Here is a 138037-nt window from a genome sequence, read left to right as displayed (position 1 = left end):
TCCCCTGGAGAAAGAAATGGCAATCCACTACAGTATTCTTGCCTGGAAAATCCCATGGACTGAGGATCCTGGTAGGCTATCGTCCATGGAGTTGCAGAGTTGGACACGACTGAGCGACTTCACTTTCTTCTGGGAATTAAGATCCCATTTGCCATGGGCAGGTAAGCCAGTGTGCCCCACTAGAGAAAGCCCACATGCCACCAGGAAGATCCAGCTCAGCCAAAAAAAAAAAAAGGAAATAAATAAAACACTTTGGGCCACCAGAAAATGCCCTAGATTCTTTTCTGGGCTGTCAGTGTCAGTTGACATTTTAATTCTCAAACACGCTTGTCTGGTTTGAAACTCACCTTGCTGTCTTCAGGTCACTGAGCTGATCCTTGTGATAGCCTCTGAGGCACCACTCTAAAAAGCTGCAAGCCACTGGAGAGTTTTCAGCCAAGCGTTCATGGATGTGTGCGCTGACTCCCAGTGCAAGTCCCTAAGGGGCCATCACTGCTCTGCATCCCCACCCACAGAAATAACCTCAAGCCTCACCCTCTGTTCCCAGCCCACCTTCACTCCAATGTTCCCTCTCTCTCCAGTGATACTCTGATTAAGAACAGATTCACAATCTGGGCCAACAGCCAAGAATTTTAGACCTCAAGGGAGCTCCTGGGGCAAATGATTCACTAAGAAGGAGAAGAGAGAGCATGAGGGAATTCTCTTTCACTGAATTCATCATCTTCTGTGGAGCATTTGGATTTTCCTGTCATCTAACTGGAAACAAGGTTTGTTGTCCTCAGCAGTTTGACTTTGATGTAGTGACTGCTTTTCTTTCCCTGCCCTGTGCCCCACAGAGGTTCTTAAACATCATTCACCAATTCTCTAGTTGTAAGAGAAACGAGTGTTGTGAAAAGCTGGGGGAGGTTACAAACATTAAGAAGAAGAAAAGAGAAACTTGTCAGAGTCCCAGTGTCTTGAGAGTGTGTGGCTTTCTTCACTCTATGCACATCTGTCTGGTTTTACACCATACCTGGAAAGTATCTGATACATGGTCAGTGCTCATGAAATGTACTAATGTTTGACACATTAAACATTGGGATTTAATGTAATATGTATACACATAATATTGTATTTTCATACATTCAAGGTTGTCTCCAGTATTTCTCCATGGTATTTCATGACAACATTATTTTCATCACCTGGAGTTACAAGAATTTGTTTAATCGTCTGTTATTTGATAGTCAGTCTGTCTCCAGCTTCTCAGTGTTAAAAATATTTCACTGGACTTGTTTTTGTCCTTGTTCAGTCACCAAGTCATGTCCAACTCCTTGCTACCCCATAGACTGCAGCATGCCAGTCTTCCCTGTCCTTCACCATCTCCTGGAACCTGCTCAAACTCATGTCCATCTAGTTGGTGATGCCATCCAACCATCTCATTCTCTGTCATCCCTTTCTCCTCTGGCCTTCAATCTTTCCCAGCATCAGGGTCTTTTCCAATGAGTAAGTTCTTCTCATCAGGTGGCCAAAGTATTGGAGCTTCAACTTCAGCAACAGTCCTTCCAATGAATATTCAGGGTTGATTTCCTTTAGGATAGACTGGTTTGACTTCCTTGCAGTCCAAGGGATTCTCAGGAGTCTTCTCCAGCAGCACAATTTGAAAGCATTGATTCTTCGGTGCTCAGCTTTCTTTATGGTCCAACTCTCACATCCTTACATGACTACTGAAAAAACCATAGCTTTGACTATATGGACCTTTGTTAGCAAAGTAATGTCTCTGCTTTTTAATATGATGTCTAGGTTTGTCATAGGTTTCCTTCCCAAGAGCAAGCATCTTTTAATTAAAATTAAGAACCTGCTCTACCTGTATATATATTCTTTTTCATATTCTTTTCCATTATAGTTTGTCACAGAGTTTTGAATATAGGTACCTGTGCTCTGTAGTAGAAACTTGTCTGGTTACTTTCTTAGCATAGATTCTTTGAAGTGGAATGACAGATAAAAGGATAGTTTATCTTAGATTCCTAACATATATTGCCAAATTATACTCTAGGAAAGTGTGTATTTGGCACTCCTGTTAGTGACTAATATTTTTAGCACAGACTTGTCAGGACTAAGTATCTTTTTAAAGGATGCTTGAAAACTGGAAAACAAAAAACCAGATTTTTTCTGGGTGCATTGCATGGCATGCAGGATCTTAGTTCCCTGGTCAGGGACCAAATCTATGCCCCCTGCAATGGAAACCTGGAACCCTAACCACTGGACCACCAGGGAATTCTCACAGGAGAAATTTTTAGATAAGAACTTGTGTAACTTCTCCCTAGAGTTTTATAGAAGCTATGTATGAAAATAAAAGGAATTGATCTAATTGTAGAAGCTGAATTTTTAGAGTGCTAACCAAGGATTCCAAGAATGGATACGTGGTTGAAATAAGGAGGCGTTTCTTTGGGCGTGTTAGGACTGCAGCCTGGGAGACACAGATTCAAGAAACACTTGAATTGTGTCCTGCAGGACTGACTGTACAATGGGAGACTTAGAAATGTCAAAAAAAAATGCAAGATTACAAAAATTGTTTGCCAAGAACTGGGACTGGAGATGGTGAAACTAAGGGTGCTTGTTAAATAAAACTGGTTGGGGTTCAAAAGGATTATGTAGTTGAGAAGTGGGGGCGGGAGCTTTGAAACTCCAAGGTTGCCATTAGCAGCTGCTGGGAAATACTGTGTTGGAGATGGTTTGCAGTGTCCCCAAGTCTGAGACAGTTCAGAAAATACAGGTTCTTGGTGATGCAGGAATTTGTCTGAAACCACACCCACCATGGCCACCCGGCTCCAACCTGCATGTCTGAACCAAGTTACTGAAGAGGTATGAGGGGACTTCCCTGGTGGTCCAGTAGCCACTGGACCGCCTGCCAATGCAGAGGACGTGGGTTCAATCCCTGGTCTGGGAAGATTCCACATGCTGAAAGGGCAACTAAGCCTGTGTGCTACAACTAAACGCGAGTGCCCTGGAGCCCTGCTCCATGACCAGAGAAGCCATGAAAGTCAGAAGCTGGTGCACCACAATTAGAGAGTGGCCTCTGCTCGCCGCAAGTAGAGAAAGCTAGGGCACGCCCAAAACTAAATGTATAAAAATTAATTAATTTAAAAAAAGATGTATTGGTCTTCTGGGTGCTTCTGATAATCACACTAAACGAGTCAGTGCTCAGCCCAGGGCTCATCCAGACCTGCTCATGCAGCAGGAGAGGCCACAAGAGCTACCGGTCCCCCTCTTATGGTGCTTATTAAGGAATGTGCTGGCCAAGGTGCACCCTCAGCTCAGCAGCGCCTCATCTGGAAAACATGGGTAATAACAGCATTCCGAGGGCATATTTCCAGGGGAATCACATTCACTGGAGCTTCCCTGGTATCTCAGGCAGTAAACAATCTGCCTGCAATGCAGGAGACCTGGGTTCGATCCCTGGGTCTGAAAGATCCCCTGAGGAAGGGAACAGCTACTCACTCCAGTATTCTTGCCTGGAGAATCCCATGGACAGGAGCCTGGGGGGATACAGTCCATGGAGTCACAAAGAGTGGGACACAACTGAAGCAACTAACACAACATATTGACTGGCTTCCCAGGTGGCACTAGTGGTAAAGAACCCGCCTGCCAATGCAAGGAGATGTAAGAGACTCGGGTTCAATCCCTAAGTTGGGATGATCTTCTAAAGAAAGGAATGGCAACCCACTCCAGTATTCTTGCCTGAAGAATCCTATGGACAGAAGAGCCTGGCAGGCTACAGTCCATGGGGTCACATAGAGTTGGACATGACTGAAGTGACTTTAACATACATGCAAGCACTTGAGATGATACACGTGGGGCACACAATAAATGCTGCTGGTTAGTAAAATCAGCTCTTCCCACTAGACTGTAACTCCATTAGGGCAGAGGCCAGTGCTATCCTATACCCTGGCATCCATACTATGCCTGGCCAGCGGTAGTCAGGTGTTAGATGGAGGGAAGAGTGGGTAAATCAATCAGCTGGTTATAAAAAATGCAAGTCTCAAAAAAAATTAAACATAGGATTGCCAGATGACCAGCAATTCCATGTCTGGGTACATGTCCCAAAAAACTAAAAGCAGAGACTCAAACAGGTATTTGCACACTTATGTTCTGTGCCGGCATTATTTACAATAGCCAAAAAGTGGAAAAGGTCCGACAAAGGTCCGTATAGACAAAGCTATGGTTTTTCCAGTAGTCATGTACAGATGTGAGAGTTGGACAATAAAGAAGGATGAGCGCCAAAGAATTGATGCTGGAGAAGACTCTTGAGAGTCCCTTGGACTGCAAGGAGATCAAACTAGTCAATCCTAAAGGAAAAGAAAGTGAAAGTCACTCAGTCATGTCTGACTCTGCGACACCATGAATAGTCCATGGAATTCTCCAGGCCAGAATACTGGAATGGTTAGCAGTTCTCTTCTCTAGGGGATCTTCCCAACCCAGGGATCAAACCCAGGTCTCCCGCATTGCAGGCAGATTCTTTCTCAGCTGAGTCACCAGGGAAGCCCACCTTATAGGAAATCAACCCTGAATATTCATTAGAAGGACTGATGGTGAAGCTGAAGCTCCAATACTTTGGCCACCTGATGTGAAGAGCCACCTTATTAGAAAAGACCCTGATGCTGGAAAAGATTGAGAGCAGGAGGAAAAGGGGGCAACAGAGGATGAGATGGTTGGATGTCATCACTGACTCTATGGACATGAGTTTGAGCAAACTCTGGGAGATGATGATGGACAGGGAAGCCTGGCATGCTGCAGCCCATGGGTTCGCAAAGAATCAGACAGGACTTAGTGACTGAACAAAAACAAAACAGTGGAAACAATGGAAATATCCATGAAAGCATGACTGTATAAACTAAATGTGGTGTGTACATAGAATGCAATATTATTCAACCTTAAAAAGGAAGGAAATCCTGACATGTACAGTGTGGATGAAACTTGAGAACATTATGCTCAGTGATATAAACCAGCCACAAAAGGACAAATACTATATGAGTCTACTTACCTGAGGTACTGAGATTAGTCAAAATCATAGAGACAGAAAGTAGATCGGTGGGTGCCAGGACCTACGTGGATGGGAATGGAGAGTTAGTATTTAATGGGTATAGAGTTTCCAGTTTACAAGATGAAGAGAATTGGGACTTCCCTAGTGGCCCCCTGATTAAGAATCTGCTTTCCAGTGCAGAGGAACTGGGTTTGATCCTTGGGTGGGGAACCAAGATCCCACATGCCATAAGATGTGTGCCACACCTAGATCAAAGCCCTCCCACTGCAATGATGAGATCCCACATGCTGCAAATGAGACTCTGCAGCCAAAAACTAAACACTGAAAAACAAAAGATGAAAAGAGGCATGGAGAGGAACTGTGGTGATGTCTGCACAGCATTATGACTGTATTTAATACCACCGAGCTGGACACTTACAAGTGGAAAGTTTAAATTTTGTATACTTTACCATAGGAAAAAATGGACAAGCAAGCTCAATGCATTATCAAATAGCATGAAGGCAAATTCCCCACTCTAGGAGCTGACACATCAGATTTTAGTGAAACAAATGCAGTGACAAGCCAAGGGGGTTAAAACATAATGTTCACCGAGAACCAAACATACAAGAAGAGGTATGGCCAGGGTTCTGGTTCACCCAGGTGCTGGGCAGGTGGAGTGGGGCCAGGACACCACCATGCCAACCAGAAGCTCCCAGCTGGAGTGGCCTGGTGCTTGGACCACGCTAAGTCATGCCTGCTCGTCTTGGGCAGCCAGTCCCCAGAGGGTCTCTCTGCTGTGAGGCCCCAGGATGGAGGGGCACCCAGATGTCATCACAGGGGCTGCATCCCTAACCTCCATCCCTTTGGTTTCCCCACCCTCTTCCTGCCTCTCTCAGAGGATGCTTCAGCCTGGCCTCCGCTGGCCTTCCACCTTCCTCCTCTGACCTCTGCTGACTCTCCTGCTGTCCAGCTCTCCAGGGCACCCTCAGAGCTTCCCGGGCAGGCAGCACCAGGTGATGCCCCTGTGACCTACATGTCTGTGAGCAGGACTCTCCAGCTCAGCTGGGCACTGCCCAGGAGGGACCAGGAGCTCAGCAGCCGTGTGCAAGCCACCATGCCTCTGGGTGAGGGTCATGCCAAGACAGAGCTGGGCCAGCCAGGCCCTGCCCCTCAGAGCAGACTGAGCAGGCAGGAAGCAGATGGTTTTGTTCCCCAGACAACACCACTGCCTGTCACAAGGTCACACACTGCGGGACTGCAGTCCTATGAAACATCCAGAGTGGGCAACTCTACGGGTCCTTAGAGACACCAAGCAGATGAGTGGTTGCTCACGGCTGGGGTTTGGGCGGAGAACGGGAGTGATGACAAGTAAGGACAGGATTTTGGAGGGTTATGCCAAAAATTTCTAAAACTAGGTTATTCTAGGATTGCATGGTTCTATGAATGTACTAAAAATTATTAAAATGTACATTTTAAATAGGTGAACTCTATCAGGTGAATATTTCAATAATTGTTTTTAGGGACTTTACCAGTGGTCCAATGGCTAAGACTCCCAGTGCAAGGGGCCTGGGTTCAACCCCTGATCAAGGAACTAGATCCCACATGCTGCAACTGAGATCCTGTATGCCACAGCTAAGACCCACAGCAGTCAAATAAATAAATAAATATTTTTTAAAAAATCTGAATAAAGTTGGGTTTAAAAAATTTTTTTAAATGACATTCTAAGCAAAACAAAAAGAAGAAAACTGAATGCTTCAAAGAGAAATCCAGAAGAAAATAGATACACAGGGGAGGTCATTCTTCCAAAACAATGTTTTCTTTCTCTTTTTCTTCCTGAGCCTGCCTGATTGACAGGGAGGGCAGCCCCCCAACTTGCTGTCTCAGGTGAGGAGAGGAAGAAAAGATCCAGCAATGCTTCTGAGCTGATCCCCAGGGAACTTCCCTTAGCATTTCTTGGGCTTCCCTGGTGGCTCAGTGGTAAAGAATCCACCTGCCAGTTCAGGAGACACGGGTTCGATCCTTGATCCGGGAAGATCCCACATGCTGAGGTGCAACTAAGCCGATGGATCACGACTGCTGAGCCTGTGCTCTAGAGCCTGTGTGCCACAAGAGAAGCCACTGCAACGAGAAGCCCGTGCACCGCAACTAGAGAGTAGTTCCTGCTGCTGCTGCTGCTGCTAAGTCGCTTCAGTCGTGTCCGACTCTGTGCGACCCCATAGCCGGCAGCCCACCAGGCTCCCCTGTCCCTGGGATTCTCCAGGCGAGAACACTGGAGTGGAGAGAGTAGCTCCTGGCTGGTTCCAACGACAGAAAAGCTCTCACAGTAAGGAAGACCCAGCACAGCCAAAAAGAAACACATGCATAAATAAATAACATTTCTTGCAAGGCAGGTCTACCGGCAACAAATGCCCTCAGGTTTTGCTTATTTCACTGGGTATGGATCTCTTTAGTGGTTTTTCTTTGAACACGGTGACTATTTCATTCCACCCTCCTGTTCCCGTGGTTTCTGAGGACACTCAGATGTAATCCTGGTCCTTGTGCCTCTATAGGTAAGGTGGTTTTTCCCTCTGTCCTCTTTAAGCTTTTCTCTGTCTTTGATCTCCTGCAGTTTGAATATGATATGCCTGAGTATAGAGGTTTTTTGGCATTTATCCTGTTTGGTGTTCTCTTAGCTCCTTGGATCTGTAGTTTGATGTCTGTTGTTGATTTTCTAAAGTTATCAGCCACCATTATTCCAGTCATTTCATCCAGTCATTATTCCTCTGCCTTTCATCTCCTGGTATTTCCATATATGGGCTTTCCTCATAGCTCAGTCCATAAAGAATCTGCCTGCAATGCAGGAGACCTGGATTCAATTCCTGGGTCAGGAAGATCCCCTGGAGAAGGAAATGGCAACCCACTCCAGTATTCTTTTCTGGAGAATCCCATAGACAGAGGAGCCTGGCAGGCTAGAGTCCATGGGGCCGCAAGAGTTGGACACGACTAAACCAACAATTTCCACAATATGTATTCCATTGTCTTACAGTTCTTGGCTCTTCTGTTCATTGTTTTTCATTCTTTTTTCTCTGTGTGTTTGAGTTGGTCTCTCCTGACATATCTTCAAGTTCAGTGAGTCCCTCCTTGGTCACATCAGTCTACTGATGTCTCCATCGTCTGTGTGGCCCTGCAGGGCAGCTGTCTCTTGTTTGCTGCTCTGAGTAACAGAGTCCTGTCTTTCATTTGTCTGAGTGTCATTGTGTAGTGTCCCACCACCAAATAAAATCTTTACATCTTATAAAACACTGATAAAGAACCAGCGTCCAAAATACACAAAGAATTCTTGAAACTCAATAGTAAGAAAATAAACACTCCAATTAACAATGGGCCAAAGATCTGAACAGACACCTCACCAAAGAAGATATGCAGATAAGCATGTGAAAACTTCTCAACATTGTATGCCATCAGGGAATGCAAATTAAAACAACATCACCTGTCAAGACAGCTAAAGCCTGGAGCCTTGACAATACCAAGTGCTAATGAGGGTGTGGGGCAATAGGAAGTCATTCTTTGCTGGTGGGAATTAAAATGGTATAGTCACTTTGGAACACAGTTTGGCTAATAAAGCTTAATAAAGCTACACATAGTTTTACCACACAATGTAGTGATTGCAGTCCTTGATACTTACCTAGTAAGTGGAAAACTTAGGTTCACACAAAAACTTGTACACAGACATTCATAACAGATTTATTCCAGTTATTATTCCAGTTGTCAGCAATGGGAACAACCAAGACACCCACAGTAGATGAATTAGCCATTAACAAAGTGAGGTCAGTCCACAGAGTGGGCTGTTATTCAGAAGTTAAACAAAAAACATGGAAGAAACTTAAAGGCACATTGCTAAGTGGAAGGAGCCAATCTGAAAAGGCTACAAAGTATGTGATTCTAACTAAATGATGTTCTGGCAATGGTAAAACTACAGGGTAGGAAGAGAAAGTTGGTGGTGGCCAAGGGTGGGAAGGGGGAGGGGTGAATAGGCAGAATACAGGGCGGTTTTAGTCTCTGTATGAGACTATCAGTGGTGGACATGTATCATCACAAATTTATCAAAATCCACAGAATGTCCAACACCAAGAGTGAACCCTATTGTAAATCAAGAACTTAGTTAATAACAGTGTTATAACCCTGGTTCATTAATTGTAACAAAATGCTACACTAATTCCAGAGGTTAATAATAGGGGAACCCTTGTATGTGCAAGGGAGTATGGGGAAATTCTCTCTACTGTTAGAACTATTCTAAACAAACAAGCTCTATGAATGAAAGTAACACAAGCTTATAAATAAAAATTGTGTGCAATTCTATGACCCATTGATAATATTTTGATGTAAATCTAGAATTTTTATGTTCCCCCCCACTTTTTTTTTAAAGAATCAGGGGATTCTCTGGTGGACTAGTGGTTAGGACTCTGCTCTCCCACTGCCAGGGGTCTGGGTTCAATCCCTCGTCAGGGACTAAAATCCCAAGTGCCTTGTGGTGTGGCAAAAAAGAAAAAAAAAGAGGGTAGAAGAGTCAGATCTCTTGTGCTATTTTTTAAATATTTACTTATTATTTTTGGCTGTGCCGGGTCTTAGTTGTGACATGTGGGATATTTAGTTGCAGCATGTGAACCCTTAGCTGCGGCATGTGGGATCCAGTTCCCTGACCAGGGATCCAACCTGGGCCTGTAGCACTGGGAGTGCAGAGTCTCAGCCACTGTGCCACGAGGGAAGTCCGTCTCACGCTATTTTATATCCTGCCATTTTCACTGATGTATCAGTTCAGTTCAGTCACTCAGTCGTGTTCAATTCTTTGCGACCCCATGGACTGCAGCACGCCAGGCTCTCTTTCTTTCACCAACTCCCGGAGCCTGCTCAGACTCATGTATGCTGGTGTGCATCTTTCCATATCAGTAATTATTTTATATCATCATTTCTCATGACTATATTTTACTTGAATGGATGCATATTCAGTTTTTTTCTTCAACACATCCTAGTCCCAGTTAATGGATGTTTAAGTTGTTACTGTTTCACAAGAATAGAGTTTTGTTTAAGCTACATGAATTCAACTACAAGTGCTCAGCCAAAGAAAAGGGAGTGAAACCACCCATTATTAACAAAAGGAAAGGCAAGACATGGAAACAACCTAAATGTCCGTTGATAGATGAGTGGATAAAGAAAATGTGGCACAAAAATATAATGGAATATTTGCTGTTGAGTCACTAAGTTGTATCCAACTCTGTGATCCCATGAACTGCAGCCCACCAGGTTCCTCTGTCCACGGGGTTCTCCAGGTAAGAATATTGGAGTGGGTTTCCATTTCCTACCCCAGGTGATCTTCCTGGAGCAGGGATTGAACCGGAATCTCCTGCACTGGCAGGCGGGTTCTTTACCACTGAGCCACCAGGAAAGCCCAGTGGGATGTGCTATGCTGTGCCAAGTCACTTCAGTCGTGTCTGACTCTTTGCAACCCCGTAGACTGGAGCCCACCAGGCTCCTCTGTCCATGGGATTCTCCAGGTACGAATACAGGAGTGGGTTGCTATGCCCTCCTCCAGGAGATCTTTCTGACCCAGGGATTGAACCCATGTCTTCTTCATCTCCTGTATTACAGGCAGATTCTTTACTGCTGAGCCACTGGGGAAGCCCCAAGGGGATACTACTCAGCCATTAAAAAAAAAAAAAAAAAGAAATAATACCATTTGCAGCAACATGGATGGGCCCAGAGATTATCATATTAAGTGAAATAAGAAAAACAAATACCATATGATATCTCTTATATGTAGAATCTAAAATATGATGTAAACGAACACATCTATGAAGCAGCAACAGAATCACAGAGAACAGATTTGTGGTTGCCAAGTGGGAGGGGGTGAAGGAGGGGTGGACTTGACCTTTGGCATTAGTAGGTGTGCACTAGTGTACATAGGATGGATAAACAAGGTCCTACGGTATAGCACAGAGAACTATATTCAATATCCTGGAATACACCATAATGAAAAAATGTATATGTATGTGGAACTAAGTGGGCTTCCCTTGTGGCTCAGCTGGTAAAGAATCCGCCTGTAATTCGGGAGACCTGGGTTTGATCCCTGGGTTGGGAAGATCCCCTGGAGAAGGGAAAGGCAACCCACTCCAGTACTCTTGCCTGGAGAATCCATGGACAGAGGAGCCTGGTGGGCTACAGCCCATAGGATCATAAAGAGTTGGACACAGCTGAAGTGACTTAGCATACACACACACACACACACACACACACAACTTAGATCCTAAATGTGTTTTATACCTAAGCACAGCTGTGGACTGAACTGTGTCCCTCAGATCCACATGTGGAGGTGCTGAAACCCGTGTTCTGTATTTGGACTGAGACAGTAAGATTAAATGAGTTCATAAGGGTGCTGCCCCTGATCCTATGGGATTGGTGCTCTTATCACCACTCCCTCTGTTATAGTCACGCTTTCCGGGAAACAGACTCACTCAGAAGGACAATGCAGATAGTGGAGTGCAGTTTATTACGCAGGCGGGCCCAAGGCAGAGTCTCCTCTTAGCCAAGGACCCCGTCCAGCATTTGTGAAAATCTTTTATACCCCATGCGTACGTGTCCAGACCCACCACCTACCCCATGTGTACGTGTCTAAACAGTCAATAGTCAATAAGCTCGCAGTTACATTCCAACCAGTTAATAATCGATAAGCCTGTGATTACATCCTGATAGATACGAAAAAAGTTTATGACCTGTCCGGAGACAGGGGTGATTATGGTATGCTTCCTCTTAAGCAATGAGTAGCCTGGATGTGATCTTCAAGATTCCCCTGTCTGGAGGGGGTCTTATCCTTCCATTGTTGTCCCCACAGGCACTAAGCAGAGAGTTCAGAGTCCGCTGGAGAGGCAGCCGAGCACGGCCAGCACGGACAGGCCTGAGATGGAGTCCAGGCCCTATGAATTCCTTCTTCACCTCTACCAGGTGAGGACACAGGAAAGGATGACTATCCACAAGCCAGGAGGAGGGGCTCGCCCAGAGCCTGTCTGTGGCGACATCCTGACCCTAGACATCCAGCCTCCAGAACTGTGAGATGTAAGCCTTTGTGGTTTAAGACACTGTTTGTGGTATTCTGTTTGTGGTATTCTGTTCTGGCTTCCCAAGCTGACCAGTATAAACATAGAGACATTTTTGCAGGGTGTTAACATTATTTTCCAGGAGTGCAAATGCCATGCAAATTGACAGAAGATTACACTTTGCTTTGTTCTGACCTTTACCTAGAGCTGCTCACCATTTCATAAAATCATGTTTCCAATGGCAGCATCAGATGGGACTTGTGTGGATCCCATTCTGTGCACCCATGTCTCTGGGTTTTGTAATTATTATTATTAGCTTTCATGCTTTGGTTGTGCTGAGTCTTTGTTGCTGCACGCAGGCTTTCTCTACTTGCGGCAAGCAGGGGCTACTCTTTGTTTTAGTCCATGAGATTCTCTTTGCGATGGCTTCTCTTGTTGTGGAGCATGGGTTCTAGGCACACGGGCCTCCGTAGCTGTAGCTCCTGGGCTCTAGAGCACAGGCTCGGTAGTTGTGCTGCCTGAGCTCACTTGCTCCGAGGCATGTGGGACCTTTCGGGACCAGGGATGGAACTGGGGATCCTTGCATTGCAAGGTGGATTCTTAACCACAGGACCGCCAGGGAAGCCCCATTTGTTTTGAAGGCTTTATGTGTCAGCCCAAGCCGGGCCCTCACTCAGGCATGCATGTGTTGAAAGAAGTTGATGTGATTATAAATGTATTTCTCCTTTATATTATAGGCAGGGCATAAACATATGTGAACATTGCAGGTTCGTTTCAAGAGGGAGGTGTTCAGGTTTTGTCATAAGGAAGCCTTGGTCTGACAAGGGAGGTATTTTATTCAGAAATAACTCCCCATCAGACACGGGATCCTAAGAAGCTCACCTCCTGAATTTGACTCCATCCCAAATGCAATGAAATTTGTTCTGATACATTTCAGCAAATCTCCATTAAGACGGAAAGCTGATAGACAGTTATGCCACAGTCTGGGTTCAAAACTAGCCACACCACCTAATAGCTTCTACCATCTCCTCTGCCTTAGTCTCCTCATTTGTAAAAGTGAGGTCTGTAGTTTTGCAGGCTGTTATGACAAAGTGCTACAAGCCAGGTGGCTGACAGCAGAGATTTGTTCTCTCATAGTCTGGGGGCTGGATGTCCAGGTTCAGGGTGAGGGCAGGGCTGGTTCCCTCCGAGGACTCAGGGAGAATTTGTTCCAGGCTCCTGGTGTTGTGCTGGCAATCTTCAGGAGTTCTTTGGCTTCTAGAAGCGTCACTCTGATCACTGCCTTCGTTTTTACATGGCATCTCCCCATGTGCCTTGCCTGGGTCCAAATGTCCCCTCTTTATAAGGACATAGCCATGATGGAGTAGGGGCCATCCTGACGACTTCATCTTACCTTGATTGTTGGCAAAGACCTTGTTTCCACATCAGGTCACATACACGGGTGCTGGGGTCAGGACCTCAGCCTCATTTTGGGGACACAATTCAAAGTATAACATAGGGTTGATAATACAGGGGATGAAATGGAAGATCTGAGTGCTGGACACATGCCCAGGTTAACTCCATGGGCTCTCGGGGCTCACAGATGTCATCTGAGATGCATCTATCTGAACAGTTCACAGAATGCTCAGCTGGGAGGTGCCCAGAGAGCTCACGGTGCATTCCCATGTGCTCCAGGGATTCAGAACTGGTCGGGAAGGGCGGGAAGGCTGTCTAGCCAAGGGATCCCCATGAACCAGGTGGGTACAGAGCAGAGCATGTTTGGGGAACAGACGGGGAGCTGTGTGGTTAGAATAGGGTAGGTGGGGCTGTGATGGAAGGTGGGGAGGTTGACAGCTCTGAAGGCAAAGAAGGGGAGTCTGTCCACCTCGGGAAAAACTCGGGCACAACACCCGAGTCCTGCGGGTCTTACCCCCATTCTCTGCCACGATTTTATTGGCAGATTTCAGCACGTCTTCCCTCACCCATTATTTAAGATACAGTTGCCGGCTCTACTGTGTTAAAAATAAACTGCATCTCCAGAATTGCTCCAGTGTTTCCTCTCACGAACAAGAAGTCAATTATTGGAATTAAGTCTGAGCCAGAATCTACTGCCTTTTCAATGTCACGGTCAGGGTGAGCCTCGGTGCAGGACTTGGGTGCAGTGGAAGCATCAGTGGCGCAGAAGGAAGGTGCCTGTAAAACAGGCCTGCAGCCCAGGAGCTGCCCCTTTCAATGTTTCTTCTTAAAACTGAGGTCAGGAAGTACTGATAGGAATTCCAGATGGACAGTCTGAAGCCTTAGTCAGCAGGCCGTGACTAAAGCCAGGACCAACTGCAGAGGCCTCAAGTCCTGGGAACAAAGGGCTGTTTGGGCATCTGACAAACACGAGGCTGATCTGAGTCAGAACGCAGGCCCCTGTGTCACTCACATCCTCGGGCTGAGCTCGGCCTCATGAGAGCTGCTTCCTGAAAGGGACAAGGTACAGTTGGAACCGCAGAGGGGGCATGGCTGAGTCAGCCAGAGTCCACCCCCGCCCCGGCCCCCCGCCTGGAGCAAGCCCCGCCTCCACTCCCCTGCAAGGCCCCAGCCCTCACCAGCCCCCAGGCAGCCAGGCCCGTCTGAGTGGGAAGCGTGGGGATATCCCTCTCTGGGTGGCTGATCCCAGAGGAGGTCAGAGGGCACTGTGATGCATAAATGTGTGTCCTTGAAGGGGACTCCACTCTGGAGGCCCCTTGCCTGTCACTTCTCCTCTAGCCTATCAATGAAAAAAATCAATCAGCTGACCTGAGAAAGAAGTGGGAAATTTTACTCGAGCCAGATGTGAGGGTTATAACCTGGGAAGAGCATCTCGGTGTCAACTACAAATTGCACTTGCCATCTACAAGGGTTAAAACATGTGCTGCTGCAGCTGCCGACTCCCAATATCCCCTGAGAGGAGTTCAGGGTGGGGAGCAGAAGTGAGGCCCTCTGTGCTCTGGCAGGACAGGTCTCAGATATATTTTTAGGAGCCAATTTTATGAGCCCAATTCTTAAAAAAAAATTTTTTTTTTCATTTATTTTTATAATTTGGAGGCTAATTACTTTACAATATTGTAGTGGTTTTTGCCACACATTGACATGAATCAGCCATGGATTTACATGTGTTCCCCATCCTGAACCCCCCTCCCACCTCCCTCCCCATCCCATCCCTCTGGGTCATCCCAGTGCACCAGCCCCAAGCACTTGTCTCATGCATCCAACCTGGACTGGTGATCTGTTTCACATCTGATAATATACATGTTTCGATGCTGTTCTCTCAGATCATCCCACCCTCACCTTCTCCCATAGAGTCCAAAAGTCTGTTCTATACATCTGTGTCTCTTTTCCTGTCTTGCATATAGGGTTATTGTTACCATCTTTCTAAATTCCACATATATGTGTTAGTATACTGTGTTGGTGTTTATCTTTATGGCTTACTTCATTCTGTAAAATGGGCTCCAGTTTCATCCATCTCACTAGAACTGATTCAAATGTATTCTTTTTAATGGCCGAGTAATATTCCATGGTGTATATGTACCACAGCTTCCTTATCCATTCGTCTGCTGATGGATAAGCCCAATTCTTTTATTTCCTCATATCTAGGAGAGCACTAAAATCCTTCATGGTGATGACTGTTCCTCGTGACTAGCAGAAACCTTCTGGAAAGATGTGTGCTAGGTTGCATGTATTCCCTCTTCACCAGAATCACATATATACTGACCTCCCCCCGCCCCCAGCCACCCCTGCCTCTCTGGAGCAGTCTCTCAGAGCTATCTGAGGCACTGTCTCCCGGGCTGCAGTCCTTTTGCCCCAAATAAAACTGGACTCACAACTCTCACGGTGTGCAGCTTTTTAAGTCAACATCAGAAATCTCTGAGGACCGCTGCACCAGCCAGAAGTCAAAGCATAGTTAGATACGGTTTTTGAGACAGAGGCTGCACGTCAAGCAATGTATCATTGACAGATTACAAATCCAGGTCTGAGTGGCATTGTGGTGGGTCCTGTGACCCCTGACCAGACCCAGAAGGGATGTGATCTCTAAGGACTGTTCTGTGGATGCCGGGAGAATGTTGCTCTTCCTGGCTGAGCAGGTGTTCCTGCTGATGGGGAGATTTGGTTGATGCCTAAAACAGGATGCACAGTGTGGGGGAGAGAGGAGGCCAGAGGGCAGAGAAGAACTTTTATGTTTAAATTTTTCTTGTCTTGCCATAAAATATGGATTTTTATCCCGCAAAAGCTCCCAGGGTGACCTTGGGTCGGCTCCTCGGCCAGACTGGGAGCCGATGGTGCCCGGTTGAAAGGCCAGTTCATTTTGTAAGTCATGTGAGGACAGGACTGCCTGCCACCCAGCTCCCAGTCCTCTGGGAAGGAAGGGAAAGGTGGTCCCAGTGGAGACAGAGGGTCCACCCCCTTTGCCATCTTCTGCAGGGCCCTTTCTTCAGCGAGAGAGCACTGATTGGGGGAGTGGTGATCTTCTCTCACCTGCCTGATCCCCCAGCAGGGTCACTACAGAAGGCTCATACCATGGTGTACAGACCAAGCTCTGAAGGTTCCGAAAACACAGCTAAGTCTCATCACTTCTCTGCATTTGTATTGTGTTTGTGTTTCTTTTTTTCTCTTTTTTGGCCATGCTGTGTGGCTTATAGGATCTTAGTTCCCTGACCAGGGATTGAACCTGGACCCTCAGCAGTGAAAGCGTGGAGTCCTAACCACTAGACCACCAGGGAATTCACCCACTGTTTTTAAACAAAAATTGACTTGGCTTATGTTTCATTTACAGAAAAGTGATATTCAGTCGGGGTGTTGGTAAAATAATCAAGTTTATTCCAGGGTTCTGTCGACTCCTTACACAAGGCAGCCACGGCCAGGCCTGCTGCCCTCTGTGCTAAACCAGAATTCATGGACCTCTGAGGTCCTAGGTATACCCACAGCTTAGAGATGGAAGTCAGATGATAATTCGTGTGTGAGAAGGCATGACCTCTTGGGGACATAATGCCCTGTTGATGTCTGCTATGTCCCCTGGGTGCCTGGTTCACCACCCGGGCCAGGTGAGAACTAGACTCCTTGGGTTATTTCCCCAGAGACACAGGGCCGGGCCAGACTGTGTGCCCATATTGGGCTGCTCTGGAGCCCAGGTCTCAGGGAAAACAAGTCTGTGCTCTGGGCCTAGTTCTGATGCTGGGCCAGGGGGACTCACTCTTTCCTGGAGTTGAAAAGAACGCATCACTCTGTATCAGCTGGCTTCCCAGGTGACCCAGTGGTAGAGAACCAGCCTGCCAGTGCAGGAGATGTAAGAGACGTGGGTTCAATCCCTGGGTCGGGAAGCTCCCCTGGAGGAGGGCATGGCAACCCACTCCAGTATTCTTGCCTGGAGAATCCCATGGACAGAGGAGCCTGGTGGGCTACAGTCCATAGTGTCACAGAGTTGGACATGACTGAAGTGACTTAGCGCTGTATCAGCTGGAAGGCGACGATGGAGGTCACAGCAGCTAGCCCATTGATTTGAGGCTTCATCTGGCCAGTGATGCCAGGGGTGTCAGACTGCTGGTCTTTCCACCTTGGGGTCCTGAAACCAAGCAGAAAGGTCACAACCCCTGCTAGGCCAACCCCAGGGTAGTCACAGTCCTCACCCCGGGGCTTGCAGGTCAAGGTTAGGCACTCTTCCCAAATGCAATGTCATGAGAAAAAAGGGAGGAGATGCTGCAGTGTACGAACCTTTATGACACAACAAGCGAAGGACACGTATGGTCACTGATGTCCTGGTTAAAAACAGCATGTGTGGGGGCCATTAGGGGGAGTCTGATCATGGATTTGTGTGAGAGAATGCTGGAGATCTCCTTCAGTCTGGGGACCGCGGTGATGTGTGTGCAGACAGTGTCAATCTCTGGCAGAGCAGGCTGGAGCATTTGGCTAAAATGTCACGTTGTCCATCACTTGAGAGGGTTCTGTCCAAAAGAACATAAACTTGCAGCTAATGTCATTGTCAGGTCAGTCCAGACAGCGGATCTCAGGATGTCTGTTGGGCTGTTTGTTCTGCTCTAGCGTAACTCCCAGGTGGCGCTAGTGGTAAAGAACTCACCTGCCAGTGCAGGAGATGTAAGAGACGCGGGTTCCATCCCTGGGTCGGGAAGATCCCCTGGAGGAGGGCATGGGGACCCCCTCTAGTATTCTTGCCTGGAGAATTCCATGGACAGAGGAGCCTGGTGGGCTGCAGCTCATGGATTCACAAGGAGTCGGAAACAACTGAAGTTACTTGGCACTTCAGTGCCTGATTTAGGCAGCCAAAGTCAAAGGACCTTTATCTCATGTAGCTCAGAAACTTAAAAGGCTGAAAGGAAGGCCGAGGGCGCTGGCGGGATTTCTCCGGCCTGGACCTGGTGGATGCAGAGCTGAGGAAAACCGCTTTGCTTTTGTGGGTTTGCAGCCAGGGTCGACTCAGGTCAGTGTGTTTGTTGATGTTCTGTTTCGAGGGCCTGGGGCTGATGCTGCTCTTTGCACTGGTGCCTCCCAGCGAGCTCGAACCCACTGGGGCTGACTCAGTGGGGCTGGGGTCTATGCTGTGGGGGTTTGGCGGTGTGGGGGGACTGGATGGAACCACAGCTCTGCAGACGAGTGAACTGGGAGGAGACCCCTGCTCTGCACGTGCGTCTCCAGGCCCCACTTCCTTGTCTCTGACGGGGACGCATCACGGTGGACCTGCCAGGAAGCTGGGGACCAGAGCCTGGTAGGAGAGAGAGCCTCCAGGAAGTAGCTCCTACACCTCCTGGGGCTGGAGGGAGACCAAGGCTTTTACACCGAGTGGCAGAACCCCCTGTCTGAGTTTTAGAAGATGTGACCCCCCAGAGCACCTACACCAGCCCTGGCCCTCCCACTGCTCCCTGGAGCTGTGGAAGCAGGAAGGTAACGTTACTGCGGCGTCTAGGAGGAAAAGCTCCTCCACTCCCAGCCAGCCGGGTGTGTGTTCTTAGTTGTGTCTGACTCTTTGCGATCCCATTGACTGCAGCCCGCCAGGCTCCTCTGTCCATGGGATTACCCAGGCAAGAATATTGGAGTGGGTTGCCATTTCCTTCTCCAGGGGATCTTCCTGATCTAGGGATCAAATCTGTGTCTCCCGCATCTCCTGCATTAGCGGGTGGATTAATCTCTAAGCCACATGGGCTACCACTGGGACGTGCAGGGCGACTGCTGACCTAATGAAGCCAGCCCTCGAGGCATGGGCGGGGGTCCCAGCTCCAATACCCTGCTCTCACCAAGCTTCTGTGTTATCGAGGAAACACTTCTCAATCTGTCCCGAGCCCTTTGCTCTATATCCAGGGACTCTGCATAGCTCCTGGCTGATTGTGACCGGCTTGTCAGGTCTGTCCTGAGAGTGGCTTCCCTGGGCTCCTTGTTCTCTGAATTCAGAGGGTCTGGCCAACTTTTGGAAGACTGCCCTCCGAATTCACAGATGTGTTAACTTTTGGGCTTCCCTGGTAGTTTAGACGGTAAGGACTCTGCCTGCAATACGGGAAACCTGGGTTCGATCCCTGGGTTGTGAAGATGCCCTGGAGGAGGGGGGATTCAGAGCTCTCTCTGAATTCAGAGAGCTAGGAGCTCAGGGAAACTGGGACCTTTGTACCTGCTGTTCCTTCTGTTGGTCAGACTTTCTTCACCAACCATGGTTTCACATGCTCATCTCTTTTGTCCCTGTCAAATGTTACCTTCTTGCTAGCATCGTCAGGTAAATGAAGAAAAACATTAAACATTAACTCGGTTTCAACTTAACCTTTGCGACACGTAATAAAATTATCAACAGCTTGTAGATGATCTTTTCATTTCTTTGCATTTCAAGTTCAGTAGACACTTAAAAGGTCTACTTTTTGAACCTTCTGAGAATTCGGAGAGCAATCTTCTAAAGTCGCTCAGTCGTGTCAGACTCTTTGTGACCCCGTGGACTGTAGCCCGCCAGGCTCCTCTGTCCACAGAGATTCTCCAGCCAAGAATAATGGAGGAGGTTGCATTGCCCTCCTCCAGGGGATCTTCCCACTGCATCCACTCCCAGCTTTATTTTTCCCACACGGAGCTCTTGTGCCCAGCTCACAGGTGTGCATCTTACCTGTCTGTTCACTCACTGCTGCTACAGCAGAGGAGGGCCTGGACCCGAGCAGATACTCAGCATCTGCTGAACCAGTGATTGTTATGGAGAACACAGTCAGTACTGGAGGGAAAAATAACCATTTTGCAGTCTTGGTTTTTTTTTCTGGCTGCGCCATATGGCAGCTTGCAAGATCTTGGTTCCCTGACCAGCTATGGAATCCTACCACTGGGCCACCAGGAAACTCCTGGTCTGTCTTCTAAGAAGAGTGGTCCCTGCAGGCCTGTTGTCTGCCACACAGGAGAGGGGAGGGGGATGCTGAGCACCCAGGTGACTGGAAAGAGCTAAACAGATAAATCTTTGAGTGAAGGCACTGGCATGGGCTGGCAGCTCCAAGCTCAGAGCTGTAAGTAGAGATGCTAAGAACCCCAGAGATCCCACTCTGAGAACTGCTGTTTTAAGCACGCCTTTAGGTTGTGGTGGCCAAGTGACAACCCTGCACCTTCAGAATAAGCCTGCTTCCTGGTGTCTGTAGCATCTTGGGGGTGTGTGGGCCAAGGCCAGGCCCTGTGCCCACACTTGCGTGAAGGAATGGGAACAAAATGTGGGCAGAGGTGGACAGCCAGGCGTGGGTGTCCTGAGGACACAGACCCTGCATTCACCACAGGGGTGCAGGGTGGGAGGCCCGACTGTATCAAGTGCAGCCTGGAAACCTGAGCCGATGTCTGAGGTCCATGTACAACGGCAAGAGCCTGACTCCAAACCCTGGTCGCTGGAACAATGGACGGACACACAGGCATCTTATGACAGAACTCAGGTCCGGCTGCTGAGACAGGTCAGGAGCATGTGTGTGTGTGGGGGGGGGGGGGGGGGGGGGGCGGGCCTCATTGCTGTCTCAGGTGTTATTTTATGTGTTAAGTGACCCTCTGTGGACATGTCTGGGATCCAAACCACAAACGAGGAGTCTGTTGTTCGGGGAACATGCTTGTCCAGGGCAGGCCATGCTGACCCCCAGCAGAAGAGGGCCTTCGTGGGGAAGACAGACAGTGGCAGGCACTTCTCCGGGTGCAGCTGGGTGGGGGTGCCCCCGGCCATCCTCACAGGTCGAGGCCTGAGGAGCAGACGCTTCAGGCCTGGCATCAAGGGCATCTGTGAGCAGCTGCGGGGCAGGAGGACTTGCCACGCACCCCCTCACTGGCCCTGGGCAGTGGATGCACAAAAGAAGGAAGGACAGGTGCCTGAAGACACTTGTTTTCAAACGCCTCTCCCTCGCCCCATCAGCTAACCCTGGATGCATTATAATAGTCCCCAAAGAGGTGTATTTGTACATAGGCTGACAGTCAAGATCAAGTATAAATTTGAGGGCAAAGACCACAGGTTTTTTTTTTTTTTTTAATTGGATTTGGCTTTGATGAGTACTGACAAACCCTGTAGACATGAATACAAAATGATTGTAAACAAACAGGCCTTGCCAGTAGCGTCAGGAAAAGTCAGAGAAAACACACACACACATTGAGAGACAGAGTCGGGTTCATGTTCTTTCCCACACTAGTGACGGCTTTCTGGTTTTCTTTATGCTTTTCTTTGTGCTTTCGCTTTAGTAAAAGTTAGAAAGGGTAACAACGTTTGCAAAGTGAGATACCAAACCGTACAAAATCGATCAATCCTGTGGGGTTCAAGGGAAGATGATCGTTTTACAAAATACTGAAAGACCATCGGCACGGATTTAAGTAATTTCCTTTTCTGGATGTTCAAGTGTCCCTGGCAATTTACCTAGGAAAATGACATGCACCCAATAGAAAACTGGCATTCAGAAGACATTTTCATTATGGATACATTCTTGTTAAATGCATGGAATGAGAATTTCTAAAAACTGTAGCCCAAATTTATGCATTAATTATAAGCTGCAGTAAACCTACTGAGTTTACCCACAAAATGGAGTAAGTCAGAACAGGTTCAGAGAAAGATAGATGGAACCCGAGACACACTGTCTGTCACTCCTGGGCCCGGGTCCCCAGGAGGCCCCTGCTGGGGCCTGACAGACAGCTGACGCACCACAGCGAAGAAGAAAAGTTCTCGCCCTCCACTGGAGGACCAACAAGCCATTTTCACCACTGGATGCCTCGCTAAGACAAGGGTCTTAACATCGCAGGATTAGATGGCCATTTGGCTACATGACCCATCTTTAACACTGAAATAAGAACTGTTAGAAAAATAATTTGACCAAGGATAATGAGACATTTTTTTAAAATAAAAAGTTAAAAATATCTGAGTGTTCAAATCTAACCTTTTCATACTATCAGTTTTGGTTTCGATAAGATTATATCAAAGGCAGCACACTAAAAACCATGCAACCACAAGGTGACCTGGTGCGTGAGACCTGGCGTTACAGCGACCATTTAACAGCACAGCAGTAATGATTTCTTCCTCGTGGCCTGACGTGACACAGCTTCATTAGACAGCAGGCCGAGCACAAAGTCCAGACGTCCTCCTCCTCACCAGGGCCCCCTGACTGGACCCAGGTCTTGGCAGAGGCCCCATATTGATCACGTGATCAAGGAAACTGAAGTCACACCAGCCCTGCAGCCCCAGTGGGTCCCTGTCACCCCAAGTTGCGGCTGGGACTACCGAGGCTCTCTGCTGGGGAGGCCTGAGACGCATCAAGCTGAGACCTGAAAGTACATCTTCCCCAGATTATGCCCCCTCCTCTGAGAACGCGGCTCATGATGTGGCCAGGAAGGGGGTGCCCAGGGGCTTTCCTAAGGTTTCAGATCAGCGTCCTGTCCATCACCCAGGCCCAAGGGGCAGATGCCGTTTCCCAGGGCATGAGCAGCCACCGGGCCAGCACTGCTCTAAGCTGTGTTTCTGTTTTTCCAACTGAATTCTGAGTGTTTCCCACCCCATCTGCTGTAATTAACTAAATTTAGAACTTTATAAAAATCTGTAAGTGCAAGCTTCAACATCTGAAAAAAGGTAGCTACAAACAAATAAATAAGCATAGACAATTCTTAAAGGCTGCTTCTTTGGCCTTCCGGCAGGAAGCCACACTTTAGACACGGCAGCTGCGCCTCTGAAGGAAGGAGTCGGGACTCAGGATGGGGGTGCTGCCGAGGGCTGCCAGCCGCGGGGGTCAAGGCGCACAGGTGGCACGAGGACCTGGACACGGGCGGGTGTGCGGTGCCTGGGAGGACCCCCTAGGCTTGCTTAGAGGTAGGAAACCAGGCCAAGGCAGAGGGAGGGAGGAAGCAGCCGACCCTGAGGGCAGAGGCTCTCCCCTCCCGCCCCCCATACCCTACTCGAAGGGTCACCCCACTCAGCACGCGGAGAGAAAGCACAGCATTGCTGATGCAGCTATGTCATCTACCTAGGACCGCGGAATACCCACACCACGTGGGAATCGTGCTTCAAAAAACAAAAAAGACTCTTAAGACCACAAACCATCAGAAAACCAGCCTCGCTCACAGCTGCACACGCAGGGGCTGGAGGCAACCTGAGCCCTGGACACCAGCAGGCACAGCAGCAGTGCTGGGGCGCTGGCAGCGAGCTCCCAGCCCCACGGCCTCGCGCCCGCAGCCAGGGCGTGGAGAGTGGACGGCTCATGTGCGAACACTGCCCGCAGCCCTGCCGACAGGGCCAGGGAGCAGACCTGAGGCTCACCTAGAGCCCCGTACACACAATTCATGGGAATTTATAAAAACAATACAAAGGCCCCTGCCTTTTAAACATTATAATTTATAGAATATTCTGTACAAAAGCAGTCTTTAAAAGGACTCTGACTATCTTAGAAGAAGTCTATAGCTGTTGGCCTTCTCTTTGGCATGGCGGTCAGCGGCTTCTTGGGGCCCAGAGGGGTGCTGGCCGGTGAGCTGGTGGGGGTCTTCAGCACCCCATGGAGGGGCCTCTGCTCAGGGTTGAAGGCCACTCGGGAGGGGCCCGTGGGACTGACCAAGATGCTCTTGTCTGTCTTCTTGAACTCTGCCTCGGACGAAAGCCAGGCCACAGTTAACAGGGCATGACTCCTCTTGTCTGCCCACTGGCCCCACTGGTGCTGCTTCACCCCCTGGGGGCTCCCATGGGCCTTCAGCCCGGGAGCAGGGGCCGCCAGTGAGGCTCCTTCCCTCAGATGCCTTTTCTTCTCTATGGAAAATGCCCCAAGGCCACCTGGATGGGCCACTGGTGGGCCATGGGGTAGTTATGGAACATGGATGCTTGGTGAACCCTGAGTTGGGTCTGGAATGAGCCCCAGGTTTAAACAGTTTCAGGAGGAGCCTTTCCTTCGTGGCAGATTTACTCCTCCTGTTTTCTCTAGCTTTAAAAAACCAGAGTTTCTCAGGTCCTTTCCAGATAGTCCCTCCCCTCTGCGCACACACACCCTTACTTGTGGGCCCTAAACACAGCCAGGACCACACACACACACATGTGTGTGTGTGTACTTACTTGTGGTCCCTAACACAGCCAGGACCTAAACTCATTACGTACTCCTAAAAAGCTTGGTTTCCTCCTTTGAAGAAACAAAACTAATCACACCTGTACTAAAAGCAGTCAGACAATCCCCCCCAACCCTCCCTGAACCTGGACTGGGTGCCTGGACCAAGGCAGCCACAGTGACAGAAAGACCCACAGAGAGACCTAACCCTAACCCATGCTCACCTGCTGTCATGTTCCTGTTCAACCCAAAGGTCACCTTCTTGGAGCTGGACGGGGTTCTGTGTGACTACAGGAAAAAATGGCAGGGCAACAAGTAAAAAGATGGTGGCTAAGCTGTCCCCAGAACCCACGGCGCCTCCAGGCATGGCACTGGCAAGCCAGCCCCGCTCTGCAGGAACCGCCTGTCATGGGGTCCCGGGAGGATAGAGAGCAGAGTGAGGACAATTGACACCTCCAGGGAACATGCTGGTCCAGGCCCCACAGTTCATCTTGTGAGTGGAGTACTGAGTGCCCTGTAAGAGAACCTAGCTTCTGTGGGCAACGGACATGCGTGTCCCAACGTCCTGTGACAAGGACTCTGGAAGGGGACCCATTCTGCACCTTGAAGCACCCTGACAAGCTCCCTAGAACTCCATAGTTCTGTCCACCATTTTTGCTTTAACATCACCAACGTTTTAGGACAGAAACTTGGCTTGCACAAGTCTTGAGTCACTGAACAAATATATCCCCAAAACACCCTAAAAGAACACACAAATATTAACACAGACAGTAGTCACTCTGCTGGTTCAAGTGGGTGCTTGTTATCTTAATTTTTTTGGCTGTATCGTGGGGCATGCAGGATCTTAGTTCCCTCTCCAGGGATCAAACCTGTGCCCCATGCATTGAGAGCGAGAATCTTAACCACTGGGTCACCAGGGAAGTCTCTGAGTGGGTGCTATTTAAATGTCCACCTGCTGTGGCTGCCCTGGCAGGGCCAGTCAAGCACGCATGCTCATCTTGATGGCCCCACCAGGACCCGTGTCTTCTGGAAGCAGACTGGACGCAGCCCAGCAGCCTGGCCTGGACTTGCTCACTCCGAGGAGTACTCAGCAGAGCTGGCCCTGCTTTGCTGACCCGAGAACAGCCACGCCCCCTCCCACCAGTGGGACCTCTCCCACCTTCCCCAAATGTCCTGGGCAGACCTACAGACCCAGGCTCTCCAGAGTCTCCGCCCTCCCCCCTCACTGCTTGTTCTCATGAATTCGAGGATGACCTCCATGTCTCGCTGATGTACAACAGCATCACCGACTGCACCTCAAGTTCCCTGGCCAAGCCCCCAGTCTGCCTCAGGCCAGCCTGACTCCCTGAACGGGGGCCTGCATGCCGTGGACAGCAGCAGAGGCTAGAGGTTGACTGCAGGTGGGTGAGGGTCAGGGTGCAGCAGTGGGGTTCCAGCTGAGCCTCGGAAGTCTGGGGTGGGACTGTGTGGGGGGATAGCAGTGTGGGGCAAGTACCTGCAGGGTGGGGCCCGGTGAGGCAGCGATGCTGCCCTTGGCCTTCCTGAAGAACAGGGGCTTCGGGGAGGACGCGGCGTCGAACTTCACGAAGTCCTTCTCCGTCCTCAGCTTCTTCTTCAAAGGGCCATGCACCCCACCACTGCCCTGTGTGAGGGGGATGAGACGGGGTCACTCCCACCCATGCATGTGGGAAGGGAGCAGACAAAACACAGGACCCCCCTACAGGGGCACCCCAGGCCCCTGATTGGACCCCTGGTGACAGTCTGTCAACAGCTCACTTCTGGAGCAGATGTTGCAGAAACCCCCGCCTCCCTGCGTTGGCTCCGTGTCCACAGCCAGGGGTCTCCTGTCTTCTCGGCCACCAGAACCCACTTTCACTCATCTATAAACCTGTGCCCATGTTGGAGGGTTTCTGGCTTTCAGAGACTGTGTGCTAAGTTGTAGCTCACTGTCTCACTTCTGAACAGACCCCACCGCCCATGGAGAGTCTGCACGGAGGGCGGGTGTGACACTGTCAGGCTCCGTGGGCTTGGAACGGGGCAGGCACAGAACCTTCTCTGGGACTTTATACTGACACCTGTCCACAGCAGAGCCCGCTCCTGTTCCAGGGCCTCAGGGGTCAGGGAAACCCAAGGTGGCCCCCGTCACACAGTGGTTTTGGCAAGTCCCTGTTCTGGCTCAGAAGTTTGCCACCCTCCCCTGGAGGGAACCTGGAACTGCAGACCTGGGCCAGAACGCTGCCCCTTGTGGAGGAAGACCTCCCCAGACCCTCCAATCGTCTCTGAGAGGGGCTACCAGGGAAAAAAGAAAACTTCTCAGACGTTCGTTCTCAGTTAAGCAGCACGAGCAGCAATGACCAGTGGGTGATGGGCTGAGGCTGCAGAGCCCCGGGGAGGTGACACAGGTGTTCCAGTGTCAGGGAAGGTCTGAGGTGAGAGCGGACTTCCTGGATCCCAGCTGAATGCCCTGTTTCCCACCCTCAGACCTCCCACTGACCCCTCGGGGGTCCTGCACCATGAGGCCTGGCACAAGTTCTGCCCGCGTCCTTGCAGGCTCCATAAACAAGGCCCTGGGAGGCCCAAGGGGTCATGCATTGAGCCCCACAGGCCGTGCGAGGAGTGGAAGCAGCCCAGGGAGACGATGGCTGCCCTCGATGGGCACAGCCACACGCATGTCCAGGGAGGAGGGTGAGAGCTGCAGGGACCAGAGACTGGTCCCTGCTTCTATCTGCTCCAGAGATCCAAGGGGAGAAAAGCTTAGTGAAAAAGAACAGGGATAAGAGTCTAGGGCTTCTTCTCCTGCCAACGAAGCCCAGGACGAGCCAGGAGCTGTAGGAGGAACACAAGCTCCACACGTGATGGGGCCCCCTGCCTGTTTACCCCGTGGAGGTGGGGTGCCTGCTGGGCCATTGGGGCGGTCCCCCTGTCTAATGCTGGCCCCGTCACACCTCTGGTCACAGGGGGCGAGAGTGGGAGGGGAGGCACCGGAAGCCCCCGAGACAGGTCACTGTTTACTCCTTGGTAGAGGGTGTTAGGAGCCATGACGGCTCCTGGTCCAGGGTCTGACTGCCCCCTGGCCTGGGGCTGAGGAGGTGGGGCCCGGACACTCCTGCCTGGGAGCCCCCCCTGCCTTACCAGGGCTGGGACGAGCTTCATCCCTCTGGGCTCCACAGAGTTTGACATCGCCTTCATTTTCTTCCTCTTTTTCAAAATGGCAGCTTTCTGAGCGCACGAGTTGTAGAGGTCAAGGCCGCTGGGCCCCCCACTCTTCTTCAGTTTCTCGCCCGGGGGCAGGGTGGCAGGGCAGTCCCCTCTGTCTGCTGGGCTGGCTGGGGGTCCTTCCCTCTGGGGCGCGGGCCAGGCCAGCACAGGCGGGCCACTGCCATTGACCAGCAGGGCTCCCAGCTCCCGCCTCCTCTTCAGGACCGGGGCACCGCTGGCTGGGGCCACTCGAGGGGCTCCCCCCTCCAGAGGCGATGCTGTTGACTCCAGGCCCTCCACCTGGATCCGTGGGCTCCTCTTCCTGGGCCGCTTCCTCCTACTCTGCAAGGAGGGGCGCTCCAAGCTGCTCTGCTCCCGGGTGCCCGGCATGGCCAAAATTCCCAGCTCAGCTCCACTTGCCTCCGGGGCTCTTTTGGGACTGGCCTCCGGCTCCTGGCTCCCATTCTGTTCTTGGCTCGTGGTTTCCCCACTGGGCCCTGTGCATTCAGCCTGGAGTTGGTTCTTCTTCTTCTTTTTCCTCTTTTTCTTTGGAATGCCACCTTTGCTCTCCTCTTCCTTGGCAGGGAAGAACTTGGTTCCTACAGACACAAGTCAGTCAACAAGTGCCCGGTGCCCAGGGGACCCGCCAGGGTTGGGGGTACCCACAGCATGTCGCCAGTCCCCGCCAGGTCCTTCTCTGTGCCCTCAAATCCCACAAGCTTTCTCACTTGCCCATCTCTTGCCCTCCCCAACCATGCCTGGAAACCTTCCTGAGGCTTATTTTGATGTAAATGGATCTGAAACAGTATTCAGATTCCTACTAATTTTTAGGCCCATACCTGGTAATAAAACAAGTGCCCTGAAGGGCAATGTCCACCTAGGACGTCCACATCCCCACCCTCTTCCTGCATCAGGAGTCCGCTACACTTCCACTTCAGCAAGGCTGGAGTACGGTCCCCCAGAAAACAGGACAACACCCGGAGACACGTTCTCTATGCTTCTCAGCCCCTAAGAGTGATGGCTTTCACCCTGCAATGACCCATGTGGACGTGAAAGGTGCTCCCAGGGCCACGCTAGCCCACTGTGTGCTGACCGAGAGCTCTGCGGCTCACCTTTCCCTCCTGCCATGTCTGTCTTCTGCAAAAGTTTATTCCCTTTCTTCTTACGTGTTCCTTGACTGCTGGTCTGGTCATCTTCATCAGCAGTGCTATCCTCAGCAAAACTGAGGTGAGAGAGACTGCCTGCTGGACACCAAAGACAACGTCTGGTCACAAAGACACGTCTGGTCAGCCTTCTGAGACAATCACGGCCCTGACCCCCATGTGGGTAATTTTAACCCTGATTCCTGCCGAGTCCCTTATTGCTTCTCCAACTCCAACCTGAAAAGTTGCTGATGCAGGAATTATAGACTACACTTTGTGGGTTTCTCAGTTGAGGTGAGGTCAGGGACTGTAGTTCCAGGGTGACAGCCTCTAGAGCTCACCCCCCAGAGGTTCGGCTGTGCCACCTCCACATTTCAACAAGGTCTGTGGGGCCCCCCAATTCGAAGCACCCCAAGTGCACAAGAGGCAGGGGCAGCAGACACACCCACCTGCTCAAATGTAACCCAGCTCCCAAGGAGCAGTTCCCCTCCCCCACCCAGGGGGACTGGAGGCTGGCTGATCCCAATGAGAGGGACCCTGAGACTGACCGTTCTTCAGGAAGGTTCAAGCTGGAATCCTCCTGTTAATCGCCCCCACCTCCAACCCCACCCTGACAGGAAGAATGGCGCCCGGTTCGGGGGTGCCCATGTTCACTGAGAACATCACCAATTACAGTCTTCTGATTTTCCTCACCTTCAGAGAGATCTTGGAATCTGAAAAAGAAAACAACAAAGGCTCCTAAAGAAACCACGTCTTCCTGCCTCCCATAAACACATGCGCTAACCTTTTATGATATAAGAGATATCTGTTTTCCCTTAAAATCATTATTGAGATGGACAAAACTGCCCCCAAGTATCACACGCATGACATGAAGATCCAAGGCTTTGTCCTGGCACATCCCAGCGAAACTGGGGGCAGAGAAGCTTCCACCTCTACTTACATTCCAGTCGCTCTGTTACTGAGCGGAGACAGGCAGCAGTGTTTTGTTCTACATGACTGTGCTGAGTTAGAACAAAAGCAAGTGTGGAGGCGTGTGCTGGGCTGAGGCAGCGCCAGGGAGCAGAAAGGCCGAGTCCAGCCCCAGGTCTGGCGGCTGCAAGCCCAGGCGATGGGCTGCCTCCTTGTACCCCCGCTGCCTCATCTGTCAAACAGGGCAATCCCAGAAGCTGCCCTGTGGGCCCTCCTGAACGTGATATAATCTGTGTAAGTGCTCGGGACAGGGCGGCTCACAGCGCGCAACAGGGCTCAGCTGCTACCTGTCATCAGTTGCAACGAGCCGTGGGGCTTCATGGTCACACAGGTGACAGAACCACGCTTCCGGCACACCACGAGGCGGTGGGCAGGAGGTAGCGGAGCTGCTCTTTGACCCCTGCTGCCACCTCCTCCTCCATCTCTACCACATAGCTAGGGGGTGACTGCAGCTGCATGGGCAGAGTGGAACTGGAGAGCCAAGAGCGGCTGTCTCCATGGAACCTTCCAGTGAACGTGTGTGCAAGGTGAAGGGCAGAAACTTTCAAGGTGAGTGGGTGATAGCTCCTGCCTGGAGTGAAACAGAAGGGCGGGGCTTGAACGTGGAGGACGGCCAGGTGAAACCTTCCTCCCCAGTCACTTACTTCTTGATGAGCTCGGAGAGACTTTTCCTGTTGAAGGGAGGGACGTTTTTCCTGTTGGTCATTTCCAGGAGTCGGTCAGCAACCGCCTTGTAGTCAAACTAGGTGAGAAGAAACACTACATGTCTGCTGGAAGTACAGCCCCGCCTTACCCAGAATCATGACAACTGGAGACAGCAGCCCAGAGCACTCCCGTAGGACGTCCACACAGTGTGCCTAAAGCTTGCCCACCAGAAGCCTAATAGTCACTGCCTTTGAAAACTTCCTTCTACGTATTCTTGGGGGAAGCTATTCTTTGTTTTACCTCTTCTTCATGAAAATTTAGGGGGCTGTGTTGTTCTCTAAATTTAATCTAGATGTTCAATTTGTACTTGGTTACATGGTAAACTCCCTTTATTGAAAAAGTACCATCAGGCTGGCTTAATTGTACAGAATACAAATCTCACTTATTCAAGCCAAAACAAAGACTGACATCTTTCAAAATGCCATTGTCTTTAAATCTGTCTCCAATAAGCTCATTACAAGAAAAGTGACACCAGTGACCCAGAGATTAAAAAGAACCTTATGCATTAGGGCTGTGGTTTAATTATCTCTGACCCTAATTCTCCTTCAGTTAGGCAGCTTTCTACAAAGAGAAACAACTGCTACCAACCTGGAGAAGTGGCCCAGTGTCCTCCACACTTCTGCCGCCATCCTGTCCGCCTTCCTGGCTGAACTCTTTTCCAGAGTGATATTTGCCCAGTGCTATCAACAGACAGATCCACAGACACAGTTCAGACACATGGCCACAGCTGCCCCTGAAGGAGCCACTGTCCAATTAGGTGTCTTTTTGGTATTTTCAACCTCCAGACATTAAAAAAAAAACTCATACATTTTGCCTTTTAATTACCTCACAAACAAAACTCCCACCATGAACTGCAGTGGAGGTGGACCGCAAACTTGTAGGCCAGGGGCTCGAGCCAGTGGGAGGAGTGTACAGTCTGTGCCCTGTTTCAGGAAAGCTGAGGCACTGGTGAATGTTCCAAGGGGCCACCCCAGGAAACACAATGACCTGATGCTGACACGACTTTTTAAAACTTTTTATTTTATATTGGAATACAGCCAATTGACGATTTTGTGATAGTTTTCGGTGGACAGCAAAGGGACTCAGCCACACATACACATATATCCATGCTTCCCCAAACTCCCTTCCCGTCCAGGTGGCCACATAACATTGAACAGAGTTCCCGGTGCTGCATAGTAAGTCCTTCCTTCCTTCCTCCCGTTGTTCCTCCCTAAGTGTCCATCAAGAGAGGAACTGATAAAGAAGATGGTATATATACACAGTGGAATATTACTCAGCCATTAAAAAAATGAAACCAACATGGACGGACTTAGAGATCATCATACAGAGTGAAGTCAATCAGACAGAGGAGAAATATCATATAACATCCCTTCTATGTAGAATCTAAAAAGAAATGACACAAATAAACCTACAAATCAGAAACAGACTCATAGACTTGGAGAACTCATGACTGCCAGGGGAGAAGAACTGGGGGGAAAGGACAGTTAGGAGTTTGGGATCAACATGCACACACTGCTATATTTAAAACAGATAGGGCTTCCCTGGTGGTTCAGTGGTAAAGAATCTGCCTGCCAATGCAGGAGACATAGGTCTGATCCCTGGTCCGGGAAGATCCCACATACCAAGGAACAACTAAGCCTGTTCACTATAACTACTAATACCGAGCCTGCGCTCCAAAGCTTGGAAGCCGCAACTAAGTCCACATGCCACACCCACTGAGAAGCCTGTCATCCAAACTAGAGAGAGGCCCCCAGTTGCCGCACCTAGAGCAAAGCCTGAGCAGCAATGAAGACCCAGCACAGCCAAAAAATAAATTATTAAAACACAGAACAAAATGGATAACCAACAAATACAGCTAACGTGACTGTTGACATGAACTAAATAACACAGAGCATCACAGCCATGGAGAAGCAGATGCACATTGCTGCTGAGATCTCACAAGCCCTCACAGGTGTCCTGTCTCTGGCAGGCTCTTAGCTTGTGAATGGTGTGGCCTCAGGCAAAAGACTGGGCAGGTCCCCCAAGCATTTGATGAAGAACCTGGGAGGAAATCTTGGAAGGCGCTTAGGGAAGGGGGGTGCTGTGGTTCAGACAGAAACTGGCAGCAGGAGAGGTCTAGAGACAACACAAAACCTGCTTAGGGCTGTTCAAGCACCATGTTGTCGCCCATAGTGAATTTAAAATGACAATATCTTGTCTTTTCTTTCTTAAAGACTTCTTTCCTGACTAAAAAATAAAATAACATCATCGTAGAGGACTTAGAAAAACAGACAAAAGCACAAAGGAAAATAAGAGATCATGTACAATTTTGCTGTGCAGGCTAGCTCCTACCACCTTATATACGCTTCCAGATACATACATACATCCAAGTCTAAACATAAAAACCAGGCACTTCCCACAGAGGATTCCTGTTATTGTTGAATCACTAAGCTGTGTCAACTCTTGGCGACCCTGTGGACTGCAGCATGCCAGGCCTCCCTATCCTTCACTACCTCCGGGAGTTTGTTCAAATTCATGTCCACTGAGTCAGTGATGCCACCCAACCATCTCATCCTCTGCTGCTCTCCGCTTCTCCTCATGCATTCAATTATTTTCAACATCAGAGTCTTTTCCAGTGAGTCAGTTCTTTGCATCAGGTGGCCCAAGTATTGGTGATTCAGCATCAGTCCTTCCAATGAATATTCAGGGTTGATTTCCTTTAGGATTGACTTGTTTGATCTCCTTGCCAGTACAAGGGACTGTTAAGAGTCTTCTCCAGCACAACTTGAAAGCAACAATTCTTCAGTGCTCAGCCTTCTTTATGGTTCTACTCTCACATCCGTACATGACTACTGGAAAAACCATAACTTTGACTATATGGACTTCTGTAAGCAAAGTGATACCTCTGCTTTTTAAAAATGTTGTCTAGGTTTTTATGTCTTGCTATAAAAAATTTTCCCTGGATGTTAATTTTTGAAAACTTTCCTTTTTAATGACTCCAGGACATTTCAAAGGCATGGGTACACCCTGAATTGGCCCTTCACCTACCGCCAAGGCACTGAGATGCTATAAACCACAGGAAATTCTGATGAGGCTGCAATTTAAATGCCCCATGTGAGTCCCATGGACATTAAACAGTGCTGAGAGCGAGGTGCGTCCATGGTGGGTGTTTATACACCCTAAGGAAAAGAATCCTGGAGGAAGGCAGAGACAGAGAGGAGAGCTACAGACACAAGATTGCATTCCCAACACATCTGTAAATCGGGTCTCTGACCAGGGACCCTTCAACAGGCATGAGGCCACATTAGGTTTTTTTTTTTTAAAAGCTGCAACAAGAAACACACAGAACCCAAAACAATAGCAATGGAAATGATGAAACCCTGGAAGAAAGCCCCGTGGCCTGGGAGATGCAGAGAAGTGTGCATGTGTATGTGTACGCCCAGGGTGGCCAGGCTCTGCACCGTGCAGGCGTCTTAACATAGCCCTGCTTCCCTCCGTGGGCGGTGCTCACGGCAGAGGCCCCTCTGATGAACTCCACGTGGCAGTCAGTGAGCTGCCAACAAACGCACTGCAAACTGTTCCTCTGACGTGAATTTCACCTAAGAGAGACCCTTCAAGTAAATTTTCTCACCTGCTTTCTTTTTCCTGACTGCTTTTCTCCACGTCATCTCGTTTTCAGATGTCTCTTCATCTGAGAGGTTGCTGCCACCCACTTGTGTTTTCTGTTCCTTGACTGTCTCTTCAGGTACAAAAGGAGACTGATCTACAATGACTTCAAAAACACCCCTAGCTATAGTCTGTACCAAAGTCTGGCTGAGGGCGGAAGCACAGCAGAGAGAGCGTGGTTAGCGGATGGCCTGGACTCTGTTCCCTCAAGGAGCGCAGCGGGGTGGGAGGCAGAGGACGCCACTGCTCGGCCAGCCCGGCCCCGGGACCCTGGGCCAGCACTGCGCTCCCGGCTACAGCCTGTGCTGATGCACTGCGGCCACGAGGGGCCACGGATGCCAAGCGCTGTGTGATGGAGGCGCGGCCCGGGGCAGAAGGACCCGGGCGCAGGAGGGGCGCAGGGAGGGGAGATTCGTGGAGCCCCTGGGAAACACAGCTGGGGGCGCCCGCCAGGACTCAGAGCTGACGGGAGTTAGAACTTGGTGCTTCTGAGCACTGGCTGACCTGTGCATCATATTTCACCTACAATTTTACCACCAGCCCCCATAAAGAAATACCAACTGAAGTGGTAAAAGAAACACATGAATCACTTACTCCCTACTCTTGGCAGCAATCTTGCAGAATGGATCAATAAACTTGAGATTCTGATCTGCCAAAAGCTGTAACAAAGGAAAAAAAATGAGGGGGAAAAAAAAAGCCTTTCAGATGTGTCCTTGAAAAAGGAACCATTTGTGTTTTTCAGACAGGTTGAATCAGACCAACACATCTCTCACAATGCCCAAAACGCACTCTGCTAACGGTCATGGCCACCGTCCAGTCATCCAAGCATCTCAGCACAGTGGCCGGAGAGGACTGCCCACCCCGAAAGGCACCGTTCCGTCCTACATTCCCAACAGAGACTCCCTCCTCCACGGAGACAGGACACTCCCAGACACCGAGGTGAAGGATTTAAAAAACAACATACACTTTCTTTTAATTATGAAACAAACAAAAAACAAACACATGTTCATTGCAGACACTTGTGAAAGAAAAAAGTACATCACTGCTTCTCATCCCCGGTTCAGACAATCCCTGGCTTGCTGAAACCATGTCATTCCCTCCCCAGCCTGTGTCTTAACAAGCCCTTCCATCTGTGCAGCTCTGTCTACCCCTTTTTTCCCCTATTTTTTTTTGGCCAGGCCACATGGCATGCGGGATCTCAGTCCCCTGACCAGGGATTAAACCCATGTTCCCTGAGGTAGAAGCAAGGAGTCCTAACCACTGGACAGTCCTCCATACTGCTATCTATCTATCTATCCATCTCACACAATGCAGCTTTTGGGAATTTAGTTCCCCAACCAGGAAGTGAACTGGTGCCCGCTGCAGTGGAACTTCTAACCACTGGACCACCAGGGAAGTCCCTTGACTTTTTAAAAACTTCACCTCATGAATACCTCCTCCTGTTACAGAATTCTTCAGTGGACTGTATAAGTTCTTTTTGATTCTGGCTATCAGACTTCTATGTACACTGTTAGTGCACACATCATTTTTTTCTACATGACCCACTGCCTGCTTAGGACACATCTCTAGATGAGGAAGAACTATGGCAAAGGACAGGCTGACCCATCCGTGCTGCTGCGGCCGATGTAACCCTGGGCTCTGCCAACAGCCTTTCACCTCCAGCCCGCGGAGCACTGAGAGCAGCGCCCAGGCCCTGCCATTTCAGGGGTGCCTTGGCCCTTTGCACTGTGGCAGGGTGCCTACCCTGCTTACCTCCTTCCCGCCCACCCTGGACAGCTCGTCCAGGTAAATGTTGATGAAGTGGAACTTCACTCCGTTTGGAGACCGACTCTCAGGATGCAGGACCTCCTTCATCAAGACGTCGAGGAAAAGCTTGATACGGCTAAAGGAAAAACACACATAGCTCTACAACCCCCGCTGCCAACATCCTCTCCGTCCCCAGAGAGAACGCGACATTCTTGTGCCCAACTGCTAAACAAGCAACGCACGGCGGAGAAAGTTCAACAATCACTGGAATGAGTACAAAGTGCTGCTGTGTGTGCTCAGCTCTGTGGGGTTTGAAGTTCTTCAGGCATGAGGACGCTGGGCTCCTGGTACTCGGAGTGGAAGGCGTGGATCAGGTGACTCAGACTTGTTCATTGAAACACTTAGAAAACCACGCCATTGCCTTTAAAGTTTTAAGGCCCTCAAATGCTAACCCAGAGGGTTCACCAACCTTTCTTCCCAGCCGTTTTGCTTCAGAACTTCGAAGGACTGCCTCAGGACCAGACGGATCAGCTAGAGACAGATAACTGTTGTTACCAAAGGGAAAGTGACAAACACCCATCAGCTTGGCAGAACGACAGCTACAGCCTGGATCCTCAAAGTGGAAAGTTCCCACACTAACAGCTAGCTTCTAGATCAAACACTGTCAGTGAAGGTGCCCCAGACTCACTCTGACAGCTGGAAGAGACAAAGCCGATGCCTCTGAACACATCCTCTAGTGCCCCCTGCCGGTCACCTGACCATGCACCGCACAGCCACCTCCCCGACCCGGAGCTCTGGGTAAGGGGCTGTGGCCCCACCCTCACCATGTGGAATTTGTCCAGGCGGAGCCCATCGATGCCAGGCCACTCGCGATTCACGGTCTGCCAGAAGGTCTGGATGAACAGGTGCTCTGCAGGGAATAAGGGGCTCTGAACGCTCCGTTCGCAGGGTGCCGGGTCACCACAGAGCAAGAAAGTTCACGAAGGGAAACAGACTAGGATTTCTCAAGGATTCTTGGGCAGCTAGAAAATCTGGTTGGTAACTAAGTATGCTTGATAATTTTTTATATTTAAATAAAAGCTTATTTTAACAAGAAGTCTGGGAATATCTTAATGTTTGACTAGAAAGCTCTCTAGAGCATGTTTCGTTATCCATCGTAAAGCCATGATTCTGTTAAAAATCAAAAGATGTCCTGAGCCACAGATACTGCCCCTTCTTGCCCAAATACACTTAACTATCAGTCCTAAGCCATCCATCTGATGAACACCTGGGGGACCTATGCAGAGTGTCAGCCTTTCTGTTTTCATGTTCAGTGTCAGCTGAGTGAACTTTAACAAAACACTATTTTTCTCTTCTGAGGCATGAAACCAGCACTTTTCATCCCAAAATAGTTTGTTTTTTGCTTTACTTCCTTTTGCACAATTCTCTCTTCATATATGGAAAGCTACAGTATATTCTATGTACAGAATTTTGATCCTTAAGAGCCATCTGGGAGCCTGCTAAAATCCAAAGAATCACTAAGAGTTAACAAGGCCATTGGATGGTTCTGTTCTGAGGAGGGCTAGGCAAAAGCAGTGAATTCTGCCTTCTCTGCTTCTGTAAGTAATCAAAGCTGAATGTCTCAGAACTATTAATAATTAATTTCTCCCTTTGTTTATTCGTTTCAGTCAAGAGGGGTTACTTTACAGTTTGTTACCAGTGATGACCTGAAGTGGCTCTAGTCCCAAGGAGAACAACCAGCATCCAGAGGTAACCGCGGTCACCAGCACAGTCACACGCAGCTTCTGAGAGCGTTAAACTCACTCAGAATGTGGAAACTCTGGAGGACTGCTATTTTTTAAGACTCTTCTGAAACCTCTGAGATGCCGAAAGTGATGTCCCCCAGGACACCACCTTCATTCACCCTCTCACTGTGTCAGTATCTAAGCCTGACACAGGCTCCCCATGGGACGGTCTGTCACCTGACATTCACACTCCAGCTGCCCAGGCTTATGTGACGCTAGCCCCCCGGAAAATGGAAACTTTGAAGGAAGGAGAAGAAACGACATTGAGTAGGTTTCTTAGGCAAGTTACCAAATCTGAAGAGTAAGTTTTGAAAGTCACGAAAATATCAGGACTTACGAGCCTCTGAGTTGTTAACAACATGGATGAGTTGGGAAATAGTGTTCGCTAGCTCCTCCTGCAAAGTGGGGTTGGGGAAAAACAGCGGGGTTATTACGTGGAACCATGAGAGGACAGCATCACGGCCTGTGGGAGGGGGTCATCCCCTCCATTCTCACTGTCACCTCCACTAAGAAGAGTGTATCTGAACACCTGAATTGCCTCACAGGTGAAATTCCCAGTTTCAACGGACTACTGTGCCAATTCAACATGCCTTCAGAACTAGGTGTGTGCTCACACACATTATCCCTAGGGTGAGTTCAACTGACCCACACAAGAAACGTCAGCTCTTAACTCCTGGCTTTCAACATATAACTTGGGTTGAGATTCCATCCGAATCCCCCCAAATAATGGAAATGGAGATGCCAACTGCGACGAGGGGGCATCGCTGGCAGTGAGATACAGGGATTGTCACTCCATGTGGCTCCCGCTTGCTTGCTGGCAGACAGGCTGCAGGGGCAAGGTGGCAGAAAGCAAAGCAGCCATCCTGCTGAGGTGCACAAGCTTGTCTAGGGGAGAACTCGGGCTCTGGGTCTATGAAGAAACCTGCCTCCAGGAGTGTCCACAGGAGAATAATCCTCACTGCTATCATGGGGCCTTCACCTGAACTCAAGTCTTTCTCACCCATGTTAAACGAACCCCGGACTTGAAAGCGATGTTCCCATTCATCTGTTTCCTTCCTCCACTAAAGCTGTTGGTTGTCACTTTGAATGTAACTTAAAAATATTTTGCTCTGCTGTCCTACTCAAAACATGTTCAGTGGAGTAAAGGCAGGAAATCAAAGTGAGTCACTACAGGGCTCAGGGAAGCGGCAGAGCTGCAGGTAAAAGCCAGACAAGTAAAAACCTACCCCGGCATTTTGTACATCAGGGGGCTTCAGTGCCCCCAAAGCTGACCTTCTCCTGCTACAAAGACAGGCTTGCTTTCACACGCCAGAAAAAAGCTCTTCAAGAGCCTAAACCACTTTCTTTGATGGCTCTGGCGGCAGGGCTTGGTGTGCTTGGCAGACAGGGGTCCAGGTGAGTGCGCACACCTGGGCAGGTCTCCACTGCCTTTGTGATGAGACCATTAGCTCCAGGACCACTGCTCATTCTGCAAAGACTCTGCCCCCAGCACCCACTTAACTGTGGCAGAGCTGGGCCCAGAGCTGGGTAGTGTCATGCTATTTTTGACCACAACTAATAAAGGAGGAAACAGAAACTTTATAATGTAAAACCTACAATGGAACCTATGAAACTGTGACAGAGAAATAATAAATCTAATTTGTGTCTTCGTTCATCTTTAAAAAGACTTCACCTCAATGCTTGCATCCCTTTCTCTATGGACAAGTGGTGGGAAACCTTGAAGCAATGGTTTTCCATCTGTTTCCGCACATCAGGGATGGATACAGCATAAAGCAGGCTGGTCTCTCAGTCACTGGTGCCCTGAGTCCAGCAACATGACACAGGGGACTGTAGGTTACCTGCAGAAGAGGCTCATCCTGCACCCACATGCAGTAGAACAGCCCTTTCCAGATTTTTAGAAGTTCTTCTTGGCTGAAACCCCCTAGAAGGCAAAAGACCAGAAAAGTCCTATTTCAGAGTCTGCACGTTTCCTCCTTAAGTTTAGAGCTGCCACAGAAGCAGTGAGAATAATACTGTGCATGTTTTCACTCTTTTACTTGCAAATGTCTTTTTTTATTCGAAGCATACATTTTCTTGCTGTTACAAAACAAACACATAAATGCTTTAGTTTTGTCAGCTATGGGGCAGGGCGGCGGTGGTAGAGTGTTCTCATGATCTCAGTAGCATAGGAAAGTAAACGTCATCCACACACAAAATTAACCAATTTAGTTCAGGAGTCATTTAGGGGTTCCCTCAAGTGGTCCTCTACCTGAAATTAGTACCTCCTCCCCCCCGCCCCCACACCACCATTCTCACTGGTCTGGCCAAGCTAAGCCGAAAATCCTGCAGATGGTCTGCCCAAGTCCCTGCAACCGTCGCAGGGGAACAGGCCAGGCTTTGGGATATTTCTGCAAAGATGACTTTTTTGGGATCTTGGCTGGGCTGGACCTTGACCCCTTCTTTCCCAGTTATAGTTTTCACCTACCAGGCATGTGCAGTTTTAGGTGGCATCATCCAGGTCAGCCTTGTTCTCATTATTCCAGCCCTCCTTTCCGCCTGAAACCCCTACGGCCAAGCCACAAGTTGTACACAGACTCCCGCCTCCTGGGTCGACCCTGCTGCTGCTACTGCTGCTAAGTCACTTCAGTTGTGTCCGACTCTGTGCGACCCCATAGATGGCAGCCCACCAGGCTCCCCCATCCCTGGGATTCTCCAGGCAAGAACACTGGAGTGGGTTGCCATTTCCTTCTCCAGAGCATGAAAGTGAAAAGTGAAAGTGAAGTCGCTCAGTCGTGTCTGACTCTTAGCGACCTCATGGACTGCAGCCTACCAGGCTCCTCCGTCCATGGGATTTTCCAGGCAAGAGTACTGGAGTGGGATGCCATTGCCTTCTCCGTGGGTTGACCCTAGGCATCACCAAACGACTGCGGAGTAACCTAAGGACTCACGAGATCAGGTAAGTGCACAGTCCTGCAGTCTCCAAGCCTGCAGAGGACAGACAGAACCCTCAAGCCTGATGCCCGTTACAGCGGTCTTTATAATCCTTCACTAGAAGGTCCTGGGAAGAACCCTGCGGTGCAGCAAAGGACAGATGCAGTGAATGTAAACAAGTATGTATTTAGAATCAATGTGATCTCAGGACTCCACAGGATTAGTTCAGAGTGATGAGGAGATCCCTTCTGACAGAATGAGCTTTACTTATTTTATTTGGAGGAAGCTGAAGAGCTGTATAAGGTACTGATCTCCAAGTTACTAAAAGACCTTTCCCATGCCAACAATTTCATCACGGTGCATTTTGATTCCTTGTGATAGGCTCTCATTTGCCAGAAACTATAGTGAAATTGGCTTATTAAAGTGCCTTTCCTTTAGGGGTCAGGCAAACTGGTTTTCCTTCACCTGCCTATTACAAATAAGACACACCCGGGGCTCTTCCCACTGAGGACACTACATGTGAGTGGTGGGCTCCACCAGAGCACACCGACTTAGTCACAACTGCAGCACCTCTGGCATGGTCTCCTGTGTTTACATCCAACCATGTTCAGACTAATGAAACATGGATCTATCTGGGCAGGGTCATCAATGGCACTGAAACAGCAGATGAAAGGCTAGTGATGGGTTTCACAGTGCATGCGTCAGACCAACACCACCAAGCCCATTGGATGCCCCACGTGATGCAGCAGGAAGAACACAGAACTGCTTGGTAAGTGTTCTCACAAAAACAAAAAACTGAACCTACACTGCTTCAAATGTTAACTTTTAATACCAGTTTGCAGGAACTATAGGAGACAGAAAAACAAATTAAATGAGACCATGGGATGCAGTCAGCAAAACCCCAAATGTTGGGGTCTCCATAAGACAAACGACCCAGTTCTTCCAACAAGTAAGTGCAAGGAAAAGAAAAGCCGGATAAGAACTGTTAGGATTGAAGAGTCACTGTAGACACGACAAGCAAACACTATGGGTGGGTCTCATGTGGATTCTAATTTGTCATAAAGAGTGTATGAAATGATGGGAATGCACAAGATTGATATTTCATATTAAGGAAAACTTTCCTAAAGGTGTGACAATGTGGTTACATTAGCAGGGTCCTTATCTCAGAGGTACACACTCAGGTATCAGAAGGTGCAATAAGACACCAGGGGTTTGCTTCCCAAGAATCTCGTGGGAAGGAGGAAGTGGGCCGATCAGATGACCTGGCCAGGTAATTAATAAATACTGAAGCAAAGTACTTGCATTTGAAATGATACGTTTGAAATATTCCTTAAAGAAAAGAAGGGAAAAAAAAGAACGGCATGAGAGTATCAAAATGAAAATGTTGTCATGGGCTGTTTTCTTTCTTTTCTTTTACTGTTTAGAAAACTCATCATAATGAAACTTGAAAGGCACAAACACTGATGAAATAGGACTTAAACGACACCAGTTCCTACATGAAGCTCGGGACTGGGCATCCTTGTTTCCGCTCAGCAGTTTCACTATCTCGCCCTCTCCAGAGCTGCCCCCTTTCAAGGCAGGGCCTGGGAGGAAGGCAGGAGTCCCGGGGGCAGGGAGCTGGTGTGAGAATGGACAGAAGATCCCCTCTCGCGGGTCTCAGGAAGCACTCTCTTCTCTCCCGGGAGACCTGAAGAGAAGATGAAGTTTGGAGCCGGCCACATGCCCGGGAGCCTGTCTAGGATGGGAGAACCTGGGGGCACAGAGCTGTCTGGGGAGGAGCAGGGCTCTGGAGACAGCGGAGCCCCAGCATGAAGCTGAGATTTGGCTTCTTCCCTGAAAACTAGTGGGGCCTGGACATTCTGCAGGTTTCTACTGAAAAAGAATCCTAAGCAGTAAGAACACATTTCTACTGCAAGAAAAATCAGACACTCTATCAAAGCACACACTAGAGAGTCCTTATTCGCCTCCTGAAACCAGTCCCCTACCAGAGGGCCCCTGCTCCCGGTCTGGTGGCATCTTTCTCGTGCACGGTTTTGCAACACTCATGTGTGACGCAAAAACACACTGCTGCGTGTGCGCGAGGCTCAGAAGCCTTTTCACTTAAAAAGGGCAGTGTGTGTTCCTCTCCGGGTGTTTTCTCCAGGAAAGCAGTGTGTCAACCGCTGCTCAGAGATCATGGGGGGCAGCTAGCACCTCTGGGTAACCCACCTGTGCTGGCAAGGATGCGCTAGAGACCTTAGCGAGGGAAAACAAGAGATTTCCAGAGTGACTGGGGAGAGCAGATCCTGGAGCGCGGGCGGGAAAGGGAGCTGTGAGTGAAAACAGGTTCTGACTTTCATCCTACGTGAAGTGACCAAGGTCAGGGAGACAAAGCGCTGGTCAGGCCCTGGGCTGCTCCTTACCGGTTCGGCCCTGCTGGAAAGGCCCGTGACACATGAGGCTCACACTCGGGGTCAAGACTGAGTGCACAAGTGAGAGGCATGTGGCAGTCACACACTGCTGTCCCACATCCTCTACCACAGCCTAGTAGGCACAGCTCCCTTTAAAAACACCTGTTCCCAGTACAGGTAGATAAGTCCCTCGTCTTCACTCAGGAACTTAACTTGGAAAAACAAGACACCAATCTTTGAAGTACCTAACGCCAAACAGATTGCTCACTGTCTGAGGTGTCTTAGTGCTCTGCAGGTGAAGGACAACATACCCTGGTTATATGAGGTGTGACGTTTGTACATCACCCACACACAAACTGTCACAGTGTTGATTTTAAAAGCAGACTCATCCCACAGCTGCTTCTGGATTGGTATCTTCTTCTTGGGGTTGAGCTTCTTAAACTTAATGCAACTATGTTTCTAACAACCATACAGGTTTAGTTACTTCAAAATGAATGAGATTAACATCAAAGTGAGACTTGGACACAGAAAATCCAACAGCTCCTCTCATGGGGAGATCAGCCCAGGAGCCTGTTGAGCCCCTAACTCTTGACCCACATCTGTGTGGGAACAGCCTCAGCTCCAGTTAATAACACTTGACCCCCCATCTGTGTGGAAATAACCTCAGCTCCAGTCATTCTACTAAGTTCTGGGTCGAGAGACCCCAACCCTGCCAGTGTGAAGATGTACTGATTCCCTCCCTCATCACTGCCACTGACTCTAAGACGCCAGGAACCACAAGATGCACTGTTATTTTACGTGCCACCAAAAGAGAGAGCAGGAATGCAATCAAAGTATCACACATTGATTTTAAAATGTATCCTACTCTTAGAGAGTAAATGCTGAGTGAAAGTGAAAGTTGCTCAGTGGAGTCTGACTCTTTGTGACCCCGTGGACTATACAGTTCATGGAATTCTCCAGGCCAGAATACTGGAGTAGGTAGTCTTTCCCTTCTCCAGAGGATCTTCCCAACCCACAGATCGAACCCAGGTCTCCTGCAATGCAGGTGGATTCTTCACCAGCTGAGCCACAACGGAATCCCTAAAGGCTGAGAGTTGCAGATAAAAAGAGGCAAAGGTATTTATTCTGTTCACAGCTGCATTCCCAGAGCCAAAAGCCGTGCCCAAAACAGCAACAGCACACCTACAGTGGGCACCCCCCGGGTGTGCAGAACGCACGAGTGAGTGAAAAGGGACAAGTGAGTCCTTGTGAGCAAAACTGCAGTTATTCCGTGGCTGTGAATGATCAACACTTAAAGTGGTACAGCAACACTTAGTTGCTTTAAGCTCTATAAAGATTTTCAATTTGTTTTCAAACTAAGTTACTAATGGACAGTAGAGTGACATCTCAGACTCTCTTTTCTATGCCTGAGACGAGACACAATTGACCGGATCAGTAAGGTTCCACCGTCAGGCCAAGTTATTTCCGAAAGTGTGTTTCTATTCCGACAGGCACAGCTGTGGCAGAGACCACGTCCATTCTGTCCCATCCCCGCTGTCTAGACGTGCACTTTACCGTCACTTTCCTGAAGGCCTGCTACCCTCCCTGCGCTGTGAGAAACACGGGACAAGTAACTCAGACCACACCCCGGACACTGCACGCCCCCTGGGCATCCTGCCCTGGGACCACCCCAATGTTTCAGACCCCAAGCCTGTTCACCAAAGGGGTTTGAACACCAGGCTCTGTCTGGTCGCCTCAGCCCGTAGGCGCTGCATCTGGTTCTTCTTCTGTTCTGTACACAGGCCGGCCCTCGCGTGTCTGGATGCGTGCCCACTTCCAGCTAGGAAAACAGATGGAAGTTTACAGTGTTTTGGGGAGACAGTGACACATTGACTGATAATTAAGAAGCAGGGCAGCTAAGTGCCACAACAGAGACACATAGGGTATCCCGGGATACTTGTGGGGCAGGGTGAGGTGAGACAGAAGGCATTTTCAAGCAAGTGATGCTGAACTGAGTGCTGGGAGTCGGAGAAGGGTGGGGATCTTTTCAGAGAACGGGAGACATGAAGGCAGAGGTGAGAATCAGTGTACTGAACACCAGGAACCAGTGTGGAGCAGTCACACGGGGAAGAGGGGCTGAGGTACGGAGAGAAAGGGAGGACAGACCGTGGTCCGCAGACCTGGGATTCTGACGTGTCCAGCTGTTTTAAGAAGATGAGCCAGGCTGGTTCCAGAGCAGGGGTTCACCGGGGGCAACTGGAGTTTAGATGAGCGAGGAAACAAGCAACCACAGAAGTCTAGATGAGATGGAGGCCTCCAGGCAGGGGAGAGTAGTTCAGGAAGTGAGACAGCTGAGACCAGAGGACACTGGATGCAGGGTGGGGGAGAGGAGGCCGGCTAGAGTCTGGGTGGGGAGGGGAACTAGCATCCAAAATGAAAGAGCAGGGGCAGCAGAAAAGGTTTGGTGGTTGGGGGCGGGGGAAGAAAAATGAATCACTTTTGGACATTTTGGTCTGAGGACACACAGGTGGACGTTGCCAGGTGAGTAGGGCATATCTGAGCCGAAAGCAGCAAAGGTCTGGGTTAGAAGACCAGGGTTAGAAACCTCCAGCATATATGGGATGAGTAAATTAAATCTGCTGGGGAGACCCCAAAGAGAGTCAAAGTCAGGAAGTTTGGCTTCATTCCTCTTTCTAGCAGACTTCCCATGAAATGATACTTTCTTTCCCCTGGGTAGTCTTTTGTGGTTTCTCCTTAAAATAAAACATTAACTAAGGAGGTCAGCACAAGGAGAGATAACATCAATTCTTTGAAAAAGGCTCTATGTACCAGAACTAGCAATAAAGAAATCAGACTTATCTTGTGTGCTCAGTCGCTCAGTCCTCTGAGACTCTGGGATTCCATGGGCTGTAGCCCGCCAGGCTCCTCTGTCCATGGGATTCTCCAGGCAAGCATACTTGAGTGGGTTGCAATGCCCTTCTCCAGGAGGGTCTTCCCGACCCAGGGATCGAACCCAGGTCCCCCACATTGCAGGCGGATTCTTTACAGTCTGAGCCACCAGGGAAGCCTAGACTTATCCTAGTACCATAAAAACCTCCACTGCACACCTAGCTCATTCTTTCAGGAGTTTACAGGTCAGTTAATGAAATCCTTCAATGGCACCCACTGCTGTTTAAACCCAAATCACAAAGCCCGGTGTGACCTGGACACTGCCTGCTTGTTCACCTTCATCTTCCCTCACCCTCCCTCACTTACTAACCTTCAGCACTGCTAGCCCGTCTCCTCTCCGACCTGCTGAACGTCAACGGCCCATGTAGAGGATGGCTTTCTTTCCTTGGTTTTCGTTTCCTTTACTTTGCTTAAAGGAGCTCTGTTTCAGTTAGAAATTCCTCCCTAGACTTCCCGGGACAACTCCCTCCAGGGTAGGGATTCTGTTTTCTCTTTTGCAATCCCAGCTCCTAAACGTGTTGGTCAAGTGAAGGCGTAACTCAAAGAAGAGCGCACCAGAATCTATCAGGTGAGCCCAGTGATCCAGGGTCCAGGCTCGGGGTTGGACAGAACGGGTCTATCCTAAGCTTCACCACCCACTGTGACTTTCAGCAGACCACCCGACCTTGTCGGCCGCAGCCCCTCAACCTTAGAACCGGACGAGACCCAGCAGAAAGCGGACACAAAAGCACATGCGGGAGTGAGACTCAGTGCCACACGCTCTCCCCGCTCTGCCCGCGGCTCCCCCGGGCCGTCCCCCGTGACGCACCTCCCGACCGGGCCCCCTTCCCGCACCCCCCAGCCCGGCCCACCTCAGGCTCCCACGCCCGGCCGCCATGTGCGCGGCGGACCGCCGGCGCCCACCTGTCTCCCTCTGCGTCTTCACGCTGATGTACTGGCGCAGCTTCCTCATCGCCCGGTCCCGGATGCCCTTCTCGTGGGACGCCAGCCGCTGAGCGAACTGAATCTCGGCCGGCTGCATGGCGGGGGCCATCGCGTCCGTTGGAGCATCCCCCGCCTCAGCCCGCCGCCACCGAGCGCCCGCCGCCTAGCCGCCCCGGCCGCGACTGCGCAGAAGGCGGTGGCGCGTGCAGCGGCGCGCGGGCTGATGGCGTCACAAAGGCGCCGGCCGCCGCTCGCAGCGGGTTCTGGGAGCTAGGGCGGCTGCCCAGGCAGCCGGCTGAGCGGCGCATCCCTGGTTAGCGGCGCGCTAGTCCGCCTCTGCGGTCTCTCGGTAGCCAAAGCTCGTTGCCGTTGACGGCGAGGTTAGCCGGCGTTGCGTGTTGGCCGGGAAGAGTCCGATAGCCAGTTTTACGTGGTCTAGAATCTTTGCGCCCACTCCACTAAATCCCCGTCTAATTGGCAGTTGTTCCCCCGGGAGACGCGGCACCGAGTCTTGAAACGCTTTGGACTCCTCGGCCGCCAGGGCGGGGTGGAGGTGGGGGAGAGAGGATGCCCTTGGGAATTTTGGCGGGATGTTGTGGGCAGCCCCCTCGAGGGCGCTCTGGTCTCAGCGATCGGCGACCCCCAGTGCCCGGGTCCCGGCCGCGAGGATTGGGAGCGTGAACTTGAGGTCCGCCCGCGGGCCTAGAGGGCACCCACGCTGGGCACTTGGCCGTGTCAGCTCGCGGACAGCTTCAGACAAAGTCCTAGTGGTACAGTAACTGGTACCTTTGAACGCACGGACACTGTGCAAACTCAGTGGACGTGTAGGGGCAGCTGAATGGACTGGGCGATGTATCCCAGCTTACAGTAGCCGTTTCAGTTAGGTACCAGCGGACTGGACTAAGTCTCCCTATCGAGGGCAGACCTCGAGTAGTCTGTTGTCAGAAAGCTTTGGCCTTTGCTCATGGAGATGGGAGCTGAGTGCGGGAGCCAGGCGGTCAGCTGTTGGTTCCTTTGAACCTGTCACCCCTTGGTCTGACATCCCTCGCCAAACGGGAAAGGCCCTATTCGATTTATTTCACCGGACACTTACGCTAGGGTCTCACTGTCCTTGTATTTTGCAGCGAACAAAGTTTACGAGTTTGGTTAAGCCAGAAGAGCCAACGCGGGATCCCGCCGACCCACACTGGGTCTTTCAGCCGAGAATGCTTCGAAAACTGCGGGGCCTGAGCCTCGCGGCTCTCCGTACCTGACTCTCCGCGTGGACGCGTTCCCGCGCTTTCTGGCGTGAGGGTCAGAGGGCGCGCCGCCGCGCAGGCGCAGGAGCTGAGGCCGCGGTAGTCATGAGCGAGGCTGGCAGCGCTGAGGAGGCTTGTCTGGTTAGTGCGGACATCCAGGTTTCGGCCTGTGGGCCCTAGCTGTCGCCCTCGGCTTTCCCACACCGCTCCTGGGTGCCGTCCAGTGTGCTCGGGAGGGCCCTGGGTGTCGTCCGCAGACAGCATGCCCTGGGTAGGGGATGGGAGGCAGCAATCTCTGCCTTGGAAAATTCTCCCAAATCCTCTGGGGTGCGGGTCCAGGGGGCCGCGCAGGGGGCGGTGGGCGTGCTCCTGTGACCCCCGGCCAGGCCGGGCCTGGCCGCCCACGAGGCCCTGGCCGTGTTGGACTTGTCAGCCTCAGGGGTGTCCGGTTGTCGTTTTCAGATCCTGGTTGTGTCCCCGGTCCTGGGGTTCCTGAGAGTCACTTAGCTTCCCTGTTTCCCCATTTCCCAGGGTTGTGGTCTGAATGAAGCAGGACGGCCCGCAAAGGGCCTGGCGCACCCAGTACGCATCCACTCCGATGCCTTTTCCGCCTGATAGCTTGATGCCGGAGCATTAAGAAAAAGTTGCTGGCGTTTTCTTTGGGGTTCTGGAATAGGGCCTTGTTTGCACTTTAAAAAAACTGGCTCACAGTGTGAAGGCTGGGGCTTGAGCTCTCTGGGTGTAATATACATAGAAAACAGTACATTAGGTAAAGACGTGGTTTGACTATATTCAGCACAGGAGGCCTCAAAGAAAAGGAAGCAAGCTGAGTTGGGCTGCTGGTTTTAGTCATCTGAGGAGAACTGTAATCTTGAGATCTGCTTGTTTTCCTAGCACATGGGAACTAAAGAAGAATTTGTTAAAGTCAGAAAGAAGGACCTGGAACGACTGACAACTGAAGTGATGCAAATACGGGACTTCTTACCCAGAATACTAAATGGGGAAGTACTGGAAACCTTCCAGAAATTAAAGATTGTAGAAAAAAGTGAGTCATACTTCATCTTCAGCAGTCACTGATGGTGACAGCAGTGTGTTTCAGCAGGTTTACCTTATGTAAATAATTGGGAAGTGATTGTAAATAAACTTTAAGATACTGTTACAGTCTTTGTAATTACCTTTGGGAGAGTCAGATAAGACATAAGAAGGGGAGGGGCCCACAAATGAGTAACTTGTCCTTGTGTAGGTTCATGTTGGAGGAAGGGTTGCCAGATTTCTGAGTATCTGTTCCTAGCTCTTCACCTTTTGTCTTTGGGAGAAGGGTTTTATACTTTTGTTATTTAAAAGCTCTGTTCTAAACATTAAGTCCTTTCTTGTATAAATACATACAATCTTAGACAAGATCCTCTTATGCAAAGGATCCTTTCTTGTAAAAGAATCTTGCCATTTAGCAACCTTGCATGGATTCAGGCATGTCTGTAGAGATACGGTCTCTTGGTGGAGGAACTGCTCAGTTCTAGCACTGATTTAAGTTGCTAGAACTTGTCAGTTCAGGTTCTGAGATTTGAGCTCAGCCCTTGCATCAGGTATTGGTCTAGAAGCCTCTATTGGAGTTCTTGGGGCTGTTTTGGATTGATTCAGTTACTTGCCTGACACAGGCTTAGTTACTGTTAAATCAGCCATCAGTGGTTAAGGCCGGCTTAACTGTTACATCACTGCCTAGCTTCTAGAAGAGGTGTGTCTAGGGGGCCAGGTCATATCATTAGCCCTATCCAGACAAGAAGCTGTCTGGAGTCAACAGTACATGTTTCTGGTTTGTGGAGGAGCATCTGGTCACGGGGCTGGCATCCAGTTAGAAGCGAGAGTGCTGTGTTCCCATGGCACCCTGCCTGTTTATTCTCCCTTAGAAGTCCTCAGATGTACCCTCCCTGGCCTGTGGTGTGCTCTGCAAGGTGGGCTCCTGCAGACGGCTTGCCTCTTGCTTCCTTACTGGTTGCCAGTGAGGACTCACTGAGAGAAGGAAGCCATGGGCAGAAGGAGTTGGCGGTGTTTCCTCCTGCTCCCTCCACATCTGTGACCCGTGCCCAGGGGCCTCCTCCACATTCCCAGCTCTCACCGGGCTGTAGGAACACTGTCCCCTCTCCTCCTTTCAGCTGGAGGGCTGCTCCCAGTCCCAGGTGCCTTACCATCTTTGTCGGGTCTCTGGCCCCTGCTCGTCCCTTTGTAAGTAGTCCTTTCCATAAAGTCCACAGCAGGGTTTCTTTGTTTCCCCCAAGACATTGCCAGGTATGCCCCCATCACTGGTTACCATAGCTCCAGGTCACTGTCGACCTCCCGTACATTCAGCAGCCTCAGAAGAGCAGTCAGTCATCTTGGGTGCTTGTGTCTTTAGGGGAGGAGAGTGCTGACGAGCAGCTGAGGATGTTAGCCTGCTGGGTAGGTATACTTCTCACTGCAGATTAACACACTGGCATTCTGAAAAACACATCAGGGACTTCTCATGAGCTGTTTTAGCAAAAGTCAATTTTTGGAGATTAATTCTCTGTCAAAATCAAACTAGAGGTTACCAAAGCAAGGTCCGTAACTGCATTCGTGATGACGTGATCACAGGCAGACTTTGGGAGATCTTGCCTCACAGCCCTTGGCCTTCCCAGCCGTGTCATCACCTCCTTTCCCATCGGTCTTCTCAGTCTGCTTTTCGGGTTTGTCCTTCTCTGCAGCAGCCATCCAGCTAGTGGAGGAGCTCAGGCTCTTCTGCCCTCACCTTGTGGCCTCTCCGAGGGCAGTCTGTGCACTGGTAGCTTCAGTTGCCATGTTGATGCCAGTGGCTCCTAGGCTTTCCTCTAGCTTCCCCTCTTCTCCGGGGTCGGGGTCCTGTTTCTAACTCCTACTTGGCATTTGTTCTTACTTGTTTCACATTCACTTCAGGTTCTAAGTGTTTGTCTTAGTGTGATCGGCCTGCAGCCCTCAGGAAGGACCTGTGTTCTGACGAGGTCAGGTTACTGGATGGTTGCAGTGAGGGGGACCACTCACTGCAGCAGAGGAACTGTGGGCATCCTGCCACCAGAGGAAGAGACAAGTGTTGCTCTAGGATTTGGGATGGGGCGGAGTGTAGATGGCCTGCAGGCGAGGCTGTGTTCTCATGGGCTCCACGTGGAGTTGGGCTGTGTGTGAAGGGGTCCCCACTGGGTCTCACCACAGTGGCCCCAGGCCCTGTTTCCTTGGAAACTACAAAATGTAGATAGAAGAACATGAGGTCTAGGAACCTTTAATTTGAAGCCCTGCGGCCAGCTGGCTGTTCAGGCTGGGCTCCCTGTCACAGCAACTGCCATCCCACAGGCGAGTGCATGTGTTTCTTCTTCCTCACCAGTATAAGTCCAAACAGCAGAAGTTCTGGTAGTCTGGGGTTTTACAGGATAAAACAAACCAGCCGCCACTGAAGGAGGGGTCATCATGACAGTTTCCTCTTGCAGTGTGTCCTTGGTAGAAATATTGTTTCCTGCTAACTTGGCAGCCAGCTTTCTGTGTCTGTTCTCCAAGCCCAGCAGATTGCAGGACAGATTTTCACTTTCTCAGAGTGAGCCAGAGTTACTTTCTCACATCTGACTCATGCTATACCTCCCCCACCCCCCGGACACTGGACTTTCCCAGCCTCCCCAGGGCACTGACATCCAGACGGAGACCCAGGATCTTCCTTGTTGCCCACCTGTCTTCTCACTCTTCACTCCCCTTCTACCCCCTACCCATCTCCCAGTGAGTCTTGGACCTTTTTCCTCAGGGATGCATCAAGAATTCCTCAGCTGCTTCCACTGTCGCTGCCACCACCCATGGCCAGGCCCCTGTCATTTTGCTTGAATCCCTGCTTCCCGATAGCAGTCAGTCATTGCCACTCGCCGCCAGTCCACTCTGAATACTGTAGCCTGATTGGTTTTTGACAGTTCAGTTCAATTTTGTCATTCCCCTGCTTACATCAGTTATCAGTGGCTTCTCCTTGCTCTTCGGATAAAGACCAAAAAAATCAAACCCCCACCCAAGCTCCCTCCCACCTTAAACCACAGCTTGAAAGGCTTTGTGTTGTTGGACTTAACCCCCTACCCAGACTCACTTCGTATCTAACCGCCTAACCATTATCTGTCTTCATGTTAGATGCTGTCATAATATCCTGAACTTTTCCTTCAGACAGTATGGTTTTAGCCCCCTCTTACAGTGTAAGTTGGTATATTCTCTGAGCCTGGCTGATTCCTTGAGGAATCGCATGAGCTGGAGCTCTGAGAACGGGTCCCTCAGAGCCTGTCCAGGGGTCGCAGGGCAACAGCAGGAGCTGTGTAGCATGCGTTTATCTCCCCTCTCCCTGGCCTGTGGTAGAGGGGAGCTCCTGGCTTTGTGTGCCTCCCATCTTAACCAGAGACAAGGGCAATGTGAAGATCGGAGTGGGTGCTGGCAGGGAAGGAGGAGAGGGAAGCCACACACCCAACTGTAGGGCAGGTTTCTTCAGAGAACATATATTGGTGCTTTGGATGGGCTCAGGCTGCACAGGCCAGCCAGGAAATAGGATGGCGTGATGGGTGTCAGGTCTGCCTTTCGCATAGGAACTTAGTTTCCTTTGGGAAACTGGGCAGATAGGTGGTAGAGACTGGAATAATCCTGCAAGGGTATTGCCTGAGAATCTTTAGGGAACAGATGAGCATCGAGGGCAGAGGCAAGATTAGAAGGAAAAGGGGAAGACTTTTTAGGCTAGGATGCAGCATGTATGAAAGCCACAAATGGGAGTGAGCAGGGTTGGGTATCGATTAAGCTCATTTTCCTGCTTGACAGGTGGAATAGATATTGGGGTATGTCAGAAAATGATGTCAGAAAATGTGAGCAGTTTATAGAAGACAAAATAATGATGGATTATTTTAAATTTGAAAGGAGAGGCAGTTGGAAATGAGCACATGGAAATGACACCTAATAGTGATCAAAAGGACATTTTCAGGGGAATGATTTTGTATCTGAGTGTAGGACATGTTGAGGACTTGGTTGGCAGATGGAGAATTAATGTAGAATGCTTGTCAAGGAAGGTCTCAACTTTACGTGAGGGTGTGGACTCTGCCTTGTGACAGGATGTGAGGGGAAATGGTTGGTCCGAGAGTAACTGGGGGCCAGGCGCAGCAGGAATCCGAGGACAGAGTCCTCTGCAAGCTGCTGCTCATGAACGTCTACGAGGGTGGCAGCACTCAGCTCCCTGCAGGTGTCGGGGTTTAAAAGTGCCGTCCTCTTTGGCACGTGCTTGGCCTAGGCGTGGCTGGGACTGGGATGCCCTCCCTCAGGTGGAGGGGCCCTGGCCGTCCAAGTGATAACTGCGGGGCTGCACAGTCCTCACCGCGGGTGTGGCTGCCGGCTGCAGAGTTGTGCTGCGGGTGGGGAGGGGTCAGCCCTTCTGATTCCCGCGTTGTTCAGGATCAGCTGTGCCCTGTGGAAGTGAGCTCACCCCTTCTCTCCCATCCCTCCCGGGCTTATTCTTCCAGCAATCAAGGAGTTACTACCACATCAGTGTGTGTCAACAATTTGTTTTAAACTGGGAGAGTCCTGCCTTTTTTTTTAATTTAAATTAAAGTTTATGTAGTATGTGGTTGTTCAACCAGTAAAATAAATGGAGGTTGTATTTTATGCATAATTATTCGAAAAATTCAGTTTTGTAACACTTATTTTTAAAATCAGTGGGTACAATGAAGGTGTTTTGATGAAAACAAAAGTGTACTATTAGAGATTTTGGAAGACAGTTGTAGTACCATCCTCAATGTCCTATTTCTGTTTTCATGCTACTGTTTTTTTTTTGATCACATTGTGCAGTTTGTGGGATTGTGGTTCCTGGTGAGTGAAAGCTCAGAGTCCTTGCCACTGGACTGCCAGGAAATTCTCTCTAGTTTCACTTTTAATTTTGGTTGTTAAGTGGCAAGAAAAAGACAAATCCCAGAGATGAGTTGCAAATGAGAAGCTTTTAAACAGCTCACCTTGCAACATCAGGATGGTTTTCAATAAACTGATCTTGAAGCTTGCAATCAGCGGGGTCAGATATTATGTGTCTCAATTAAGGCGCAAAGTCTAATTTCTTGTCTTTCGTAGTTGACTGGTGTTCATTTTGGAAAGGCCACTCAGCCTGTTTAAACTTTCATTGTCTTATAGAAAATACTGTCCAAATGCATTATGTTGCATTTGAGATGCTAAATGATACACTCTGAGGACAACTTGCCACCTTAGTGGTGTTTTGTCAGAGGCATCTGAATTATTTAATTTTACATGTTGACACCAGACATAAACTGCAGTCTCATTGCTGACATTTTAAAATTTGCAGCATTAGTTTTAACTTTAAAAACTTCCTTGTTTGAATAAGTATGTTTAAATGTCAGCCCTGTGAACCAACTTGATTTGTACATTGACTCTCAGCAGTGAATACAAAGTAGTGCAGCCATGCTATGCTGAAGAATTATTTGATAGTTTTTTAGCCGTGGAAAAAAATCACTTTGTATCATTTAAAATCTGTATAGCGGCACCTTGCCTCTGTGAGCACGGTGCAGTAGCACTTGCTGTGATGGGGGTGGTGTTGTATAATCCATGCTGTCTGTGTCTGTGTTACGAATAGCCACCAGCCATCTGTGCCAGACTGACCCAGTGCCGTTTATCGGAAAGACAGTTTTTCCTCCTGTGCTAGTGTCTTTTGTCATAGTGGCTATTTATGGATGGATCTGAGTCTCAGTTCTTTATTAGTTTTATGATTTATTGTAAAATTAGTTTTAGGTATTAGTCTTTATTAGTTTTTGTATTGATTTTCTACTTGGTGATTTTTTTTACTCTAGCTCCCTGATGAAACTCTCTTGTTGCTTGTTTCTGGAACATACTGATCACAGTTATTTCAGAGTTTGAGTGTGATAAATCTCTCTGGATCACCTGTTGATCTGCTTGTATTATCTATTTTTCCTCTTGGTGGTCATGGTAATTTTTTTTATTATCATTATTGATTAATGGATTAAAAAAAAATGGAGTGTGTCGAGGCTCTGGAAAGTGATATTTTTCTCCAGCAAGGATCTTCCCCCCTGGCTTCTCTCAGGATGGAGTCCGAGTAGATCACTGTAACCCAGTCGGGTTGAGCTGGTTCATGGCTCATTTCGGTTTGAGCTGGCCTGTTTCTAGTTCTTTCTCCCTCTTAGGGTTTTGGTTCTTCTGGGGGATCTAACTGAGAACTTGAGGCGTTTCTCAGAGTCCTTCTGTCCAGGAGGCTCTGACCTTCAGTTCTGATCTCTCCAGTGCCATAAGACTGCTGATAGCTCTGCATGGCCTCCTGGGCGCTCTCCACTCCCCCTCCCCCCAACGCCTTCCTCTGTAGCCACTCTACCCTTACATGCTGCTGGGTGCCTGTGGGGTCTCAGCTGTCTCATAACTCTGTGCTCGATTCCCTCTGCCTGGCGAGAGGCTCTTCCTGGCCTTGCCGCTTCTGCCTGTGCTGCTCTTGAGTGTGTAGGTGCCTGGGGAAGAGCGGCCGCCGGAAGGGTGGGCTTGTTCCTTCAGTGCACCCCCTCTCCTCTGGGGAGTCCTGGCTCTCCAGGCCTGTGTGGTGTGCTGACTCAGATGCTCTGAAACAGCTTTTTGTGGTTTGTTCAGATTCTACTTCCTACTTGTTCTTGGAGGACGATTGAACTGTTCAGTCACTGTGCTAGCTGGAAATGGAAGTTCTTCCGTCTATGTTGTTATGATTTTTAAATTGTTACAAATATATTGGGATGTCATACAGAAAATACAGGAGACCTTCTAAAGATACATGACAGTTAAATGCAATACCTGAAGCTGGGCCTGATGCTGTACCTTGAAGGAAAAAAATACTATAAAGGGCAATCTTAGGTCAAATGACAAAATTCTAATGTCCATGGTAGATTAGATAAAGGTATTAATTTGTCTGAAGTTGGCAACTGTTTATACTGGGTATCTAGGACAGTATCCCTATTCTTAGAAAATATTCCCTGAAGTATTCAGAAGTAAAGAATCGTGCTAGTGTAACTTACCCTAAACTGGCCGAAAAATATAGTGTGTATGTGCTTGTGTATGGTCCAAATGATGAGCGAATGTGGTGAAATGTTAACTGTAGGTAAGTCTGTGTAATGGGTACCTGGATATTCTTTGTATTATTTTAATCCAATTAATTTAAGTTTGAAATTATTTCCAAATAAAACATTGAAAAAACATATTATAAAATGGAAATACTGATTAAATGTTTACAGAACTATAAGCATCCCTGAGGTACTTGGGTTCTTAGCAGTGGGGTTTGGAAAGCACTGCACTCCATGACTTCTAAAGCATTTGTGGAGTTGTTTGGAGATTAATTTCCCAGGAGTTTGATATGAATGAGAAGGGGGACCTCTGTTTCTGCCCAGAGAAGAATTATTCTGGCCCAAAGAAATATGAACTAGAGAGAGAATCATTAGAATATAGGATAATCATTAAAGAGTGAGTGCCAAGAAGAGATGTTTTTTTAAAGGCATGATGATTTATCACTATTTTCTATTTTGGCTGTGGTCTTCATTGTGGCATGTGGGCTTCTCCAGTTGCAGTGCTCTGGCTTTTCTCGTTGTGTCCTGGGGGCTCCAGAGCAAGGCTCAGTAGTTGCCCCACAGCGTGTGGGATCCTCATTCCCTGACCTGAGGTCAAACCCAAGTCTGTTGCATTGGACGGCAGACTCTTACCCACTGGACCACTAGGGAAATTGCCCCAAAAAGAGATTTAATTTGACCAGAAGTTTATTATTAGCTTCCCTGATGGCTCAGATGGTAAAGAATCTGCCTGCAATGTGGGAGTCCCGGGTTCAATCCCTGGGTTGGGAAGATCCTCTGGAGAAGGGAATGGCAACATACTCCAGTATTCTTGCCTGGAGAATCCCATAGACAGAGGAACCTGGTGAGCTACAGTCCATGGGGTCGTAAAGCGTTGGACACTACTGAGTGACTAACACTTTCCTTTATTGTGGTCCAGATGAAGTATTAGCAGAATGTATCAAGTCCAAGTCCTTGCAAGAAACAGAAGACATAAACAGAGTATCATGAGGACAAACCAAGGTGGCCAATCTTGGGCACCAGCAGTTGGGAAGCAAAGGCCCAGGACCTGGAGGAGTGGAGGCGCTGTGGCCTCCCAGAGAGCGGGCAGGCTGGCAGGACGGTGGGTGCTTGGCATGGCCAGAGCCTCAGCTGCTTGAACCTGGCAGGGGCCATGTGGTGGGGAAGCAGATGTCCCGATCTGCCTCCTGTTCTATTTCCTGGGGGAGGCCTACTTTCCAAATTCAGCAGGAATCCATAAGCAAGGGAGGCTGGCTGCTATGGACATTGACTTCAAGCCTCTTACCTGTTGGGCCATAGCAGATTGGAGAGATCTGAAGGGCACGTGGGGACTGTCCAGAATACACGGGATGGGAAAGGAGAAAATTGACTGTTAGGGGCTCATGGGCTGAGGAGCAGACAGCTAGCCAAGGTGGAAGCGGTAGAGACTTGTTGCTCAGTTGTGTCTGACTGTGCAACCCCATGGATGGCAGCATGCTAGGCTCCCTTGTCCTCCACTATCTCCCAGAGCTTGCTCAGATTCTTGTTCATTGAGTTGGTGATGCCATCCAACCATCTCATCCTCTGTTGCCCGCCTTCTCCTCCTGCCCTCAGTCTTTCCCAGCATCAGGGTCTTTTCCAGTGAGTCAGCTCTTCTCATCAGGTGGCCAAAGTATTGGAGCCTCTGCATCAGTCCTTCCAATGAATATTCAGGGTTGATTTCCTTTAGGGTTGACTGGTGTGATCTTCTTACAGTCCAAGGGACTCTCAAGAGTCTTCTCTAGCACCACAATTTGAAAGCATTAGTTCCTCAGTGATCAGCCTTATTTATGGTCCAGTTGTCACGTCTGTACGTGACTACTGGAGAAACCATAGCTTTGACTATACAGACCTTTGCTGGCAAAATGATGTCTCTGCTTTTTAATATGCTGTCTAGGTTTGTCATAGCTTTTCTTCCAAGGAGCAAGCATTTTTTAATTTCATGGCTGCAATTACTGTCTGCAGTGATTTCGGAGCCCCAGAAAATAAAATCTGTCACTGTTTCCACTTTTCCCCCATCTATTTGCCATGAAGTGACGGGACTGGATGCCATGGTCTTAGTTTTTTCGAATGTTGAGTTTTAAGCTGGCTTTTTTTTACTCTCCTCTTTCACCTTCATCAAGAGGCTCTTTAGTTCCTCTCTGCTTTCAGTTCACTCCTGACTACCCAGTTATTAACATACTTTATGCTAATAAATGAAAAGCAAAAGTCCCTAACTCTTTGCTTAGGCAAACATTTTATCAGAATTCATTTGAGTTCAACAAGATTGATCCTAGCTTTTTTGTGATAGAATTAAGTTGATATTCAATCAGGTAGGTATTCATTGTATGCTGGGTATTTGTTAAGCTCTGCTAGGTGACCTGGGGATACACACAGGATAAAGTCAGATCCTGTTCCTTGGTAATTCACAGGTAGACTGAGGAGCTTCTGCGTGGAGATGCGAAAAGATAGTGCCAAGTACAGTGGCGGCACCAGCCCAGGAGAGATTTGTATTAGTCATGTGTTCTTCTTCTTAGGAAACAGTGCTCCAGTGGCCTTTACGTTAGAAAAAGCAGCAGATTTTTGGCAGCACAGGAAGAAAAAAATGCTGCTTCCATATTCTTGTTCCAGCTCTCCTCCCCTACTCCTTTTGGTTTGTTTAAAAAATTGGATAGCCAATTAAAGTGTTGTTTGGCTAGAAATGCATTTAAACTCTTTAACTGAGGATTTTTTTTTAATGAAACCTAGAATATTCTCATTTTTTCACTTTATCAACTTAAATATTTTGACAGGCTGATTAGGTTAAAATGAAGTCTTTAGAATAAGTCCTAGTCCAGTGTGACTGGTATCCTTATTAAAAGAGGAAAACTGGACACCGAAGCTGGAGTACACGGAGGGAAGGTGATGTGAAGAGATGAGGAGGCCAGGCAAAGGGGAGGCGGGTGAGATTCCGCTGCCACAACCCAGGGACGCCTGGGCCACCAGTAGGTGGGAGAGGCGGGGAAGGATCCTTTCTCCACAGGTTTCAGAGCAAGTGTGTCTCTGCTGACACCTCAATTCTGAGCTGCAGCCTCCAGAACAACGTGAGGATGAATTTCTGGTCTAAGCCACCCAGTCTGTGGGCTTTGTTAGGGTAGGTCTAGGGAACTAATACATCATCCAGATCTTGGCTCATGGTAAGGATGAACTCTTACTATGAGACGAGATGATGTCTGACTCTTTGCGACCCCATGGACTGTAGCCTCTCTGTATCCTTCCTGTGAATAAGTTGATAGTCATTCTCATGTTATTAAAGCTATCAAAGAAGAATTCTGAGTTTCTGAAGATAAATAGATGTTGAAATGGCCTGTGAGATTGTTTCTGTATGTCAGTTGTCTTGGCCATCCTTTTACTCAGTTAAAGGTTAACAGATTTTTCTTCATTTTGAGTGCTGAAGCTTAGCAATTGAAATCCAGTCTAAGCTGGGTGGCAGCCTCTTTTCGTGCTCTAATACTGAGACTGGGTAAGATAATGTCTTGACCATTATGTACTGTTGTTTCGTCTCTAAGTCCTGTCCAACTCTTTGTGACCCCATGGACTGTAGCCTGCCAGGCTCCTCTGTCCATGGGGTTTCCCAGGCAAGAATGCTGGAGTGGGTTGCCATTTCCTTCTCCAGTGGATCTTTCTGACCCAGGGTTTGAACCCTTGTCTCCTGCATTGGCAGGCAAATTCTTTACCACTGAGCCACCAGGGAAGACCATATAATGCACTGTATGTATTAGTGTATTATTTCTGTCTCTGATTAAAAAAAAAAAAACTGTAGAGAATGAGACATAAAATAGCCAAGCTTTTTCTCTATTCAAGGATTAGCAGAAGACTATATAAAGAAGTGAAGTTCGTTTACGTGACAGGTATTTATAAAGTGCCACCAGGTGCCATGTCCTAGGCATGTCACACATGTTCTAAGTATGTGGGATTACCAGCACACAGGAGGATGCACTTTAGGACGCATGCTCTAGGGGCCAAGCTGCACAAGCGAGTTTTGTCAGGAGGTGGCGGCAGTGCTCCAGTCCGGCCACCAGGTGGCGGCCTCCTCCTGAGAGCTGGGAGTGGGTGGGTGGCAGCCCTGACACAGCTTTTGAATACTGTGGGGTCGAATGGGACGGTTTAACCGCATCCTTTTGTTGTGTTAACGTACAGTAAAGTCATTAGCAGTTTGTAGAGTGAGAGATTATGACACTATTATAAAGAGTCTTCTGAGTGGTCTTAATTCCTCCATAGTTTTACACGTAAGACTTGTAGGAGTGTGATTTCCTATCTTCTTTACCGTGTTTGAGGAATATACAGTTTAGTAATAGAAGAAAACATTAAAAGTTAAATGCAAAGAAAAAGTTTTATGCCATTAATAATTTTATCTTTTTTTTTTTTCATTTTTTTTTGTCTGCGACCATTTGCAGTTCACATTTCATTCATAATTATCTATGTTTTCGTTTAACATTGTTACAAAATGCAGATATGTAGTTTTCAAAGCATAGCACTTGATCAGTATAGTTGGTTTTTTGGGTGGCAAGGACTAGTGGGACAAAATAAAGATTTCCAGTGCAAGTCATGTGCGAGATACATCCTAAAAGGGCAGAACAGAGAACTGGGAAGGAGAAGAAGGGGTCCCGTGCTGTTTCACCTGTTTCTAAGAAACTTACTTTAAGAGAAACTTTGCCAGCCGCTTCACAATCATTAACTGAATATCTAGCTTTAGGTTTTAATCTCCTGCTCTGGCAAAGGATCTCCGGAAAATGTGATGAAAGTGTCAGTTGCTCAGTTGTGTCTGACTCTGTGACCCCGTGACTCTGTGACTGGAAATGGCAACCCACGCCAGTATTCTTACTTGGAGAATTCCGTGGACAGAGGAGCCTGGTGGGCTACAGTCCATGGGGTCGCAAAGAGTCAGACACAGCTGAGCGATTTCCACTCCCAAGGAATTCTGGTGTGCTGTAAAGTCTGAGAACCAATGTCCCAAAGTGTTCCTGCTTCAGTGAAGTTACACCAGTAGCTCTGAGCAGACGTCCACTCAGGTTTTGGTATATGTTAGCTTTGAAACGCGATATCTTAGTCTTTGGGATCAAGGCACTTAAAGCTTTTTTGTTTTTTAAATGGTTAACGCTTTAATAGTAGACTGTGTTTTTACAGGCAACCAATTAGACTAATGAGCCATTTAAATTTCTTTACTTAAAACCAGTATTCAGGAAAGGTTTACCCCAAATGCAGCCTCGCACTGCTGACCGCGACTACGTGCAGATGTCAGTGAGCATGCCATCAGCATGCTGTGCTGTGTGTGAGTGAAGCGAGGCCCCCCGACCCTGAGCCCCGGGCCCTGGCGAACAGAGATCAATGATTGTTCACCAGAGGCACTTCAAACTTTGAGTTACCTTTTTTCTTGGCTTTCTGAATGTCAGAATTTCTGTAGCATACTATTTTTTATTTAAACTCATGAACACGGATGCCTTTTGGGACTTTTGTTGACCATGTGGCTCATCATCTGGGCGAGGACGGTGGCGAGGAAGCGTGCCCTCCTCCCCGCCTCTCACTGTGGCCTTTTCTGTTCTCATCTCTGTGGCTGTTGCCTCACTGCTCCATTGACAACGGCAGCAGCTGTTGTCGTGGAGCCAGTCTGCCAGCGGGTGAGACGAGTGTGTGAATCAGCCCGGCTGGCACCATCTCCTTGCTGAACTGCCTTCTGCTTTTTATGGAGCACATATGAGTGTGTGCCACGAGACAGTCGGGCTGCCCAGCCCTGCCCGCACTCCTTTAAACAACACACTTTCCTAAAAGTCTGGCAGTGAAATGAAGTCTTAAGAATGTAAAGCAGAAACCAAGGTGCTTTCTGCTATGGGCAAAAAGGTGACAAAAACTTAAAAAGCAGGACGTTAGAATCTTGGTTATCCCAGCACTGGTTATGTGAGTAATCCTACCTAAGCAATCAGGCTTTCCTAAAAGAAAATTAAGCAAAATGCACAGTCAGGAGAGATCAGTGACTTGAAATACTGAGTATTCTTGTGTCTCTTGTAGACCTGGAGAGGAAGGAGCAGGAGTTAGAGCAACTGAGGATGGACTGTGAGCACTTCAGAGCCCGCCTGGAGTCTGTGCAAGCGGACAGTGTGAGGGAGAAGAAGGTACGATGCTCACCAGGCCACGGGAAGCACCCGAACCATGCTTGTGGCCACAGTCTAGCCCTTACGCCTCAAGACATTGTATTTTTAAATGTATTTATTCTGAATGGGTTGGAAAACAGTTGATCATTTGGATTTGACAACCATGTAACATGGAGGCTGTCTACTTGGTGCCTTTCGATAGGCACTTGCTGTTAATTTCTGTGTTAAAAGACCAATCCATGTCATTAAAATTCATAATATAATAATCCAGAAACAATCATGCATGTAATGATTTGTAATCAGAGTTAGATATATAAATAGAAATATCTGTAATTAGGAGGTCACTTCTGATAGTTTGGAAATAACCAGTTGCATTTCATTTTAATATTTGGGGAGACTAATAATATTTCTTAAAAACTATACATTTTCTTTTCATGGAATAAGTTATTTCCTTTTCTATAAAGCTAGAGCTATTTGGCCACTTACTGAAGTTTGGCACTTGACTGTACTTTTATTCTTGAACAGTATGGTAGAAACTGGTGACGGCATCGAGGACGTGCTGTTACCTGTGTTACCTGTGTGCTGGGAGGTGTCGCGACTGTCCGTGCCGCTCACGGGTTTCTGCAGCGCTGCTGGGTCAGCAGGTGCTGTGAGCCTGGAGAGATGCTGGGAGCTGGGCTGGGTCCCACCGCCTGTGTGCTCAGCTCCGCCTCACACCTCCTCCTTGTGTGGACAAGTTCTGAGTGTCTGTGGCTAAAGTGGGGGGTTCCCCAAGCTGCTGGATTTTGTATAGACTTCATTTTTCCCCCACAGTACTTAATTGTTTATTTATCAAGAAAAACTGTTCCTTAGCCCAGATATTCATAATTTCATAGTTCAGGAATACAGGTAAGTGACAAACTTGCGTGGAACTCAACCCAGAGACATTCCTTACATTCCAGAATCATATTGCAATCTGAAAGATAGCAGCCTTCCTCGTGGCTGCAAAGTCTTTTATGGAATATCTGTAGAAATTTCTGCATATGCCTTCTTTTGTGGTTCAGCCAAAGCAAGCTTACAGAAAGCTGCAACTCCCAGGCTTACAGCGAGTGCTCCAGCAATGTGAGACTGCAGATGCTTGGCCATAGGACTGTGCGTCTGAAGTTTCATCAAAGAACTGGAGGCCCTGCTAGTTTTTCTCCTTGACTGCTCAATAATGACGTCCTTCCAGACTGATAGACTTTAATATCAAATAAGTAGGGAAGATCAGGGAAAGAGTTTCAGTCTCAAAACTGTTAGGTTGTGTGTCACTTATCGAAAGCTGACGTTGTAGCTCAGTCATACTCGATTTAGATCATGATAGACTAAGATGGGTGCATGATTAATTTGTCTGGACCTAAAAGTTTCATTGTCTAAAAGAAGTTGACCTGCAGGATTTGGATAAATGTGAACAATGCAATCCACTGGTTCAGTACTCCTTAAAATGCCGGGACATCTTTGCTAAGGCTGAAGCTTAAATTGGGCAGAATCTTAGATTTCTTATTTCTTAAATAGATAAACATAGGAAAAAATACATGTTTTGCTGTCATTTTAGATGTTATGCTAAAAATAAGCCACCCTGGGAAAGTGCCAGAATACAGGACAAATGGCTGCAGTGAGGTAGTGTCAGGTCACAGCATGGTTCTGCCCAGACACTTTGACCTTAGTTAGAATGTGGGCATATTTGAGGTTAAACTATTTCCAGTTAAGTTTCCTGTTTAATAGTCCCTCCTGTTTAACAAGGGTGGGAGGCCCTGCGAGTGTGCTGTGATAGGGCTTGTCTCTTCCTGCTGTAGGGAGCTGGCCGCTGCCTTTTCTGCCCAGGGCTGAACAGATCGTGCAGCTAGACTCTGCAGGCTTATTTTAGAGTTGAGGAACCAGCAAAGAATGCAGGACAGGATCCTGAATTAGAGCATTGCTGGTAAGACTTCAGTCTGGGGGAAAGTCATGGGGAGAATGCAGACGTCACTCAAACCAGCATGTAAGGAAAGACCAGAAGTCAGAGTGTGGACTCAGAATTCTAAAGATGTGCGCTGACCCCCAGAGCTTAGTCCCAGGGACCAGCAAAGCTTGGCTCACACGCCCTGTTGAGGTGTTGCCTCAGTGGGGTCAGTGGAGGAGCCTCGATGGCCTTGATGTGATCTCGGAGGGGGGCTGGGAGAGTTCTGGCAGTGGCAGCCTTTGAACTTGAGAGAAGAGAGAGCCAGTGAATTGTTGGGGGATATCTCTCTGAATGACTTGGAAGGTTTGTGCTGTTGTTATAAAGCCAGCTGTGGCTTCCCACCATGTCTCTGCTGGCTGAGATTTTAGTACCTGACTGTGCTTCCCCGAGTGTGTGTGGACCGGTCACAGACAATGGACAGAGTCCCCGTGTTCCCTCCAAGGAGCTGCATGTTTGTGGCTTACTTATGGCTTCATTTTCGGTGTGTTCTCTTAGGGTGGCATCTTTCATAGTAAACCAACTTAAATTCAGACTGCTAGTTTTGGTTTGTTGTTGCTGTTCAGTAGCTCAGTCATGTCTGACTCTTTGGGACCCATGGACTGTAGCATGCCAGGCTTCCCTGTCCATCACCAACTCCCAGAGCTTGCTCAAACTCATGGGCATCGAGTCGGTGATGCCATCCAACCATCCCATCCTCTGTTGTCCCCTTCTCCTCCTGCCTGCAATCTTTCCCAGCATCAGGGTCTTTTCCAGTGAGTCAGTTCTTTGCATCAGGTGACCAAAGTATTAGAGTTTCAGCCTTAGCATTGGTCCTTCCAATGAATATTCAGGGCTGACTTCCTTTAGGATTGACTGATTAGATCTCCTTGCAGTCCAAGGGACTCTCAAGAGTCTTCTCCAACACCACAGTTCAAAGGCATCAATTCTTCAATGCTCAGCCTTTTATTGTCCAACTCTCACACCCATACATGACTGCTGGAAAAACCATAGCTTTGACTGTATGGATCTTTGTAGGCAAAGTAATATCTCTGCTTTGTAATACGCTGTCTAGGCTTGTCATGGCTTTTCTTCTAAAGAGTAAGCGTCTTTCCTGGCTGCAGTCATGAAATACAGTTTTGGTTATCTATATTTAGTTTTTAACCTGTTAGGAAAGAGTCACTACTTTTCTGATAATAAATGGAAAGTTGTTGCAAACATTGTATATTATTTCAGGAAAATTTTTAAAGAAAAATTAACTGATAATATAGTTCAGTTAAAATCAGAAATGAACCTCACAAATATCACAGTTTAAATATTCTCCCATTTAAGGACATTTGGGTTATTTCCTTTTTTTTTTATTGTTGGTATTGTGAATAAAGGTATTATGAACATCTGTATGTAGGTTTTTGTGTGAATGTATGTTTCCATTTCTCTGGGCTAAATGCCCAAGAGTGCAATTACTGGGTTGCATGGTAGGTGCATGTTCAATTTTGTAGGAAATTACCCAGTTGTTTTTCAGAGTGGTCATACCATTTCATATCATCACCAGCAGTGCTGAGTGATTCACTTCCTCCACATCCTGATTAGCATTTGGTGTTCTCACTGTTTTTTATTCTAGCTGTTCTGATAGATGTGTTGCAGTTTTTAATTTGCATTTCCCTGTTGGCTAGTAATGCTGAACATCATTTCATGTGCTTATTTGTTGTCTATATATTCTCCCCTATACAATATCTGTTTATGTCTTTTAACCATTTTCTAGTTGGATTTTTTTTAACTGTTAAATTTGAAGAGTTCTTGATATATACTAAGATCCTCTATGACGCACCTCCTAGAATAGTGGAAATAAAAACAGAAATAAACAAATGGGACTTAATTAAACGTAAAGCTTTTGCATGGCAAAGGAAGCTATAAACAAGATGAAAAGACAGCCCTCAGAATGAGAGAAAATAATAGCAAGTGAAACAACTGACAAGATTAATCTCTAAAATATATAAGCAGCTCATGGAGGTCAATACCAGAAAAACAAACAACCCAATCAAAAATTGGGCAGAAGACCTAAAAAGATTTATCCAGAGAAGATTATCCAGATGGCTAATAAGCACAGGAAAAGATGTGTTTTCATCTCAACATTGCTCATTATTAGAGAAATGCACATTAAAACTACAATGAGATATCACCTCACACTGATCAGAATGGCCATCATCAAAAAATCTACAAACAATAAATGCTGGAGAGAGGATATGGAGAAAAGGGAACCCTCTTGGATTTTTGGTGGGAATGTAAACTGATACAGCCATTATGGAGAGCAGTATGGAGATTCCTTAAAAAAATAGGAATAAAACTACCGTATGAGCCAACAATTCCACTACTGGGCATATACCCTGAAGAAACCACAGTTGAAAAAAGCACATGTACCCCAGTGTTCATTGCAGCACTATTTGCAGTAGTTAGGCCATGGAAGTGATCTAGATGTCTATCGACAGATGAATGGATACAGAAATTATGGTACATATATACAATGGAATATTACTCAGCTATAAAAAAAGAACACATTTGAGTCAGTCCTAAAGAGGTGGAGGAACATAGAGCCTATTATACAGAGAGAAGTAATTCAGAAAGAGAAAGACAAATATTGTATATTAACACATATATATGGAATCTAGAAAGATGATACTGATGAGCCTATTTTCAGGGCAGCAGTGGAGATCCAGACATAGAGAACAGACTTTCGGACACAGTTGGGGAAGGAGAGGGTGGGGCAAAGGGAGAGAGTAGCGTGGAAACATACACATCACTGCCTGTAAAGTAGAGAGCCAGTGGGAATTTGCTGTGTGACGCGGGGAGCTCAGCCCGGTGCTCTGTGACGACCTGGAGGGGTGGGGTCGAGTGGGGGTGGGAAGGAGGTTCAGGAGGAAGGGGCACATGGATGCCTACGGCTGATTCATGCTGCTGTCTGGCAGAAACCCACACAAGGTTGTAAAGCAACTATCCTTCAATTAAAAATAAATTAACTAAAAGATAAAGTGTTCTTGATACATTCTAGATGAAAGGTGAGTGTTATTGTGAATGGGATTATTTTCTTTTAGTTCTTGATATCATTGTACAGTTTGTACAGCCCTGTGTCAGGGCATATCTGTCTGCATCCGCCAGATGTGACCACAGAAGACAGTTCTGATGGTCATTCCCAACAGTTCTTGTTGATCTTACAGAAGAGCCAAGATAACCAGACTAATCACAGTGCATCCTGCTTCAGTTGTGAGAAAAGCTGGAATTCTGAAGAAAAGGCTGTGAATCAGTGTTTGCCTATGTCACCACAGCTTGAGTGGCTGAAGTGCACATTTAGGAACCAGGCTTCTGTCCTGATGAAGGCAGATATTAAAGACCCAGAGTTAATAAATCACATAAAGCAGTTTTAGCAAGTGTCCTAGGCTCAGGGAACATTTTTCTCAAGTAAATATGACTGTGTGGTAGCTCAGATGGTAGGGAATCCTCTTGCAGTGTGGGAGACCTGGATTCGATCCCTGGGTTGGGAAGATCCCCTGGAAGAGGGCATGGCAACCCACTCCAGCATTCTTGCCTGGAGAATCCTAGAACAGAGGAGCCTGGTGGGCTACAGTCCATAGGGTCTCAAAGAGTTGGACACACCTGAGTGACTAACACTTATTGAGTCAGGAAACCTCAGGAAACATGGAAGAGTGACACTGGCATTGATGGTTGGGGAGGGCGGGAAGGCCCACATCAGCCAAGATTCATCTGAAGGTGAACCTTTAGGAATGCTTGTGTGGACAGAGGCAATGTCAGGGGGACGGCTGCCTTGGTAAGAACCCTGGCTGACTGTTCCTCCGGGGGCTGTGGGAGACTGAGAATTCTGGGCTCCATCTCCCTGTGACTCTGGGCTTAGCTTGCTGGGTCAGGGCACGCCCAGGAGGCCCTTCCTCCTCACTCCTCTCCTTCTTCTGCTCCCATCTTTCCTGCCTGGTCTTGACTGTGTCACCTGGCGTTTTTACATTAGAAATACTTCTCTATGAGAGAACTTCCGTGTTGGCTTGTTACTTTCTTCAGGTGTCCTAGTTGGTGCTGTCCTGGGTATAGCCACTGGGACCTGAGATGCCGCGTTTCCCATCTGACTTAGAAGGAGTTGAATTCATGTCTTTGGCAGTATTTATAAACTCCAATTCAGGGGCATGTTCTTAGAGTGTTCCTTTTGCCCCTGCCCTTAAAAAAGTATGGGTTGTGCCCCACCCTGGGCTAGTTTTCACTGGCCAGCTGTTTACTATATCCCGTGTTCATTTCATTTCTTTAAGAATGTCTTCAAGAGGGGGAACGCAGTAGAGGTGTCCTGAGGCCGAATGCTGTCGGTGTCTCTGATCTCACCCTGTTTTGGTTTCAGGAGAAGCTGGCTCTTCGACAGCAGCTGCACGAGGCAAAGCAGCAGCTTCTGCAGCAGGCCGAGTACTGCACGGAGATGGGCGCCGCGGCCTGCACCATCCTGTGGGGCGTCTCCAGCAGCGAGGAGGTGGTCAAGGCCATCCTGGGAGGGGTGAGCACACCGCGGGGCGGCTGGGCGCGGGAGTCGTGCTGCTGTCACGCAGAAGGCGCCGTGCCTCTGTTGGGGCGCCCGCAGACTAGACCCGCTTGTTTTGTGAGCCAGGTAGTTGTGGAATCCCAGCTGTGCAGGGCCCACGGTAACCTGGACCCGGGGTGTCAGGTGAAGGGGTGAGCGCCCTTCTGCCCCAGAGTCTGCATGGTGTGGTGGAGGCAGCTCTACTTCAGGATTGCTACTTGACATCTGTGTGCATGTCGCAGACTGTAAAGTGCTTTTACATACCTTATTTCCGGGGTAATATGATAGTTCATTGCTTGAATGTTATATTTTGTTGTTGTTGTTTAGTTGCTGAGTCATGTCCAACTCTTTTGCAGTACCTTGGACTGTAGCCCACCAGGCTCCCTTGTCCATGGGATTTCCCAGGCAAGAATACTGGTGTGGGTTGTCATTTCCTTCTCCAGGGGATCTTCCTGACCCAGGGATCGAACCTGCGTCTCTTGCATTGGCAGGCAGATTCTTTACCATTGCACCACCAGGGAAGCCCTTATGTTATTTATCATATATGTATATATAAAATAGATGTTAATAATAGCACGTGCACACACATGTCAAGGAGCTTCACAGAGGAGGAGAGCTTTGAAATGAACCTTGATTCACTGGCACAGCAGCAGTAACAGGAAGTGAGGAGGGTGGCTCGGGAGGAGAGAAGGGTACTCAGGCCTGGAGTGAGACGCAGGGACAGTGTGTGAATCTCCTGACACAGGGTGGGGGTTAGTGTGTTGGTGGAGCAGTCCGGGACAGATTCCTTAAGGCCTCTGGGACAGGATTCCTTAAGGCTTTTTGAATGAAAAAGTGACAAGAGAATTTGGGCAGCTTAACCTGACAGTGAATGAGGATGGAGGGAGGGTGAGGCTGTGGATGTGGAAACTGGCCAGGAAAACAACATCAGAGCCGCCCCTCCCCGCTCCCCCCCAAGTGATAGAATGGTGAATGGGAAGTGAGAGAGCTGTGTGGTTGAAGGCAGGACTGGTGACAGGATGGCCTCCTCAACCAAGAGGATGATGGCCCAGGAAGACTGTGCTCTGACTCTAGGGGATTGTGTGGTCCTGAATGGAAATAAACACCCAGGGTGGATGGTTGGTGGGAGGGCCAGTGTAGTACTTACTCGTCACTTGTAGAGATAGAAACGGTGGAGGGACTAACTATATTTTAAAGTTTATTGAGCTTTCTTTAGGTATAACTTATGTATCATAAAATTCATTTATTGTAAGTGTACAACTTAGTGTTCTTCAGCTAATTTTTGGAGGTGTGTAATATCTCCACAATCCAGTAAGGATATTTATATGACCTCATGTAGTTCCCTTGTGCCATTGTACAGTGTTTTCAGACTGTTTCTTAGAACTCTGCCTCTTCCTCCTCCTTCCCCCAAGGAAGTGCTTTCAAGGCTCTGTGAACTTGGAAACTTTTTGCTGGGGAATGAAGACTTAAATGGGCTTCCATGCAGGAGACCCGGATTTGATCGCTGGGTCAGGCAGATCCCCTGGAAAGGGAAGGGCAACCCATTTCAGTCTTCTGACATGGGAAATCCCATCGACAGAAGAGCCTGGTGGGCTACAGTCCATGGGGTCACAAAGACTCTTAAATGCCAGATGAGCCTGTTTGCTGTCTTTTATGTGTTGAGGTTTCATTTAAGATTTTATTTGAAAAATAATTTCTGCCAAAGATTTGAAAACCTCTGGTTTCATGACTAGAATAGATAACCTATTTTTCTGGTATGTTTCTAGTATATTTTTGGGTGAATTTGTCCAAGTACTTCTGTCATTGTATAATTTCGAACTGTTTCCCATATGTATTTTTATTTTACTATGTCAGTCTTCAAGGTAATTTTTCTACATGCCCCCAAAACTTCTTTTTTTCTTGATCTTTTCAACAGGAAGTTTTAATGAGGGAACAGATTTTAAAATATTACTTCTGTAATTAAAACTGGAGTCTTTCTTCTGTGTCCTACACTTTAAAAGTGTTTTCCTGCTGGTAGCCATGAAAGGTTGTGACGTTCTCATTTCTAAACTTTCAGGATAAAGCTTTGAAGTTTTTCAGCATCACTGGTCAAACAATGGAGAGTTTTGTGAAATCACTGGATGGGGATGTTAAGGAGCTGGATTCTGATGAAAATCAATTTGTTTTTGCTTTGGCCGGAATCGTAACAAGTGAGTAATTCCCTGTGAACATAGTGACTTTCCGGAATGTATTCCAGAGCAGTGATCACAGTCAGGGTGTGTGCGCATGAACACCTCTGGTTCAGATAGGCTCCTGCCCTGGAGACGCTGACTCAGTGGACGGGGTAGGGACCAGGTGTGTGTTGTGGAGCATCACCCGGGTGATTCTAAGAAGTAAGCATCAGTGAGTGTGAGCAGCTCACCTTAGGAAACAGGATGGCGCTGCATGTTCTGTTCAGTTCTGTATGTTGACAGAAGTCAGAACTGTATGTTTAGCTCCTTGTTGTTTGGCATCACCGTCATTTGCTTACATCTTCCTAAAGTAAAGGCCTTAAGCAGAGCTTCGTTAGGCTCTTGCTCTTGTTGTGCTGTTGTAATTAAAGAATTCCAAAAAATCTAAATTGTCTCTTTAGTGAATTTTCCCCAAAGATTATAGTTATGATTAGATAGAATTCTAATGGCAAAACTGCTGTTAAGGATAAAGCCAGATGACTAAACAATTAATGCTAATATAGTGGAATGTGGTTTATACTAGTGAGTATTAAGGCTTTTTGTTCTGAAGTCAGTGAAATAGTTATAGTGCTATGACTTACTTTTTTACGTTGTTCTTTCATCTGCTGTATGCTGTGCTCCTCTTAGGGTGATTCTCTGCTCTTAAATAGAGGGGAAATGTTATTTTTCTTCATCTACTGAAATCCTAATGCAGTAGATCTCATGTAGACAATTTCTTCATAAACCCTTAAGAGCCGGTGATATTCTTCATGGGCAGATGTTGAGACCTGGGTGTTGTCCAGTCCTGATTTGGCCTGGCACTTTGTCTGCTGGAGGGCGGCCTCATACACTTTCATCGTAGCCTCTTCAGCTGGTTGAGGCTTGCACTGCTCCACCTTATAAAATTGCTATAAGATATCTTTTCTTCTTTTCTTTTTTAAATAAATGCTTATGTATTTGGCTGCCCCGGGTATTAGTTTATTTATTTGGCAGCATGTGGGATCTTTAGTTGCAGTGTGAGGGATTTAGTTCCGTGACCATGGGTGGAACTTGGATCATCCACATTGGGAGTGTGGAGTCTTAGCCACTGGACCACCAGGGAAGTCCCTGGGGTCTCTTTTTTAGCAGAATGTTTAATACTTGCAAATTTGATGATTAGATTTTCTGCTATTTGCAGGTGACTCCAAAAGTCTGTGATGTATGTGACTTGCCATTCTGCTGAGTTGTGATTTTGAATTGCTTCAGCTGCCAGCTGGTGTGCAGTGGTGAAGTCGTGGGCCAGTGGGCAAGGCCAGCCTGTTGCTCAGCAGACAAGCTCAACTTGGCTTTGTTTTTCCCTGTCTGGAGTGGCTCACTTAGGAGCCCTCACGAAGAGTCAGAGTGGGCATGTCTGTATTCCACTTACAGGCTGATGAACATGATGAAATGTTTACGCGCTTGTGTTGGTGTTTACTGCCGCTCTCCTGAGGCCTTGGGGCCTTCCGTGTCTCAGATACCAAGACTGTTCCATGGGGAGTAGGCAGTACAGCAGATGCCCTGGTTAGCTGTCAGATAGATCCTCTGCCTTCTAAACTTACCTGTGGGAAACTCGCCCATTACAGCTTTTTTTTCACCTTGTTGCAGTCCTGCAAGTTTTGACAAATGCATGCAGTCACGTTACCGCCACAGTGAACATGTGGAAAAGTTCCATTGCCTCCCTCTTGTCTCCCCCTCCCTCTTCCTTCCTTTCGCAGCCAGCCCCTCTGCCCACCGTCAGCACCAAGCTGCTGCTCGTCTGGCAGGTTGCTACGCCTTTTAGCTGAATTTTCCTGGCTGGCCTGTCTGCTGTCCAGTGTCCACCCCAGGGGAGCAGGTGCTGGCCTCCCATTTCTCCTTGTAGCCCCTGCCTTTTCTTGTTTTTCCTGTCAGTCGGTTGATTCTGCAACCTCAACTCTGATGTGTTCAGGATAAGTTGTGATTTTTCAAATTATCTACCCGCCTCTTTTTAAAGAATGGAGGTGTCGCTCTTTTCAGTTTACTGTGTCCTAAGCAAAAGCTGGCTGTCAGAGATTGGTTTAAACTGTGAAATTAGTGGATTTTTCTTATCCATAGTCACTGCTGTTAATAATAGATTAATAGTAATACAAAGTATGGATTTTTAGGCCTAGCTAGCCCACTTCCCAGAATATCAACTCTCTGGACTTTATTTTCCTCAATATTTTTATAATCCCTGCTCAGTACCTTACACATTGTTGTGCATGTTACTGAACTATGGGTAAGTGGTAACATATTGTAACCCAGGGTCCTGTTTAACATAGGGTGTGTGATTGTTTTCTACAACTTTTATAAATGGGCAAATATAGAACTTAAAAGAAGATGGCAAATTGTTATCACAACCCTGTGAAGGTTAACTTGCTTAGCTTACAAATGAAAAACTTATTTTTCTGAGTACCTTTTCTGCTTTTTGACTATTTGGAAGTCATAATTGCACTCCTTGTCTCTAAATTCTGGGTTTATTCATTCAAACAGTCTTAGGTAATGATTATTGTTTAGTCTTAAAGTCGTGTCGAACTCTTTTGTGACCCTATAGACTGTAGCCCACCAGGCTCCTCTGTCCATGGGGTTTCCCAGGCAAGAATACTGGAGTGGGTTGCCAGTTTCTTCTCCAGGGGATCTTCCCAACCCAGGGATCGAAATCATGTCTCATGCACTTGCAAGCAGATTCTTTACCGCTGAGCCACCAGGGAAGCCCTTAAGTAATGATTAAAGAATCAAAATTTCTTTTTTTTTGCCATGCCTCACAGCTTGTGGGATCTTTGTTCCCTGACAAGGGAGGACCCAGGCCCAGCAGTGAGAGTGCTGAATCCTAGCTACTGGATTGCCAGAGAACTCCCCCAAATTACTTTTTTGATTGTTGATAATCTGTGGCAGGACTGGATCCAGCTTATCTGTCATGGATGTAATAGTTGCACAGAGCTTACAGCAGCGTGCCTGTGTGTCAGTGACCAGCACTGCTCCTGACCCCTCTGTGCGTCTACCTCCTGATTCCCACCCTCACGTGCTTGCACTGACAGGGGAGCAGAGTCCAGTTCCTCTTCCACCACTGACCAGCCCTGTGCTCTTTACACTGTGACCCCCAGCTTCATCTTCTGAAAAGAGAGGCTTAGGCCCCCAGATGAAGATTACAGTCTGTCCCAGCCCTGGACTGCGGGTGCTTTGAGAGAGGCGGCTGTGAGCCTTGCCTCTTGGGTCAGTCGATGGTCTCTGAGGGGCAGTTGGCCTTCCCCGTGTGCCGTATCCTTGAGTAACTGTCCCTAGAACGGTGTTTCTCAGCCTCGGCAGTGAATTCTCTGTTTGGGGCTGTTCTTTGCACTGTAGAGTTTAGGAGCATCCCTGCGCTCTGCCCTGAGAGCCCAGGAGCAGCCCCAGGGCTGACAGCCAAGAGTGTCTCCAGTGGTTGCCAGGTGTCTCTTGGTGGCAGAATTGTGCTCCCTTGCCACTTGGAGAACCACTGCGCTGTATCATGGCCTTCACCTGTCTTGTACACAGAAAGTTTATGATAATCTGGGATGTTAGAGGTAGTTGCAGAGAGTTATTTTGAGATGCTGAAGCCTGTTTTAGTTTCTGTGTCCCCTAGGTGTGAATCTGACATGTTTGATGTCGCCTATCTATATAGAGGTCTTTCTAATTCAGGAGAATTTGATACCTGTTATCTACAATATCCAGTTAATCACAGACATTTTCTTAGTCATCTTTCAGTGGTTTGTCTTGGATAATTGGGGATACTTTGTAATCTCTCCTTAGATAATGCCCTTCAGTTGACAGAGTGTGACGAAGATAAGGAGCTGTTTTGTGGAATTGGAGTGTTTCCTTGAAACTCATGTCCCTTTTGTAGCTGACTCAGTTAAAAGATAAGCATAGGCAGTTCAGTTCAGTTCAGTTTAGTTCAGTTCGGTTGCTCAGTCGTGTCTGACTCTTTTGTGGCCCCGTGAACCGCAGCACACCAGGCTTCCCTGTCTATCACCAACTCCTGGAGTTCACCCAAACTCATGTCCATTGAATGGGTGATGCCATCCAACCATCTCATCCTCCGTCGACCCCTTCTCCTCCTGCCCTCAATCTTTCCCAGCATCAGGGAGTCAGCTCTTCGCATCAGGTGGCCAAAGTATTGGAGTTTCAGCTTCAGCATCAGTCCTTCCATTGAACACCCAGGACTGATCTCCTTTAGGATGGACTGGTTGGATCTCCTTGCAGTCCAAGGGACTCTCAAGAGTCTTCTCCAACACCACAGTTCAAAAGCATCAATTCTTCCACACTCAGCTTTCTTTATAGTCCAACTCTCACATCCATACATGACTACTTATAGCCTTGACTAGACAGACCTTTGTTGACAAAATAATGTCTCTGCTTCTTAATATGCTGTCTAGGTTGGTCATAGCTTTCCTTCTAAGGAGTGTCTTTTAATTTCATGGCTGCAGTCATCATCTGCAGTGATTTTGGAGCCCCCCAAAATGAAGTCAGCCACTGTTTCCACTGTTTCCCCATCTATTTGCCATGAAGTGATAGGACCGGATGCCATGATCTTGGTTTTCTGAATGTTGAGCTTTAAGCCTGCTTTTTCACTCTCCTCTTTCACTTAAGCACAGTCAGTCTTAGAGTTTTCCAGATTGATGGAATGTTAGAGGAGGACTGTGAGATTGAGGACAGGAGGAGAAGGGGGCAACAGAGGATGAGATGGTTGGATGGAGGCATCAACTCAATGGACATGAGTTTGAGCAAACCTGGGAGATGGTAAAGGACAGGAAAGCTTAGCATGCTGCAAAGAGTTGGACACGACAATAGAACCTTTCACTGATGGGGTTCTGGGATTATAGTTAATTTTGTGGTTGTTTCTTGACTCATATATAGTATGGGCAAATAATATTCAGATTAGTTGTGATTTGTGTGTAGGAGAGTTTTCTAGGACTCTAAAAATTTTGCTTCTCTAGTGCCTTTTCTTTATCCATTTCATTTACAAAATAAACGCCTATCCATTAAATTTTGCAGGAGCTATGTCCCAGAGAGAGGGGCTGATGATGGTCTCAGAAGGACAGTTAGAGATTGGGAGAAACAGAAGGTGCTGGGAGTCTGTCTTTCCTGAGAGTGCAGTTGAGTGTTAAGGGAAAGAATCTGAACAAATTGAAAGAAAGGAATTACACTTGTAGATAGGCTGTTGGAAAGTTGGGGGTTCTGCTTGGAGCTCTTCAATTCATGATGGGTCAGCAGGTGATAGCACCTGGCGGCAGTGGGGCTCCGCCAGCGTGGGCCTGGCCCTCGATTTTTCTGTGCCTGGGTGCCCTAACGTCTGCACACACACTCTTCCATGGTGGGAGTTCCTCTAACCCAGTGATGTAGGTTCAGCATCTTTTTGTGTATTCATCGGTCATTTGTATCCCTCTTTGGTGAAATGTCTATGTAAGTCCTTTGCACATTTCAAAATTATGTCATTTGTCTTATTATTGAGTTGTTAGAGTTCTTTGTATATTCTAGATACCAGTCCCTTATCAGGTATATTATTTGCAAAACTTTTCTGTCATTCTGTAGTTGTCTTTTCACTTTCTTGGTAGTGTCCTTTGAAGCACAAAAGTGGTACTTTTTGATGATAGCCAGTGTATTTTTTCTTTAGTCACTTGCTTTTTTGTTGTCATATATAAGAAGTCATTGGCTTAATTCAAGAATGAAGATTTATGCCTGTGTTTTCTTCTAGGAGTTTTATAGTTTTAGCTCACACATTTGGCTCTTTTATCCATTTTGGGTTAATTTTTGTGTATGGTGTAACGTAGAGATTCAGTCTTTTTTCTTTGCATGTGGCTATCCAGTTGTCCCAGCACCATTTGTTGAAAAGATTATTCTTTTATCCTTTCTCCATTCAATTGTCTTGATCCCATTCTTTTAAAATCAGTTAATCATAAATTTGAGTGTTTATTTCTGGACTCTCACATCTACCATTGATCTGTGTTACTGTTATTATGTCAGTACCTTATTATGATTCCTATTGTAAAAAATAAGACAAAATAATTACAAGGTAAAGCAAAAGTATCAGACATAATACCCCTCAACATTTTATATTTTTTATCAGCACATGTAATTCACACTAGTTTCATTTCTTAAATTATACGATTACTTTGGTAACTTCTAGAAATACCTATAAACTTTGAAGAAAAATGAACCTAGAGAAGAAAAAATGTGCAGTTTAACAGAAAATTAAACTAGCAATCCTTCACAGTCCTAGGGCTAACTCATAAGTATCCCAGATGGACTGATAATTACTGGAGCTGTCAGTGTAGGACTTTTTGACATTTATTTTACTTCATGGTTGCTCCTTCATCGGTGCTTAGTGAAAGGGAGCATTGGCCTTCACCCTTACAGTACTGCTCCTTCATCGATGCTTAGTGAAAGGGAGGATTGGCCTTCACCCTTATAGTACTGGATACGTGGGAAGGGACCTCACTCACCAGCAAGGTTGCTGTGTCTTGTTGGGTGGTGTTGCTTCTCTGGTACAATGTGTGTTTTGCTCTGTAACTTTTTTCTTCAGTGACATATTAGTGATGTTTCTGTTATCTGTTGCTGTGTAACAGACTGCCCCCAAACCGTGTCATTAGACAATCGCAGCCATTTATTTCTCTCGGGACTTGCAGTTTGCTCTGGACTTGGCAGGGAGGATCTGCTGCCGCTCTGCTGTCTGGGACCTCCGCTGGGCTGGCTCACATTGCTGTGGGCAGAATAGGTGGGGGTGAGCGGGACTCCTCCTGTCCTGTGGCGTCTCGGGCGTCTCCCTGGTGTACTTGAGTGTCGTTGCATCTCAGCAGGAGTGAGATTTCCTTCCTAGCGACCAGGGCTCCCAGAGCTGGCAAGGGACAGGTGGAAGCTGCCGGGTTCTTTCTGTCTTGCCTTGAAAGTCATGCAGCGGTGGATTGTGTTCTGCTGCTCATACACAGTCAGGAACAACACCAGGTCTGCAGACCAGAGGCATGGTTTGCTGGCAAGTCATCTCTGGAAACTACTAAAGTATGCAGCTAGAATGTGTGTTTTCCTGCCAGTATGTAGTCTTACTGTGAAGAATGTCATCTCCAAAAATTTCCTTAAAATGACTTTGAGTTTATGATGCCCAGTGCTTCATTTCCCCCCAGGTATTTCTTTAGTAAAACTAGAGTGTTTCCTGTGATAAAAAATATAGTCATCAGGTTCAAATTCATTGAACAAATAAGATTACATTTGTATCAGTGAAGGGTCGTCCTCTCTTCAGTAAAGTTATCGCTGTCATGAAATTATGTCCCAAATGAAATAGCGTGAGGCAATTATGAAGCAAAAATTGCTGGAATACCAAGCAAAAATGGAAACAAATCTGTTAGGTTTAGGAGACTTTAATATTCTCGTTTGATCAGGATTGTCCAGGATCTGGTTCCATAGGGTTGGCCTGGTAGCATAGATGAAATTTATATTCTATTAGATTACAATTAATCAAAGAACAAGTCAGTGATAAAATTTATCCTCATTTCTTGATAGTAAACGAAACATAGAAGAACACTTCCTTAAACTTGTAGAGGGTCTTGCCAGAACCCTCCAGTGAACAGCACACTTAGCTGGAAGTGCATCCGGTGGGGTCAGAGGAAGCCTGGGGGTGCTGCTGCCCTGTGTCTCCTCTAGCCAGACTGGCTCATGTGGGTCAGGAATTTCAGTCACTCTGAATCATGCTTTATTGTTAGACCTAGCCAAGGAAAAATCATACTGGCACACACATAAGTATTTTGGAGTACTGACAAAATACTTATGTGACAAAATACTGACAAGGACACTATAAGTGTCCTTGTAGGTATCTGGGAGTGTGACGGAGCCAGTGTTAGCTCCACAGTGTCCCTGGGGAGGCAGGGTGATGACTTGGTCTGGTTTCCTTGTTGGTTCTGTGGGACCTCAAGCATGAAGAAAGGTGACACTTGCTGACCCACAATGGTGTATACAATTTATAAAAAAACTTTTTTCTTGTAATCAGTTTTTGTCCTGGTCTCTTTTGACCTCATGATTTCAGTTTGGTATTCTAGTTTCAAGTCATCAGGATTTCACTCCTAGAGTTGAAAGTGTATTTTAGTGTCTTTGGTCCCAAATAGAGTCATCAGCCCCTACCTTCTGTTTGGACCCTGACCGCTCATAGCTGTTTATCCAGTATTCTGGAGCCTGGTGTCCACTTGCTGTGCTGTGGCCAGACTGCACCTGTGTTTAGACCCAGAGCTCTGTTCCACTGCCCAGCCCTTGCCAATCGCAGTGAACATTGCTCACCTTCACAGTAACTGCCATGCTTCTCAGTTACCTTATTCTGGCTGTTGGCTCTGTGGATAACTATTCTGTGTTCATTGGGTGTGTTAGGAGAAAGACAGCAACACTCCTCTGTCTTGGACAGACTTCTCTAGGTTTTGAAGTAGCGGTGATTTTGACGCTCTGTGTCCTCTTTCTGTTGCAGATGTAGCTGCCATAGCCAGTGGCCGTGAATTCCTGGTTAACTCGAGTCGGGTGCTCCTGGACACCATACTGCAGCTTCTGGGGGACCTGAAGCCCGGACAGTGTACCAAACTCAAAGTGTACGGTGGCTAGTATTGAAAAGTTCATGTCTATTTACATACGAGTTAGAATTTGCTGATTGGGCCTCTTTTTCAAGCAAACGCAGTTAATTTAGCCACAGCTCTAAAAAATAGAAGAAACAAATTTCCTGGAGAATTAGGGATGTACTCTCTATTTGATACTGCTTTAGAAAAATAATACAAGCAAAAGGAATCTTCCCACCTCAAGGCAATCAGTGAGTCCCAGATGCTGTCACAGGTGAACTTTAGACTAGGTGATGGCTGTGGCAGCACCCCACTTCCAGGGGCCAGAACCTGGACTCACTTTCCACTTGTGTGTAACAAGTTACTACGCACTTAGTGGTTGAAACAGCAGCTCCTTCAGGGTCTGTAGGTCAGAGGTTTGAGTGGGCTTGCTTGGTATCCCAACAGGGCCTCACGAGGCCCAAATCAAGGATGGTCCAGTTGGGTCTCTTTCCAGAGGTTCTGGGTGGGAGTCTGCTTCCACGTGCATTCGGGTTGCTGGAGGAACCCAATTCCTCCAGGAACCCAATTCCTCCTGTGTTCACAGGAGTCTGGTCCCTGTCTCCTTGCTGGCTGTCAGGTGGGGCCACGTTTAGCTTCTGGGGTGATTGAATTCCTTATCACCTGACCCCCACCCCATCTTCAGATCACAGCAACTCACTGAATCTTTCTTACACTTTGAAATTTCTTCGATTTCTTCTTCTCCTACCAGCCAGAGAAAACACTCTGCTTTCGATGGGGTCATGGGTTTACATTTGGCATAACTGAATAAATGCCTTTTTGATTAACTCAGAGCCAGCTTATTAGTGACCTCATTTGTATCTGCTGAGTCTCACTGCCTTGACCAGGTAACTTAACATGTCTGACTCTTTTGGAATCTGCCAGGCTCCTCTGTCCATGGGATTTCCCAGGCAAGAATAGTGGAGTGGGTTGCCATTTCTTTTTCCAGGGAATCTTCCAACCCAGGGATTGAACCCACCTCTCCTGCACTTTACTGTTGTGACACAGGCAAGCCCAGCTTAACACGACCAGGGTGTTACGTGTCAGCCGCAGGGATTAGGATAGGAAACCTTGATCCATTTTCAGATTCTGCTACTGCACCATTTATTTCAGGTGTTTGCTTTTACTTCTTGGAGGACTTTATTTAATAGCTTCTTTAAGTCTTTGTCAGATGCTTCTCATATCTGTGTCATCTTGGCTTTGGTATGTTTTGATTCTCTTGTTCCACATGAGTTGGGATTTTTCCTGTTTCTTTATAGGCTGAGTAATTTTTGGATTGTATCCTGGACATTTGAATATTATGTTTTGAGGTCCTGAGTCTTGCTTAAATCTTATGGGAAATGTTGATGTTTTGTTTCAGGAGGCAGTCAGCCTGGTTGGGGTCAGGTCACAAGTTCTGACCAGCCTTCTCTGTTTATGGCTTCCATGTCAGTTCCATTTTTTGCTGTTGTTTTGGTTTTAGCCACATTACGTGGCTTGCAGGGTCACAGCTCCCTGACCAGGGATTGAACCTGGGCCATGGCAGTGAAAGTGCTGAATCCTGACCACTAGATCACCAAATCCTAACCACTCCCATCAGTTCCACTTTTAAGAAGCCTGGGCAGTGCTGTTGGGTCTGCCCCTCGCCTGTGTCCCTGTCTGACACCTGGATGGCGTGATATTTTAGTTCTCAGAGTCTAAGACGTGCTGCTTATGATCAGTTCCACACACGCATACCTGGGGTGAGGCCCGGAGTCTATAGGTGACCTCGTGGGGTCACATTCCTGAGTTCCTAACTCTCCATGATGTCTTGGTGCTTGTTTGTTCCCAGGACCCCCTCTTTAATCCTTCCCCTGGAAGGCTGGTTCTCTGTGTCCTGAGGTGTCACGTTCCTGCCCTGTGCCCGCACCTGGGCAAGTGCTGGAGTGCAGAGGATCCCAGTTCCTTTGGGCAATGAGGACGATTCCCTTCCCACAGTGTCTGTGTTACCCCAGGGCTCCCGCCGCCGGCCTGGTCACTGCGCCCCCTCATCTGCTCGAGCCTGAGCCCTGGGCTTCTCTTGGCATGCTCCCTGTGGGTCAGGGCCACCTTGGGCTTGGCGGCTGAGTGGCAAACTGATGGTTTGGTGGTTCTTACAGTTCTGGTCTTCTTCACAATCCACCTGCTTCTGTTTCCTTTTCCGGGGCCTAACCTAGCTGCTCCGTGTATTCTGTCCAGAGTTTATAGCTGCATCAGAGACAGCAAGAGGGTAGGTGGGTTGACTCGGTCTTCTCTGGAGCAAAGCTCTCCAATCCATCTAAGTATGTGTATGTACATGAGCAGTACATGTAATACAGTGTGACATGTAACTTACCTAGTGGTGTGTGTATTTTTACAAGTTGTATGTGAATCTTCTTACCCTTGTAAGTATTTTGCATCAAAGAAAGTGTAACATTTGAATTATGTTCTCACTATGGATGGACATTTATGTTATTTTCGTGTTTTACTCTACAAATGTAATGTTAAAGTGAAAATCTTTGGCAAACATGTCCTTGCTAACCTGTGTGAGAGTCCTTTGAAGAGTTTTCTGAGAAGTGCAGTGTTTGAGACGAAGGGCATGCACGCTCAGTTTTATACAATGCTGCCCCATGGGTCACCAGAGTGCATACCAGAGCTCTGCACAGAGCTCTGCCTTCCCACTCCCTCGTCAGTTCTTCATGGTTCTGTTCCCGTGAACAACACTCGTGTTCTCTCTGTTTCTGTCTTTAGGTTTAACTTACCAGTGAGGGTGAGACTCTCTTCACATGTTCATAGCATGAGTTTTTCCCATGAATGCCCGTTGCCCATTTTCTGTTGGGTTGTCTTTTTCTTAATGATTTGTTATCCTTCTGTTGTCTCCTGCTTCTGTGTCTGTACACAGTCAGTGTTTTTGGGGCCAGCCAAGCCCCTCCTCCAGTTTCTGTGGTGCGGTATGGGGCCCGGGTCTTTTCTCGCCTCTCTGGATCTGGTGCACGGAGCCCTCTGCCTCTTCGTCCTGATGGGCTCCTGTCCGCTGCAGCGGGAGGTTGGAGGACCGCTTGCAGAGACGTTTGCTTGCTTCCCTGACAGGCTTCCGTCTGACTCCTGGGCACAGTGTGAGCAGCTGTCAGCCTCGAGCGCTCTTGGGGTCACTGAAGCAGGTCCCCCGCTTGGCTCTCTCTGGCTGCCTCCTGATAACGCACGCTGTGACCCATGTCCTGCATCACTGCTGAAGTCCAGCCCCAAGTGCTCTGAACTAGGACCTCTCATTCCGCAAGCGCTTCCTTTGCTTTTTGACCTCTCCTTGATTTGACTGCGTTTTGCCTTTTTCTTAGGGATTTTACTTTCCTTTCCACCTTCGTGATCAAAGGCTGCTCCTTTTCAATAGCTTGAGTGCCTCAGAGCTAGAGATGGGGATTAAAAAAAAATTATTTAGAGCCAGTTTTTAGTTTCACAACAAGATTGAGAGGAATATACAAAACTTCCCCATAAACCTCTGCCCTGTTCCCCATGCAGGACTCTCCCCATTATCAGTGTGACTCATGAGGATTTTTTTTACCAAGGCTGAACTTGCTTTGACGCGTCATAATTGCCCAGAGACCATAGTGTACCTGCGTTTGCTCCAGCTGTGGTCCATGTGTGGATTTGGGCAGATAAGTCATGACACATGTTCGTTGTTATAACAGCGCGCAGAGGGTCCTGGACTTCGTCCCCATGTGCATTGTCAGCCTCTGGGGTGGGAAGGTCCGTCTCGGTCCTCCGACACATACTGCTGTCACGTTCAGCTCCTTCCTCCCGTTGCCTCCAAACCTTGCTTAGACTCCCGCTCCACGCTGCTTCTCTCTCCTCCAGTCATTCCGTTGGCCGCCCAGCTCACTTGGATCTGCTGGCGAGGCGCGTCAGGGTTTCCCTTCCTCTTTCTGTCAGCAGCCCCAGGCCCCTCCCCATCACCTCCTGAGCGCTGACCTTGGACCAGCCGTCACCTGCTCCCTTCCTGGTTGCCGTGGTGCTGGAGGAAAAGGTTTCCAGATGCACAGTCATGCTGGTTCACTGTCCCCTGGTCCTGAGCCCCCTGCAACCCTCGTCTGTCCTTTATTTCTCTGCAGCATAGGTGTGGAGGTCCCAGCAGATGCTTTCCTGCCTGCTCCCCAGGGAGAACTGAGGGGCATGGCCTACACGTACCCCCCTCACTGCCTCACTCTTTACCTGCCTCACCAGCAGTTCTCTCATGTGGCCTTGTGGGCTTGGGGGGATTTCACTAGCTGTACTTTTGCTTAGTTGCCCTCTGGGACTTTGCTCAGTTAGTTGTCATCTCTTGCTTTGGCATCTCCGAGTTCTCCCTCCCCACTGGCTCCTTTTCAGCCTTCGTTCTCCCAGCTGTGCTCTGACCACTGTCCATAGGGCCCTGGGGTTCGTATTGGCCAGCTCTTCTAGGACCTGGGTGGCTTTGAATTTTCCATGACATGGCGCATCTTCCTGGGATGAAGGGCTGGTTCATGGCACCGTGTTCCTTTTGCTTCTCTTGAAGTCCCGATGGGCCCTGGGGGTCAGTGGCCATATAACAGACTTGACTTCCTCCAGGGGCCCCAGGGCCCCCTCTTTGGTGACAAATGGGAAGTTGTTGTGACTTGGCCTCCGTGAGTTCTTTCAATGTTATGTCCTCTCAGGCCGTTTAATTTAGCTCCAGTTTATCTGCCTTTTTTTTTGGAAGACCCTTGTTAACCTCTCCAAGTCTAGAAACTTCTGACAACATCTGGTGGTTGGACACCAGTGGGCCCTGGGGCTTCTCAAGGTGCTTGTGCTGATGGCAGGGTGGCTGTTGGCTGTATCGTTTAAGCCTCGGCATCTGTACCTCCAAGGGGATGACCTTCTTGCTATGCCAACCAGGACTATGTTCTCTGTTGATAATTTTTACATCCTCATCAGCCTCTTTGGCATCTGCACCATGTGGCCACTTGATAGGACTGTGGGTAGCCCCAGGCCGGCCCGAGGCCAAGCTCTGTCTGCCAAGGCCGGGGAAGTGAGTTCTGGCAGATGGTGATGAGCCGCTGGGTAGGGGGCGGATCCTGCTCACCTCTTGCTCATGCAGCCAGCCCTCAGGGTGTGAAGTGTCTGGAATTTCCCCATCCTCACCAGCATCAGCCCTTACCCTTCCACCTCCAGCCATGGGGCATCAGCCTGGCATGCAGAGTGCCCAGCATAGGCAGAGTCTGGGCTATGCTGTTCAGGATTGTGCCCTGACCTTGGGATTGCCAAGGGCCCCCAGGTGTCATGCTGGCCCTGGGTCTGGCACAGTGGACCCTCAGAGACTCCTGGTTGTGTCTTGTTTTCCCACTGGAGTCATGTGACACTGGCGCTGCCGTTCTCCTTGACGCTCAGTAAGAGCTGGAAAAACTCATTTTGTGTTTCACATTGGAGATCTGGATTTCAGGAGTTAGGGTTACTTCCAGCCTTTTAAACTCTCCCCAGAGTCTTTTATACACAACTTTCTTATTGCCCAACCTTCATTATGATTTTACCAGTCCTGTTGACACAGGCCACAGGAAGCTTTTTGAGCTCGTGTTCTCGTTGCTTCTTAGGGTCAGTGTGGCAGCCAGACCTGCTGCGAGTGTCATTGAATGGGTTGGGTAAAGTCCCCACTGGAGAGAGGGGGCCACTGGGGGATGAGCAGGAAGATGGAGAGAGGGAAGTCCTGGGGGGTGAGCTGGAGGGCAGTGGCAGGGAGGGGTTCTCCATAATTCTTCAGCCACTGCTTAGTTCTCCATAAGGTATGCACACACACACACACACACACACACACACACACACACACACAGAGGTTCTCCATAATTCTTCAGCCACTGCTTAGTTCTCCATAAGGTATGCGCGCGCACACACACACACACACACACACACACACACACACACACACACACACACACACACACACACACACACACACACACACACACACACGGTTCTCCATAATTCTTCAGCCACTGCTTAGTTCTCCATAAGGTATGCACACACACACACACACACACACCCCAACCGGACCTGGGGTTCGGCTCCATGAAGTAGGGAGGGGTTCTCCATAATTCTTCAGCCACCGCTTAGTTCTCCATAAGGTATGCACACACACACACACACACACACACACACACACAGAGGTTCTCCATAATTCTTCAGCCACTGCTTAGTTCTCCATAAGGTATGCACACACACACACACACACACACCCCAACCGGACCTGGGGTTCGGCTCCATGAAGTAGGGAGGGGTTCTCCATAATTCTTCAGCCACCGCTTAGTTCTCCATAAGGTATGCACACACACACACACACACACACACACACACCAACCGGACCTGGGGTTCGGCTCCATGAAGTAGGTTTACTCTGTAGCAGTCAGTATGGTCACTGACATAGCATGCTTCACCATGCAGGGGTCCCTGAGCATACAGCATGTGTGGTCAGGAAGGGCAGTGGCTCTGCAGAGTAGGCTTTAGAGAAATTCCTCTGGGGATGGGGTACTTGTTCCCCCTGCTTGCAGTTACTGTTGGTTTACACCCCCAGCTGTGGGCTCCCCAGTTGTTACCAACAGTTTAGTGAGTGAGAAGCCTCGCTTAGGACGTCTGTCCGGTCCTGTGGTGCAGAACTAGCTTGTGAGCGCCGCAGGAAGACCCGTCCCCGCTGTGTGACCAGACCAGTCCTACTGCATGTCGAGTAGGGGCAGCTGCAAGTGGCTGTGTCAGCACCGCAGATCAGAGCCTCAGCAAGTGACAATTCACCATCAGGACCGACAGGCTGACTTTGCCTGTAGATGCCCAGCCTCCAAATGGGAGAGAACTGATGTGGGATAATCAGAATGCAGACTATACTTCTTGGACAGTGATTCTGGAGGCTTTTCCATAAAATGTCTTAAAACAGTAGGGGTATTTTAGAACTGAGTTTAGGGCACCGAGCTTAGAGAGGGAGCTCTGAGCACACGCGTCAGGGTTTGTTCAGTGCTTTGTCATCTTCTTCTGTGCACTGCAAGCTTCTAGACAGCACAGGCTGTGTGCTCAAGGCCAGGTACACAGAGGTGCTCAGTGAATGTTGCTGAGTGAGCAAATGAGAGGCAAGTACTCACTTTCTGGGTTATGGTCATACTTGTTTGTTGTTAGAAGTTATACAATGTATTACTGTGCATTCAGGTGGCCTGACACCTCTTCACTTAAGGAGTAGCTTGATGCCAGTTGAAAAGAAATCTTCATACATGATCAGGTTTCTAAATGGTTTCCAATCGAAATTTTAGTAATATGGGATGGTGGAAAAAGTTATCATTAAGGACATTATAAATAATTTATGATGATGCTGGTTAACAGTTAAATGTTTTGAAGAGGAAGGTGCGTTTTGAAGACAAAACTTAAATATATTCAAACTCCTTAAATTGGAGTCATCAGTATTTCCAGATATTAACAAAGGTCACCCAACTTCTGAAATGTTTATCTCTAACATTTCGGGTCTGGAACTAATATATATTATTTTCTAGGCAGCAGAGCTTTCAGCCACAGAATGTTTACCATCTGTTGAGTACTACATTAGAGCTTGGTAACCAGTGCTGAGTATAACCTCAGTTCTTTTGAAAGGCATTTTTAGGGTTTTAGCCTATCAAGTTTGATCATTCTATGTATACTAAAGAAACAAGCAGGACTTCCTGGTGGCTCAGTGGTAAAGAATCTGCTTGCCAATTCAGGAGACTTTGGTTCGATCCCTGATCGGGGAAGATCCTGCATGCCCCAGAGCAACTAAGCCTGTGCACCACAGCTGAGCCCATGAGTGCCCAGGAGCTGCAGCTGGTGAGCCTGTTGCCCTAGAGCCTGTGCTCTGCAACCAGAGAAGCTACCACATTGAGAAGCCTGCACACCACAACTGGAGAACAGCCTTCAGTCATTGCAACTAGGGAAAAGTCCGTGCAGTAATGAAGACCCATCAGAGCCAAAAATAAATAAATACTTACTAGAAAAAAAACAAGCCTATATTTGGCTTTCTCAGTAAGAAAAAAGTAAATAACAGTGCACTTTGGGGTAGAGGAGGTGGTCAGTCCCTCACAGAAGACGTGCTGAACGTCATGAACGTGGAGCAGATCCTTGACCTCAGCCTCAGAGCAAATCATAACCATGATGAGATGCCATTCCATTCCATCTCAGTGAAAACAGTCTGAGTCTGGCAATTCTGAGCTTTGGGGAGGACATGAGTCCTGTCTGCTCTACAGGTGGGAGGGAGATGAAACGGCGGGGCTGAATCTGTTAGCTGTATGTACATGTGCCCGGGACGGATAATCCACTTCTGCATACCTACTCCAGGGAAAGTGCTACCCACAAACCCCATGACAGGTGTGTAGAAACGTCACAGCACACAGTAGCAAAGTAATGAGACCTCTGGCAGCTGGAGAATAGAATAAACAGATTGTGACAGTATGCAGGGACACAGCAGTGAAAATGCATTTGAGCCCTACAGACCAACCCAGGCAAACCTCTCATGGTGGTGGGGACCATCAGAGCAGTTGGCTGCTGCTGGTGCAGATGCAGAGAGCAGGATTGGTGGGGTCCACACGTATGTTGTCAAGGTCTGTGGAGATGCACACCTCGCTCCCACGTCAGGTGAGGATAGTGGTCCCACCTCTCCGAAGTCCAAGTTCAGATGGAGTTCGCTAAGGGGACTTGCTTTTTTAACCAGGGAGGTGGGTGTCGTTCTTTTTGTGTGGCTTCTATGTTACATAGTTCAGTTCAGTTCAGTCGCTCAGTCATGTCCGACTCTCTGCGACCCCATGAACTGCAGCATGCCAGGCTTCCCTGTCCATCAGCAACTCCAGAGTCCACCCAAACCCATTTCCATTGAGTCAGTGATGCCATCCAACCATCTCATCCTCTGTTGTCCCCTTCTCCTCCTGCCCTCAATCTTTCCCAACATCAGGGTCTTTTCCAGTGAGTCAGCTCTTCGCATCAGGTGGCCAAAGAATTGGAGTTTCAGCTTCAATATCAGTCCCAGCAATGAACACTCAGTACCGATCTCCTTTAGGATGGACTGGTTGGATCTCCTTGCAGTCCAAGGGACTCTCAATCTTCTCCAACACCACAGCTCAAAAGCATCAATTCTTCAGTGCTTAGCTTTCTTCACAGTCCAACTCTCACATCCATACATGACCACTGGAAAAACCATAGCCTTGACTAGACAGACCTTTGTTGACAAAGGAATGTCTCTGCTTTTTAATATGCTGTCTAGGTTGGTCATAACTTTCCTTCCAAGGACTAAGCGTCTTTTAATTTCATGGCTGTAATCACCATCTGCAGTGATTTTGGAACCCAGAAAAATAAAGTCTGACACTGTTTCCACTGTTTCCCCATCTATCTGTCATGAAGTGATGGGACTGGATGCCATGATCTTAGTTTTCTGAATGTTGAGCTTTAAGCCAACTTTTTCACTCTCCTCTTTCACTTTCATCAAGAGGCTCTTTAGTTCTTCTTCACTGTCTGTGATAAGGGTGGTGTTATCTGCATATCTGAGGTCATTGATATTTCTCCCGGCAATCTTGATTGCAGCTTGTGCTTCCTCCAGCCCAGGGTTTCTTATGATGTACTCTGCAGGTACTTGAGTAAAAATACCTAAAGGAAATCAACACTGAATATTCACTGGAAGGACTGATGCTGAAACTGAAGCTCCAATACTTTGGCTGCCTGATGGGAGGAGCTGACTCACTGGAGAAGACCCTGATGCTGAGAAAGATTGAGGGCAGGAGGAGAAGGGGTCGATAGAGGAGGAGATGGTTGGATGGCATCAACTAAAAGGATGTGAGTTTGAGCAAACTCTGGGAGATGGTGAAGGACAGGGAAGCCCAGCATGCTGCAGACCACGGGGTCACAGAGTCAGACGTGACTGAGCTACTGAACAACAAGACTTTTAGGCTCAACCTGACTGAAGCGGGGCACCAAGTCAAACCAGCATGTCACTAGTCAGTCACTATGTTCCTCTTTAAAAACTGATGGGCCTCCAACTACGAGTTTCTGTCTGTCATTCAGTCAGAAGTGTCTGATTGTATTGCTCTGCCAGTTACTTCTTTCTCACATAACATATGCAGCCTTTTCTAAGAAGTTTATTGATCTTTGATCCTTAGAATTATTTGATGGTGCTAATTTGGCTACTTTAGATTTTAGTCAGTTTTGGATGACTGATGTGTCATGCCTTCTGGCTTGTTTTTATGGCTGGTTTGTTTGGAAATCCTGGGTGTGTTTGTTCTTTGTTGCTTCCAGGTTACAGGTTACCATTTCTTTTACAATGAAGAATAAGGTAGTTCAGTTGCATCACCTTGACTCCTGGTGAGTCAGCCTTGGACGGCAGACTGTCTGGAGAGCCTGTGTAGCTCTCTGGTGCAGGCCTGCTGCTTCCGGTGGAGAGAGGACCTTTTCATTGGAGAAGAGTTACTTTCGTAGCATGCAGGTTTACTCATCCTTTATCTTAGCCTTGCTTTCAGTCCTTTCGCTATCAATGGAGGATGTGTCTCAATTTCTTGAGACTTCAGAGACAAGGAAATTTGCAATCTATCTTCTGCTTAGGTTCATGGGAGAAAACAGAATTTGCCTACTTTTTTTGTCATTGGAAGAAAAATGACTCCCAGTATTGCAGCACTTTGGGAAACTACATTTCCTTTTAGTACTGAAGTACCAGAAGAGTAAGATCATGGCATCCGGTCCTATCTCTTCATGGCAAATAGATGGGGAAACAGTGGAAACAATGACAGACTTTACTTTCTGGGGCTCCAAAATCACTGTGGATGGCGACTGTAGCCATGAAATTAAAAGACACTTGCTCCTTGGAAGCAAAGCTGTGATAAACCTAGACAGTGTATTAAAAAGCAGAGACATCACTTTGCTAACAAAGGTCTGTATAGTCAAAGCTATGGTTTTTCCAGTAATCATGTGTGGATGTGAGAATTGGACCATAAAGAATGCTGAGCACCGGAGAACTGATGCTTTTGAACTGTGGTGTTGGAAAAGACTCTTGAGAGTCCCTTGGACTGCAAGGAGATCAAACTGGTCAATCCTAAAGGAAATCAACCCTGAATATTCACTGGAAGGACTGAAACTGAAGCTCCAATACTTTGACCACCTGATATGAAGAGCTGACTCACTGGAAGAGACCCTGATGCTTGGAAAGATTGAGAGCAGGAGGAGAAGGGGGTGACAGAGGACGAGATGGTTAGATGGTAACATCAACTCAGTGGACATGTGTTTGAGCAAATTCCAGGAGATAGTGAAGGACAGGGAGGCCTGGTGTCCATGGGGTCGCAAAGAGTCAAGACACAACTGAGCGACTAAACAACACCAACCAGAGGAGTGAATTGAACGGGAAGTCTCTTTTGACCTGATGGTTAGAAATTTGATACATTATTTACAGTACTTTTGGTTGGAGTAGAAACGTTGGAAGAGAAAGCATTTACATGAGAACCAGTGAGTGGTTCAGGGTTTGTTGTTTACTAAGTGGTGCTGTGACCTGGGAGCGGTCTCTGGTCCTCAGTGAGGGGGCCTGACAGTAGCAGGAGGTCAGGTGGTGCTGTGGCGGTTACATTTGCTCCATTCTAGCTTCTTTGGGATGGAGCTGATGATGACCAAGTGTGAAATTTTAGAGATAGTTATCAGTTTGTGTTTTTGTCACTTTAAAGTTAAACACAGTCAGTGGAAGAATTTCAACTAGACATATTATCTGGGGTTTGCCCCACACGTCAGTCACCACCCAGATATTAACTTAGCCTTTTAAAATCTAGAGAAGAAAGACTGGCTTGTTTTCTTTTTAGGCTCTAAAGTAGGGCTTGGCAAGCTTTCCCCAAAGGGCCAGATAGAAAAGTTTTAGGCCCTGTGGGCCATGGGATCTCCATTGCAGTGACTCAGCCTGCTGCCGTAGCCGGAAAGCAATGTAGGAAACACACTGGAGTCTGAGGAATTCCAGTCGTCTGTGCTGGTGACCTGAACGTTTCTCTTCTTGAGATTCTGGATTAGAGAGCTCAGAAAATTCTAAATACTGTGTTGAATCAATCTTCCTCATGAATACATTATTTGAACATACCTTAATAACGCATTAGATCTATACCAGAGTATAGATTTTGCATATGTGTAATAGTTTTCAGGAAAACTTGCAAAGATTTGTAATTTTGGCTCAGTGTGTGGCCTGCGAGGTGGCAGAAGATGGTAATTTGAGAACTGGGTGTTGCTACTCTGAAGGAGGAGAGGACAGACTGTCTTGCATGCTGCCCTGCTGAGCCTCTCGAGCGCGCGGAGGTTGTTCAGTTTCCATATGGAACTTTCCGAGTGCTTGTCATGTCCCAGGAACTGTACCAGCCTGTGTATCTGTAAAGACCCATCAGCCATGAAGCTTGCTTTCAGCAAGCCAAGTTGAGTGGGGAAGCCAGCTATTTTAACAGGAAACTGTGATACACATTTCCATGGCATGCATGTATGCATATGCCATAATTTATGTAATTAATCCCTTCTTAATGGGCTGATCGCAATCCCTGATTCTCCTTTTGCCTCAGGCTCCATTAGGTCTTGGCACAGTACTGTCACTGATCTCATCTTGATTTTCAATTTTGATATATTGCTTATTATGGAATTTTTGCAATAGTTCTGACTTTAAAAAGTTGCATTACAATATATTTTAAAAACTTTGATTAGTAAGCTTTTTTGGCACCCCATAAATTTGCATCCAAAACACATGCCTCGCTGTCTTCACCCGCTGGTCTGTGGGTTAAATGTTCAGTTGTACACACTCCAGACACTTTGGGAGGCAGGCTGTGGGCTCTGATGCCTTTTCCTGAAGAGAACTGATAATTGTCTTAACTACCTAGTTAACTCCACCTGACTTCTCAACTCTGGCTCCCCATAGGCAGTCAGCAGCCAGATCTGTGCCTCCATCTGTGGTTTTCTTCTTATTTTCCACCGGGCTCCTTACTGTCTGCCTTGTGCGGTGGGTGGTTCAGAGCTGGCCACAGCCTGGGCAGAATCTGCACTTGAGCTTTAGTGCTCCCCTTGTCCTGGAACCTGCCTTTCTGGGCTTCCTCCTTCCCAGCTTCGTTCTGTTTGCTGTCATCTCTTTAGCTTTCTTTTCTGTTTAGTATTTTTCCTTTCCCAGGTGTCACTTACCCTTGAGTTTTACAGTTTGATTATTAAAGTTTTCTTTCTTCTATGTTCTGCTTGGTTCTCTTTTGAGCTGCCTTTGTTGTTTATAATACCCAATAACTCCTTGATCTCATTTTAAATTTCTTTTTGAATTATTTAAACCTATTAAACACAGCTATTTTCTATTTGGCAATTGATACTTGTAGTATCTGAGAATTTTTTTTTAATTCTGGCTGTCATTGGTTCTTTGTGCTGTTACTTTAAGGACTTACTCTTCACGTGTTTTATGACTTTTATTAGGAACTTACAGTTGTTAGCACTGTGTTTGGGAACTTACAGTTGTTAGCACTGTGTGTTGGGAATTCTTTGGCGACCCAGTTGAAGGCCCTTTGCTTTAAGAGGCTGGAACAGCTCCTGTCCCAGGTCTACTTTCTTATCAACTTGTGGATTTTCAGGCCATACAGAAAGTGTGCATTCATGCCAAACTTGGCAGTTCACATTCTTCTGGCTTCATGAAGGGGCTTATGCTCTGAAGCCCTGTCTTGTGTTGGTCAGAGGCTCTTCTTTCTGTCTCTCTGCACAAAGGCACTGACACTGATGCTCCATGTCTCTGGGATCAGCCATCTTTAGGCCTTACCTTCCTGAATTTGAGCTCTCCCTCAGTTCCTGGCAAGACATGGTTTCCTGTCATTTCTTGCAAGCCCATTCATTTTCAAGAGTTTGCAAAATATTTGTATAGCCTTTTCTGTTACTTTGCAATATGAAATTTTGGGATTCTCTCTGCCCTGCAATATTGTCAGAAGTCAGTCCTATAGCTTTCCAGTTTTTATTTGCCTCTGTATCACTAGCTGTGGTCATTTCCCAAGATCACTTGTTTAACTCCAGGTCAGTAGGATTGTCGGTTGTTAGCGATGGTTGGATTGTGGCTTTCTTCATCCCTATATGGTAGATTAAACAGGGTTGAATGCCCTGACCCGGCCACCCAGACTTACTGGGCAACATTCATTGAATGAAAGGTAGGATTAAATTTTAAACAGTGAATTGAACCTTTAGAGTACAGTATACTTATGAATTGAGGATTGCCTGTATGTAAATGCAGGATTGGTAATAAAAGGTTACTCAGTAAATACGGCTTTGAGGTTTCCTGTGCCCTCCTTTGTGTCTCTTGATTATGTAAGTTCATAACAGGTGGGATTACGTGGCACTGTTGTTTCCCACTTTCATGAAGCCTCACAGAGACAAGTATTATTTAGCATACCTTCTACTTACTTTACCTGTCTTCCAGATTGTAGAATTGGATATCGCAAGTGTAAGGGCTCCCCAAATGTGTTAGGGTCCTGTGAACCAGCAGATACATTTAGGGTGAAACTGTGGGGGGGGAGGCCAGCATTTCAACACCATTCTCTTTTACATTTCAGGTTAATGCTGATGTCCCTGTACAACGTGAGCATCAATCTGAAAGGCTTGAAGTACATTAGTGAGAGCCCAGGATTCATCCCTTTGCTGTGGTGGCTTCTGAGTGGTAAGGAGGGGTCTGCCTGTAGGTCCCTCCTGCAGCTGGTGTACCTGCTCCTCTGTGGCTGGAGGGAGTGGTGAAGCATTAGACGTGAGAGTGGGTTACCCCCAGATGTTACCAGGTTTTGTAAAAGACAGACTTTAGATTACAGAAAACTCCCTGGTGTGCTCAGTTATTTCTAGTTCTGTTTCTGAAGTATTGCTTTCAATTTAGTTGTGATTCTGTGACACAGAGAAAAATTACCTAGTAAAGCAGCTAGTAAGTGGCAGTAACCTGTTCCTTTCTCTGTGAACGATACAGCACCATATGTGTTGTCTGTGGCTCTGAACACCAGGTATAGAGAAATCCCATCATTAAGCAGCAGTGGGGGGAAAAGAAGTCTGAGAGACTGCAGCGCTGGAGTTCCATACACACACACACACACACACACATATCTATATATATGTGTATATATACACACATACATATCAATATATATGTGTATACATAATGTTTTTTATTTTCTTTGGAATAAAAAGTTTCTTTACTCTTTCTCCTCTTCTCCCTTACCTCCAATTTAACCTAAAATTTCGCCCCCATCTGTTCATCATAATTTTTAATATGTTTTTAGTAGAAATGTATTTCATTCAAGTGTGCAAAATAGTTAACTTCCCTTTTTTTTTTTTTTTTTAATTCACATCAGTCTCTATTTTGAGCTTCAGGTGGTAATAAATGTTTATTTTTTGGTAACACTTTTTGAGGTATAATTGACATGCAATAAACTATACATGTTTGATGGAGAAACATACCGTGTTCATGGATTGGAAGAATCAATATTGTCAAAATGGCTATTCTACCCAAAGCAGTCTATAGATTCAATGCAATCCCTATCAAGCTACCAACGGTATTTTTCACAGAACTAGACCAAAGAATTTCACAATTTGTATGGAAATACAAAAAACCTTGAATAGCCAAAGTAATCTTGAGAAAGAAGAATGGAACTGGAGGAATCAACCTGCCTGACTTCAGACTCTACTACAAAGCCACAGTCATCAAGACAGTATGGTACTGGCACAAAGACAGAAATATAGATCAATGGAACAGAATAGAAAGCCCAGAGATAAATCCACGAACCTATGGACACCTTATCTTTGACAAAGGAGGCAAGGATATACAATGGAAAAAAGACAACCTCTTTAACAAGTGGTGCTGGGAAAACTGGTCAACCACTTGTAAAAGAATGAAACTAGAACACTTTCTAACACCATACACAAAAATAAACTCAAAATGGATTAAAGATCTAAATGTAAGACCAGAAACTATAAAACTCCTAGAGGAGAACATAGGCAAAACACTCTCCGACATAAATCACAGCAAGATCCTCTATGACCCACCTCCCAGAATATTGGAAATAAAAGCAAAACTAAACAAATGGGACCTAATGAAACTTAAAAGCTTTTGCACTACAAAGGAAACTATAAGTAAGGTGAAAAGACAGCCCTCAGATTGGGAGAAAATAATAGCAAATGAAGAAACAGACAAAGGATTAATCTCAAAAATATACAAGCAACTCCTGCAGCTCAATTCCAGAAAAATAAATGACCCAATCAAAAAATGGGCCAAAGAACTAAACAGACATTTCTCCAAAGAAGACATACAGATGGCTAACAAACACATGAAAAGATGCTCAACATCACTCATTATTAGAGAAATGCAAATCAAAACCACAATGAGGTACCATTACACGCCAGTCAGGATGGCTGCTATCCAAAAGTCTACAAGCAATAAATGCTGGAGAGGGTGTGGAGAAAAGGGAACCCTCTTACACTGTTGGTGGGAATGCAAACTAGTACAGCCACTATGGAGAACAGTGTGGAGATTTCCTTAAAAAACTGGAAACAGAACTGCCATATGACCCAGCAATCCCACTTCTGGGCATACACACTGAGGAAACCAGATCTGAAAGAGACACGTGCACCCCAATGTTCATCGCAGCACTGTTTATAATAGCCAGGACATGGAAGCAACCTAGATGCCCATCAGCAGATGAATGGATAAGGAAGCTGTGGTACATATACACCATGGAATATTACTCAGCCATTAAAAAGAATTCATTTGAACCAGTCCTAATGAGATGGATGAAGCTGGAGCCCATTATACAGAGTGAAGTAAGCCAGAAAGATAAAGAACATTACAGCATACTAACACATATATATGGAATTTAGAAAGGTGATAACGATAACCCTATATGCAAAACAGAAAAAGAGACACAGAAATACAGAACAGACTTTTGAACTTTGTGGGAGAATGTGAGGGTGGGAATACAAAAAAAAAAAATAAATAAACTATACATGTTTAAGGCAAACAGTTGGTAAGTTTTGACATAAGCTACATATGGTGAAAGCATCATCACAATCAAGATAATGAGCATCGCTGTCACTCCTGAAAGGTACCCTTGCTCCTTGGAGCTCTTCTCCACCCCTGTGTTCCTCTTTCTAGAAAATCACTCACCTTCTCTCTGTGTTACAGGTTAGTTTTAATTTCTCCAGGTTTATATAAATGGAACCATGCATTTTGCATTATTTTTTGCCTCTTTTTCACTCAGCATAATTATTTTGAGAACTCCATCTATGTTTTGTGTATTAGTAGTTGATTCCTTATTATTGCTAAATAGTAAGTATTCTGTTATGTGGATAAACTGCAGTTGCTTTATTTATTCAGCTGTGGGTTGTCTCCAGGTTGGGCTTATTATAAGTGGAGCTGCTGCGAGCACTCTTGTATGTCTTTGCGTGGATATAGGCATTCACTTCTCTCTGGTAAATTCCTAGGAGTACAGTGTCCAGCTTGTGTCGTAGGTGCACGCTCATTTTGATGAGATCGCCGAGCTATCCACACTGCACGGTGGTGGCGCTGTTCTGTGCCTGCTCCCCCTGCTCCCTCCCCTGCCCCAGCAGAGGGTTAGCGCTTGCTGTGTGTCTTTGTCAGTGCTCCATGTGATCTTTCTGCTTTATTGCAGATATTCTGGGGGTGGGGAGGTGGTGGGTGACAGACCTCACTCAGTCTCAGTTCAGTCACTCAGTTGTGTCTGACTCCTTGTGACCCCATGGACTGCAGCACGCCCAGCTTCCCTGTCAATCACCACCTCCCAGAGCTTGCTCAGCTCATGTTCGTTGAGTCGGTGATGCTATCTAACCACCTCATCCTCTGTTGTCCGCTTCTCCTCCTGCCTTCAGTCTTTCCCAGCATCAGGGTCTTTTCCAAGGAGTCAGTTCTTCGCATCAGGTGGCCAAAATATTGAAGTTTCAGCTTCAGCATCAGTCCTTCCAATGAATATTCAGGACTGATTTCCTTTATGATTGACAGGTTTGATCTCCTTGAAATCCAAGGGACTCTCAAGAGTCTTCTCCAACACCACAGTTCAGAAGCATCAATTCTTTAGCACTCAGCCTTCTTTATGGTTCACCTCTCACATCCATACATGACTACTGGAAAAACCATAGCTTTGACTCTGTCGACCTTTGTCAGCAAAGTAATGTCTCTGCTTTTTAATATGTGACTAGGTTGCTCATAGCTTTTCTTCCAAGGAGCAAGCGTCTTTTAATTTCATGACTAGATCATACTAATTTGCATGTAGTTGTTACTAATTTGCATTTATGTAAGACTAATGATATTGAGCGTCTCTTCCTATGTTTATTTGTCCATCCTGATATCTTCTCTGATTAAATGTCTGTTCACACTTTTTGTCCATTAGAAGAAAATCAGGTTGTTTCAATTAAACATTGAGACTCTTTGCGTATTCTGCATACAAATCCTTTGTCACATATCTAGTTTGCAAATAATTTCTCCCAGTCTGTTGCTTGCCTTTTCATTCTCTTAATAGCATCTTTAAAGAACAGAAGTTATTAATTTTGGTGATGTTTAATTTATTGTTCTTTTTCTTTTATGAATCATGCTCCTGGTATAGAAATTTTTGCCTAACTGAAGGTCACATGGATTTTTAAAATGTGTTTTCTTCTATCTTACAGTTTTGCATTTCTGCATTTCACATTTAGGTCTGTGATGAATTTGAGTTAATATTAATATGTGTTGAGAGCTATGACTCCCAAGTTGTGTGATGGCGTGTTCTATCTTGCATGAAGCCACCACCTAGCTGATTCATCTCCACTTGTCTGGAAGATTTTCCTTTCTCAGCAGGGCTATGTTTGGACCTTTGCTGACAATCTGATGACCTTCTATGAGAGGGTGTAGTTTTGGGCTCTGTTATTCTGTTTTGTGGACCCATTTTTGTATCATGATGCCAATACTATAGAAGAAAGGTAGTGTAAATCCTCCAACCTTCTTCTTATTTCTCAAAGTTGTCTTGACTGTTTCTAAAGTCCTTTGCATTTCCATCAAGTTTGAGGATCAGCTTGTCACTTTCTTAAAAAAAAACTCTTGTTGGTGTTTTTGTTAGGATTGTGCTGAATCGACAGTTCACCTTGGGGAGGCTTGACATTTAGTGACACCGAGCCTTGCCATCAGTGAAACAGTGTCTACACACCCACCTATTTAGGTGTCGCTGGGAGAGTGGAGGCTCTGACCTCCGCTGTTCCTGGCTGCGTGTGCAGTGAGCCCCACGAGGACAGAAGGAAGGGTGAGCTTGTTGACACTTATGTGGGACGGATCATGCTTCCCTCTAGGGGAGAGCTCTGGCAGGGCTACTGCCCCTGTGAAGGATGTGGCTTCCCTGAGCACACAGCCCATGATGTGTGGCTGGCCCTGCGGAGCTGGGTCTCCCTGGACCGTGCCAACCCCCTGGATGTGGCTGTTGCTGTGGAGGAGCACTGTTCTTGGTCTTAGACACTGGTGTCTGTGTCTCCTCCCAGCGTCTGGTAGACTGCAGTGTGCTGGCTCATGAACTTGCCAGTCAGGTGAAGCCCCACACCTTCCAGAGCTGGAAGGAGGCGGCCAGGGGAGGGGGCCTTGTTTGTAGTGTGGAATGACTCCTGCCCATGAGGGCTGGAAACCTGACCAAACAGCTTTTTTTCTCTTGAGAATGTGAACCAAGGAACCCATAGACTCAGAGGTCAGCCTTGGACTTGGTGGGGAAGGGGTGTCACTATTGAGGCTGGTTGGTGTGGGTCACATGCAGGCAGAGGGTCCCAGCTGGAGGTGGGGTGGGAAAAGGGAGAGAATAATTAGATGAGTTCCTTGTACTCTTTGAGTGTCAGTCACTGCTTACGTGTATTCACAGATCTAGTTCTCTAAGTACTCTTACTAGGTAAATATGATCATTTATGTTTTATATATAGGGAAAGTGAAGCATGCAAGGGTGAAGTGACTTCCTCAGGGTCATACCTGGGTGGGAGTCTGGGCAGCTGAGATCCAGGTCCCGTCTCTCAGCCACTCTGCTGACCTCTGCCCTGCAGGAAGTGCCTCTAAGACGGACACTTAGTTCTGAGTGACCTGTCACCTTCCCTTGTCTCCAGATCCGGCATGGCTCGGCCTTAGAGGTGATATCCCGAAACCACACACCCTCTCTGTTTAAGCTCGCTTGCAGCCAGTGATCTTCTAGCACCTTCTGCCAGTTGTTCTGTAAAAAGAAGGTCTTTTCTACCTGTGGTGCTCCAGAAATGTTCCAGGGCCAAGTGAAAGTTCTTCTGAGTTTTGTTTTCATTTAGGCTGCTGTAGGTAGCCAACAACCCAATAGTGTCTGTCAGCTCCAGACACTTACCAGAGGTGGCATTCTTTGACCAGGGTGGTTTGTTCCTGCTTGAACTGCAGGTCCCATGCAGTGGGGGGTGGGGCGAAGACACCTTAATGCCTCTCTTGTCTCCACCAGCAAGCTTCCTTGTTCATGATGACAGTGATGGTTCTTTTGACACAGTGAGTACAGCCCAAGCCTAATCAGTCTTCTGAAAGATCATCTTCTTGATGTCCTTAGAGTTATTTGTTACCGCAGGCAGATTAAAAACAAGGTCTATCAAGCCCAGGATGTTTGTCCCCGCAATTATGTTTAAAATTGCTTTAACTTAAAAATTGAAATTCGTTACAGAATTTGGTGTGTATTTTAGGAAGATGAATAAATATTTTGTTACAGAATGAGAAAACAGAAATATTCTCTGAGAAGCAGTATGTCCTTCTCAGTGTTGGTGGCTGTTTTCGTAACTCTAGACTGTCATAACTGCTCAGGACTAAGAATTTTAAAACTGTTTTTTTCTGCCCCTTTGCTTTTAGGTAGATCTGCTGTATGATATTGTACTAGAAAATAAGAATCTCTCCTAATTTGTAAAAGAAAAAGATTTAATTACTTCTTCCAGTAATTAGTTCCTACATTTATCAGTTTTCATGTTAGGAAATTTGATATGTTTTAAGGAACATGGATTTTGGGATTCTTTAAACCTGGAGAAATGCCAACTCTTCTACTTGGGAACTTACCCTTTAGGCTCTCCCTTTTCTGATCTGCAAAATGGGTATTTCTACCTCAAGAATCTCAGTGTGTATTAAAACACAGTAGTGCCCGGGCCAACACCTGATATGGTAGGTGTTAAATAGGTGTTTCCCTTTTTACTTATAATCTAAATCTTTTATGCCATGGTGAAAGCACACTGCCTTTCAGTTTGTTTGACCTAAAGGTGGCAAGTTGCTTTCAAGTTTCCGGACTTCTTTGATCCAGGGTAGAGGACAGTTGCTATTTATCATCCCTGACTAAATAATCTCATTTCCTTTAACCTTTGCTGGGTTGCACTTTCCTTCCCTTTATTCAACTATGTGGCTGGCTTTTTCCCAGGCTTTCTGCAGATTCTTCACATTCCTCATAAGCTGCAGAGCTGGCTTGCACTCTAGCGCTTAGCTGATGGGACAGAGCGAGGGGGGCTGATGGGCGTATGTTCTGTAACTGTTAATGTGCACTGACGTGAAGGCCTCACCTTTAGCTTTCCATGTTGCTTTTTCTGCTCTTGTTGACAGTATTGAATAGGCATGTAGGCCTCCTGTCCTGCACATATTTGGTTTATCTAAGTGATAGTAAGCATTGATAGTTCCACCCAGTTTGTATCTTTAGTCCAGACTCTCCCCAGCGCCACTTATCCAACTGTCTATGTGACATCTCCACGGGGATGTCTAATGTGCATTCACACTCAGCTAACTAAGTTCCCAACCTTTCCCCACCAACCTCTACCATGGCCTTCCCAGCTTTGGTTGATGACTCTTTCCAGTTTCTCCAGCCTGTAAAGACATGGAGTGGTTTTTGTCTCCTTTTTCTCTGATACCCATGTGCAGTCTGTTAGGAAATCCTGATGGCCCTACTTTCAGAATACATCCATAGTCTGACCACAGTCCACCACTTCCACATGGTTTTGAGTCTCTCTGTCTTTTGTTTAGAGGCCTTTAGTCACCTCCCACAGATCTCCCCACAGTCCATCCTCGCAGGCCATGGATTAGGAGGCAGGGGGATGATGGAATAGGTCCTGGACAACTCTCCTCACTGAAAACAGTCAAAATGTCGGGTGAGATGTTAAAACAAAACAAAAACATTTTAAACTCCTCTTCTGAGCTAGAAAAATAGTAATTATACACAGAGCGCAAAAGCTGAGTGAAAGCTGATGATGGAGAGGCTACTGGGGACCTGAGCTAACTCTGAGGGCATCTATCCAGATGACCTTTAGTTCCTGTGTCCTCCCGGGGCCTGGGGACAGGAAGCAGAGCCCATTCCCACCGTCAGTGAGGAGCCTGGCGGGGCTCCCAGAGGTACTCATGAGAAGGGATTCACAGACCCACGATAAGGGGCAGTTTATCCCACTCCACTCCATGCTTGATAACTAGAAAAGCACAAACACCCAGGAAGGATGTAAACGATTTGAAAAGCACAGTCAATCTGCCCCCTTCCCCGCCCCAAGTGCATAGAAGACTCCAGCTGTTGGCTTGTTTCAGACACATGTGGGAAATTTATGAAAGTGATCATTTTCTGGGTTTTGAAGCAGGTCTCCATTTCACATGATCAGAACTGAATGGGATATCTTCTTGGACCATAGTACAGTGAAGCTTGTGGCATGCTTGGACTAGGAGCGCTAGCCTTGACTCATTTTCTGTGGGGCTGTTGCTTGGGTCTGCTCAGTGTGGTCCTCCTGCCTTCTTCCCTGGAGCGGGCCTTTTACCTGGACCACTGGTTACTGTCAGTTGGTAAAAAATCTGCCTGCAATGCAGGAGACCCCAGTTCAATTCCTGGGCTGGGAAGATCTGCTGGAGAAGGGATAGGCTACCCACCAGTATTCTTGGACTTCCCTTTGGCTCAGCTGGTAAAGAATCCGCTAGCAATGTGGGAGACCTGGATTTGATCCCTGGGTTGGGAAGAACCCCTGGAGAAGGGAAAGGCTACCCACTCCAGTATTCTGGCCTGGAGAATTCCATGAACTGTATAGTCCATGGGGTCGCAAAGAGTTGGACCTGACTGGGTAACTTTTACTTTCACTTTCTGGTTAGTGTGGGGCCTAGCAGTGCCTCAGCAATGATTGTAGTGATGGGCATGTGACCTGAACCAGACCAGAGTCATCTTCTAGGTGTGTTCTAGCTGGAGCTGCTGAAGAAGAATATTTTTCCCAGTCTGGGCCCTGGAACTATTAGGTGTGGCCCACAGCTGCCCTGTGGCCACCTGCCTGGCCGCTTGGGGCAGTGTGTCTGTGCTGTTGGTCGTGGCAGCCAGCTCAGAGTGCTGACACAGGGATGCAGAAAGGAGTCCTCCAGTTTGCAGTTGGCTTCACTCTGCCCTTCCCAAGGCTTGGCTCTTTAGCTTGTTCTCAAATTTTGAGTTACTCCAACGTCTTCTGTGAGGAGCGTCTCTTGTTTTTCTGGACTTAGTTTAAGCATCGTTTTTCCTTCAGTGAGGGCAGTGTGCCTTCGTTCTGCCTATCTCCTCACTGTGGTTTCATGTTCTCCTTTTCTGAGGCACCAGCCACCTTCTGATATTCTGTGCAGTCCCCTGGTTGGTCTGCTTGTTGTTGACTGTCCTTCTGCCACACGGGAATGAGAGCTCCAAGAGGACAGCAATCCTGTTTGGCTCACTGATAACCCCAGTCACCTGTAATCCACAGGACATGCTCAAAGATAGATCTCCAGCCAGTGAAGGAAGCCCTTCAGCTAGTGTGCAGCGGTCCATTATCTCACAAAGATGCAAAGTTCCGTCTGTAATTTGGTTATATCACAGAGAATACTTGGCACAGAGAAAGGCTGAGAGGTTTGGGTGCTGGTGAAAGTTAAGTTACATATTTTCAGCATTCCTAACAGCCCAATAGATGACCTTGCAAGAGTCATGATTCTAGTAAGCTACATCTTTATTACATGAACTGTGAGGATAACATGTGATCAAGAAGCAAAATATTTAAGGTCTTTATTTACAAAGATTTTCTATATAAATGTTTTATTATGTTGGTTAAATATTTCTCCTAATGCTTTGCATTAACACAGTGTTTAAACTGTTAGTGCAATGGATGTGGTATTTATCTTTTTTTTAAAAAAAGCAATAAAAATCTCTCAAACATTATTGACTTGACACTTGGCCTTCAGAAGGTCCAATAGGACAAATAAGTCAACCTTTCCATAGGAGATCAGGGAGTCCATTCTCTTTGATTAATCAGACCTTACACAATGATTTTAATAGGAAACATAGTTTAAATGTTTGATTTTCAGTTGTTGATAGAATTGAGTGGACAGATGACTACTTTATATCTTGAAGGATGTCAGAAAACATTTGGCTTACCTGGGTCAAATCCAACAAGCTGAGAACAGTTAAAAATTACTGTAGTCTGTGACAGAAGTGTAAGTATAATTAATTCATGGTCACAATTTAGAAAGGGGAGATAGTTGATATAGAAAGATTAGTTTTGGGGACTTTCCTGATGGCTCAGTGGTAAAGAATCCACCTGCCAATACAGGAGACATGGATTCGATCCCTGATCTGAGAAGATCCCACATGCCGTGAAGCCACTAACCTCATGTACCACGGTTATTGAGCCTGTGCTCTAAGAGTCCAGGAGCTGCAGCTGCTGAAGCCTGCGTGCCCTAGAGCCCATGCAGTGCAACAAGAGAAGCCACTGCAATGAGAAGCCTGCGCAGTGCAACTAGAGAATAGCCCTCTGCTTGCCGAAGTTAGAGAAAGCCTGTGCAGCAACAAAGACCAGCACAGCCAAAAGTAAACAAATAAAATTATATATATATATGAAAATATGAGTTTGGTGTGGGGTATGCTCAGTTTGAAGTAACAGTAAAAGTACAGTTTGAAGGAACCTATTCAAGAGGTTGTTGGGATTCACGTAATGGCTCATAGGCATGGGCGTGGGAGTCGTTCTTAGAGGAGTGAGGAAGCAGAGGCCTGGGGTATGGAGACTGTCATGTAGCAGAGCTGGCTCTCAGGGCTGGGGGAAAGGCCTGAGTACCAGGACCCATCATGACTTCAACTCAGGGACAACATAGAAGGCACGGCTCCTCAACTGGTTAGCCTGGGAAGGTGCCCTTAGAGTTCTGCTTCTGTTCTGTGAGGGATACAGGATTCTTCAGAGTCATGGCATCCAGCTGGGTCAGATCACAGTCCTCGAAGATTGTCACCCCTGTTTTATAGGACATGCGACTGTGCTCCACACAGTACTGAGGCGACACAGTTCCTGAGCCACAGCCGCTGCGTTAGGAGCCACCTGCCTCTCTCCTGTGATATATCTGGTCATGTCTGTGCATTCTGGACACTGTGCATGACTTACGCAGCACCCTAGGTCGTGTCCCTTCCGTGGACCGTATGACATCGGGAAAGAGATCCTCAACTCCAGCAGGGGCTTTTGTGGGGAAGAAAAGAACTCCAGATGTTCAAGCTGGATTTAGAAAAGGCAGAGAAACCAGAGATCAAATTACCAACATCCGTTGGATCATAGAAAAAGCAAGAGGATTCCAGAAAAACATCTACTTTTGCTTTATTGACTATGCCAAAGCGTTTGACTGTGTGGATCACAGCAAACTGGAAAATTCTTCAAGATATGGGAATACCAGACCACCTTACCTGCCTCCTGAGAAATATGTATGAAGGTCAAGAAGTAACAGTTAGAACTGGACATGGAACAACAGACTCGTTCCAAATTGGGAAAGGAGTACGTCAGGCTGTATATTATCACCTGTTTGTTTAACTACTTTGTAGAATATATCATGTGAAATGCCAGGCTGGCATCAAGATTGCCAGGAGAAATATCAATAACCTCATGGCAGAAAGCAAAGAAAAACTAAAGAGCTACTTGATGAATTTGAAAGAGAAGAGTGAAAAAGTTGGCTTAAAACTCAACATTCAGAAAACTAAGATCCTGTCATCTGGTCCCATCACTTCATGGCAAATAGATGGGGAAACAATGGAAACATTGACAGACTTTATTTTCTTGGGCTCCAAAATCAGTGCTGATAGTGACTGTAGCCATGAAATTAAAAGATGCTTGCTCCTTGGAAGAATAGCTATTACCAACCTAGATAGCATATTAAAAAGCAGAGACATTACTTTGCCAACAAAGGTCCATCTAGTCAAAGCTGTGGTTTTTCCAGTAGTCATGTATGGATGTGAGAGTTGGACTATAAAGAATGCTAAGCGCTGAAGAACTGATGCTTTTGAATTGTGGTGTTGGAGAAGACTCTTGGGAGTCTTGAGAGTCTCTCGGACTGCAAGATCAAACCAGTCAGTCCTAAAGGAAATCAGTCCCGAATATTCATTGGAAGGACTGATACTGAAGCTGAAACTCTAATGCTTTGGCCACCTGATGCAAAGAACTGACTCCTTGGAAGAGACCCTGATGCTGGGAAAGATTGAAGGCAGGAGGAGAAGGGGATGACAGAGGATGAGATGGTTGGATGGCATCACCAACTCAGTGGATATGAGTTTGAGCAAGCTCCGGGAGTTGGTGATGGATGGGGAAACCTGGCGTGCTGCAGTCCGTGGGGTCGCAAAGAGTCGGACACAACTGAGCAACTGAACTACTAACTAAAGAGACCACACACACACGTCCAACTCTCACATCCATACATGACCACTGGAAAAACCACAGCTTTGACTACACGGACCTTTGTTGACAAAGTAATGTCTCTGCTTTTTAATATGCTGTTGTTTGGTCATAGCTATTCTTCCAAGGAGCAAACATCTTTTAATTTAGTGCACCCTACCTGTCGCTGATAGTCAGCTTTGGGTCCCTGTCTATGGAAGCTGTGATGTAACTGGTTGGGAGTGGACCCAGGTGTCGAGGCTTCACACCTTCCGGGTGACTGTACTGTGCAGGACAGGGTTGGGATTAGTGGTCTGAGGCAGTCATGGCAGTCCTGGCCTTGTGTCACTGATTGATTTTGGATTCAGGGCTTAGTCCACTCAGTGCGTGGCCCTCAGTCACTGGTTCGGAAGTGGATGCATGAGCTAATGAGGCTGGGCCAGGCCCGTGGAGGGTGGAGAGGCTTTCCCCTTGTTGAATATGTGCAAGGAAGCATGGAGCCTTGAAGCATGAACGAGTGCATTTGCCTTACAGTGAGGCAGTGGGGGGCAGGGTGGGGGGAAGAGCAGACCGAGGTCTTTGACAATGTACCTGAGCCAGTGAATCCAGCTCTGTTCTGGACTTGATAAGATGTCATAAGTGTGTTTAGTTGCTTAAGCCAGTTTGAGTAGTAGTATTGTATTTTTAGCTGAAGTGTTCTGACTCACTGTCTCTGTAGTGAATACGACATTTCCTAAATCAGTTCCAAGTTTCTGGACGTGCAGAATGAAGGCATATAAAGAAGGTGTGACAGTGGGAGGTGACATCTGCTCTGGCTTTAAAGTGTATCCTGCCAGCATCAGTGTGCCTGCTTTTCTCTTCTTTTTAAAATGTGAAGATTTAGCAGAGCCCCCTGTGTATGGTGGAGAAGTACAGGGTGTAGATTAGGGGTGCAAATCCTACTTGTTAGCTGTTGACCCCGAGTTTGTTGACCAGCCTCTGTGTCTACCCTTGGTCTGTAAAATGGTGACACTGACCCCTGCTTCGGAGTGACCACAAGACTTTAGTTAGTCCGCCCACGGACACAGGGCGCCCAACACAGTGCCCGGGCCTGGGGGTGGACTGGGTCATGGAGCATTGCTGAGTATGTCCGTTTTGAATGTATAAAAGTGGCAATTTCATATGGTTTTGCTGAACGCATTTTCATCATGGTCAGTCAGTTCAGTTCACTCGCTCAGTCGTGTCCGACTTTGTGACCCCATGGACTGCAGTACGCCAGGCTTCCCTGTCCATCACCAACTCCCGGAGCCTACTCAAACCCATTTAATAATGGTAGCTGTTATTATCAAGAGTAAGTGAAAACTGGGAATGGAACATGTCATCAGGATGGTTAAAAGCATTATTTTGGCTTCAAATAGTGTTCAGGTAAAGGTGTGTGTGTGTTTCATGGAGTTAGCTGTGTTTTACTTCACATGATTTAAAACCTTGGCCAAAGAAGTTAACTTACACGTTTAATTTTCAAGGCCATGCAGAGTGCTTAAATCTCAGGAAGACAGACTTTACTGATTTCATTCTTTAAAGGTTCAGCATTGCCAAGGCGGGGTTTTCATCTGTGAGACATGATAGTGGAGGATTGCCTTCTGTGTACTGTTTTGTCGAATACATGTGACTGGCTTATCCACACAGCTTCCATGGTGAACAGAGTGGAGAGCGCACGTGAGCACAGCTCATTCTCCGCACACTCGCTTCGTGACAGCCCCTGGACTGAAGCCTGTGCTGACTGTGCTGTGTGTGTTCTTCACAGAGGGACATTTTATACACAGAGGTGCTGAGGCTCGTGGAAGCCTGGGTTGCTCTGAGCCTGGACAGCTAGGGCTGTGGTGTTCTGGCAGAATTGATTCCATGCGAGTTTAGTGCTGACGTAGAAAAGCTCCCCTGCTTCTCCACTTACAAATTTAAGCTGCTGAGCTCTGGGCCCAGGGGGGTGGGGGCTCTTTCTGAGGTTGGTCTCCTCACACGATTTCGTGTGGGACTCTGGAGGGGGCTTTTGAGTTAGGATTTGAACACCCTCTCACTTTCACTAGGATTGGCCCCTGCCTTCAGATGGCCCTCATCTTGGCCACTCTTCTCCCTCCAGGAGGAGGAAAGCTCCTTGAGGAGTTCTCTCCCTCTGCAGCGGGATCCTCACAGCCCACTCCTCCTCGGAGCCGGGGAAGAAGCACCCCTTCCCTCACACGACCCTCAGGTTGTGTGTGTGCTCTTGCGCGTGTGCTCACTCAGTCACGTCCAGCTCTTTGTGACCCCATGGACTGTAGCCTGCCAGGGTTCTCTGTCCATGAGATTCTCCAGGCAAGAATACTGGAGCGGGTTGCCATTACTCCTCCAGGGGAGCTTCCCGATCCAGGGATGGAACCCGAGTCTCCGGTGTCTCCTGCATTGGCAGGCGGATTCTTTACATCTGAGTCACCAGGTTGCTTGACAGCAGAGTGTTGGTTTCCTTTTGGCCTAAGGAGATTTTCCCTAAAGTAAAAAAGGCAGTAACGTGTGTCAAGACACTTTGTATGTGGTGAATTGCTCGTCAGATGTGAGTTATTTTTATCATGATCCCTTCCGGAAAGTCAGACCTGCAGTAGGTGGTCAGTTCTACCCGTAGTCCCATGGCACGTGTAGAGATCCCATCTCACGACTGGAGAGGTCAACGCTTTCTTGACTCCTGAAGCTGGCCTGAGAGCCCAGGTGAAAGATGGCATTCTCACAGGTCACGGCTTCTCTATGGAAATGCAGACTCTGAAAGTTGCTCTGATTCTCAGTGTACAGGGAGGGTTCCACAGCCCTGCATGATGAGGTCCTTGTGGGTCTGAGAATGCATTGTGTTTTCATATGCTCTGACCTCTGTCAGTAGCTGAACGCCTACTACCAGGACTGTGATATAAACACTGTAGCATTTGAAAACTGCTAAACCTCAGAGGTCCAAACATTTTAGTCTGATTCTTAAGTCAGAAAGAAAATAACAGGCTGTTTTAAAAGCGAAGTGAGAACTTCACTAGAAGTGAGGAAGGGGCGGGAAGCCCTCTGGTGGCTCCTGCGCTTGGATCACCCGGTGCACGGGGCTCCTCAGTCCTGGAGGAGCAGCGGAGCGGGACACCCAGATCCTGTATGTCTCTGGCTGGTCCTGCCAGCCCCTTATTCTGTTCTTCAGTTGCTCAGTCATGTCCGACTCTTTGTGACCCCATGGGCTGCAGCACGCCAGACTTCCCTGTCCTTCGTCCTTTACCATCTCCTGGAGTTTGCTGAAACTCATGTTCATTGAGTTAATGATGCCATCCAACCATCTCATCCTCTGTTGTCCCCTTCTCCTCCTGCCCTCAGTCTTTCCCAGAATCAGGGTCTTTTCTAATGAGTCAGCTCTTCTCATCAGGTGGCCAAAGTATTGGCACTTCAGCTTCGGCATTAGTCCTTCCAATGAATATTCGGGGTTGATTTCCTTTAGGATTGATTGGTTTGATCTCCTTGCAGTCCAAGGGACTCTCAAGAGTCTTCTCCAACACCACAATTCAAAAGCATCAATTCTTCAGCATTCAGCCTTCTTTATTGTCCAACTCTCACATGAATACATGACTGCTGGCAAAACCATAGCTTTGATTATAAGGGCCTTTGTCGTCAAAGTAATGTCTCTAACTTTTTAATATGCTGTCTAGGTTTGTCATAGCTTTTCTTCCAAGGAGCAAGCGTCTTTTAATTTCATGACTGCAGTCATCATCTGCAGTGGTTTTGGAACCCAAGAAAATGAAATCTGACACTGTTTCCACATTTTCCCCACCTATTTGCCATGAAGTGATGGAATCAGCTGCCATAATCTTAGTTTTTTGAATGTTGAGTTTTAAGCCAGCTTTTTTTTTTTTTTTTTTAAGCCAGCTTTTTCCACTCTCATCTTTCACCTTCATCAAGAGGCTCTTTAGTTCCTCTTTGCTTTCTGCCGTAAGGGTGGTGTCATCTACATATCTGAGGTTATTGATACTTCTCCCAGCAATCTTGATTCCAGCTTGTGTTTCATCCATCCCGGCATTTCACATGATGTACTCTGCGTATGTGTTAAACAAGCAGGGTGACAGTATATAGCCTTGATGTAGTCCTTTCCCAGTTTGGAACCAGTCTGTTGTTCCATGTCTGGTTATGACTGTTGCTTCTTGATCTGCATAGCGATTTCTCAGGAGGCATGTAAGGTGGTCTGGTATTCCCATCTGTTGAAGAATTTTCCACAGTTTGTTGTGATCCATACAGTCAAAGGCTCTAGTGTAGTCAGTGAAGCAAAAGTAGATGTTTTTCTGGAATTCTCATGCTTTTTCTATGACCCAGCAGATGTTGGCAATTTGATCTTTGGTTCCTCTACTTTTTCTAAATCCATCTTGTACATCTGGAAGTTCTTGGTTCGTGTACTGCTGAAGCCTAGCTTTGAAGGATTTTGAGCATAACCTTGGTAGCATGTGAAATGAGTGCAACTGTGCAGTAGTCTGAGCATTCTTTGGCATTGCCCTTCTTTGAGATTGGAATAAAAACTGATCTTTCCCAGTCCTGTGGCCACAAATTTTCTTGTATATGAAGTGCAGCACTTTAATGGCATCATCTTTTAATATTTGAAGTAGCTCTGCTGGAATTCCATCACCTCCGCTAGCTTTGTTCATAGTGATGCTTCCTAAGGTCTACTTGACTTCACATTCCAGGATGTCTGGCTATAGGTGACCCATCCAGGTCATTAAGATCTTTTTTGTATAGTTCTTCTGTGTATTTTTCCCACCTCCTATTAATATCTTCTGCTTCTGTTAGGTCCATACTTTTTCTGTCCTTTATCATGCCCATCTCTGCATGAAATGTTCCCTTGATGTCTCTAATTTTCTTGAAGAGATCGATAGTCTTTCCCATTCTATTGTTTTCCTCTAGCTCTTTATTGTTCACTCAGGAAGTCTTTCCTGTCTCTCCTTGCTATTCTGTGGAACTCTGGATTCAGATGGGTATATATTTCCTTATCTCCTTTGCCTTTAGCCTCTCTTCTATTCTCAGCTATTTGTAAGGCCTCCTGAGACAACCATTTTGCCTCTTTGCATTTCTTTTACTTGGGGATGGTTTTGATCACTGTGTCCTGTATAATGTTATGAATTTCCATCCATAGTTCTTTAGGCAGTGTATAATCAGATCTAATCCCTTGACTCTATTTGTCACTTCCACTGTATAATTGTAAGGTATTTGATTTAGGTCATACCTGAATGGGCTTCCTTGGTGGCTCAGACCATAAAGAGTTTGTCTGCAATGCGGGAAGCCCAGGTTACATCCCTGAGTCGGGAAGATCCCCTGGAGAAGAAAATGGCTACCCACTCTAGTATTCTTGCCTGGAGAATTTCATGGACAGAGGAGCCTGGCAGGTTATAGTCCCTGGGGTCACAAAGAGTTGGACACAACTGAGTGACTAACACACACACATACACACACACACACATACACACACACTCCCTGAATGGCCTAGTGGTTTTCCCTACTTTCTTCAATTTAAGTCTGAATTTTGCAATAAGGAGTTCATGATCTGAGCCATAGCCAGCTTCCAGTCTTGTTTTTGCTGACTGTATAAAGCATCTCCATCTTTGGCTGCAAAGAATATAATCAGTCTGATTTTGGTATTGACCATCTGGTGATGTCCGTGTGTAGAGTTGTCTCTTGTGTGGCTGAAAGAGGTTGTTTGCTATGACCAGTGTGTGTTCTCTTGGCAAAACTTGGTTTGCCTTTACCCTGCTTCATTCTGTACTCCAAGGCCAAACTTGCCTGTTACTCCAGGTATCTCTTGACTTCCTACTTTGCATCCCAGTCTCCTATAATGGAAAGGACATCTTTTTTGGGTGTTAGTTCTAGAAGATCTTGTAGGTCTTCATAGAACTATTCAACTTCAGCTTCTTCAGCATTAGTGGTTGGAACATAGACTTGGATTACGGTGATATTGAATGGTTTGCCTTGGAAGTGAACAGAGATCATGCTGTCATTTTTGAGATTGTACCCAATTACTGCATTTTGGACTCTTTTGTTGACTATGAGAGCTACTCCATTTCTTTGAAGGGATTCTTGCCCACAGTAGTAGATATAATGGTCATCTGAATTAAATTCTCACATTCATTTTAGTGAACTAAAATTTCACTCATTTTAGTTCACAAATTGCTAAAATGTTTATGTTCACTCTTGCCATCTTTTGCTTGACCACATCCGATTTATCTTGATTCATGGGCCTAACATTCCATGTTCCTACGCAATATTGTTCTTTATAGCATTGGACTTCACTTTCACCACCAGACACATCCCCAGCTGGGTGTTGTTTCTGCTTTGGCTCAACTGCTTCATTCTCTCTAGAGTTATTTCTCCACTCTTCTCCAGTAGCAAATTGGGTACCTACCGACCTGGGGGGTTCATCTTTCAGTGTCATATCTTTTTGCCTTTTCATATTGTTCATGGGGTTCTGAAGGCAAGAATACTGAAGTGGTTTGCCATTCCCTTCTCCAGTGGATGACATTTTTTCAGAACTCTCCACCATGACGCATCTGTCTTGGGTGGCCCTGCACAGCATGGCTCATAGTTTCACTGAGTTAGACAAAGGTGTGGTCCAAGTGATCAGTTTGGTTAGTTTTCTGCGATTGTGGTTTTCATTCTGTTTGCCCTCTGATGGATGAGGATAAGAGGCTTGTGGAAGAGGCTAGCCCCTTAGTCGCTCCCTGAGAGGAGGGAGTCTGGTCAGCTCTGGGGTAGCCTGTTCCTGGCATTCCCAAGGGGGCCTCTGTCTCCTGGCAGGGAAACCAGGATCTGTCCAGCAGATTGCCAGCTTCCTCCTGGAGGCAGAGGAGAGCCTCGCACTCTGGGGTCTTCAAGGGTGTATGTGTGGGTGTGTGTGTGTTGGGGGCGGGTGTGTGTACGTGTGGGGTGTGTGTGTAGGGGGGGTTGTGTGTGTGTGGGGGGGGGTGTTGGAGAGGATTAATTCACAGTTTCTATCAGAATTTGAAGAAGGTTTTTTTAATTTTAAAAAAGATGATAAGAACTGTTGCTTCCAAGATAAACACCCAACTTGTCGATTTGCTGGTGTCTTGAGAAGAGTCAGGAGGGATGGGGCAGCCGACTCACTGATAAGAGGATATGTTAGTCGCTCAGTCATGTCCGACTCTTTGTGACCCTGTGGACTGTAGCCCGCCAGGCTCTTTTGTCCATGGAATTCTCCAGGCAAGAACACCAGCGTGGGTTGCCATTTCCTTCTCCAGATAAGAGGATGGTGGACTGGTTTTTATCGAATTAAAGTGCTACATAGATTCGTCGGCTAAAGGGGCACAGTGAGGTGACTGTGATGTTTTCCAGGGCAGGCTGGCTAGAGGCAGTCCACTCAGAGACCAGCTGGGCCCGAGGGGCTTACACAGCAGTGGCTCGGGGAGTACTTGACCTCAGGGCGGCCATTGAGGGATGCCTTTGTCCGCGTCCAGAGCACCTTCTTCCTGGTTGCTGAATCCCTCGCAAGCCCAGCTGCCCACCTCAGAGCTGCCCTGAAACCATGGGCATGAGAGCAGGGGAAGGACGCGTGGAGTGTAGGGGCAGACGAGCCAGGAAGCCTGGGGTCACTCGTCCCTCAGTGGCGCTCGGCTCCCGTGTGAGGACCCTCCTTACCCTGGCTCTTTGCTGGAACCTGGCCAGCCCCTGTTTCCCCCTGTCCGTCTGCCAGGGTGCCTGCTATTACAGTCACACGGTCTGTGCCCCACATGGTGCTCGGCCGTCACCTGCAGCCTGACCAGAGCTCTGTCAGCTCTTGTCAGGAGCAGGAGGGAACTTGGGTCTGATCTCTGGAGGTTACTGCAAGGTCCCTGGCTCTCTGTTCATGTTTTTACTGAGGTTCCTAGTCTGTTCGTTCTCAGTGTGTGGGTTTCCCTCATCTCACTTGGAGAGGGGAGTGTTATAGACCAGTTCTTGGGGAACCCGTGTCCTCTGGGCTATGCACCACATAGCCAGTTTACAGAGCCACGAGCCCACCGCACACAGGGCTGACTCTCACAGCCACGTGTAGAGAGGGTTGTGTTTGCCCCATCTGTCACCTTGGGCACAACTGTGTCACCAGAAAGTGTGTTTTTCTGGAGTCACTGCTCGCAAGTGGGGGAACCCCGGTCAGAACCTGCTTTGCTTCCCCATGCGGCGTGTGGCAGGTGCCTGCTTGGAGAGCACATTCACCCCCATAATCTCTCACTTGCAGATTCACTCATCCATTCTCTAGATACTTTTGAGTGCCTGTTGATTACCAGGCGGGCTGCTGGCCCAGGAAGTCAGGTGGGGAGGGCTGAGGCCTGACCTGTGCTTTCTCTGCTGGGCAGTAGCCAGGAGATCAGGGCTGGTGACAGTTTCAGAGTTGCCCTAGGTGGGGAGGAGAGCTGCACCAGGGGTCTTTCCAGACTCTGAGTAGGGCCATTAGATTAGCGTCCAGATGTCCTGGACTCCTCGGGAAGGCAGACTTGGAGAGCTGTGGGACGAAGCTGTGTGGGAGGACTGGGGTGGAGGTGGAGGGTGGTGGTGTGGGGCGGGGTGGGAGGGGGTGAGCCCATGGGAGGGAGAGGCTGTGAAGGGAAGGGATGTGGCCTGCAGGACCTCGTGGGTCTTCACGGGTCTGCAGTGGTGTCTGGTGGCCTCTGGAGGACTTCTGGGTAATCTGCAGTGAAGAGAATGCTAAGGCACCTGTAGTTTTGAATATACACAGAAGTCTGTTAGGCCTGACTGACAGAGTGCAGGATGAGGTGTAGCAGGTCAGGGGTGTCCGACTCTGGGGGTTGTGACGCCACACGACTGACTCTTCAGTATGTTTGCTGTATGGTGCGTGTTCTAAGCTAAGTTGACATTTCCAAATATTTGGAGATTTTCTAGATGTGTTTCTGGTATAGATTTGCAATTTAATTCTGCTGTGGTAAGAGAACATACATGTATGATTCCAGTCCTTTTTTATTTATTGAGACTTGTCTTTTAGTGCCAGATGTGGTCTATCTTCGAAATGTTCCACCACACTTGAAAAAGATTGTGTATATTATTGTTTTTGGGTGGGGTGTTTTATAAATGTTAGTAACAACAGCAGCAACTTTCAGGTTGGTTGGTATGTTGTTTAGTGTTCTATATCCTTACTGATTTTTTACTTTTTTATCGGTTATCAAGAGAAGAATATTGAAATCTTTGACCATCACTGTGGATTTATTTTTCCTTTCAGTGCTGTCAGTTTTTACTTCATGTGTTTTGAAGCTCTCTTATTCAGTACGTGAATGTTTATGATGGTTATGTCCTGTTAATAGACTTTTCTTTTAATCATTTCAAAATGTCCTTCCTTATCCCTGGTAATAGTCCTTCCTCTGAGTGCTACTTTACTTGAGGTTAGTATAGCCCCTGTATCTCTCTCTTGATTAGTATTGACCGACTGAGAGTTGTTGAGTTGTATCCGACTCTTTGGGACCCCATGGTCTGTCCATGAAATTCTCCAAGCAAGAATAATGGAGTGGATTGCCATGCCCTCCTCCAGGGACTCTTCCTGACTCAGGGAGCAAACCCGGATCTCCTGCATCGCAGGTGGGTTCTTTACTGTCTGAGCCACCAGGGATTAGTATTAGTTTATTTTAATAAGGCTGCATATTGTCACCCTGCCATTTAACTTATGTGCAGAGTACATCATGAGAAACGCTGGCCTGGGAGAAGCACAAGCTGGAATCAAGATTGCCGGGAGAAATATCAATAACCTCAGATATGCAGATGACACCACCCTTATGGCAGAAAGTGAAGAGGAACTAATTAGCCTCTTGATGAAAGTGAAAGAGGAGAGTGAAAAAGTTGGCTTAAAGCTCAACATTCAGAAAACTAAGATCATGGCATCTGGCCCCATCACTTCATGACAAGTAGATGGGGAAACAGTGGAAACAGTGGCTGACTTTATTTTTCTGGGTTCCAAAATCACTGCAGATGGTGATTGCAGCCATGAAATTAAAAGACGCTTACTCCTTGAAAGGAAAGTTATGACCAACCTAGATAGCATATTAAAAAGTAGAGACATTACTTTGCCAACAGAAGTCTAGTCAAGGCTATGGTTTTTCCAGTGGTCATGTATGGATGTGAGAGTTGGACTGTGAAGAAAGCTGAGTGCCAAAGAATTGATGCTTTTGAACTGTGGTGTTGGAGAAGACTCTTGAGAGTCCCTTGGACTGCAAGGAGATCCAGCCAGTCCATCCTAAGGCAGATCAGTCCTGGGTGCTCATTGGAAGGACTGATGCTGAAGCTGAAACTCCAATACTTTGGCCACCTTATGCAAAGAGGTGACTCACTGGAAAAGACCCTGATGCTGGGAGGGATTGGGGGCAGGAGGAGAAAGGGACGACAGAGGATGAGGTGGTTGGATGGCATCACTGACTCGATGGACATGTGTTTGAGTAAACTCTGGGAGTTTGTGATGGACCGGGAGGCCTGGAGTTCTGTGATTCATAGTGTCGCAAAGAGTCAGACACGACTGAGCGACTGAACTGAACTGAACTGAGGTAGCCAACAACCCAACAGTGTCTGTCAGTTTCAGACACTCACCAGAGGTGGCATTCTTTGACCAGGGTGGTTTGTTCCTGCTTGAACTGCAGGTCCCATGCAGTGGGGGGTGGGGCGAAGACACCTTAATGCCTCTCTTGTCTCCGCCAGCAAGCTTCCTTGTTCATGATGACAGTGATGGTTCTTTTGACACAGTGAGTACAGCCCAAGCCTAATCAGTCTTCTGAAAGATCATCTTCTTGATGTCCTTAGAGTTATTTGTTACCGCAGGCAGATTAAAAACAAGGTCTATCAAGCCCAGGATGTTTGTCCCCGCAATTATGTTTAAAATTGCTTTAACTTAAAAATTGAAATTCGTTACAGAATTTGGTGTGTATTTTAGGAAGATGAATATATATTTTATTACAGAATGAGAAAACAGAAATATTCTCTGAGAAGCAGTATGTCCTTCTCAGTGTTGGTGGCTGTTTTCGTAACTCTAGACTGTCATAACTGCTCAGGACTAAGAATTTTAAAACTGTTTTTTTCTGCCCCTTTGCTTTTAGGTAGATCTGCTGTATGATATTGTACTAGAAAATAAGAATCTCTCCTAATTTGTAAAAGAAAAAGATTTAATTACTTCTTCCAGTAATTAGTTCCTACATTTATCAGTTTTCATGTTAGGAAATTTGATATGTTTTAAGGAACATGGATTTTGGGATTCTTTAAACCTGGAGAAATGCCAACTCTTCTACTTGGGAACTTACCCTTTAGGCTCTCCCTTTTCTGATCTGCAAAATGGGTATTTCTACCTCAAGAATCTCAGTGTGTATTAAAACACAGTAGTGCTCGGGCCAACACCTGATATGGTAGGTGTTAAATAGGTGTTAAACATGGGTTTGAGTAAACTCGGGGAATTGGTGATGGACAGGGAGGCCTGGCGTGCTGCGATTCATGGGGTCGCAAAGAGTTGGACATGACTGAGAACTGAACTGAACTGAAGTGTCATTTTGCTATTTGTTTTCTACTTGTTATATCTGTTCTTTGTTCTTTTTCACTTTTCTTTTTTTGTATGAATTTAGTAGTTTTGTTTGATTCCATTTTATCTCCATTACTGGTTTATTAGCTACTTCGCTTTTTAAAAAGTATTTCTTTTAGTGGTTATTCTGATGGGTAAGATATACATATTTAACTTATCATAGTCCACCTTCCAACCACTCATGTGCAGTGTTAACAGTATACTTCTTTTCCCCCTTCCATTCTCTTAAAATTGTCATACGTGTGTTGAAAACCTAGAAATACGTTTTTATTATTTTTGCTTTAATCAGTTCCCTTTTAAAGAGATTGAAAAGATAGGAAGAAAAGCGTGTGTGATTTCCCACTCCTGGTGCTCCCATTCCTTTGTATGGATCTCAGTTTCCACCTGTAGCATTCTCCTGCCTAAAGCACTTTTACCATTTCTTGGGGTGCAGGCCTGCCTGGGGTACAATTCTCTCCATTTCTGTTTGTCTTACAAAGTGTTTATTTGCCATGATTTTCAGAGGATAGCTTGTTGGGTGTGGGCTTCCCAGTTTCATTACTTTAAAGACATTTAAAGTATTAAAAGTCCCTGCCCTCTGGCCCTCATGTGTTCTCACCAGGAGCCTGCTGTCCTTCTTACCTTTCCTCCACCTCACGTGGTTTTTCCTCTTTTCCCTCCTGTGAGTCTCTGTCACTGGTGTTCAGACAAGGCAAGCCTTGGTGCAGCTCTCTAGGTTTGTGGTTTACCTCACATTTGGATATCTGGGGCCGTTGTATCTTCACAGTGCATTTATGTCTTCCAACCCCTCTCCTTCCAGGACTCTTAACAAGTTTGGTGTTATCCTACAGGTCACTGCTGCCTTTTGCTTTTTTTTTCTCTTTCAGTATTTTTTTCTTCTTTGTGTGAGGGCAAAATTTCAACAAAGAAAATGTCAGCAGGAGTGAATTTGGTAGCTTCCTATTTCCCTTGGGTGTTTGGTGTGGCTGCACTTCTCCCCAGGAAGCACTTGGGAGCAGGCCATCTGTGCATCCAGCCCCCAGCCTCGTCTTCTCATCCCTGCCACTGCTTCTCCCCACGCTGCATCATCTCCAGAAACAGAAGCCGCTGCTGGCACAAACCCTCTTGCTTCAGATGGACTATCCATAAGCTAAACTTCCCAGAAAAATAACCCGAAAGGTAACCCTTAGAAGCTCTTTTAGGTAAGATGCTTGAGTTCTGATAGGCTACAGTTGTGTGATAATCGTCACAGCTGGAGGCAGCACGGCAGCCAGTCAGAGTCTAGCAGCCACGTTTACAGGCTCCTGCTCCACCCAGCACGCGCTTATATGTGTTATCTCACATGCCTCTCAAACCCTCTGGGATGGGCGTGTGTCCTGGGGCCGAGACTCAGAGAGTGAAAGTCCTTCCTGGCCAAGGCCGGGCAGTTAGCAAGGTGCCCTGTGTGCTGGTCGTATCCTGCCCTCTGACTCCACACTCCCCGGCCTAAGCCTGTGTGTTCTCTCCTGGGCCATGCTGTTGTTATCGTTTAAACCCACATTTAATTTGAGATGTGAAAATTGTGCATTACCTCCATTTAAGAGATGATACACCATTCTGAGAATTCTGTGTTTTCCGGCCATACTTCTGATATGGTTACTGACATCTGCTTATTTTAATGTGTTTTGACATGTGTTGAATTGGGACTAATTTGGATGTGAGTCAGGCTCTGCGTGTGTGTCAGAGCTGACCCATCTGCTGTGCAAGTGTGTTTTAGAGAAGGAGCAGGTTCCTAGCTGGGCAAGGTGATCTTTTCCCACTTCCCTCTGTGTGTGATCTGTTGTCTGAAGTATTGTGTTAAGAATATGGAGAAAGTTGAGAAGTGATTTGGAAAGAGGGCAGTGCAGAGTCTGTGCTGGAGGGCAATCCAGAAGCAGATGAGCTAATGGAAGGAGCCAAGATGCTCACATCCTGTAATTGGTAAAGGTTGATATTATAACATCTTTTTGGATTTTGGAAAGAAGAAATGAGAAATAGGATAAATGATTAGATGCTTTATGTTCCCAGATCTTCAAAATCCAACTTGAAAGCACTCTCTAGGGGAACCTTTTCAGATGTCCCACCCCGCAAGACTGATCATTCCTTCCTTAGGGTATCATGGCGAATATTACCAACAGACTTGTATTTGTATTTTCTCATCTGTTACTTGTTAGTGGCCTGCAACTACTTTACTGGAAAAAAAAATCCCTAACTAGGTAAGAGAGTAGAGACTCGAGACTGTACTTCTTTAGTCTCTCACAAAGTACACTGCTGCGCTTGGCATCTCCTCTGCAGACTTCACTGCTGAGTTGGGAGGGGCATCCTCTGCCCCGAGGGTGGCGGACACCACGGGCAGGAGCGCTTGAGCAGCGTCTGCCTTACAGGTGTCCTTGAGCGCCAATCCTGCCTGGGAAACTGGAGGTTCAGAAGTGACCAGGCCAAGCTTTTCCCCTCATGGAGCTTACGTTCAGCTGGGGAGACCTGACGACCAGCAGAGTGGTGGAAATCTTCTAGCACAGTAAAGACAGGGTGATGTGAGGGCTCCGGGGGCCAAGTGGGGCTGCTCTGTGGGCAGTGGGGACCTGAGTGAGGTGGAGGAGAAGCCATCAGAGCTCTGTGGTGAGGGGTGCCGTGGGAGGGCTGTGCAGTGGCCATGGTCTGTGAGAACATGGGGATGAAGCAGCGGTGTGGTACAGAGGCGTGGGGCAATGCCAGGAGGGGAGGTCAGGGAACCCGTTGGGCTGGAGTGGCCTGTGATGGCAGAGCAGGGGTGGCCCCGGGCTGAAGGGCTGTCTCCAGGCTCCATCGGGCTGCTGCGAGGGGAACAGGGGGCAGGTGCGGGGTGTGGGTGAGAAGGCAGTGGGAGTCTGGGGATAGCAGGAGTGGTAACAGTGATTGACGTGACTGGATTCAAGATCCATCTTGAAGGGACGGGAATATGAGGAAGGGGAAGCCGGGTTGATGCTTAGGTTTGGGGCTGAGTAGTTGGTCCCTGGGCTTCCCTGGTGGCTCAATGGTAAAGAGTCCGCCTGCAATGCAGGAGATGTAGGCTTGATCCCTGGGTTGGGAAGATCCCCTGAAGAAGGAAATGGCAACCCACTCCAGTATTCTTGCCTGGAAAATGCCATGGACGGAGGAGCCTGGTGAGCGACAGTCCATGGGGTTGCAAAGAGTCAGACACAGCAGCCCATGGGGTTGCAAAGAGTCGGACACAACAGTCCATGGGGTCGCAAAGAGTTAGGCACAACTGAGTGACCGAACAACAAACTTATCCCTGATGGGGAGAAACAGTAATTCTTCTCATGTTAAATTCGGGAGGCCTGTTTCATGTTCAAAGGGAGATGTGAAGGGCACAGTTGGATTTGTGAGCTGAGTCACGCAGAGGCTGGGGCTGGAGGCCACCCTGTGAGCCGTCATGGTGGAGGGTGCCTGTGCGGCTGCAGCAGTGGACGTCACCCAGGGAGTGGGAGGGCCTGAGGCTGGGCCTGGGCCGCACCAGCGTTTTCAGAGCAGGAGGGAAAGGAGGAGGAGGAAGCAAGGAGAGGGCCCATGATGAGGCAGGACGATGGGGAGGAGAGCCCGGAGAGCACGGTGTCCTGCAGCTCCTGTGACACTGTAAGCTGAGCAGCAATGGGAGAGCCTGCCGGCCTGGCTGAGGGGCTGGAGGGGAGCCTGCGGCTGGGTGGGGAGAGGGCCTGGCTGAGGGGCTGGAGGGGAGCCTGCGGCTGGGTGGGGAGAGGGCCTGGCTGAGGGGCTGGAGGGGAGCCTGCGGCTGGGTGGGGAGAGGGCCTGGCTGAGGGGCTGGAGGGGAGCCTGCGGCTGGGTGGTCAGCAGCCCGACTCAGTGCACGCGGGTGTTAGGATCCTCATGTGTCTCAGGCGGTGACCCCGGTGTTTGGGAATGGCTCCCAGACTGACTCTGAAGGCAGCTGCAGGAGGCATTCTGGACACTTCTGAGCAGTGATGGCGTGTCTGGCTGGCCCTGGGGCCCTCACAGGTGACTGCTCAGTGGAGAGCAGGCTCTGGGTGTGAGAGCTCTGGAGCTCCGGAGAGCTCTCCTCTCCTGCCTGCAGTGCTCTGGAGACGCCCTGGGCTGGCCGTGTGGCCAGGCCTGTCCTGGAGGGAGAGCCAGCAGTTGCAAGCTGCTGGCCCCCGCCCTCTCCTGCTGTGTGCAACCACATTGATGGAGGCACCGGTTTCCTTCTGTTGGTTTTGTTTCGTTCAGTAGATTAGAATGTCCTGGAGAGCGATTAAAAATCAAGTCGTATTGTAACTATTCTTGTGATTTAACAGGATTCTGTGGTCAGACCTTTTGTTGCTGCTGCTCCTAAGTCACTTCAGTCGTGTCCGACTCTTTGCGACCCCATGAACGGTAGTCCACCAGGCTGTTCTCGTGGAATTCTCCGAGCAGGAATACTGGAGTGGATAGCCATTCCTTTCTCCAGGGGAATCTTCTCAACCCAGGGGTTGAACCTGGGTCTCCTGCACTGCGGGCAGATTCTGTACTGTCTGAGCCACCAGGGAAGCCCATGTTCCCTTATTGTTTCTTTAATATCTGTAGGTTCTATAGTGATGTCTCTTTCATTCCCAACACTTGTCATCTGTGTCTGTCTTTTCTTCTCCCCTCCTTTCCTTGTTTGGCCTGGCTAGAATTTTTTCAGTTTTGTAGATTTCTTTTTAGCAGGGTCAGCTTTGGGGCTAATTTTTTTTTCCCCCTACTTTTTTGTTTGTCCTCATTTGTCTTGATTTCTGCTCTTTGTTTTTACTTTCCCTTGGCTTGTTTTTGGTTTGATTTTTTACTTTTTTATTTAAAAATTTATTTATTTTTGGCTGCGCTCGGTCTTTGTTGGTGCATGTGGGCTTTCTCTAGTTGTAGTGAGCAGGGACCACTCTTTCTTGCAGTTCATGGGCTTCAGTGTGGTGGCTTCTCTTGTTGGGGAGCATGGGCTTTAGAGCTTGGGCTTTGTTAGTTGCAGCCTGCGGGCTCAGTAGTTGCAATACACAAGCTTAGTTGCCCCCGTGGCCTATGGAGTCTTCCCAGAGCAGGGACTGAACCTGTCTGTGTCCCCTGCACTGGCAGGCAGATTCTTAGCCACCGGACCACCAGGGAAGTCCTTTTTTTTTCTTTTTTTTAAGGTGAAAGGTAAGGAAATTAATTTGAGACCTTTGTTCTTGTCCAACACAAGCATTCAGTACTATAATTTCCCCTGATAAGCAGTGATTTAACTCTGTCTACAAATTATGATAATGTGCTTTATTTTCATTTCAATCACAGTAATTCCTAGTTTTCCTTATGACTTCTTCTTGATCCACAGGTTATTTAGAAAAAATTCTAAATATTTGGAGATTTTTTTCACTTATTTTCTGTTATTTATTATGTATATCTGTATTTCTAACTTAATTCTTTGTGATCGCAGAATGTACTTTGAATTCTTTTGAATGCATATTTGGTCAAATTGGTTGATACTGTTGTTAAGGGATTCTGTATCTTCACTGATTTTCTTCCTTTTTTAAAATCAGTAATGGAAATAAAAGTATTAAAGTTTCCAACTCTAATTGTGAATTAATTTATAATTAGTTATCTATCATATCTAATATGCCACTTTAATGGCAGAAAGGGAAGAGGAACTAAAGAGCTTCTTGATGAGGTGAAAGAAAGTGAAAAAAACTGGCTTAAAACTCAGCATTCAAAAAGCAAAGATCATGGCATCTCGTCCCATCACTTTAGGGCAAATAGATGGGGAAGCAATGGAAACAGAGACTTTATTTTCTTGGGCTCCAAAATCACTGCAATCCAAAAGTCTACAAGCAATAAATGCTGGAGAGGGTGTGGAGAAAAGGGAACCCTCTTACACTGTTGGTGGGAATGCAAACTAGTACAGCCGCTATGGAAAACAGTGTGGAGATTTCTTAAAAAACTGGAAACAGAACTGCCATATGACCCAGCAATCCCACTTCTGGGCATACACACTGAGGAAACCAGATCTGAAAGAGACACGTGCACCCCAATGTTCATCGCAGCACTGTTTATAATAGCCAGGACATGGAAGCAACCTAGATGCCCATCAGCAGATGAATGGATAAGGAAGCTGTGGTACATATACACCATGGAATATTACTCAGCCATTAAAAAGAATTCATTTGAACCAGTCCTAATGAGATGGATGAAGCTGGAGCCCATTATACAGAGTGAAGTAAGCCAGAAAGATAAAGAACATTACAGCATACTAACACATATATATGGAATTTAGAAAGGTGATAACGATAACCCTATATGCAAAACAGAAAAAGAGACACAGAAATACAGAACAGACTTTTGAACTTTGTGGGAGAATGTGAGGGTGGGATATTTCAAAAGAACAGCATGTATACTATCTATGGTGAAACAGATCACCAGCCCAGGTGGGATGCATGAGACAAGTGCTCAGGCCTGGTGCACTGGGAAGACCCAGAGGAATCAGGTGGAGAGGGAGGTGGGAGGGGGGATCGGGATTGGGAATACATGTAAATCCATGGCTGATTCATATCAATGTATGACAAAACCCACTGGAAAAAAAAAATAATTAAAAAAAAATAAATAAATAAAATTCCCCCAAAAAAAAAAAGAAAATGTAGAAAGTACATATAATAGTTTTGTGTTTTAATAAATAGGACAATCTGTTGAAAAAAAAAAAAATCACTGCAGATGGTGATTGCAGCCATGACATTAAAAGGCACTCGCTGCTTGGACGAAAAGCTGTGACAAACCTAGACAGTGTATTCAAAAGCAGAGATATCACTTTGCCGGCAAAGGTCCATATAGTCAAAGCTATGGTTTTTCTGGTAGTCATGTATGGATGTGAGAGTTGGACCATAAAGAAGGCTGAGCACCAAAGAATTGATGCTTTCAAACTGTGGTGCTGGAGGCAACTCTTAAGAGTTCCTTGGATTGCAAGGAGATCAAACCAGTCAATCCTAAAGGAAATCAGTCTTGAATATTTATTGGAAAAACTGATGTTCAAGCTGAAGCTCCAGTACTTTGGCCACCTGATGTGAAGAACTGACTCACTGGAAAAGACCCTGAAGCTAGGAAATGAAAGACTGAGGGCAGGAGGAGAAGGGGACAACAGAGGATGAGATGGTTGGATGGCATCACCAACTCAATGGACATGAGTTTGAGCAAGCTCCAGAAGTTGGTGATGGACAGGGAAGCCTGGCATGCTGCAGTCATGGCGTTCCGAAGAGTCAGACATGACTGAGTGACTGAACTAAATTGAACTGAATTATTATTAATTGTATTAATTAATCAGTTGATTTTAAATTAAAACATTAAAAGTCTTTAAATAAAATATTATACTGCTTCAGGTATACTGCAAGAACCCTAAAACAGTGTTTACCCATCTCTTGATCATATTTATTTCAAATTCCTTTTCTAATTGTTCCTACATCTAGGTTATCTCTGAGTCTGGTTCTGTTGATTATTACTTCAGTGGAGTTTTATTTCCCTTGCTTTGTCACTGTAATTTCTGACTGAATGGTGGGCCTTGTGTATAGGGCAGTAGAGTGGAGGTCAGCAGGCTTTTCCTATAATGAGCTTGCTGGTAACTATTTTGAACTTTGAGAATCACGTGTGGTTTCTGTTGTGTATTATTTTTCTGTTTGTTTTCTTTTAAAATAACCCTTTAAAAAGGTAACAGCCACCCTTAGCTCACAGCCTGTGCGGAAACATGGGCTGACTTTGGCCTGCATGCCAACCTCTGCAGGAGAGAACGAGGTAAAGTGTTTACAGGTCTTATTCTGCTGGGATGGTGATGTCGGGGCTGGGCTGGGCTTGGGGTTTGTTGCTGTGGTTACCTCTGCACTGCTGCTTTCAGAACATCTCCTTCCTGTGCTGACGGTGCGGACTGAGTGGCCAGAGCAATCTCCACCCTCAGCTGAGGGCCTTCCCTTTGGTCTGTGTCTCAGAGGGATCACCTTCCATGGTTTTGCTTCCTGCCATAGACTGTTCTCCTTGGCTGCTGGGTGTTTGCTGGGCCACTGCAGGTCGTGGGGTGAGTGTGGGGAGCTCCCTCTTGCGCCTCTATCCGAGGGGGTGCCTTCACAGAGATCCTGTCTTCCTTCCTATGTCAGCCACTCTGCTTGTGTCTTTGGTTGTTTTTGTGCCAGAGAGTTTCCTTCCCGTCCCCCCAGACAGGAGGATTTCACGGTCTGGACCCAGGGGGGTTTCTGCCTCCCAGCACAGCAGTCTCCGTGTGTCTTGGTGCTTTTGTTCAGTACAGAAGAGCTTGTGTGTGTGTGTGTGTGCGCGCGCGCGTGCGTGTGTGTGTGTGTGCATGCATGTGCCGTGGCAGTGCCCACTGAGCGCTTGTTTAGTCTACTCTCTTCAATCCACTTAAGCTTAAAGGTTTTTAAAGTGTAGTGCTAGGAAAGAGGTACAGATTTTGAGTCTGGTTCCTATTACAGAGTCTAATGAAGAAATGACTCCGTGGCATGTTTAACATTCCCAGTGGAGAGCCGTGGTAAGGAGAAGGGTATCCGTGGTGGTCAGGGTTACAGCTTGCTTGGGGCTCTTGTTTCGGTCCAGCTGCTTCTACGTGCCTGCTGTGGTCCGTGGCTGCTGGCTCTGTAACTCCAGGGAGCCTCCCATGGAAAACAGAAGGCAGCTTGAGTGTTGCAGCCGTGACTTTGCAGAGCTCAGTGGCCTGAGGGATGCCTCGTCAGTATGTGGTCTCTCGGGTTTGCTGAACTTGGAGTGAAAGTGAAGTAATACCTTTAGAGCACTCATATAAGTGGACAGAATTACAGCAGACTACATGAAAAACCCTCATATTTTTAGTTCAGCATTTCAAAATTACATGATTGTGAATAATAGTTGAAGGTGGAACATTACTAAGTAGAAGATGTTTTCACGTGCCTTCGTGAGCTCAGCTTTAACGTCAAGAAGTGACACTGTTTTGGGTCAGTTCATAGTTGAGTAAACTGTCCAATCCATCATTCCAAAAGACCAGGAAGCCCTGAGGGTGGCTTCTGCCCAGGGTCCCTGTGGAAGGTTTTATTCTAACCGGAGCATTGCCTCTTCCTCAGATCCCGATGCAGAGGTGTGTCTCCACGTGCTGCGCCTCGTCCAGTCTGTGGTGCTGGAGCCAGAAGTCTTCTCCAGGTCAGCCTCTGAGTTCCGGAGCTCCTTGCCCCTGCAGCGCATCCTGGCTATGGCCAAGAGCCGCAACCCCCACCTGCAGACCGTGGCCCAGGAGCTCCTGGAGGACCTGCGTGCTCTGGAGCGTGATGTGTAGGGGTGCTCATACACCATCTCCTCCCCGGGTCCCCACTTTGTCCTCCAAAGTCACCAGCCGTGTGCCATGTTACACATGCAGATGTGATGACTAGCGGTGGGTGTGAATTGATATGTATCTACAGGACTTCCTCTTGGAAGTAAAAATTCTTGTGGGTGATTGGTTAACCTTGCCAAAAGGGGAGCCTGAGGAAGGATCTGTCCTTCCAGAAAGGCCCATGTCAGCTGCAGCCAGAAGAGGGCCTTCTCAGAGCGGCTCCTGCTGCCCAGGAGACTCTGAGACCTGTTGGCTCCCCCTAAAAGTGGGAGGTTAAATAACCACCTACCCCATTGGTCAGCATTTTCCTGAGATACATTTTTTGAAAAACAATTCATTCTCTCTAATGATTGCAATTAATCCCCCCAGTTCACGTTTACCTTTCTACCTTTTGGTGAACTTGTTATTTCAGATGACATTGGACATTATAGTTCTGTATTTTTTTTTGCCTCTTTTGTTTTTGAGTAAATAAAGCCAGCAGAGTCATTGATGTGCTATAACTGTTGTTTTCTGAAGTATTATAAACTTGGTATTAGGAAGTTGCATATTACAGTGCATATACATGGCTGGAGAAAAAACTCTCCTTACATTGTTCTGGGCCCTTTGGCTATAAACTCAGGGATCCAGTTTTTCATATGAGATTATCATGGCATGGGCCTTCGCACAGTTGCTTGAAGTTCTTTAAATGATGTGCACAGGTGTGTGTCCTTCCCAACTGTGTCTGGGCCTCTGGCAGAGAACAGAGAAGGGTGCTCTCTGTTTCTCGTGGTGCTGTGATGTGTGAGCAGAGTCCCCTCTGTCACTCCTTAGAGTCACGGCAGCATGTGCTAGGCCCATCAGGATGACGCTGCAGGCCCGTGGGCTCTGGGAGTTCTGCAGGTGCAAAAACACAGGCTAGCGTCCTTTCCCGCGGCAGCCCCAAGCACATGCGTATGCTGTTTCTGTGTGCATGGCAGTTTGGAATAACTTCATTTTCTTTTAAGCAGATCTTACAGGCTTTGTGCAGTTTATGGCTGAGTCTGAATGAAGGAGCTTATATATATACACAGTTGCTTGAATTTCACAAGCTGACATATTGTGGAACCTGGCTCATCAAAAGCAGAGAAAATTTGTAAAAGGCAATTTAAAATTCACGGAGGCAGACATTGGTCCATCTGTGCTGTGTGGTGCTGTGGGCCCTGATGACTGGCAAATAAAATTGAGGACGTTGTGTTTTTGTTCTTTTTCTAGCATAGTATCATTTTCATTTGGGTTATTTGCTTGATAAGGTAATGAGAGATAAACTAGTTGTAATTAGTTGTGCTGTCTCTAGAAATGCAGGGTCTTTTTCCTGCCAAAAATGGGATCGGTGGCATATAGAGAAAAATGGAACTGGGCCAAGCCCGTGACTGTCATGTAGTTTAGCTAATTAGTAGATGAATGTGATTAAGAAGGATATGTTTTTTTTCCTCCTAATTTTAAAGTGCTAAAGATAGCAAGGGTTCTTACGAAAACTCCTTCAGAAAGAAACATGCAAAATACGTATTTTGAATGTATATTACAGGAAAAGTACTTAAGGCCAATTTTCAGGAGTGACTAGCCTTTCTAATATTTCTACTTTTCTTGTGAAGGTCAAGGGGAAAACACGGAATCTTCATTTTTTTTTGCATCTAAAGATCTAAAGAAAACTCATTTTAAAAAGTGTTCATTGAAGTATATACATGGCAGTGTCTGAGGTCACTTGTGAATTTTAAAATCAGAAACAACAGCAGTAAAATGGTATCTGTTTTTTAAATTTAAGCTCTAAATAATTCCTTTTCTATTTATTACATGAAGGAACTTCTCTCCTTGGTTTGTCAGCTTGTTTGTAAAGGCGTGAAGCCTGCCAGGCCCACAGGCAGACCTCACTCCCTCTCTAGTCTCTCCCCAGCCCAGCCGGTGATCAGGGAAGGCCTCATGCCATCCAGTCTGCTCTGTGTTCTCAGAGGTTTGACAGGAGCCGTCCCTTCAGGATGCAGGTCAGTGTGTCTGTGTGTGGCATAATGAGCATAATGGTGTAAGGTGTTTGTCTCATCCCGGATCCTTTTATAGCCTCGTGTCTTCCACTTATTCCAGAGGCCTTTAAAATTAACTAGAGTATTAAGCACAGCATCACAAGTCTGGGGCTTGAAGGAAATCGGCCAAGGCCTGTAGTCAGACCACAAGCAAGGAGGGTTTTTAATGAAAGTTGTAAATGTGGCCACTACACTGTAACTGTACTGCCATGATATTAATACAAGTGGAAAGGTTGATCAGTACTTTTGTAGGCGTACTGATTTTCTGAGAAGTTCTGAAGTCGAAGTTTGCACTGTTTTGCTCTTCTTCCAAGTAGTAGATGCTTAGACAGCTTCCCAAGGGCTCAACATAGGGTCCCTGACCTAGACCCTGGTACAGTGTATGACACAGGTTAGGATGCAGCATACTGTGGGGACAGGGCAGCCTTAGAAGGTGCGACGAATGACCCACTGAAAAGTCTCTGGATGCTTCTTAAGCCCAGCCTCAGGTGAGGAAGGAAAGGTCCATCCTTGTGGTCCACAGATATCTCTGTGCTCGGGGAATGCGCACATTGAAATTTGTCTCCAGATGTAGAACGAATGTGCTAGTGCATGTTACACAGTGAAGACTGTTACTGTCTTTTTTGTTGTTGTTATTTGTCGTCCTTCAAGTTTTTTTGAATTGTTTTAAAATTCACCACAGAAATGTAGATGGTGAACATAAAATTTACCATTTAACCCATTTCTAAGTATAGAATTCAGTGGTATTAAATATATTGACGGTGTTATGTAACCATCTCCTCTGTCTATTGCCAGAACTTTTTATTGACCCAGACAGGAACTCTGTACCCATTGAATAGTAACTCCTCATCTTCCATCTCCCCTGCTCCAAGCCCCAGTATCTATCCTCTGTTCTACTTCTGTCTCTCTGAGTTTGACTTCTCAAGAACCTCATATAAATGGAACCAAATATTTGTCCTTCTGGGTCTGGCTTATTTCACTTAGCAATGCAGTGTTCATCCATGTTCTAGCCTGTGTCAGGACTGCATTCCTTTCCTTCATGCCTAATATGCCATTGTGTCTTTGTCACACGTTTTGTTTACCCATTTGTCTGTTGATGGACATTTGTTTTAACCTTTGGCTGTAGTGAATGATGCAGTGAATGTTGGTGTACATGTATCTGTTTGAGTTCCTGCTTTCAAATCTTTTGGGTATGTACTTAAATTGAAATGGTTGTATCATATGGTCTAGGGTTTTCTCTGTATATAACATCATGTTGTCTGCAAATAATGATAGTTTTATTTTTTCCTTTCCAATTTGGATGCCTTTATTTCTTTTTCCACCTGATTGCTCTGGCTAGGACTTTCCATACTCTGCTGAATAAGAGTGGCAAGAGTGGGAGCCTTCTTCCTGATATTAAGGGGGAAGGTTTTAATTTTTTTGCTGTCAAGTATGATGGTAACTCTGAGCTTGTGGCCTTTGTAGTGTTTAAGTACCCTGTGGCTCAGAGGTGAAGAATTCGCCTTCAATGTAGGAGATGTGGGTTTGATCCCTGGGTCGGGAAGATCTTTAGAGAAAGAAAAGGTAACCCATTTCAGTATTCTTGCCTGCAAAATCCTATGGACAGAGGAGAGAAGCTTGGCAGGCTATAGCTCATGGGGTTGCAAAATAGTCAGACATGACTTAAGGACTAAACAACAACAAATGTTCCATCCATGCCCACTTTGTTGAGAGTTTTTATGATATATGTTGGATTTTTTTCAGATACTTTTTATGCACCTATTGGGATGATCATATGATTTGTATTCTTCCATTTGATAATGTGGTATATCACATTAACTGATTCATGGATTTTGAACTGTCCTTGGCATATTAGAATAAATCCCACTTGATCATGGTGCATGATCTTTTTATTCTTGTTGAATTTGGTTTGCTGATGTTTTGTTGAGGGTTTTTGCATCTGTGTTCAGGGATTGTTGTTCAGTTGCTAAGTTGCGTCTGGCTCTTTTCAACCCCATGGACTGTAGCACTCCAGGTTCCTCTGTCTTCCACTATCTCCCAGAGTTTGCTCAAATTCATGTCCATTGAGGTGATGCTATATAATCATCTCATTCTCTGCCACCCTGCCTTCAACCTTTCCCAGCATCAGGATCTTCTTTTCCAGTGAGTCGGCTTTTCATATCAGGTGGCCAAAGTATTGGAGCCTCAGCTTTAGCGTCTCCTTCCAATGAATATTCAGGGATTCATTTCCTTTGGGATCGACTGGTTTGATTTCCTTGCTGTCCAAGGAACTCTCAAGAATCTTCTCCAGCACCACAGTTCAGAAGCATCAATTGCTTGGCCCTCGGCCTTCTTTATGGTCCAACTCTCACATCTGTACATGACTATGGAAAACCATAGCTTTGACTATATGGATCTTTGATGGCAGAGTGATGTCTCTGCATTTTAATACACTCTCTAGGTTTTTCATAGCTTTCCTTCCAAGGAGCAAGTGTCTTTTAATTTCGTGGCTGCATGTTGTTGTTGCTCAGTCACTAAGTCATATCTGATTCTTTGTGTCCCCATGGACTGCAGCACGCCAAGCTTCCCTGTCCTCTACTATCTCCTGGAATTTGCTCAAAGTCACGTTCATTGGGTTGGTGATGCCATCTAACCATCTCATTATATTGGCCTGTAATTTCATTTTGTTGTTGTTGTTGTTGTTCCCTTGTCTGGTTTTGATATCAGGGTAATACTGACCTTGTAAAATAAGTTTGAGAACATTCCCGGATTTTCAGTTTTTTGGAAGAGTTTGAGAAGGATTTGTATCAGATTTTCTTTGAGTGTTTGGCATAATTCACCAGTGAAGCTGTCTGGTCCAGACTTTTGTTCATTGGGAGTTTTTTTGATTACTGTTCAGTGTCCGTACTAGTAATCAGTCTATTCAGGTTTTCTATTTCTTTATAATTCTGTCTTGGAAGATTGTATATTTCTAGGAATTTATCCATTTCTTTTAAATTGGGCCAATCCTAACGTCCAATTTGTTGGCATATAATCATTGATAGTCCTATAATCCTTTGTATTTCTTTGGTATCAGTTGCAATTTCTCTCTTTTCATATCTGAATTTATTTGGGCCTTCTCTCTTTTTTCTTAGTGAGCTTATCTAAAGGTTTGTCAATTTTAGCTTTTCATAGAACCGGCTCTTTAGTTTCTCTGTTTTAGTCTCTATTTCATTTATTTCCACTCTGATCTTTACAGCTTCCTTCCTTCTATTAACTCTGGGTTTTGTTTGTTCTTGTTCTGGTTCCTTCAGGTGTGACGTTAGATTGTTTCAGGTATTTATTATGTCTTGAGGTTGGGCTGTATCACTATGAACTTACTTCTTAGAACTGCTTTTAGCGTATTCCAGAGATTTTGGTAGGTTGTGTTTCCATTTTCATTTGTCTCAAGGTATTTTTTTTTATTTCTCCTTTGATTTATTTGTTAACTCACTTGGTTGTCCAGGAGTATGTTGTTTAATCACTACGTATTTGTAATTTTTCCAGTTTTCTTCATATAATTGATTTCTAGCTTCATACCATTGTGGTCAGAAAAGATGCTTGATATGTCTTCAGTCTCCTTAAATTTACCAAGGCTTTTTGGTGGCCTAGCATGCGATATATCCTGGAGAATGTTCCCTGTGTGCTTGAGAAGAATGTGCTGCTGCTTTTGAATGGAAAGTTCTATATATATTAAGTCCATATGGTGTAATTTGTCATTTAAGGTCAAAGTTTGCTTATAAATGTTCTGTCTGGTGTTGTATGAAAGGAGAGAAGGTTAGCACTCCCCTTGACAAGGATGGAAGAGGCTCTCGGGCCTGACAACACGCATACGGTTAAGGCATTGCCACCTACTTCGTGGCATCTAACCACTGTTTTTAAAGAGAAACCTTGAAAAAAAAAAAAATGTTCTGTCTGGATGATTAGTCTACTGATGTAATTGAGGTGTTAAAGTTCCACTATTTTTGTATTGCTATCAGTTTCTCCCTTTGGGTCTGTTAAGTACCTATGTTGGGTGCATAAGTATTTACAAATGTTATATCTTCTTGGTTAGATCAACCTCTTTATCATTATTTAATGCTCATTTTTGTCTTTTATTAGTCTTTGCTTTAAAGTCCATTTTGTCTGATGGAGTATCCCAACTTTTTTTTGGTTTCCATTTGCATGAAAAATCTTTTTCCATCCCTTCACTTTCAGTCTTGTGTGTGTTTTTATGTCTGAGGTGAGTCTCTTATATGCAGCATATAGATGCGAGTGATTTTTTATCCATTCAGCCACCCTGTCTTATGTTTGAAGCATCTAGTCCATTTACACTTAATGTAGTTATTCATAGATATGTACTTATTGCTATTGTGTTCATTGCTTTCAACTGTCTTGCAGTTCCTCTGCGATTTTTTCTTCTTCACTTGCTTTCTTCCTTTATGATTTAAAGACTTTCTGTAGTGTTATGCTTAGATTTCTTTCTGATTGTTTTTGGTGTGTCTACTATAAGAGTGGGAGCTGACTGTGGTTCAGATCATGAACTCCTTATTTCCATATTCAGACTTAAATTGAAGAAAGTGGAGAAAATCATTAGAACATTCAGGTATGACCTAAATCAAATCCCTTATTTGATGGAAGTGAGAAATAGGTTTAAGGGACTAGATCTGATAGACAGAGTGCCTGAAGAACTATGGACGGAGGTTCATAACATTGTACAGGAGACAGGGAACAAGACCATTCCCAAGAAAAAGAAATGCAAAAAGGCAAAATGGCTGTCTGAAGAGGGCTTACAAATAGCTGTGAAAAGAAGAGAAGCGAAAAGCAAAAGAGAAAAAGAAAGATATACCTATTTGAATGCAGAGTTCCAAATAATAGCAAGGAGAGATAAGAAAGCCTTCCTCAGTGGTCAATGCAAAGAAATAGAGGAAAACAATAGAATGGGAAAGACTAGAGATCTCCTCAAGAAATACCTTTGGTATCAAGAGATACCAAAGGAACTTTTCATGCAAAGATGGGCTCAATAAAGGACAGAAATGGTATGGACCTAACAGAAGCAGAAGATATTAGGAAGAGGTGGCAAGAATACACAGAAGAACTGCACAAAAAAGATCTTCATGACCCAGATAATCACGATGGTGTGATCACTCACCTAGAGCCAGATATCCTGGAATATGAAGTCAAGTGGGCCTTAGGAAGCATCACTACGAACAAAGCTAGTAGAAGTGATGGAATTCCAGTTGAGCGATTTCAAATCCTAAAAGATGATGCTATGAAGGTGCTGCACTCAGTATGGCAGCAAATTTGGAAAACTCAGCAGTGGCCACAGGACTGGGAAAGGTCAGTTTTCATTCCAATCCCAAAGAAAAGCAATGCCAAAGAATGCTCAAACTATCGCACAATTGCACTCATCTCACATGCTAGTAAAGTAATGCTCAAAATTCTCCAAGCCAGGCTTCAGCAATACATGAACCGTGAACTTCCAGATGTTCAAACTGGTTTTAGAAAAGGCAGACGAACCAGAGATCAAATTGCCAAGATCCGCTGGATCATCGAAAAAGCAAGAGAGTTCCGGAAAAACATCTATTTCTGCTTTATTGATTATGCCAAAGGCTTTGACTGTGTGGATCACAATAAACTGTGGAAATTTCTGAAAGAGATGGGAAACCAGGCCACCTGAGCTGCCTCTTGAGAAACCTGTATACAGGTCAGGAAGCAACAGTTAGAACTGAACATGGGACAACAGACGTTCCAAATAAGAAAAGGAGTACGTCAAGGCTGTATATTGTCACCCTACTTATTCAACTTATATGCAGAGTACATCGTGAGAAATGCTGGGCTGGAGGAAGCACAAACTGGAATCAAGATTGCTGGGAGAAATATCAATAACCTCAGATATGGAGATGACACCATCCTTATGGCAGAAAGTGAAGAGGAACTAAAGAGCCTCTTGATGAAAGTGAAAGAGGAGAGTGAGAAAGTTGACTTAAAGCTCAACATTCAGAAAACTAAGATCATGGCATCTGGTCCCATCACTTCATGGGAAATAGATGGGGAAACAGTGGAAGCAGTGTTAGACTTTATTTTGGGGGGGGGGGGCTCCAAAATCACTGCAAATGGTGACTGAAGCCCTGAAATTAAAAGACGCATAATCCTTGGAAGAAAAGTTATGGCCAATCTAGGCAGCATATTAAAAAGCAGAGACATTACTTTGCCAACAAAGGTCTGTCTAATCAAGGCTATGGTTTTTCCAGTGGTCATGTATGGATGTGAGAGTTGGGCTATGAAGAAAGCTGAGCGCCAGAGAATTGATGATTTTAAACTGTGGTGTTGGAGAAGAGTCTTGAGAGTCCCTTGGACTGCAAGGAGATCCAGCCAGTCCATCCTAAAGGAAATCAGTCCTGGGTGTTCATTGGAAGGACTGATGCTGAAGCTGAAACTCCAGTCCTTTGGCCACCTGATGTGAAGAGCTGTCTCATTGGAAAAGACCCTGATGCTGGGAAAGATTGAAGGCAGGAGGAAAAGGGGACGACAGAGAATGAGGTGGTTGGATGGCATCACTAACTCAATGAACATGAGTTTGGGTAAACTCTGGGAGTTGGTGATGGACAGGGAGGCCTGGTGTGCCTGGTGTTCATGGGGTCGCAAGGAGTTGGGCATGGCTGAGCGACTGAACTGAACTGAGCTGAACTATAGGTTTTGCTTTGTGGTTACCATGAGGCTTACTTGTAACAGCATATATATATGTATATATATATATATATATATATATATATATATATATAAGTTAATCTATTTTAAGTTAATAACAAGTTAAGTTTGAACACATTCTAAAACTCTGGGGACTTCCCTGGTGGTCCAGTGACTAAGACCCCATGCTCCCAGTGCAGGGCACCCAGGTTCTATTCCAAGTTGGGGAACTAGATCCCACATGCCACAACTAAGAGTTTTTGTGCTGCAACTAAAGATCCTGCATGCACTGTTTATAATAGCCAGGACATGGAAGCAACCTAGATGCCCATCAGCAGATGAATGGATAAGGAAGCTGTGGTACATATACACCATGGAATATTACTCAGCCGTTAAAAAGAATTCATTTGAATCAGTCCTAATGAGATGGATGAAACTGGAGCCCATTATACAGAGTGAAGTAAGCCAGAAAGATAAAGAACATTACAGCATACTAACACATATATATGGAATCTAGAAAGATGGTAACGATAACCCTATATGCAAAACAGAAAAAGAGACACAGAAATACAGAACAGACTTTTGAACTCTGTGGGAGAAGGTGAGGGTGGGATGTTTCAAAAGAACAGCATGTATACTATCTATGGTGAAACAGATCACCAGCCCAGGTGGGATGCATGAGACAAGTGCCTCGGGCCTGGTGCACTGGGAAGACCCAGAGGAATCGGGTGGAGAGGGAGGTGGGAGGGGGGATCGGGATGGGGAATATGTGTAACTCTATGGCTGATTCATATCAATGTATGACAAAACCCACTGAAATGTTGTGAAGTAATTAGCCTCCAACTAATAAAAAAAAAAAAATTAAAAAATTAAAAAAAAAAAAGATCCTGCATGCTGCAACAAAGACCGAAGATCCTGACACAGCCAAATAAGTAAATATTTTAAAAATTTAAAATTAAAACTCTGTATTTTCACTCTCCAGCCCATGCTTTAAGTTTTTGATGTCACATTTTGCATCTTTGTATTTTGTGTACCCCTTAATTAAATGTAGTTATAGTTATTTCTTTTTTCTTTTACTACTTTTGACTTTTACCCTTTATACTAGATTTATAAGTGATAATCTACTTTATTATATACTTAACCTTTTTGTTGTTTGGTCGCTAAGTCATATCTGACTCTTTGCAACCCTACAGACTGTAGCATGCTAGGCTCCCCTGTCTTTCACTGTCTCTCAGAGTTTGCTCAAATTCATGTCTATTGAGTCGATGATGCTAACTAATCATCTCATTCTCTGCTGCCCCCTTCTCCTTTTGCCTTCAATCTTTCCCAGCTTCAGGGTCTTTTCCGATGAGCTGGCTCTTCACATCAGGTGGCCAAAGCATTGGAGCTTCAGCATCAGTCCTTCCAATGAATATTCAGGACTGATTTCCTTTAGGATTGACTGATGTGATATCCTTGCTGTCCAAGGGATTTTCAAGAGTCTTCCCTAGCACCTGTTAACCTTTCCCAGTAAGATTTTTACTTTTATATGTTTTCTTGCTACTAATTGGTGCCCTTCCTTTGCAGCTTGAAGAAATCCATTTGATTTTTCTTGTAGGGCCAGTTTAGTGATGATGAACTCTTTTAGCTTTTGCTTGTCTGGGAAATGCTGCTTCTTCGATTCTGAATGATAACGTTGCTGGGTAGTGTTCTTGGATGGAAGTTGGTTTTTTTTTTCCATTTTAGTCCCTTCTGGCCTGCAGTGTTCCTGCTAGGAAATCATCTCAAAGTCTTGTGGTGGCTCCCTTATATTATAACATCTTATGGAAAAACCCCAATTTTTTTGCCAATCCATTATGAAACGGCTTTCCAGGTGGCTCAGTGGCAAAGAATCTGCCTGCCAATGCAGGAGATGTGGGTTCGATCCCTGGGTTGGGAAGATCCCCTGGAGGAGGAAATGGCAACCCACTCTAGTATTCTTGCCTGGGGAATCCTATGGACAGAGGAGCCTGGTGGGCCACAGTCCATGGGTCACAAGAGTCAGACATGACTTTGTGACCTAAACGAAAACAACAATATACAGTGAGTTGTTTTTCTCTTGCTGTTCTTTCTTAAGATTCTCTAACTTTTGACATTTTAGTTACAGTGTGTCTTGGTTTGGGTCTCTTTGGGTTCATCTTGTTTGGGTCTTTCTGGGATTCCTGAATCTGATGTCTGCTTTTTTTCCCAGGTTGGGGAATCTTTCAGCCAGTATTTCTTCAAATAAGGTTTCTGCCCCTTTCTCTTT

The 138037-nt window shown here is 46.8% G+C and overlaps 2 protein-coding genes and 2 non-coding genes across 7 annotated transcripts; 2 read left to right on the top strand and 2 right to left on the bottom strand.

Annotated features, from left to right (window-relative positions):
- Nucleotides 1-16717: 16717 nt before the first annotated feature.
- TRNAE-UUC lies at nt 16718-16790 on the bottom strand. The gene has a single exon. It is a non-coding gene; the product is annotated as a tRNA-Glu (tRNA).
- Nucleotides 16791-23849: 7059 nt separating this feature from the next.
- RRP1B (ribosomal RNA processing 1B) lies at nt 23850-47101 on the bottom strand. Of its 3 annotated transcripts, none has more exons than XM_043474517.1 (16): nt 46884-47101; nt 39591-39673; nt 38090-38147; nt 36793-36878; nt 36438-36499; nt 35975-36104; nt 34817-34881; nt 34188-34369; nt 31166-31257; nt 30517-30614; nt 29597-29616; nt 28874-29005; nt 27696-28360; nt 26059-26205; nt 24788-24851; nt 23850-24112 (listed from the first exon to the last, which is right to left on the bottom strand). In XM_043474517.1, the coding sequence occupies exons 1-16, from the start codon at nt 47011-47013 to the stop codon at nt 23919-23921; spliced, it is 2208 nt and encodes a 735-aa protein (XP_043330452.1). In that variant the 5' UTR covers nt 47014-47101; the 3' UTR covers nt 23850-23918. The 3 variants fall into 3 exon arrangements, with proteins under 3 accessions (XP_043330452.1, XP_043330454.1, XP_043330455.1); XM_043474519.1 differs by having other exon boundaries at nt 28874-29002; XM_043474520.1 differs by lacking the exon at nt 46884-47101 and adding an exon at nt 40217-40435.
- A 46-nt stretch (nt 47102-47147) lies between these two features.
- Nucleotides 47148-127572, top strand: LOC122445395 (heat shock transcription factor 2 binding protein). 2 transcript variants are annotated; one of them, XM_043474515.1, is made up of 9 exons: nt 47148-47284; nt 48029-48283; nt 49037-49187; nt 62263-62366; nt 68675-68824; nt 70905-71037; nt 79511-79628; nt 94154-94257; nt 126828-127572. In XM_043474515.1, exons 2-9 carry the CDS (start codon nt 48248-48250, stop codon nt 127034-127036), a joined length of 1005 nt encoding a protein of 334 aa, XP_043330450.1. In that variant the 5' UTR covers nt 47148-47284; nt 48029-48247; the 3' UTR covers nt 127037-127572. The 2 variants fall into 2 exon arrangements, with proteins under 2 accessions (XP_043330450.1, XP_043330451.1); XM_043474516.1 differs by having other exon boundaries at nt 47182-47337.
- A 5285-nt stretch (nt 127573-132857) lies between these two features.
- Nucleotides 132858-132983, top strand: LOC122445686. The gene has a single exon (XR_006270641.1). It is a non-coding gene; the product is annotated as a U6atac minor spliceosomal RNA (small nuclear RNA).
- Nucleotides 132984-138037: the final 5054 nt, after the last annotated feature.

The sequence above is a fragment of the Cervus canadensis genome, chromosome 7, assembly GCF_019320065.1.
Source record: "Cervus canadensis isolate Bull #8, Minnesota chromosome 7, ASM1932006v1, whole genome shotgun sequence".
In the NCBI taxonomy this organism is placed as follows: Eukaryota; Metazoa; Chordata; class Mammalia; order Artiodactyla; family Cervidae; genus Cervus; species Cervus canadensis.
This window is presented reverse-complemented; position numbering and strand designations above follow the sequence as displayed.

Bases quoted from the DNA above. Each gene is read 5' to 3' on its own strand.
- RRP1B (XM_043474517.1), bottom strand. From the start codon at position 47,013: ATGGCCCCCGCCATGCAGCCGGCCGAGATTCAGTTCGCTCAGCGGCTG. The intron at 29,617-30,516 runs GTAAGTGACTGG...TTTCTTTTTCAG, and splicing joins CTCTCCGAGCTCATCAAGAA to ATTCCAAGATCTCTCTGAAG. The intron at 28,361-28,873 runs GTGAGCCGCAGA...TTGTGTCTGTAG, and splicing joins AGACATGGCAGGAGGGAAAG to GAACCAAGTTCTTCCCTGCC.
- LOC122445395 (XM_043474515.1), top strand. From the start codon at position 48,248: ATGAGCGAGGCTGGCAGCGCTGAGGAGGCTTGTCTG. The intron at 49,188-62,262 runs GTGAGTCATACT...TGTCTCTTGTAG, and splicing joins ATTAAAGATTGTAGAAAAAA to ACCTGGAGAGGAAGGAGCAG. The intron at 94,258-126,827 runs GTAAGGAGGGGT...CCTCTTCCTCAG, and splicing joins GCTGTGGTGGCTTCTGAGTG to ATCCCGATGCAGAGGTGTGT.